The 127,893-nt window shown below is 39.8% G+C and overlaps 1 protein-coding gene, 1 long non-coding RNA gene and 1 other non-coding gene across 18 annotated transcripts; 2 read left to right on the top strand and 1 right to left on the bottom strand.

The window, feature by feature from the left end:
* Positions 1-13,871: 13,871 nt before the first annotated feature.
* On the bottom strand, positions 13,872-48,087 carry LOC122448635. 8 transcript variants are annotated; one of them, XR_006271700.1, is made up of 4 exons: positions 47,795-48,087; positions 31,782-31,880; positions 29,189-29,392; positions 13,872-17,078 (listed from the first exon to the last, which is right to left on the bottom strand). It is a non-coding gene; the product is annotated as an uncharacterized LOC122448635 (long non-coding RNA). The 8 variants fall into 8 exon arrangements; XR_006271702.1 differs by having other exon boundaries at positions 29,195-29,392; XR_006271704.1 differs by having other exon boundaries at positions 29,203-29,392.
* Positions 48,088-48,293: 206 nt separating this feature from the next.
* Positions 48,294-127,640, top strand: WAC (WW domain containing adaptor with coiled-coil). Of its 9 annotated transcripts, none has more exons than XM_043480105.1 (14): positions 48,294-48,392; positions 49,323-49,359; positions 50,901-51,096; positions 92,902-93,008; positions 97,216-97,331; positions 97,896-98,008; positions 102,415-102,723; positions 114,300-114,545; positions 115,887-116,009; positions 116,847-116,995; positions 122,069-122,190; positions 123,435-123,621; positions 124,784-124,911; positions 126,197-127,640. In XM_043480105.1, the coding sequence occupies exons 3-14, from the start codon at positions 50,958-50,960 to the stop codon at positions 126,264-126,266; spliced, it is 1,809 nt and encodes a 602-aa protein (XP_043336040.1). In that variant the 5' UTR covers positions 48,294-48,392; positions 49,323-49,359; positions 50,901-50,957; the 3' UTR covers positions 126,267-127,640. The 9 variants fall into 9 exon arrangements, with proteins under 9 accessions (XP_043336040.1, XP_043336041.1, XP_043336043.1 ...); XM_043480106.1 differs by having other exon boundaries at positions 48,322-48,392; positions 50,883-51,096; XM_043480108.1 differs by lacking the exon at positions 48,294-48,392 and adding an exon at positions 48,500-48,912.
* On the top strand, positions 86,947-87,053 carry LOC122449101. Its single transcript, XR_006271904.1, has one exon. It is a non-coding gene; the product is annotated as a U6 spliceosomal RNA (small nuclear RNA).
* Positions 127,641-127,893: the final 253 nt, after the last annotated feature.

Here is a 127,893-nt window from a genome sequence, read left to right as displayed (position 1 = left end):
CTGGCCTTGAAAGAGTCACAGCATCAGTTTTATGCCAAAAACACCAGATTGGAAAGAATATGAGGTGACGGTGAAAGTCAGGGTTTCCAAGCTGCAATGAGATGCACATTCTCTGAGTTGAGGGAGGGGAGAGAGGAGCGCCAGAAAGGAAACAGGGATATTAGAATGGGGGAGGGGGTTAGTAACCATAGAGGTTAACAGTCAAACTGGGACACTGCGGAAAGCGAAAGAGAGCACTATGAGGAGTGATGCTCAGGCGGCAGGCGCCAACCAGGACTATCCTAGGCAAAGGGGCACAGATGGACCTGTGTTCACCCTAGGTAGGGGCCAGCTTCACCACCACCCCGCCCCCCAGCCCAGGACTGAGCGGAGAAACCACAGACATGCTGGGGGATACAGAGAGCCCACCCCCACCCCGAGTTCCTCCTTACTTGGGAGACGGCGCCCAGGCCCTCAGCTGGCGTGAGACAGCAACCTGGCTCCAAGCTACAGCTCACAGAGGTGGGGGGAAGCCGGATGCCATTCCCCACACACCCACCTGCCCAAGAAGCACCAAGTGCTTTCTCTGCCCCGGGAGGTTGGTAGGAGCTGAGGAAGAGCCAAGCCTGGTATCTGGTATCTCAGCTGGGGCAGAGAGATACAGGAGCATCTCTGCAGCGGGGTCCACAGGGGTCCAGTGCCGTCTTGGTCCTCCACCACAGGCAGCCCTGCCATGGGAACTGGGACTCCAGACAAAGCCACACAGGGACTGGATTGGGATCTCCTTGTCTGATGACACTTTGCCTCTGGTGCCAGGCAGAGGGGAGCTTGACATAGAAATGAAAGGATTATGAAGACATGAGTGTCCTGTGCATCATGGAGATGGTGAGCTGAGATGCACACCCACATTACAGTAAGTCAAGGCACCCGAGTCAGAAGTCCAAGGTCTTGCAACTTTTCACTGACAGTTCAGTTCAGTCGCTCAGTCATGTCCAACTCTTTGCGACCCCATGGACTGCAGCATGCCAGGCTTCCCTGTCCATCACCAACCCCTAGAGTTTGCTCAAACTCATGTCCATAGAGTCGGTGATGCCATCCAACCATCTCATCCTCTGTTGTCCCCTTCTCCTCCTGCCTTCAATCTTTCCCAGCATCAGGGTCTTTTTCAATGAGTCAGTTCTTTGAATCAGGTGGCCAAAGTATTGGAGTTTCAGCTTCAGCATCATTCCTTCCAATGAATATTCAGGGCTGATTTCCTTTAGGATTAACCGGCTTGATATCCTTGCAGTCCAAGGAACTCTCAAGAGTCTTCTCCAACACCACAGTTCAAAAGCATCAATTCTTTGGCGTTCACCTTTCTTTAGAGTCCAACTCGCACATCCATACCTGACCACTGGAAAAACCATAGCTTTGATTAGATGGACTTTTGTCAGCAAAACAGTGTCTCTACTTTTTAATATGCTGTCTAGGTTGGGCACAGCTTTTCTTCTAAGAAGCAAGCGTCTTTTAATTTCATGGCTGCAGTCACCATCTGCAGTGATTTTGGAGCCTAAAAAAATTAAGTCTCTCACTGTTTCCATTGTTCCCCCATCTATTTGCCATGAGGTGATGGGACTGATCTTAATTTTCTGAATGTTGAGTTTTAAGCCAGCTTTTCCACTCTCCTCTTTCACTTTCATCAAGAGGCTCTTTAGTTCTTCTTCAATTTCTACCATAGGGGTGGTGTCATCTACGTAAATGAGGTTATTGATATTTCTCCCAGCAATCTTGATTCCAGCTTGTTCTTCTTCCAGCCTGGCATTTCTCTGCATATGTTAAATACGCAGGGTGACAATATACAGCCTTGATGTACTCTTTTCACGGTTTGGAACCAGTCTGTTGTTCCATGTCCAGTTCTAACTGTTGCTTCTTGACCTGCATACAGATTTCTCAGGAAATTATTTCACTGACAGTACCTCATTTTTAAAGACTTCCTGTGGCTAGTCTTCCAGGGCATAGCCTCATATATGCATGTGTATCTACACGCAGGACCAGAGGGAGGCATTCAGATGGTATATTTATTAATATATTAGAATAAAACCCCCCAATTCATGGAAGCTTCAGCCAGGGTTTGATTTTACAGCTCCTGTCTTAGGAAACTAATGGTCCATGGGTGTATACAGATTTTCAGTACTCTTGTTTCTGAGAGTGGAAATTTGGAAATACCCAGAATGTCAGTCAATAGGGACAGGGTCAAGTAAACAGCTGCATTTGCACACTAGGATATACTTGGCAACAAGTTTTGGGGTTTTTAAAAAGTCCTATCTTTTTATTCTATTTTTTGCAGCACTCGGCCTTTGTTGCTACATACAGGTTTTCTCTAGTTGCGGAGGGAGTTACTTTCTAGTCACGGTGCTCAGGCTCCTCATTGCAGTGGATTCGTGTTTCGGAGCACGGACTCTAGGCACATGGGCCTCAGTGGTTGTAGTGCATGGGCCTAGCTGCTCGGAGACATGTGGAATCTTCCCTGACCAGGGGTCGAACCCGTGTCCCCTGCATTCTTAACCACTGGACCACCAGGGAAGTCCCCAGGCAACAAGTTTTCAAACATGTGCTATGGTTCATATTGTTCTGAAGTAGAAAAATCCTCATATGTCAACTTTTAAAAGCAAAATGTGGAACAACATACACAGCATGACACCACTTATATAAATAACACACATGTACTCACACGCCCCAAATCTAGACATGAGAACTTGTGTTTGTCAATATATTCCTACATGTAAGTAAATGAAAGAAATAAAGGTCTGGAAAAATAGTCACCCAAAAGAAAACAGTGGTTATCTCTGAGGCAAGGACTCCAATAAGAGAAAGAATGAGCAGTAATACTAAAATGAAGAGAGGAAAGTGCTAAAGACAAATTTCTCCTTGCAATTTTGGAGCTAACATTTGTTCGCAGGGCATGGAGAGCCCTCTTTTGCTTTACTTGCTCATCAAATGACCAGACGCTGGGTTTACTGTAGATCTGAAGTTAAACCCTCCAGGGCAAACTGATATCAGCTAAGACCCTAAATCTGCCAGTGTTGGGAAGGTTCAAGCTCATGAGAAGAAAGATAAAACATCTTCAGTGTTCTGCTTGGAAGAGTTGTGGGTGTTGGGGGAGCCAGCTCTACCTGAATCCAACAAGACGGTGGAGCCTTTGTAGTTGATGTCTGGGTTGGGAGAAGAGGAGGTGCCTCCAGATGTTTTTTTTTTCATTTTAATACCTGAGAAATATTGTAAACTCAAATCTGAGAGGATAAAAAACTGAGACTATTTGCTGGCCAAATCAAAGTGCTTCAATTTTTATTTAAAATTGTATTCATGCTGTGAGGCATGGTCAAAAAAAAAAAAAAAGACTTCCCTGGTGGTCCAGTGGTTAAGACTCTGTGCTCCCAATTCAAGGGACACAGGTTTGATCCCTGATCAAGGAACTAAAATCCCACATGCCACAAGGCATGACATACATAAATATAATAAAATTTATCTTTTAAACCTTTAGGTACCTTTATGTAAGTCATTGCATGTTCATTGGTTTTTGAAAGAAAGAGAAAGGAAAAAAAAAAGAAACCAGACAAAAAGAAAAAAAGTCACATATAATCCAACTACTCAAAAATAATTGCAGTTTTTTTTCAGTATGCATTCATTTAGATTTTTTCTATGCATATATAACATTATGTATACCTCTAAAAATAAAATTGGATCATCTCAATCAAAAACTTTGTGACCTACTTTTAAAATTTCCATCTTTAAATAATACATCTTAAAGAGTTTTCAGGATCTTTGTTTCCTTCTATATTAACTTGTCAAAATATAAACAGCTTTTCCCCTAATTACAAAAAGAATAGCCACTAAATGTAAAAGAAATGTGAGCAATATGGAAGCATACAGAGAAAAAAAAAAAAAAAGAGAGGGGAAAAAACCCCAAAGTATTTGAGTTAGGGAAGCCATAACTTTAACTGGCATAAACACTAAACAGAAAGTTCAGAGATAGGATGAACTCAAAGGTGTCATCAAGATCCCAGAGTGTTTCTGTTTGTCTCCTCTGTCATCTACTGACCTCATCTACAAGTTTGTTCTCCTCATGGTCACAAGATGGCTGCCAGGGCAACCAAGGCTATGTAGTCCCTTCTTTATGTCACCCTGCCATGGACTATAAGCTGGTTCTTTCAGTCTAATTGCACCAACCTGTGTCACATGCTTTCCACAACCCCTAACAATGATCAGGGTGATCCTATTCACTGAGGAAACAAAACTAGTGGTACACAGAGGCAGAAAGTGGGGTCAGCTTGTTCTGAATGCATGGCTATGTGGAAGAGCATGGATACCTAAACCAGTAGGAATTCCATCAGGAAAGAGGGGAGGAGGATGTGTGCTTACATAAACAGTTGGCAGGGTTCACACTTCTCTGGTGATCCAATGTACCTATACTTGTTCCCATCTGTCGATTTCAAACAATATTCACAGCTTCATGAAATGCACTCAGCCTCCCTCCAAAGGAGGGCAATGATAAGACTTCCAGCCACTGCATGTACTGTATAAGTTCCTCATCTCTGTGAGGCATGAAGTCTTTTCCATTCTGTTATTTTGATTGAATGTTTCTTTTAAACACTTAAGTATAGACTCAATTTTCTTCCAAAGTGAGCTTTTTCTTATGTATTTTGACCTTCCAAAACAGAGAAGAGCAAACGGGACTCCCTATTTGGTCTATTCCTTTAACTCAATCCTGTGTTCTGTTGCCTGAACTTAGTCATACTGGCTCTGCACCTTTTTAAACAATGCTGCCTAGAGCCTGAAATATACAGGATAGCCCATTCTCAAGGCTCTGACTGTTAAAGATATAGCACTTTCCCATTCATACAGAGAGAGAAATTTGCGCAGAAAATAACAATTGTCTTGTTGAAGGTGTAATGGAACATTGTGATCAAATCTTTGTGCAAGAACAAAGGATTCCAGCACCAGAAAGTTTGCAAAAACCAGCCACACCCCTCCTCTTTTAGTATACAAGAAGCCTGAATTCTAACTCAGGTAAGATAAATTTGGGGATATAAGTCCACAATCTTCTTGGCCTTCTGGCTTTCCAAATAAAGCTGCTAGTCCTTGCCCTAACAACTTGTCTCTTGACTTATTGATCGTCTTGAGGCGAGCAGTGTGAGCTTGGACTTCCTAACACTTCTTTCCTCCTCTTCCTTTTTTTTAAGAGAGTGAGGGGCTGAATTATGGCACAGATCCCAAGCTGAGTTTCTTCTTACTTTGTCATAGCAGCCTATTCTACATGGCCTGCTCTTCACCCTGAAATATTGGGTTGTCCCCAAAGTGCGTTCAGGTCTGAAGGAACTTTTTGGCCAACCCAAAAGTATCCACGTGGTCTTTTTACTCCCTGTTTACCTGAGCACAATCTGCATCTTCCCTGTACAGATGAGCGAGCTGGGACTTAGATCAGCATCACTTGTATCTGTCGGCCCCGAAGTTGCCTGAGAAGAGTGGGGAGGGGAGTGATTCTATGAGCCCTCAAAGCTGGGAACAGTTTTCACATTCATCTTGATTTTGATTCTGTTGAAACCCTTGTCTAGAGGCCCAGTCCAGGGAATAGACAGCCTGCCCTGGCCTGTGGATGGCAGTGGGTCTGGAGGTTTGGATTTGTCTCCCATGCCTGGTGTTGGAAGCTGGAGTCAGAGCCCCACTGGGTGGTGTGAACGCCTTGGCTGGTGTGGCCTCGGGCACTGTCCCCACCCAGCTTGCTCTGCTAGCAGCTGCTGGCCCCTCAGAGAGAATTGCTGCTAGAAGCACATTTCTGGCCTCTCTCCCACCACTCTGACCTTCGACTGATGTTTGGCTTTCACTAAGAAAAAGGGCCCCGGGTGGAACATTTCAGATCTTTTCTCTTGCCAGCTCAGGCCCCATTTCCTGTCCCTCCAAAGTGAGAAGAATTTTCAGTCGAATTTTTCAGAAATTCTGCCTCTTCTCTCCACATTGTGCAGCTCACTCCATAAAGGGAGTTGTGGGTTGATTCTCAGAATTTTATATCCTGTTAGGCTTAATTGTTTTGTATTTTGGATATATCAGATGTTTTGTATTTAGATCTGTATTTCCTGAAGTCTGTGGTATGAAGTTGGGAAATTTTCCTGGATTCGTTGTTGGATGATGTTTTCTTTGGTGTATCTTGTTTTCTTCATTTCAATATTGGAAGGAGATTTTTGTAAATCTGCTAATACATCCCTGTCTTTCCTGGTTGCCCCAGAAGTACCTTAATGGTTATATAGTATACCAAACCCAGGGATGTGACCAAATGTTCTTAACCAACTTCCAACTGGCAACTTGAGGTGATGTCCAATTTTTTATCATTATAAAAATGCTGCAAAAACTTTGTATGTACTGTGTACACACATCTCTGATGATTTCTTTAGTAAACGATCACATTTTCAATAATGATAAGAAGTTCAACTTTACTTTGCCCCATTCTCAGCATTGTCTTAGTTCTGCAGTTTGATGGTTCTAAATAAAACCATCATGAAAATCCTCTGCCATAATGTGGAACAGCCTCAGTACCTTCTCTTTCCGCGCGACCATATGCTGACCCAGATACACTAATCCGTCCCTCTAGCCACGTAATTGGTCCACCATCCCTCTAGCCGTGTGATTGGTCCACCATCCCTCTAGCCATGTGATTGGTCCACCATCTCTCTAGCCACATGACTGGTCCACCATCCCTCTAGCCATGTGATTGGTCCACTGTCCCTCTAGCCACATGACTGGTCCACCAGGATGTACACCATCCCCAGTCCCTCTCTTCCTTTACACCTGCTCACAGTCCTTGCATCTTGCACAGCGTCCCACAGTGCACTTTCTACTTATTCTCTTTCGTTTTCAGCTGTTTCTCTTCACACACTTCTGAAGTTTGAGGATCCACTTCTCCCAAGGCTTTTGTTTCGTAGAGATCAACGAGAAGGAACAGCCATCTGCTTCCTAGTGTTCCACTCCTTAAAATATCTCTCTGTCTCTCTCTCTGTCATGCATGCTGAAACCCTGAAGTATCACTGTCGGAGAGCAGAAACCAGTCACCTCATGTGCTCCAAACTATGAAGGTGATAGGCAGGAAAACCCTCAGAGGTGCTTGTTAAAACCCAGATTCCTGGACTGCACCTCAGGTTTGCTGGATTAAAAGTCTCTAGGGACACAGGGAGCTCAACCCAGTGCTCTGTGACAATCTAGAGGGGTGGGATGGGGAGGGATATGGAAAGGGGGGTCCAGGAGAGAGGGGACATATGTATACCTGTGGTTGATTCATATTGATGTATGGCAGAAACCATCACAATATTATAAAGCAATTATCCTCCAATTAAAAAAAAAATCTCTAGGGATAGGGACAAGGAATTTGTGTTTTATTTAGCTGTCTAATGATTCTGATACATTTTAAAATGTATGATCATTTAAAATGATATATCAAAGCTCAACTCGCATAAACTGACACAGTAACCCTTTTTCTATCATGCCCTTATAATAAAAGCTCTATTAGTCATGTCTTGGACAGATGGTAACACAGACACAATCTATACACATCCAGAGGCTGCAGTGTGGTAGAAATGACAAGAACCACTATATCTGGTCCTCCTCGCCTTCCTAGTTGCTTGCTGTTAGGTTGGGGCCGCATGACGAGTTCTGGCCACAGGGCTGTGAGTAAGGTTTAGTTGAGTCTTTCACACTGTGCCTTTCCCATGGAGCCCCTGAAGTCATGTGCTGAGATGCAATGTCACGAGACAGTGAAGGCAATGGCCGCCTGAGTCTCCGATGGTCAGATGGAGCATAACTCCTGTCACCCTTCAATGGATGTGCCACGTAGGCAGGGCTAAGTCAGGGAGATGTTAAGGTCACTTGTCATGGCAACGAGACCTAGTGTTGTTCTGCATCATAAAACTAAAACCCTGATTTTGTGTTCATGCACCCATGTATATGAGTGTGTCTGGTCATTTTAAGTTATAAAAAGAGGTCTCCAGCTTTATTAGAATATTGACCTCTTAACATCAACTCCTGTCTTCACAGCTGATTTTACCACATTTCATCCGTGTGAATGAGAGAAAAATTTTTTTTCTGTGGGTGAAAAAAGGACATTAAATATCTTAGGAAAAGTAAATGAGATACAGTGAGTCAGTGAGAAAGGCCCCAGAACTTGCTTTGCTTCGTGATTGACAAAAAATTCACATTAAAAAAATTCAAATCTCTACCTCTAACGATGACAGGAAACGAAATTTCTTTTTAATCCCAAACACACATGTCCTATAAACACTAAATACAGTTGGCCCTCCCTACCCTTGAGTTCAGCATCTGCAGATTCAAATTGGACCCAAGGTTGGTTGAAGTGCAGATATGGACCTCAGGCACAGAGGAGAGTCTGTGAACTATGCCATTCTAGGTAAGAGACTTGAGCTCCACAGGATTCAGGTTTCTGTGAGTGTCCTGGAACTAAACACCTCACAGATATTGAGGGAAGACTGTATTTAACTTGTCACATCATTTCTGGTTGAGTCAGAATCCCTTTTTATTGTGTGTGTGTGTTTTCTTTCTTTCTTTTTTTTTGTCTGCCTGGGTCTTCATTATGGCCTGAGGGCTCCACTCTAGCTGTAACTAACTCATGGACTTACATGTTCCATGGCATGTGGGATCTTAGTTCCCTGAGCAGAGATGGAACCCATGTCCCCTGCCTTGGAAGGCAGACTCTTAACTGGGTCATCAGGGAAGTCCCTAGAATCCTTTCTTAACTTCTGATTATGTTACTCAACACTGGTTGTGGCTCAGTCCAGCCATATCTGCCGTTTAAACTTAGGACCAGCCTTAAAAACAGTGCCAACCCTTCCTAATCCCCTAACCATACCCCTGCTGTGGAGGAAAGACGAAACACAGACCCTGCATCCTTTCACACCTCTTGATGTTAGTTATTTGAGTCTCAAGGCTGGCTTTTGTTTTTCTACAGGTGACAAAAGTATTTTATATATATATATATATATATATATATATATATATATATATATATATATGAAAGTTGCTCAGTAGTGTTTGACTCTTTGTGACCCCATGGACTATACACTGCATGGAATTCTCCAGACCAGAATACCGGAGTGTGTAGCCTATCCCTTCTCCAGGGGATCTTCCTGACCCAGGAATCGAACTGGGGTCTTCTGCATTGCAGGCAGATTCTTTAGCAGCTGAGCTATTAGGCGAAGAAAAGTAGAAAAAAGATAGAGATTGGTGGCAAGAACTACTTTGCTTTATTCCTTTTTTCTCAATCACTGATACTTGCCTTCCTTGTTTTCCATCAGCATAGTCTCTGGTCTCTATTGCTATCTGTTTTTTGCCTTCCATGTCAGATCATTTAGCATGTAAATTATTTTAAATGAGTGATGTGGGACTTTCAGAATCTGATGAATCTACAAAAATGTGGAAAATTCACACATATACTACATTTAGAACCTCAAATTAAGTCAGCCTTATAAGAACTAGATATCCTGTCCTCAACTAAAAGGCTCTAGTTCTTGACTCCTAAATTATTTCTCTGAAATCCTAAGAAATTGGCCCTGGCATTCTCTTAGAATTTGTCAATTCCATTTTCTCAGTAATAAGTTCTTGAGGTTGATCCAGAAGTCAGAAGTCAATTGATTGAGGAGCCAGGGTGGATGGTGTAGATATTTGGCAGAAAACAGCAAAATTCTGTAAAGCAATTATCCTTTAATTAAAAAATAAATTAATTAAAAAGAAAAAAGAAATGGGGTAAGGAGTATAAAACTAATTCTGGCCCATGGCTGTTTCTAGCACTCTCCTGAGAAAGAATGGGCTCTTAGCACTCACTGTACCAACATGAAACTCAGTGGAAACTCTAATACAACAAGAACAAAAATTTTTAAGTAATATTCTTCTCTCATAAGCAAGACAGAAATTCATATCATGCACATCATGAATCAGAGTTGAGATTAATCTGATGCCTCCAAAGGATTATTTCTTCTTTTCCCTCTTTTTCTTTGAGACACCCCTTTGCATAACTTACTGATTTTTTTTCTCTTTCTTCTTTATACCACGTAGTACTTGCTCACCATGTTTTCTGCTCCTTCATGACTTTAGTATTATTTTTAAAATAGAAAAAAAGATACAAGAAAATCCAAACTCACATCCACGTCCTCCTTATGCACTCACACTACTTTTGCACTATTTGGTTCTAGCCAGACTAAAATGGCAGGGAGTTATTAGAGTTATTACTCTTATTTCAAATAAGATGTAAAACAAAATGTTATTCCATAAACATAAACAAGTCACAGAACCTATAATGTTTTCCAATACACTTCTTTATGAAGCTCAACTCTAACAAAAGAAAAATTTGAAGGGAAACAGGAATGCCTTCCAGTATTCTCACCCAGAGAATCCCCTTGGACAGAGGAGCTGGTGGGCTACAGTCCATGGAGTCGCAAAGAGCTGGACATGACTGAGGGACTAAGCACATTGTCTCTTTCTACAAAAGAGTGACTTCTCATGGTTTTGAGGTGGTTCCGCTTTATTCTTCTACTTACATTTGTGGGTTTAACACAGGTCATTCACGAATGTCAGAGGGTGGTAGGTACTCTGACAGCAGCGTTGGAAGACTGCACGGGGCCCCACAGAGCCTGGAGGGGAGGACTGAGTGCTGCCCCGTGGGAGGGCATTAAGCACAGGGTTCACCGGATGGAGCAAGGGAGGGAACAGAGGGTAAGAAAGTGTGGTTCCTGAAAGGTCAGCCCTTTCTCACCTTGGGCTGTGTTTTCATAAAAAGGACAATAAATGCGGCTTATGTCCAGGATGCTCCAATACTTCAGCCACCTGATGCAAAAAGACTCATTGGTAAAGACCCTGATGCTGGGAAAGATAGAGGGCAGGAGGAGAAGGGGGAGGCAGAGGATGAGACGGTTGGACGGCATCATGGACTCAATGGACATGAGTTTGAGCAAACTCTGGCAGTTAGTGAAGGACAGGGAAGCCTGGAGTGCTGCAGTTCATGGGGTTGCAAAGAATCAAAAACAACTGAGCTACTGAACAACGTCCGGGAAAGGTAAAGGATGTGTTTGGCTGGAACTTGAGGGCAGGTGTATAAACCAGGCACAAACCCGGGTATGCCTCAGTCCAACAGGAAAGCCACTCTTCCCCTGCCCTGGGTGGGTAACAGCCTAGGGTCATGTGAGTTGCCACCAAAGATGTTAGAACATTGGAGACATGGCCCACATCCAGCGACCAGTTGACCAAGCCTCTCAATGAGACACCTCGGGGACGCCAAACATGGCCTAGAGCCCACCGTCATCCGTTGCCCAGTCCTATTTCTTTACTTGCTCTTCCTTCCTCTGGTGCCGGGGCCCCCCTTTCACAATTATCCTGCCTGCTCATCTCCAGCTCAGAGTTAGCCTCCTGGGGACTCAAGTCTCAACACTGATACTTGCTTCACTGTCCAGAAAACAACAGCCCACACGTTCAGAATTTTAAACAAAATTCTGTCTTAGTGTGGTACAAACTTCTTGAGGGACTTTGGATTATTGACGGTTAAAATATTGAGCTAATGTCAGAGGATAAATGATTAAACTGGTAATTATTGTTTAGTTTTGTTTTGAAAATGACAACCTTTAAGAACTGAAGGCTTTGCAACTCAGGGACATGAACTTGAAGTCTGAGGGGTTCAATTGACTGATATGATGTCAGGGAGTCAAATGAGCCCGGGTCAAACGAGCTCCAGTTCACAGCCAGCAATTTTTAAAATTTTTAGTTATTACTCAGTTGAACTCCTGTCTCCACCTCCACTAGCAGGGGAGTGGGAAAATATACATTAGCAAATCTCCCCAAGTGAAACACCCTCAGCTGTCTCCATTCCCCCAACAAAGACAAAAGGAAAAGGCCTCTGAACCCAAGGCACCTGTGCTTGTATAGAAATTGGGTAATTACTGAACAATGGGGTAACTCTAGGGGCAGGACTGTCAGGGAGTGCCAGAAATAGCAAGATCAACTGCTTTACCCCCAGGAGAGAAAGAAAGAGAGGGGAAGAAACGGGGAAAAAAGGAGGTGAGATATTTGGGGGGATGAAAAAAAGATCTGGGGAAAGGCAATAACAGGAAGTCCCTAGTACATCAAAATCCCAGGTTGTGTTAAAAATTGCCGTAATGTAAGTTAACTCTTCTGATAAAGATCTGTTGTCTCCTGAAAGAGATGAAACCACAGGCAAGTCAAATGACAAATTAAAAAGATAAAAAGCGACAGAGAGGTGCTGATTTTTTAAAGTTTATTCTGTTCTTGATTTTTTTTTTTTTTTTTTTTGCCCCAGAAAGCAACTGTTTAAAATTAAGAAATAGCTGCAACCCTTCTGTAATATGCTCTGGGGAAGGAAAAAAGAAGAGGAAGGAGAGCAGCTACAAGATTACCAAAAGCCTCGAGGTGCTGGCTTAAATTGGAAATAGTTTGGCCTTTCATCAGAAAGGAAAAAGCAATGCAGAAAGAAATAGATGAACAAATCAGAGAGAAAAACAATAAAATCCTCATTATACAGAGGAAAAATTAAACTACTTGAGAGAACTTATTTAAAACATGTTTGTTAGTATATTCCTTTGGGAAAGAAGTGGCAATGCCGCCCTGAGAGCGATCTCCGTCTGATGTTTCCCCTGCACAGGACTTTAAAGACGTTAGAAAGGAATTACAGATGCAGGGGTTTCTCTCCAGCCACGCTCTCTCCTATGACCACCCCCAGCCTATGATCACCCCTACTCCTTTCTGTGACTGAGAGGCCCACGGTGATCACAGGGGAATATATCAAGAAGCCTCTAGAATATGGTTTTATATACTTACCCTAACAATTCAACAAAATCACAGATTGCAAATTTTGAATGTTGTCCTTGCAAATACTGTGCCACTTCAAATGCAGTCCTTCAGGTAATTACATTTGATTTGAAATCATAAAAGGTAGAATTTTCTTTCTACTTTTTTATTTTTAAAGTTTTTTTTTAAAATAAAATGTATTAAAATGTTGTTGATTTACAATGTTGTGTTAATTTCAGGTGTAAAGCAAAGTGATTCATAAATATATATGTTTCATTATAGATTCCTACAAGATATTGAGCACACTTCCCTGTTGTTTCTCTTCTTGGGCTTCCCTGGTGGCTCAGATGATAAAGAATCTGCCAGGAATGCAGGAAACCCAGGTTCATTCCCTGGGTCAGGAACATCCTCCAGAGAAGGGAATGGCAAACCACTCCAGTAGTCTAGTCTGGAGAACCCCATGAACAGAGGAACCTGTGGGCTACAGTCCAGGGGGCGCAAAGAGTCAGTTCATGACTGAACACTTCTTAGTTATTTCAGCTAGAGTACGCCTTTAGCCTGATTGCCTGATAGTCTTGGGAGGTACGAGTGGCGTGTAGATAGAGGTGAAAATGATTTATAGAATTTTCTTTCTTAAAGAATAATTCACTGAGTTTGGATAATCTATTTTATACATAGGCGAATCTCCTTATCAGTATTTTACTCTCTGAGGTGAACCAATTTAGGTGTCAGGGCCCACGGGTATAAGGAGATAAATCGAAGTACAACCTGAGGAGGAACACTTATCCTTGCCTTTTGGATCATCCTTTGCATGAAGTCCACCCCGAAGTAGTTTGTGATTCATCCTTAAGTAGCTGGTATATTTTTCTACTTTTCTACAAGTTGTGTCTGTTTTGGAAGGGAAGCCTTGAACAGGTGTGGAGGTGGACAAACACACCCCACACATCCTGTGTCTCTCCTACCCTCAGTGGGTGGAGCTGAGTTCCCTCTCCTTGAGTGTCAGCAGGATCGAGTCATACACTTCCAGCCAAGGGAATTTGGTAGAAATGATGAGCTGTCACTTCTATCTTATTTTTAATTTATTCTTTAAAATTGTAGTAAAATGTATATAATATTGATCCTTTTAACCATTTTCAGTACAACGGTTCAGTGTATAGTTATCCTGTGAGAGGCCCCAACCAAGAATCACAGCAGAGCTGTTCCCAGAATCCTGACCCACAGGAGCTGTGAGTGGGCATCTTCAGGGCAAGGTTCAGTCCAGTGACATTCACATTGTTGGGCAACCATCACCACCATTTACCTCCAGAACATTTTCTTCATCCCAGACTGACACACGGCACCCACTAAACAGCTCCCCCCCCCCCTCTGGCAGCCATCATTCTTCTTTCTCTGTGAGTTTGGTTATCCTAGGTACTTCCTACAAGAGGAATCATATTTGTCCTCTCATGATTAGCTAACTTCATTTAGCATAATACCCTCAAGGTTCATCCATGTTGTGGCATGTTTTGGAATTTCCTTTTTAAAGGTTGAATAATATTCCATTGTGTGTATATTCCATATCTTATTTATCAAGGAACACTTGGGCGGCTTCCCCCTTTGGCTATTGTGAATAACACAGCTGTGAACACGGATGTACAAGTCCCTGCTTTCAATTCTTCTGGGTATATACTTGTGAGTGGAATTGCTCGATCATATGACAATTCAAGGCTTAACTTTCTGGATGAACTGTCAAATGGACTTACATGGCAGTGGCGCCATTTGACATTTCCACCAGCAGGACACAAGGGTTCCGATTTCTCTACATCTTCACCAACACTTGTTCTTGTTTTTTGGTAATAGCCACCTTAATAGGTATGAGATGAGATGTCGTCTCTAAGACGCAGATTATTCAGAGCTTGGAGCTTGGGTCTCAGATGTGTGTGGGTCTCTGTCTGCTTCACCCTTGAATCACTCACACGGGAAAGTCACCTGCTCTTTGGTAGGGACAATGTGGGGACAGAATCACTGCAGGGTTGTGAGTCTGCTCCGGCAGCTGGAAGTGGTCCACATGGTGAAGAACGGGGACTCCTGCCAACAGCCTGGGGTGAGGGTCGGGGGCTTGGCAAGGGAGCCTCCTTCAGGTTGCTTTGTGATGACCACAGCCTAGAATGATCCAGCCACACCAATCCCAGAGTCCTGAACCATAGAAACTGCAACATAACGGATGTGTATTGTTTTAAGCCATTAAATGTGAGGTAATTAGTTAGGCAGTGGCAGATAACTAATAAGGGATCAATAACTAATGAAGGGGCAATGTTGGGTCAACAGTTTCACAACTGTCTACTGGGCAGTTCTGGGCACTGGGGTGACCACAGCAAGCACCAGGAAACTTCAGGGTGTGAGTTCCATGGACCTATAGCCTCAGGTACTGTGTATCTCTGACCTCTGCACACTTGTCTGAGACAGTGTCTGCTTTAGGTGGTGATGACTCCAGGACATTTGAGCACAAAGAGACTCTACAGGGGATTGGGTCGGCAAAATCATCGCAAAGTCTGGAAAGGAAGACTCTGGTGGAACTTTCAGAGCTAACTTCAAGACCGACATTGCAGAACTGGCCCTGTGAGTGAACTGCCTCCTTGGTCACCGTGTGAATCCAAAAGCCAGCGACCTGCTGCCCCACGTGGGTCCTGAGAGTTCAGGGCTTTCACTGTCGCAGGGGATCACTTTTGCTGATCCCCACCTCGGAGCGGGGGCCTTCAGGCCACGTCTTAGGCCCTGCCATCTCAGAAAAATCAAATGCTTCCAGAAGCAGCAGAAGTGCAGCCTCTGTCTCCCCCCACTTTCTACAAGTGGCATGGGTGTGGCTGTTGGGTAGAAGCTGGGTGTGTACACGGGGGACCCCAGCCGTACACAGAGAGGGGTATACGGTCTCCACCTGGCATGTCTGCGGAGTAGAGCTCGCTCAGAGAGGCAGAGTGAGCCAGGCTAGGATCTGCCCTCTAACACGATCTGTGGGTGGACAGATGTCCACGGATGCTGCTGAATAAGTAGGACTAGGGTGGACGTGCTGTGCTGATGAGCATCATCTGAAGAGAACTGAAAACAGGGAGCACAGGTATATGGAGTAGATGCTATGTGGCTGGGACTAGATTATGAAATTTGTGTTGTTGTTTTATTTAATACTCACAACCCACTTTCAGGTGGAGAAAGCAAAGCTCAGCAAGATTGAATAACTCGGGCACAGTCCCATGATAGAGGGAGGTTAAAAAAAAAAAAAAAATGAATCAGGCATTTCCTTTGGAGCCCAGGGAACAGGATGCTGCATTCTCAGGGCCACAAGACATAATGATGTAGGGATGGGAGAAGTTTTTACCTATTGAGATGTGGGGAAGTCATTTTGGCTTATACATGATTGAACCTAAACTTTATGTAACTAAAACAGCCTGTTTTATGGCCCATTAAACATGCACTATACATCTGCTTTAACCTTTAAAGGAAAGAATGCATTTGAAAATCAGAATGGAGTCACTGTGGTTCAGGCACCCAGCTGGAGCCGGTGACCATTATGGATGTGATTTCCTGCATCCGTGGGAAGTTGAATTTTCGAACTATATCAGACTCAGGACGTCACCAGCTGTTCTCATAACAGTGTCTGCTGGCACATGCCAGCTGCAACCTTAGGTCTCAGGGTCTCCTCTTGTAACTACACAACCATTTCAGATCATAACCAATCCTTGCTTAGCAAGCTTCCTTACTTCTTGCAGCTCCAATCTTAATTCTTGATGAACAGCTGCTGTGATTTTGTAGTTTTTTCCTTTAGAACCTCCTCTATTTTGTAGCCCAGGGGAACACAATTCAAGGCTTTTTGAATCTATATCTCTCTGGCTGTAGTCTTCAGTTTGGCACGAATAAGACTCCTTTTCACTTCTGTTATTGACCCTTTACTGATGATTTCCGTCAATAGTGGGCAAGGCTGTTTGTTGCTGTTATTTTGGTCTCTGTTTGAATCCCTCAAAATTCACATGTTGAGGCCCTAACTTCAATGTGACTCTATTTGGAGGTAGGGCCTTTATGGGAACAATTAAGATTAAATAAGGTTGTAAGGTTGGGACTCTAATCTGATAGGGGTATTTCTTATAAGAAGAGACACCATAACTCTCTCTCTCTCACCCCCACCCCAGGAAAGGGCCCCGTGAGGACATGGTGAGAAGGCAGTCCTCTATAAGTCAACAAGAGAGCTCTCACTGCAAACCAACTGCCAGACCTTGATCTTGAACTTCCAGCCTCCAGACCTGTGAGAAAATGAACATCTCTTGTTTAAACTGTCCAGTTGATGGTATTATAACATCTCAAGCAGACAAATAGTCTCATAGGTATTATTTGCAAAGGTTATAAGAATAAAAGCATGAACTCCAGAGCCTAACATTTTGGGTTTGAGCCCCAGCTCTGCTGCTTCCTGGCTTTGTGACCTTAGGCAAGTTACCTCTGTGCCTATCAATAATATTTTACCTACTTTGTAGGGTTATTAAGAGGATGAAATGAGTGAATATTTGTAAAACCTAGCTCATGGTAAATGCTATATAAGTATGTGACAAATTAATAAGAAATTGGACTTCCCTGATGGTCCAGTGGTTAAGAATCCACTTGCCAATGCAGCCAACACAGGTTTGATCCCTGGTCCAGGAAGATCCCATATGCCAACGAGCAACTAAACCTGTGTACCGCAACTACGGAGCCTGCATGCTTACAGCCTGTGCTCCACTACAAGAGATGCCACCGCAATGAGAAGTCCATGCACCGCAACTAGAGAGTAGCCCCCACCACCCGAAATGAGAGAAAGCCCATGCACAGCAATGAAGATCCAACGCAGCCAAAATAAATAATAATAAATAAAAGTTTAAAAAATTAATAAGAAACTAAGTCACATGATATTAGTCAGGAAAACGGTAGCCACCTAAGTAGTTTTAGTGAGATTATTACTGGGAATCAGGAATTTAGCCTCTGAAGATAAGGAAGATGGGAATGACAAGAGACAGGGATCAGAGAAAAGTTCCCACCAATCCTTCCTCCCTGAAGTGGGGGGTGCTCAGTGCACAGCTGATAGCCACAGGCAACACCCACAGCCGTCTGTGTCTGCAGGTGCGCACCAGCTTCTTGGAATAGACATGTGCTTACCTTCCACCCACTAGCATCTCTCGATGCTTCTGTCTGCAGGGGAACGTGGAGGGTGTGGGTTTCAGACTGTCCACGGCCCCTGGGAGAGCTCAGGATGGCAGGACTGGCACGAAGGTCATACTGATTGGGTTTCAAACTGACTGAAGATTAGAAGCTGGAGGTTTTACTTAATGTCTGATGATTATTATGTATGCTTTGCCTACATTTCTTTTTTTTTTTTTGGGGGGCGCCCGCCGCCGCCGCCATGCTGCCCGGCCAGCGCGCGCACAGCAGGCGGGGGCAGGGCCCTGCCTACATTTCTTATTCAAATATTAAAGGAGCCCTGAGAGACCTTCTGTTTATAGCTATTATCAATTCTTTAATATAAGACCATAGATTACACTTCTTTTATCTGCCCTTTGTGCCTCGATAGATTATTGCAAACATAATGTATTAGTACTATGAATACTCAAGAAATGTTTAATTTATTGAAAAAAAAACTTTAAAACAAAAAAGACTATAAGCAATACAACTCAAGGCACAACAGAGCAGCCTGAAATTCTTATAGGGGAGATTTGCATTTTTTTCAATTGACTTTTATTTTTAAATTTTTTTCAGCAATCGTAGAATTTATTATTACAATGCAGGTTTAAAGAAAAAGCACCTGTGGCCCATCACAAAGACTCAGGAGCCAACTTGATGGGGCTTCCACAGGCCAGGTCCAGGACAATGTGAGCATCCCAATAATTGTGTTAATACATTGTAAGCCATTGGGAAAGTAGTAATCCACGAGTCCATATTAATAGGTAATAACCACGAATAAGTGATAAATAATTGGGGGCTCACTGATCAAAGTGAAGGGTGTGCTGGAGCTGAAAGTTCACAGTAAAGCCTGGATCAGAGAAGAATCATCGAGATGCTCAATACAGGCAATTTGGTGAAATGCTGGTGTCTCCCCCTGCCAGACTACTTGTTGGTTGAAAGGGAAAAGAAAACAGCAAACTACATGCTCTAGATCGACATCACCAGTGGAGAACAGAGAACTACCACGTGCCTCCAGGAGTGATCCCGAGAAGGGTGTATTACCTGTGTAGTGTTTCGGTCAAGAAGGTAGACCTGCACCTCATCATAAGGAAACTAGGCAAATGCAGAGCGAGGAATGTTCTATTTTAAAAAGGGGTGAAGAGCTGCATTCTTCAAACACTTAAAGAAAAGCTACTGAAACGTTCTAGATTAAAAGGTGACTGAACGAGACATGACAGTTAGATGCAACAACAGACTCCAGATTCAGCTGTGTGCCGGAGGAAATAAATTTTCTATAAAGGACATTATTAACTTAAGAAGACAAGACTGGAACACTGATACCAATGATAGAATGGCATGCATGCTCAGTTGCTAAGTCTTGCCCAACTTTTTTCAAACCCATGGACTGTAGCTTGCCAGGCTCCTCTGTCCATGGGCTTTCCCAGGCAAGAATACTGGAGAGGGTTGCCATTTCCTTTTCCAGGGGATCTTACTGACCCAGGGATCAAACCTACGTCTCTTACGTCTCCTGCACTGGCAGGCAGGTTCTTTACCACTGAGCCACCAGGTAAGCCCAATGATAGATTAAATTAGATAAAAGCATATGTGCGTGCTAGGTCTCTTCAGTTGTGTCAGACTCTTTGTGACCCTAGGGACTGCAGTCCGTCAGGCTTCTCTATCCATGGGATTCTCCAAGGCAAGAATACTGGAGTGGGTTACCATGCCCTCCCCCAGGGGATCTTCCCAACTCAGGGATTGAACCCACATCTTTTATGTCTCCTTCATTGGCAGGAGAGTTCTTTACCACTAGTTCCATCTGGAAGCTCAGATAAAAGCATAGCATGGTGTTAAATTTACTGACGTTAATAACTGTGCAACTGTTAGGAAACAGTGATGTATATGGAGATAAAGAGCTTTAGTGTATGTAACTTACCCCAAACAAGTCAGGGAAAAAAATATTAGAGCAAATGATAAACTGAAGGGGGAAAATACTAATAATGGGGGAACAATGTGGATGTTCTTAGTACTATTGTTATTTTTTCAACTTTTCCATAAACATGGAACTTCTGTGGTGGTCCAGTGGTTAAGAATCTGCCTGCTGATGCAGAGGACCTGGGTTTGATCTCTGATCCAGGAAGATTCCACATGCCTCAGCAACTAAGCGCCAACTGTGCAACAAGAGAAGCCATTGCAATGAAGAGTAGCCCCTACTTGATGGAACTAGAGAAATCCCACACACAGCAACGAAGACCCAGTGCAGACAAAAATAAATAAATAAAAATTTAAAAAGATAAAGTAATTAAGACACAGCATAAACACATCAATGAAACAAAATGTAGGGTCTAGATTCATAAGCGTACAGTCAGGTGACCTTCAATAAAAATTTCAAGACAACTCACTAAGGAAAGTCTTTCAAAACAAAACTTTTCTGTATGGGTGAAATTATTACCACATTAAAAAAAAAAAAAATGGAGAAGGAAATGGCAACCCACTCCAGTATTCTTGCTTGGAGAACCTCATGGACAGAGGAGCCTGGAGGGTCCATGAGGTCACAAAGAGTCGGACACGACTTACGACTGAACAACCACAACAACTTGTAATAATAACTGATCAGATAGAAACTTTTACATGTCCTAATGCAATACTATTAACGAACTATGGCTACTGTGTCTCAATTATATGCCTGACATCCAAAAAAAAAAAAAGGAAGACTTTTAGTCTATGAAATCATCTTTCACTTTTACCTATTTTAATATTACAGATTTCAAATACATAGAAAAACATAAAGGAAACTCTAACCAAATCCTGTGTATGTACTTTTTACAAAGAAAATTTAACAACAGATAAAGGTCAAGCTGATTCTTGGATACGGTCTGAAAATTTAGTAACTGGGAAGGTAGAAACATCGATGGGTGCCTGTGTTCCTAATATTGACCAGAAACAGATAGCCAAATATTTCTCCTGCAAAGAGTACTTTATTTGAGATCAGCAGAGAATTGTAATTTGAGGTATGCAACCATGGGGGACTACATGCAAATCCCTGCACAAAAGGGGAGGAGCCCGATTTTATAGAGGGGACGGGAAGTCGGGAGGGTGGGCCAAAGTGAACAAGGAGTTCAGGGCTTGTCATTGGCTGAGTCCCCAGGAGGAAACAGAGGGAGTCTGTCTTCTTCCTGTGGGGTTCTACTGTCATCACAGGCAGTGAGAGCGCCCCCTGCTGGTCTCAATTCTATTTAATTGGGGTTTCTGATTGATTTTTAAAATTTCATTAAACTTTATGTTTTTAAAAAAATGTTTTAATCGAACGATAATTGCTTTACAGGATTTTGCGGTTTTCTGTCATAAGGAGGCCACCTCCAATAATCTGATTATTGATTTTTTTTTTTTTTTACATCAACAAAAGGGAGCTTGCAAAGTGATGACTTGGAAAGGAGTGTCTCTGTCATCCTTGTGGGCGAGCTCGCTGTGGAGCAGGTGCTCTGTGGACTTTGTCGTGCGGATGAGTGACCGGGTAATGAGAGCACAGCTTGCCCCTCAGAGCCCTGTCCACCCCCAGGCAAGCTTCGAGGCGGTGCTATAGTTCCTCCATTGTGACATCACCTCGTCTCCCAAGTTCATCCACTGCACGTAGGAGGAGGAGACCTTCTGGCCTCACCTCTTTCCTTGTAGCTCCTCCAATAACTCTTCCAATCTACAAGGCCTTGCTCTAGAGATTTTAAGTTAGTCAGAACTGAAATGCTTTCCTGCATATTTAGGTCAACAGAGTTCATTAGTCAATACAGGCAGTTCACATGCATATTCTTTCGTGACTAAGTCTTCCTTCTTCTAATGAATGACATTTGGACCTGAATTCAGGAAATACATTTGGTCCTAAATTGCACATGCAAAAGAGAATAGTTAAAGAGTGATTTCGTGCAGGTCCCCTGAGAAGCAGATGACAAGCAGGGATGAGATGGATAAGAGATGTAGTGGGGAAACACTGGTGAGGGACGATGGGGAAGGAGTAGAAGGAGGCAGGAGAGCCAGCAGACCCTGAGGCAGGTCTGGCACCCATGAAGGAGAGAAGGAAGGGAGATGGAGTGGGAGGAGGAATAAAAGTGCTGAGGAACGCCATGGACTGCTTTGTGGTTCTAAGAAAATTTCAGTCAGTCTGGAAGGGTCTTTTGAGCCAAAGTCATCCATCAGAGGAGCCCCTGCCTCCCAGGAGTAATATCCCTAACGTGCCTGGTCACTGGCCAGTGCAGCCTGTAGGAAGATTAACCTGGCTGCCAGCATGTCAGCAGCCACGACCAGAAGCCAATTATACCTCCTGCCCTAGAAAATCTGAGGGGCACATTCTTCTGGCCACGACAGACAGTAATTTGCATGACTTAAAAAAATTTTATTTTTAAAATTGTTATTTATTTGCTTATTGGCTGCACTGGGTCTTTGTTGCCGCACACGGGCTTTCTCTAGTTGCGGCGAGTGCAGGCTGCTCTTCCTTGTGGTGCACGGGCTTCTCATTGCAGTGGCTTATCTCGTGGTGCACGCAGGCATGCGGGCTTCAGGAGTTGCGAAGGCAGGGGCTTCAGTAGATGTGGTGTACCGGCTTAGCTGCTCTGCAGCATGTAAGATCTTCCCAGACCAGGGATGAAACCACTGTCCCCTCTGCACTGCAAGGCAGATTCTTAGCCACTGAACCACCAGGGAAGCCCCGGTAATTTGCATTATTCAGACTTCGAAACCCTCAGATTTCACCTGAAATGGTGGTTTGATCCAAGGCAAGTTTGGGACTTAGGCCTTAATCTTCCTGGACCCTGGTCTCAGTCCCACTTGACTGTGAACAAAGACTTGCAGTTAGAGCATTGTAAGTGGAAAGCGAATAAAGGATCCACGTCTTGCTGAAAATGTTAAGCTATAGCCCTGCTGCAGAGTGACTTCTGCTTTCATTTCAAAATGTGGTAGGTTCATCACTTCCCTCCAGTCTCAGAAAGATAGCAATTCAGGATGTTGGGTGTTGGATGCCTGTTTGACTCTCCAAAACTAGTGGCTGTCACGTTGAAGGTTTACTTAATTATTTTTATAGACTGATGTATAGACCAAGAGAGATTCAAATTCGCCTTTGCTGCCACATGAGACGGGGTTTCCCCTGTGGCTCAGCGGTAAAGAATCCACCTGCAATGTAGGAGAGGCCAGTTTGATCCCTGGGTCGGGAAGAACCCCTGGAGGAGGCAATGGCAACCCACTCCAGTATTCTTGCCTGGAGAGACCCATGGACAGAGGAGCCTGGCAGGCTACAGTCCATGGGGTCCCAAAGACTTGGACATGGCTGAAGCGACTTGCTGCTGCTAAGTCACTTCAGTCGTGTCCGACTCTGTGTGATCCCATAGACGGCAGCCCACCAGGCTCCCCCATCCCTGGGATTCTCCAGGCAAGAACACTGGAGTGGGTTGCCATTTCCTTCTCCAATGTGTGAAAGTGAAAAGTGAAAGTGAAGTCGCTCAGTCGTGTCCGACTCTTAGTGACCCCATGGACCTCAGCCTACCAGGCTCCTCCATCCATGGGATTTTCCAGGCAAGAGTACTGGAGTGGGGTGCCATTGCCTTCTCCGACTTAGCACACATGATATATGAGAATGTCACCTTCTGAAGGGCCACCTTTGCCTCCATGATCCACGATTCTCAGGATCTCTGCCACCAGTTGGACAAGTAGAGCTGACTTTTGCCCATAAGGTGATGGTTTAGGAAGCCAGTATTATCAGGAGGGCTTAGGAGTAGGTACTGGATACATGGTCACTAATCAGTGATATTCAAAGGCACAAGCCATGTACTCTCCTGGATGGGCTGGGGAGGGAGAAATGCCCAGTTTGTGGGGGCTGGGGGTAGAGAACCACAGGGAGAAAAGCAGCAACAAGTTCCCCACTTTCTTAAGGAAAACGTGAGCACTCAGGTGCAGACTGTAAATGGGGAGCCAATCTCCCAGAAATACTGGGGTAAAGAGTCAGAGACTACAGTAGTTAAGAGTCTGATTTAATGTTGGACTGGTGGTCTGTGGACTTAGGGCTCTTTGTCTAATTTACAGAGCATCTGACTTATTCCAGAGTCTGGAACTTTCCTGCTTTGCAGACAGGGTTGCTAAGCAGGCCTGGAAGCAAACTCCTAGGGTTTAGAACATCATAACCTCAAGAAGCTAGAAGTATAATTTCATGGACTCACATTTCAGATGAAAATTTCCCTAATAACACTACATGATAGAAACAGACATTTCACACACTGAATATCAACTTACTGAAAAGTAAGAGATTAAAAAAATAAAACACACAGTAGGGACTCCATTATCAACAGGAGACTAAAATAGGATCATAGAATAACTGTAAATTGGCCTATACTCATGTGTCATCAAAACCACTGAGAAATTCTCAAGTTTTCATCACCTTTTGATAATGTGAGGCGAGTAAACAGTCCTTTCATATCATTGATGTGTTGGCTGCCATCTCCAGGCACAGTACAAGCGCTAAGTCAATGCTTCATCAAGGCTGAGTGTAGGTTTCTGTGACATTCAGAAGACAGTAGGCTTCTGCTATATTCCTGTGCCTTTATAGGAACTTTAACCTCTATCTGATAAATTTCACAGTAGAGGCACTTCTTTGAAGATTATTTCTTTAAAGGTACTTAATCCTCTAATTTGGGAAGGCAATGGCACCCCACTCCAGTACTCTTTTGCCTGGAAAATCCCATGGATGGAGCAACCTGGTAGGCTGCAGTTTGTGGGGTCGCTAACAGTCGGACACGACTGAGCGACTTCACTTTCACTTTTCACTTTCATGCATTGGAGAAGGAAATGGCAACTCACTCCAGTGTTCTTGCCTGGAGAATCCCAGGGACGGGGGAGCCTGGTAGGCTGCCATCTATGGGGTTGCACACAGTTGAATGAAGTGGCTTAGCAGCAGCAGCAGCAGCAGCAGAATCCTCTAATTAGCAAGATTAACAGAGATACTTTCAGTCTTGGGAATGCTTGGTAAGTTTAACAATCTTTATTTTTCTCTAAGCTTTCTTCCCCCCCCCCCCCCCCCCCCGCCAAATACGGATCATGAAGTGCATAATGCAGCAACCTTATAGGGTTTTTAAAGGGAAAAAATAAAGATTTATATTTAACTTACTCTTAAATACACAGGGAAAATTACTAAATCACATAGCTAAGATCAAGTTTAAGGAATTTGGGACTTAGGGGAAATTACACTGTGCTTTGTACTTTTTGCCTTCTTCCCTGCCTGTAAAAAAATACTAATGTGATATAATGTAGTTAAAATTAGATTTTGAGGGGAATAGAGGTGGGGAAAAGAAACAGAGAAAAGCAGAGGCTTTGAGAGAGAAACAAATAAGAGAAAAGTAGGTGTGGGTTTGGCCCAGAGACTGGGAGAACACTGTATAGACTAATTTCATGCATGTGTGTCTGATAGTATCCAGGGTCCTTATTTAGCAGGGTCCTTGTTTTAGCTCACTATGAAAGTGAATGTGGCTCAGTCGTGTCCGACTCTGTGACTCCATGGACTATGGAATTCTCCAGACCAGAATACTGGAGTGGGTAGCCTATCCCTTCTCCAGGGGATCTTCCCGACCCAGGAATTGAGCCGGGGTCTCCTGCATCGCAGGCGGATTCTTTACGAACTGAGCTATGAGGGAAGCCCATCAGCTTACTATGATACATCCCTTTCTCTAATTCACTGCCTTCTTGAGTTTGGTGCCTGGCGTCTCTAATGCCTGGGCTCTCTGATGACCGTTTCGGTGTGTTTTACCCAGAAGTGGCTCTGTGCACAGCAAGTTCTTCTCTAAGTCTGACTTGTTCCCAAGGCACATCTCTCTGTCACGCTGATTGTTAAGACAATGGGTTGTTTATTAACGAGGTAGGAATCAAGAAACTGTGTTTCTAGCTGTGTTATCTTAGACAAACCATTTAATCCTTTTATTCTGATTCCTTGTTGTTGAAATGAAGAGGTTGGACTAGGCATCTTTCAGCTTTAAGTGTCTGTCTATATCTTTAACCCTGGAGAAGGGAATGGCAATCCACTTCAGTATTCTTACTTGGAGAATCCCTATGGACAGAGGAGCCTGGCCAGCTACAGTTCATAGGGTCGCACAGGTCGGACCTGACTGAAGCGACTTAGCATGGCACTATATATTTAACCGTTACCCTTAACCAATCAGTCTGAAATTCCTTGGTCAGCGCCAGTGAGATAATTCACCTGATAGACTCTTTTGTCCCCCAAAAGTAGGCGACCTAGCCTGAAATAATTCATTTTTTTTCATTTATGACTTCCTGTCCCTCCCTTCCTGTGCCTCTAAGAACCTTTGCTTTTCTGCAGCTTTTTGAGACTCCTTTCTTTTTGTGAGATGGTATGCTGCCCAGTTCATGAATCGTTTAATAAAGCCAATTATTTCTTAAAAAAAAAAAAACAGTTACCCTTTACAGGTATTTGTTCAAGGTTGATATTTCCACTGGGAGCTGAGCTGATGAGAATAATGTGTAAGTGTAATTAAAAGATTCATTAATTGCCACTACTGTAAGGAGAAGTAAAACATATTTGTTAGAAGTGGATATTTTCATTTTGGAGTAGGCTGATAAGAGTACTTACCCATTGTGGATTCATTCAGACTCAATTCAGAATCCATATATTTTACTCCTACGCTGCCACTAGTTACTTTTGCTATTTATGAGTCATTTATGAAATGAATATTCATTATTAGCCAACCTCTTTAGATCATTGGGTATGTTTCTGATAAGAAAACTTTTATAAAATCTAGGAAAATTATTAAGCATTTATTAATGTTTAAGGCTCTATTTCACTAATATATCTTAACTGTGACAAGAGAAATATAACATACTGAGAATTTAGATATATCTGAAGCTGACTTCTTTTTATTTAGATCACATTCATGAATTAAGAAGCTAAGTCAACATAAATTTTCAGACAGATAAAAAAAGAAATGAAAGAAATTTGACAGACAGATTGAGAGAGATGTAGGATCTATCAAGGAGGACACACACAATTTCAGAAAGAGAATATAGATAGTAACCAAAGCAACAACAGAGAAAAATATAAGTTTGATGCAGCCATCATATGCCAAGCAGATTACATTTTAAGAGACTGATATTTAGCCACATCCTCCTAAAATTTTACAAGAATGACAAAAAACTCTTAGAAGCTTTATGACGTAAAGAAAACAAAATAAACAATGAGTTCTAAGGCCAAGGACCCAGGGATTTCCCTTGTTGTCCAGTGGTTAAGTATCTACCTTCTAACGCAGGAGATGCAGGTTCAACCCTGGTTGCGGAACTAAGATCCCACACGCTGCAACCACTGAGCCTGCATGCCACAACTAAGACACGGCCAAATAAATACACAAATGTTTCTAAAAGTTAAATAATAAGGCACAGGACCCATGCTTCCAAATTTTAAATTTTTTTCCAATTCTTATTGTATTTATTGTCATATACATTTTAGTTCTTGGGTCTATCTTCTCAAATCTTGTCACTCATCAAACTCCTGTGTTTTCTCATACGTATTGTATATTGTCTCAACTGGAAAACTGGAAATGACTTTAAACTTATTAACTTTCTGGTCAAGAACATTCTTTAAACATAGACTACTGTACTCTTCTGTAGAAATACAGATTTAAGATTTTTAGTAACAGCTCATATGGTCCCTAAACACCACTAATAACTAGTTTCACATAATAAAGTGAATCTAATTTTTGCTTTTTGTCCGTATTATATTTTAAACCAATTTTGGTTAATGGTTATCTATAGAGATTTTTAAATGTATTGTATCTTTGAAATTAAGTAAAAATTATATGTGTAGACTTAGATGGCAAATAAATACATTCTAATAGAAGGCAAGTTTCTCTATTAGTACTTTCTCAAATAAGGAGAAGGGTATGTGTTTCCCTTCATTGCTGACTACAGTGTTCATGTAAAGATTAGGAATACTAATTTTGTAGGATTAGGTGGCTGCTCTTTGATCAAGGGAAGATTATTTTCCACATGCATCCCATCGGCTACAGTAATAGGGATGATGACAATGTATGATAATGATGATGACAATAGTTAACATTTATTGAAATATAATCACTAAAACAGGAGTCAGCAAATTTTTCTGTAAAGGGGCAGATAGGAAATAATTTAGACTTTGCAAGCCACAGTCTTAGTCTCAATTATTCAGCTCTGGTATCATAGTATTAAAGAAGCTATTGTTCAGTCACTAAGTTGTATCCAACTCTTTTCAACCCCATAGACTGCAGCGCTCCAGACTTCCCTGTCCTTCACTATCTCCTGGGGTTTGTTCAAATTCATGTCCAATGAGTTGGTGATACCATCCAACCATCTCATTCTCTGCTGCCCCATTCTCTTCCTGCCCTCAATCTTTCCCGGCATCAGAAATCTTTCCCCACCATCCCATTTCACTGGGTCAGCTCTTCACATCAGGTGGCCAAAGTACTGGAGTTCAACTTCAGCATCAGTCCTTCCAATGAATATTCAGGACTGATTTCCTTTAGGATGGACTGGCTGGATCTCCTTGCTGTCCAAGGGACTCTCAAGAGTCTTCTCCAGCACCACAGTTTGAAAGCACTTTGGACAATATATAATTAAATGAGCATAGCTGTGTTCCAATAAAACTTTATTTACTTTATAGGTCAGTCAAAACTTTATAGGTCAGGGTTCAGATTTGGCCTGAGGGCTGGCCCCTGGATTAAATAATTGAGGATATTTGAATTCCAGTGAATTACTTTATTGTAGTTAAGTGTTGTATTTCTTTAACTCCTGCTTTAAATTCCATTATTCTTTAAAATATATGCTGGTTCAGACAGTGAAGAATCCTCCTGCAATGCAGGAGACCTGGGTTTGATCCCTGGGCTGGGAAGATCCCCTGGAGAAGGGAATAGCAATTCACTCCAGTATTCTTGCCTAGAGAATTCCATGGACAGAGGAGTCTGGTGGGCTACAATCCAGGGGGTTGCAAAGAGTCGGACATGACTGAGCAACGAATACTTTCAGTATATAAATAAAGGTATATTAGATTTATTTTAGTCTTAAAAAATTATCCCCATATCATGCATGTTTGCTAAAGATTCAAAGCAACATTTTCTGTTTGAACAATAATAATTAGCATCTACTTTTTAGTAACAGTGTTAATTTTTACTGTATAACCAATCATCCCCCAAATGTAATGACTTAAAAAGCAGAGTACCAGTACTTGCTCACAGTTCTGTAGGTCAGTCCTTTGGGTCTGTCTTTGCTCCATGGAGGGTCAGCAGCTCTCAGTTCCCTGCCAGTGTGTAGCTCTCACCTGCAGAAGCTGGATTGGCTGGCACGGCCTGGTCCTCTTTCCATGTACTCTGGGTCCTCTCTCCATGTACTCTTTCATCCTTTACAAGACTAGCCTGAGCTTTTTCTGAAAAGTGGGTATGTGATAGGGAAGAACAAATGTGAATTCATATTGGATCTGTTTCTTTTCCATTAATCTTTGTACTCTATGCTTTTGTTACAAGTTCATCACTAAAGGGATGTTGTCTATAGCTTAAAATGTACATAATGGTCTATCTCTGGGAATCCTGCCTCCCATGCCTGAGAGTTAAGGTTGAAAATACCTTTGTTTAGCTTATGGGAAACATCCAGATGAAGCCCATCTGTGAATGGATGTAGGAAAGAAGAAATTAACACACCCCCCCTGGGGTCTGGCTGGAACCAGGAAATAATTTGCTACAACTTATCACTGATGCTGAAGCTGAAACTCCAATACTTTGGCCACCTCATGTGAAGAGTTGACTCACTGGAAAAGACCCTGATGCTGGGAGGGATTGGGGGCAGGACGAGAAAGGGACAATAGAGGATGAGATGGTTGGATGGCATCACCGACTCGATGGACATGAGTTTGGGTAAACTCCGGGAATTGGTGATGGACAGGGAGGCCTGGCGTGCTGCGATTCATTGGGTTGCAAAGAGTCGGACACGACTGAGCGACTGAACTGAACTGAACTGATCACCTTTTTCACTTTACTTCCTCACCTTCCCCTCTTTGTTCTATAAAAGAAACTAGCATTCAAATCCCAGCAAAATGGATCTTTGGGACAGTAGTCCACCATCTTCTCTGCCTGCTGACTTTCTGAATAAAATCACTATTCCTAGCCCCAGCAGCTTATTTCTCAATTGATTGGCTTGTCACGCATTGAGCAGTATGAGCTTAGGCTTGGTAACAGGCAGAGTCTTCAACAGCAGGAGAGGGAGGGGCTGTGTGCACAGGTGCTGGTCAAGCCTCCACTTGCACTACATTTGCAGGGCAAGTCCCATGGTCAAGTCCAGATTTAAGGACTGGAAACAGACGGTCTCCTGAGGAAGGCACTGCAAAGGCACGTTGCAAAGAGACACACAAGTGCACCAGAGAGTACTGAGAGGCTGCAGGACGGACTGGGGTCCTAGGAGTTGTGTCACATGTGCTCGCTTACTCCAGATCTGCTTTGCTGTCAGCCATGTAGGGTGTGTAAACCAGTTGACTCCAGAACTGGCTCATCATTAGGCATGGATTTTGTACAACAGGGGCAAATAAGCATATGTGTTGCTTAAAGCCATTTAAGTGATGTCCCTGCACAGAGTTGTCATTTAGACTGTTTTCAGTTTTCATTCTTGCCCACGTCTTTCCACGACCAGGCCAAGACCACAGCCATATAGTTAGTTAGTTTAGATACATACAGGGTCTGTATGTATCTAAGAGGATTTAAAGCAGCTACTCAATTTCTTGTTCTCAGTTCTCTTGTGTATTAGAGAAACACATTCCTCTCCATCTGAGCCCAAAGCCTGGCCTCCAGTCTAAGTAAAAGATGCACTCTTGATGGCCAAATATACCCCTACCCAGTTTAACACTAAAATGTTCTTAACTCCAGTTCCATTTTTCTGAGAATTCAGTGTCAGGCTTCTCTCTCTTAAATGGTAGCTCTCAGGCTCTTACATCCTTGCAGAAAGCATGGTTGCTCTAAAAACTTGAAAGTATTTTGACTTTTCTCAGTGTTTACCAGCCCATCTCAGTGACACAAGGCTCGTACTCTGATTTTCTTTGAAACCATTGTCTTCTGCATTAAATATTGTCATATGCCTATCACCCCATCACCAGGATAGACTGCCAAATCTGTATTTATTTTCTAATAGAAGTTGGGAAGTCTATAACTCTCCTTTTTAAGGTTTTGACTTTTCCTAATAAGTGCCAGCATGTTTATTAAACAAGTCTCCAAATAAAAAATCTCTTCTACATGTTTGCTGCTCTGTAACAAAAATATATGCTAAATTTAAGAAAAATACATGTTATAAAAAGCGTATACTATAAAATGAAGCCTAAATTGACCTACTTTTTAATTCTTCCTCAAGTCTAAGTCTTGATACAGTCATTCCTCTTTAAAAAAAGTTTCTGTGCTTGCTATCGCTGATAGAAAAACAAGGTTGATTTACAAAATATACCAGAACTTGGCCAAAGTTGAGACACACTGTTAATGGAAAGGGAGTGAACAGGGTAACTCCCAAAGAAGGGGACAAGAAAATGCTCTTTTGAGAAAACAGAGTAGATTTTATCACAATCTATTTTTTTCTATCTCTTCCTACTTTGGACTTTAATCACAGTCTTAGAGTTGCAGACAAACATCTAGGAGTATCCCTCTCTCAAGACTTTTCGTATTTGTCTAATACAGTATTCATTTTCAAAGTAGACTATAATTTGGGGGCTGTTTGGACTTTCCAGGATTTCCGTAACCAGTGATCATGCTGCTGGAAGTTTTTGGTTAAGAGCAGTCCAGTACCTGAGCAGGATCCTATGGGGGCATTCCAGGGACAGATCCCCCGCTGGGTCCTCTGTCTGCCTCTTGTTTATGGAAAAAACTTAAGTCTCCGAGGCCTTCCTGAGTTCCAAAGAACACATTTAATCAGAGAAGTAAGAGAATGCAGAAACAAAGGAAAACAGTCCAGCAAGACATGATAATGATAGTTTAGCCATTAAAGTCAAGGACATTCAGCTCCTCTTCAAGGGCTACAAATAATATTCTGAGCCATATCCTTGAGCTATTTTGCAGGTACTGAAACCCTCACCAGGTAGAAGTTAAATGCATACTGATCACCAGCTTGTGATCAGACCAGCTGGAATTGGAAGGTTTCTGATTTTCATTCCTGATTACCTCATCACCAACCAATCAGAAGAATGTTCATGAGCTGATCACACACCCTGAAGCCCTCTTCTTCACTCGGTCCTTAAAAACCTTTCCCTGAAAGCCTTTGGGGAATTTGGGCCTTTTGAGAATTAACTGCCCATATTCCTTGGCCCCACATTGGGGCCAAACTGAAACAGGACACTGGGAATTTAGGGAACAATCTTGAAAGGAATGACATAGCCTGAGGACATAACATAGACTGATTAGCATCAAACAGATATAAGATGGCAGACAAATCGACTTTCACTAGACCTTGAGTCTAGTGTGAATCTCAGTGTGCACTCACTGTAACGTATCAGCAAGCTAAGTGATAACCCTACAGACATCATGATAGTTGCAAGTCCATAAAGGTCATAAAGGTGGGTGGTGGCCCAATTTCTGAAAACACCCACCCTTTCCCCAGGTGGTGCTAGTGGTAAAGAATCCACTTGCCAATGCAGGAGACCTAAGAGATGGGGGTTCGATCCCTGGGTTGGGAAGGTCCCTTGAAGAAGGACATGGCAACTCACTCCAGAATTCTTGCCTGGAGAATCCGAGGGACAGAGGAGCCTGGCGGGCTACAGTCCATTGGGTCGCAGAGTTGGACATGACTGAAGTGACCAAGCACATAGCCTTCCCCAAGATAGCTGGAATATCCCTCCCACTCACCAGCCTAAGAAATGACCCACCCCTATAAAAACTGACACCCTCTTACCCGGCTGCAGCTCTCGCCTTCTGAGGTGTCCCATACTTTGTGGAATGTGTTTCTCTCTAAATGAATCCACCTCTTACTTATCATTTTGTCTCACACTGAACTCTTTTTGCAATGAAGTATCAAGAACCTGAACTCCATTAAGTCCTGAGAGCAGGTGTGTGATCTCAGTTAAAAGACTTGGTTCAAGTCCCAGCCTGGGTTTTGCCTGGGTTCAAGTCCCAGTCACTTGGGTTCAGGTTTCAATCTGAGTTGCAGTTTCAAAATGTTGCACTTTCCTTCACCAGAACCTGGGGTCACTAGATTGTTTTTATGGCCTGTAGGTGAAGTGGACCCAAATTTGGTTCTGTAACAGTCCCTTTTACTTAAGCTCAACAAAGAAAAATGTGAAAACCAAAGAGGTAAACCTAAGATTTTGTTTTAGCTGATTTGAGGGAAAATGTGAAGCCTCATCACAAAGTACTTCTCAACAAAGCGTGCCTGGGTGAATTTCCTGGTGAAATTCAGGCCAGAGACAGACGTGAGTGAGCCCTGGTTTGCTGCACCGGGTTCCCCTAGTGAAGGGTTCTGTCCTCCTTTGGAAGAGCTTTGTTTGGAAAGGATCTGAAGAAGCAAAAGGGAGGAACAGGTTCTGAAGGTTATCGCTATCCGTCAGATTTCTGTGGGAGCCCCTCCAGGGCTGCTGCGCCCAGCACCTGTGGTTTTCTGGAGCTCCTGTGTTGATGGTGCAAGGAAGCTGCACTTGGTAGGGACTGCTCCTGACTTCCTGAGATCTCAATGAGCTCTACATCTCTACTGTAGAGTGTAGGTTTGTCTGTAGGTGCAGGGAGCTCACTGGAACTGATGGAAGTAACGGTGTCAGGAAAGGAGGGTGACGAGGAATTCACGGTAGCAGATGGAGCAAGCCTGAAGGAGAAGCTTGCCAAAGGCTTGCATCCATATTTCTCCCCACAGCCTCCCTTTCTTTTCCTTTGCAGGGTCTGTCTCTTCATCCCTTTTCCTTCTTTCCTATTTCTTCTTACTTTTATTATTGACTATTCACAACTTCTTTTCCTTATTGTACTTCTTTTGGTACTGCTGTGTGCATGCTTAGTCACGTCCAGCTCTTTGTGAACCCATGGACTGTAGCCTGTCAGGCTCCTCTGTCCATGAAATTTTCCAGGTAAGACTACTGGAGTGGGTTGCCATTTCCTTCTCCAGGGGATCTTCCTGACTCAGGAATCAAACCTGCATCCCTTCCATCTCCTGCACTGGTAGGGGGATTTGTTACCACTTGTGCCACCTGGAAAGCCTCCTTTGATACAATCAATCATATTCTTTTTTATTTTTATGTTTGACCACACCACATGGCTTACAGGATCTTAGTTCCCCAACTGGGGATTGAACCTAGGCAGAGCAGTGGAGGTGCTGAGTCCTAACCACTGGATCACCTGGGAATTCCAATCCTACTCTTTTATTTTTTTTAAGATTTTTCTGATGTGAACCATTTTTAAAGTCTTTATTGAATTTGTTAAATATTGCTTCTGTTTTTTGTTTTTTCTTCTGACTGTGAGGCATGTGGGATTTTAGCTACCTGACCATGGATTGAACCTGTTCCTTCATTGAAAGGCAAAGTCTTAACCACTGGACCGCCAGAGAAGTCACCCCCCTATTCTATTAAAAGACCTCTTTCTACTCAGTTTTTGTTCCTCTGATAAGTACTGGGATAGAAAGAGCCGTAATTGAGATGAATGGTATTTCCAAATTAATATATTATTTCATAGAATGTGCTGTATGCTCAGTCACTCAGTCATACCTGACTGTTTTGCAACCCCATGGACTGTAGCCCACGAGGCTCCTCTGTTGATGGGATTTTCCAGGCAAGAATACTGGAGTGGGTTTCCTTTTCCTACTCCAGGGGATCTTCCTGCAGGGACTGAACCCGAATTTCTTGTGTCTCCTGCATTGGCAGGTAGATTCTTTACCACTGCTCCACCTGGGAAGCCTATTTTATAGAATACATTTTTTATATTTTTGCTCAGCATAGGTAACTAAGAAATTTGACTAAGACATTTCACCTTTTAATTTCCTTTCCTAAAAGTTATACACTAAGAGCCTGGGGTCAGTGACCTGTGGGATGGCTGCTTGTGGTGGGGCAGCCACTGTTTGGCTGCCTGATTTGGTCTCTCAGCCTCTGCTTTGAGAACCCTTTACTACAAGTCATTTTTGGAAGTGGCTTCTTTCCTTCATGGGAACAGAAGGCTGTAGGACCAGGCAAATAGCAGGGAGAGGAGTAGTGAGCCTGTTATCGAGGACTGGACATTTAGACACTCTTGAGACTGAACGTTGTATCACTGAAGCACTGGGATGAAAACAGTTACCAGCTGAGAAGACATTCTTACTGCTGCAAGAACTTTGCTGACAACTTGCTTCCTGACCCTTGAGAGCAACTTGGTTCCTGTTCTTTGTCCAAGTTGGGGGACCCAACTTTCTAGGAATTCTCTAAGCTCTTCCAATAAATTCCATTTTGCTTATTATAGCCAGAGTTGGTTTTTGATGTTCTCAAGAAAAAAAAAAATCCAGATTCTATTGCCCAAAATGCTCCAGGATACCAACTCAATAGTGCTCTCTGAAGATCATGAGTCACTCTGGATACTTCAGGGACATATTTACCATTTCTAAATGAATTTTGATATTTAAAGTGAAAATTTAGAAAATTCAGCCAAAAAATAGAAAGAAAAAAAATTTTGTCACCAGTTCAATGCAGCTACTTAAAATTATTTGTAGTTATCTCAAAATAAAAAAAGCATGTATTTCTACATATCTATCCGTCTATTTAAGCATTAATAAGGTAGAAATTCTTTTCTCTTTTTGTTACTTGGTCTTTTTTTCTATCTGTAGCCAGTTCTGTATACAACAGATCTTCATCAATGTTGGAGTCTGTCAATTGAACCACAGAAATTTCTATGACATTTCTGCTAAAGACCGGTATTTTATTTGTTCAGTTTGGAGGAAAATAAAAGTCAGGAATGTGTTCAGGCCATATTGTCTTTTATATCTCATTTATAGTGGATGATAAACACTTAAATTGCCCAGTATGAGATAAGGATTTTGAAGCTTGATTTTGAAGCCCTGGGTTCATAGGTATTCCTTGCATTTACTTGGTGTGTAATCTGGGGCATATTATGTGATCTTTATGCTTCTTAGTTTCTCTATTTGCAAAAAGGGGATGGGAATATCTGCCTTCAAGGTGAATGTGAATATTAAAGGTAACATATGAAAAATGCCTGGTCATTCATTGTGTGTGCAACCACTATGGTCCATGTATCACCTATAGAAAGTAGGCTGTAAACTATAGGTAGTGTTAAATATAAAAGGAGAGCAGCCAATTCCATAGTTTTTCTCCTCTTACCTATTGCCTTAAATCAGTAATTCTTTTTAAAAAATTAACTAATATATTAATTTAGGTAACTGGGTTTTAGTTGCAACATGTGGGATCTAGTTCCCTGATCAGGGATTGAACCCAGGCCCCCTGTATTGGGAGCTCGGAATCTTACTACTGGACCACCAGGAAAACCTCACCTTAAATCGTAATTCTTTTTTTTTTGAGTACCCCTTGAGACCAAAGAAAACAATGGATTCTCTTTCTGAAACAATAAACATCACAACACAAGCCCAGAGTTTTGTATAAAATCTAGTGGGATTCTCAGACTATCTTAAAGCCATTTCATGGACTAAATATTAAGAATTCCTGCTTTAAATCAAGTAGCTCTTTTAAGCTGCCTGTTGCTGTGCCTGGTAGTGTTACAAATACCCATGTCTCCTGGAAGGTGGGATGGGGCTGTAGAAACAGTTCTGGCCCGAGGGCTTTGACGGGAAGAGCATAGGATTGTAGTGGGCAGGTGTGAGTTCTCTGTTTTCTCTGTCCCATCAGGGGAGCTGGAAGTGTTAATAAAGGACTTTAAGGTGGCAGAGTTGCAAAATGTAGGCATCCCACATCCCCAGTTCCATGTCTCTCCTCTCGGTAGGAGGGCCACCAAGGAGACCCACCTGACCCACACTGGATTAGGAGGGGATGGAGGGATCAATCTGTGCTGTGCCAATTTCCTGAGAAGTCAAGAGTGCCTGGAAGGCAGCTAGTGCTGCTTAACCCAACTGGTACACTCCCTCTGCTGACACATAAGGCCTCAGAGAACTTGGATCAACCTGGACCATGTCCATGTTAAATTGTTGTTGTCCAGTCACTAAGTCGTGTCTGACTCTCTGCGACCCCATGGACTGCAACACGCCAGGCTTCCCTGTCCTTCACTATCTCCGGGACTTTGCTCAAATTCATATCCACTGAGATGGAGATGCTACCTAACCATCTCATGCTCTGTTGTCCTCTTCTTTGGCCTTCAATCTTTCCCAGCACCAGGGTCTTTTGCAATGAGTCGGTTCTTCACATCAAGTGGTCGAAGTACTGGAGTTTCATCTTTAGCAGAGTTCCAGAGAACAGCAAGGAGAGATAAGAAGGCCTTCTTCAATGAACAGTGCAAAGAAACAGAGGAAGACAACAACAGAATGGGAAAGACTAGCAATCTCTTCAATAAAATTTGAGATATCAAGAGAACATTTCATGCAAGGATGGGCATGATAAAGGACAGAAATGTAAGGACCTAACAGAAGCAGAAGAGATTAAGAGATGGCAAGGATACACAGAACTATACAAAAAAGGCCCCACGATGGTGGGGCACTCACCTAGGCATCCTGGAGTGTGAAGTCAAGTGGGCCTTAGGAAGCATTACAACAAAGCTAGTGGAGGTGACAGAATTCCAGTTGAGCTATTTAAAATCCTAAAAGATGATGCTGTTAAAGTGGTGCACTCAGTAAGTCAGCAAATTTGGAAAACTCAGTAGTGGCCATAGGACTGGAAATGGTCAGTGTTCATTCCAACCCCAAAAAAAGGTAGTGCCAAAGAATGTTCAAACTACCGAACAACTGCACTCATTTTGTGTGCTAGTAAGGTTATGCTCAAAATCTTTCAAGTTAGGCTTCAGCAGTATGTGAACTAAAAACTTCCAGTTGTATAAGCTGGGTTTAGAAGGGGCAGAGGAAAAAAATGTTAAATTAAATCTGTATATTAATAACAACAGGTTTATGAAGTGCTTGTTCAATGGACGTGCATGTATCTCACTGTATTTTTACAACTGTAGGACGGCAGGGATAGTATACATCTTCTATGGATACAGCAAACTAAAACTCAAAATCTACAGTGCCTTGTCCAAACACACTCGTGGAGACTAACACTCTTTTACCATGCTGTACTTTTACAGAAATATGTCTTAGAATGTTACTGCACCTGTAATAAAATCCAATCTAGCAATTCATTCATCCTAGGCTTGTTCTACAAAAGACATGAAGTGGTTCTATTTCAACTAGATTCTACTTATTAAAGGGTTTAGCTTAAAGTGGATGTTATATAGAGAAAGTCTGCTAACTTTCTGGAACTATGTAGTTAGTTCATTTACTGAAAGGTTTTAACAACAACAAAAAAATCCACATATACTTGATAAAAATTGTTAATCAAAGCAATATACTATTGAGGAATTTGTTAACAATAATATGAATTTTATATTTCACATTTTTGTCAAAAACAATATTTGCTTCAAAACAAGTGAAAGGTGTATTTCTAAAGAAACTACAAAATTCACGTCTTTAATCCTTTATTTTTATGAAATATATTAATTCAGAAAAGCACATAAACATATGTACATTTTAATGGATTAAAAATAAATATACATGCATCCACCATTGAGATCAAGAAATAAGGTACCAGCCCTCTAGAAGCAATCACCTTCAATACAAACTTCACTTACTATTAATTCAACATTAATTTCCTGAATTCATTGGAACATGAATTTTCCACAAATGCAACAGACACAAGAATTGAAAATAAATACAACAGAGTCTGTTTGTTAGCAAATTTAAAGTAGCAAGGTATTTTGCTTTAGACAACCTATTTCACTTGTTAAGTCATGTTATTCTTTCAAAGGAAGTGAACATCACGGTAAAGGTACTGACATCTTCGGGAAGAAAAACTGAAGTGAGCTGTACTGTTATTTTTTTCTTTCACTACTTAGATTTGAATTTCTTCATCAAATGGAGATGCCATATCACCCACCCCAACTTAAACAACTTAGAGCATAGTACAACGTACTTTCAGATCATTTCTTTCCATATTTGAGAGCAGACTTAGACTTAGCTACGAGCAACAAGAAACCCAGTGTTACAGCAGCTTACCAAAATAGCAGATTATTTTCTCTCACAGAAAAAAAAATCTGGCTGTCCGCAGTCTCTCTGGGGCTGATACGCCTGTCCATTGTGCCAGGAAACCATCCTTAGCACATGGCTTCTACTTCACAGCTCAAGATGGCTAGTCAAGCTCCGGCCATCACATCACGTTGTGCCAGAGGAAGGAGAGGTGGAATAGCCCTTTCTCTTCAAGGATCCCCTAGAAGTTCCAAGCACTTCTGCTTATATCCTGCTAGACAGAAGTTGATCACATGGCTACCTCAAGATACAGGGAAGTAAGGAAATACAGTCTTCTGGACAGATAGTCCCACTAAAAACCAAGCGTTCTACTAAGAACGAAAAGATGCTGGCAGGAGGTCTTTTTGCCACAGAGAGCTTTCATATTTGTAGTGTTCTGTAGGTAAATCTACTCACTATATAAACAGGTCAATATTCTGTCAAATAGGGTATTTCCCTGGTGTTCCTATGGTTAAGACTCTGTGCTCCCAGTGCAGGGGGCTTGGGTTCCATCCCTGGTCAGGGAACTAGAGTCCATTTGCCACAACTAAGTGATGGCATTCTGCAAGGAAGATCCTGGGTGCCCCAGCTAAATCCTGGTGAAGCCAAACAAATAATAAGTAAAAATATACATCTAATATTCCTTCAGACAGGAAAGTTAACTTTCATGTAGAAAAACATCAAAAATGGATTTTAGAATTTTGCAGATGAAATTTTTTAGATGTTGATGTAAGATGGCTTTTTAAATATATAGATGATGAATGTCCCTTTTTCTTAAAGTATACTTCATGATGCAAGAAAGGATGAAAAGTCAGATGAAAAACATTTTAAAAGGAGGGAATTAAAAAAAAAAAAATAAAAAAAATAAAAAAAAAAAAAGGAGGGAATTTGGCACCACACAGTTGCACACTACCTGTATCAAGCAGTCAACACTAATACAAGTTTGGAGCTGTGCCGATGGAATCATATGTCCCTGCTGTGCTGGGCTGGGCTGCAAGTACAGACACCTGCTCATAAGTCCCAAGTGTGCTCCCTGCTGCGATGGGTTTAACACAGTGGCCTAAATGCACACAATACAGGCCGACAGTGAGCTTAAAAGAATATCCATACTGAAGTTATCCCATCTGGAAATGAAGCTTAATTAGGAAATACTAGACATTGACATGAGTGATATCATAGTATTTCTTTAAATTCTGCATGAAAAACTGGCTACCATGTTAAATTCTATCCTAAGCTGGCTTACACTATACCTCTTTGAAGTGACGTGAAAGTCGCTGAGTTGTATCCAACTCTGCAAATTCTCCAAGCCAGAATACTAGACTGGGTAGCTGTTCCCTTCTTCAGGTTATCTTCCCAATCCCCGGATCAAACCCAGGTCTCCTGCATTGCAGGTGGATTCTTTACCAGCTGAGCCACCAGGGAAGCCCAAGAATACTGAAATGAGTAGCCTATCCCTTCTCCAGTGGGTCTGCCTGACCCAGGAATTGAACTAGGGTCTCCTGCATTGCAGGCAGATTTTTTACCAGCTGAGCTACCAAAGAAGCCCACTATACCTCTTATGATTTCCCCAATCCAGCCATATTCCAGGAATTTATGGAACAAAATATCTGTGAGTGTTTGGAAGGTTTTGCAGAAATGATATCCTGCAGGAAGTGTGTTGACAGGGGTAGTGACTGCTATCTGCAGGACCTGGAGAAACCCTACTTTAACAAGAAATCATTGCATTAGAGCCTCTGGAGTCCACCAGTCTTTTTTCTTTTTTAATTTTTAAATTTATTAGGCTGAGCTGGGTCTTTGTTGCTTTGAGCAGGCTTTCTCTGGCTGTGGAAAGCCAGTCTTCGTTGTGGTACATGGGCTTCTCATTGCGGTGGCTTCTCTGGTTTTGGGCTCTTGAGCCCAGTTGTGGTGCATGGGCTTAGCTGCTTTGAGGCATGTGGGATCTACCTGGATCAGGGATCAAACCTGTGTCCCCTGCATTGGCAGGTGGCTTCTTCACTAATGGACCACCAGAAGTCCCAGAATTCACCAGTCTTATAGGCAAACTGTGCTTTACCAAACATACCGAAATGGTGTAATTTCTCCAAAACTTAAGGACTAAAAGGGTCCCAAGAAACCACTTTCAGGCTTTCCCTCTGCTTTGAAAGACAAACAGCTGAAGGGTGAAAAAGAAGCCTTACGGGCAGTGATAAGCTTTTTAGGGAGAGAAATTTTGCTAGTTTATATAGTTCCTAACATTAAAAAGGAGAAGGCAATGGCACCCACTCCAGTCCTCTTGCCTGGAAAATCCCATGGACAGAGGAGCCTGGTAGGCTGCAGTCCATGGGGTTGTGAAGAGTCGGACATGGCTGAGGGACTTCATTTTCACTTTTCACTTTCATGCATTGGAGAAGGAAATGGCAACCCACTCCAGTGTTCTTGCTTGGAAAATCCCAGGGACGGCAGAGCCTGGTGGGCTGCCGTCTATGGGGTCGTACAGAGTCGGACACGACTGAAGCGACTTAGCAGCAGCATTTAAAAAAAAAAAAAAATTAAAAACCATTTGTTCACAAAAAGAGTAAAATTGGTAAAAAGCAGATACAATGAACATTTTTCAAAACAAAGAATCAGTTTTCCTATTTGAAAAGTTGCTTACCTTTCTCCTAAGGTTTGATATTGCTTTGCAAAAAGAAGTCAGCAAAGGAAAGTTTACACTGAGGAACAACCTGGATAAACCAAGGATCCATCGACCGGAGCAGTAGGCCTGTGTACCATCACTGCAGCACTTCCACTTCCTCCCCAAGAGGTGCTGTCTCCCTAACTGGTTGGATGACTGGCTGTTTGGGGGTAACTTCCTGGTAAAATGGAGTGCTTCCTTTTTGGATCCAGCCTGCTTTATTGTAATCTGAAGTAAAGCCTGGGACTTCCCTGGTGGTCCAGTGGTTAAGACTGTGCTTCTACTGCATGGGGTGTGAGTTTGATCCCTGGTTGGGTAGTTAAGATTTCACATGACTGGATGAAGCCATAAGAAAACCTCCTAATACCTAACACGGGAAACTTTAAACAATGTTTTTGTCAGACTACAATTTTCACCAGTGAGTATATGTGCTTACGTATAAGCAGACAGTGCCATGCAAATTACATTGAATACTGTGGTTTTGTGAGCAGGGACTGGTCCATAACTTGGGGTCATCCATGCAGCATGTCAGAGTATCCATTTCACATGAGATGCACAGTATTATGACTCAGGCTGTATTCTAAGTTCTGTGGGTAATTCCTCGCAGTTTTTTTTTTAAAAGATTGTACTGCAGCATGTATATGCCATGTGGTGCTAAATTATTTATCGAATCTCATTCACTGTTTACAGACAGCCCTATACCTAATCAAGCCAATTTTGGAGACAAGGAAGCATAATCTTGGGAGACTGTGATAATCTGCCCAACGTTACACTGCTAATCAGTCAACCATGTAGCAAGTTCTAGATCGTGTCATTCTGATTCCAAAACCCATGTTCTCAATCACTACACTGTGTCAAGGCACAGGACAGAAAGGCAAGAAGAGAAAAAAAGAGAAGTGAAAAGAGGTCGGTAAAAATTTCAGGGAATATATTTATTTTGTGACCCTTTAAAAATTCTAGCAAAACCTTTTAAAGTCTCTTTTATAAGAGCCTTGTAGAGGCTTGAGGACATGAGTTTTTTATTCTTCCTCCACCAAGTGGATGGTGTTAAAATCAGGGTCACCGATGCCTTTTGCTGATAGTTCTCCCCTGTAGTGGCTGACATGTATTAATTTACTGGCTGAAATACAGATCTCCTGCTCATTTACAAATTTGAGATCTCTCATTAGAAAGGCATGCAAGTAATCTGCATAAGATTAGCTACATATGCAAATTTATATACATTTTCAAATGTTACCTTTTATAGTATTTTATATTAGGGATAACCCAGCTTTTCCCCATTTAATTTGTGACAGCAGGACTGAATTAATCCTGTTTGTTTTAGACAGCAAGCAGAAATGAAACCATATACCTTTTTCTCTTGAGACTTACAATATTTTGCTACTTTCTTTGCACATTTTTGTAGTTAAATCTTCTTTCACTCAACAAATATTTATCTCATTCTATCACATACAGCCTTCACTCTAGTGAGAGCCAACAATTAAATGAAATACACAAGACAATAGGGCAAGTGGTATAAACGGAAATTGAGCAGAGTAAGGGAGAGTAAGTGGGGTACGGTTTACATAGTTCTCAGAGTACAGACCTTTCTGAAAGAGATCTGAGGAGAGACATTGCGTAAGCAAAGTTCGTGCCAAGGGGAAGGGCACTCAGGCAGGATACTGGAGTAGAGGTCCTGAGACCCAGACATGCTTGGTGTAGCGGTGGAAAGTGGAGGGTCGAGAGGTGGGAGAAGACTGAGCAAGTAAAAAAGTCCTGAATGGAAAACCGGGGATAACGTGGGTGGGAGTGGTTTAGGCAGGGCCGTGTATACCATGGTAAGATGCAAAGTCCACGGCTTTCATTCTGAGTGAGATGGGAAGCCATTAGTGGGTTTTAAGATAGGAGAGGGGCCAGCAAGGAGACTAAGGAATCCTTTAGAAAACAGGAGAGAAACATAAGAGAGCGGAATTCCAGTAGGCAAGAAAAGAAGCTTCACGAGGAACAGAGTAAGTCATCAGCTATGTTATCAAACGCTGCTCACAGGTGAAGTGAGATGAAGACTGAGAAATGAAAAGTGGATTTGAGAACATGGAGGCTCCTGAGAATCCAGAGCATAAGTTTAAGTGGAGTTTGGGGATCAAGTCTAACTTTCAGGTTTAAGAATGAGCAGCAGACATCAGAGATGAAGTTTTTCTGTATAGGAGTGGATCAGATCACTGGGGTAGTATTTGGAGGGAGATACAATCAAGATTTTTTTTCCCTGGAGGGCAGTTATTAAAATGTTTATAAAATGATCAAGTTGAATGGGGAAACTTTTATAAGAGGACAATTCCAAGAGTAAAATGGAACTTGATGTAAAAGTAGCCATTTTGGTCTTGGATAGGAATCTGGACTGTCCATCCAGTTATGGAGGCTAGTAGTGTATTCAGATGGAGGAACGTTGCTAGATGCAAGGGTGGGAGTGGGCCGGAGCTGTTACACATTTCTGATTCCTTCTATTTTCTTACAGAAACAAGAAGAAACACAGCAGAGACTCGGGATGTAATGTCAGGTTTGGAAGATGTTAAACAGATAGGTAGGATACATGGCTAAGAGAAATTAGTGAGAGGTGAAATTGAGCAGGGCCCAGTGAGGCTCCTGGGCATAGAGGCCTTTCTGTTCCCTATTTCTTGTAGGAGAGACTCCAGCCTCCACAACCTTCCCTGAGCTCCAAAGGGCAGATCAAGGGAGGAGCATACAAGAAACAATCTGAGGCAAGATTAAAGGGACCATCAAGATTAGGAGACCTTCCACCTGAGATGAAGGGCTTCCCAGGTGGTAAAGAACCCACCTGCCAATACAAGGAGATATAGGAAAGGTGGGTTCTATCCCTGGGTTGGGAAGATCATCCGGTATTCTTGCTTGGCAAGCCCCACGGACAGAGGAGCCTCGTGGGCTCACACCCTCAACTTTTTCCGCTCACATCATAACCTTGTTAGAGACCCCACCTTTAAACCACTGTTATAAAACCCCATCATCAAGTCCTCTGGGGTTGGGACACAGTTTTTCTAGGCAGAAACCTGGTGTGTCTCCCTTTGCTTGGTGAAGTAGTAACGGTATTTTCTTCTTCACCCTAAACTCTGTCTCCAGGATTTGATATGGCACCTGTGCAGAGGCTGAGCTTTCAGTAACATAGTGGGTAAGGAATACTGGCAGCTCATTTTCCTCAAGCATGCAGTGAATTGAGCAGGGTATACAGGTCAGGTAGGTAAAGTAGAGGAAGAGAGGAGTCATAACAACAGATAATGGAATTAGATTCCCTTACAGAGGTGAAATATTTTAAAAAATGGGTTTAACGTTTAGATGTACTTTAGTAAACAGTCGATTCTCATTATCTGAGGCAGCTATTTTCTATAGTCACTGGGAACGCTGAACTGCTCCTGGGGAAATAAACACATGGATGGGGTCCTTAGATACCCTGACCACATTTTCGTCAACTGATTCAACTTTATGTGTGTTTCTGTTTAGACATGTGGTGGTGGTGGTTTAGTCACTTCCGTGTCTGACTCTTTTGCTTCCTCATAGACTGTAGCCCACCAGTCTCCTCTGTCCATGGAACTTTCCAGGCAAGAATACTGGAGTGGATGGCCATTTCCTCCTCCAGGGGATCTTTGAGACCCAGGGATCGAACCTGCATCTCCTGCACTGCAGGCGGATTCTTTATTGCTGACCACCAGGGAAGCCTCTGTTTAGACATCTTATCTAATATATTGTTGCTTCATCAGCACTCACCTCTTCATGGGCAAGAGCACTAACGATGTACCTAAATCAACCCGATGAAGTACACATTTTCTCCACAAAGAACATCACAGCCGTCTTGTGCTTAGGAGTACTAGATAATAGTTTAGCGTTGTGTTTGGGGTGGGAGTGGAGGGGCACTTAAAACAGGACAATCACCAGTAAAAAGCAACAAAATGCTAAAAACATGACTCATGTGTATCATGAAAAGCACATTTGTTTACAGTATGAGAAGTGAAATAATAAGACTGAGTGTTGCCTTTACCCTCATCAGTGCCTATCAGGCAATTCACATTCTCTACCACGCATGTCCAGAAACACTGTGGCTATTGATCTGGGGATTACAGATAAATTTTAGTGAGAAAGTGAACTCGCCAATGCAGTATCTGTGATTAACCAGTATGGAATGTACACTGCTAGCGCTGTTTCTCTCTGTAGCTCAGCCCAGTTTGCTGTTTTGATCAAAGGGCGTATAACAGGTTCAGGAGACATCCAATCATTAAACAAGAAATTAGTAATAAATTTTGCTGCCAGCTTTCAAGATGTTTGTGCATGAGACTTCCGTACTATTTTCTGTGCTGTTCCAATGTGATGTCTCGTTACAAAAGTCCTAGAAATTGCACTTAAAAAACTCCAGTTTTTCTTTTTTCTTCCATTTCAGTCATTGGCAGTTTTCTTCTTAGTTACTGACAGCATCGGAGGGCACTAAGTATAACTCTACCGGTCCTCCCAAACAGCAATAATCTGACCTTTTGACAAATATGGCTACCTGATTAAAAAATTTTTTTTTTCCATCAGTTGTGATTTCTGGCCCTTTCCCCCATCATCCCATCTCTGGATTAGGTCAGCAATAATGTAACTGGTTAGATACCATTTAAATCAGTTTTTTAATACTTCTTTTTGAAGGGATCTTGTTTCTTCTGATTTGTTTCCTACCTTGCCTTTTTCTTCCCTGTAAATGGCTGTATATTTAGTTTACGTTTATTACCATCCTTTGTAGTTAATGCTGCCTTTTAAGGAGTTTACAGCAGAAGAAATAAAACCACCTGAATACCATCACCCTCAGGTAAAGGTTGAGCTTCTTATGGTGGTGACAGTGCTAAAGAACCTGCCTGCCAATGCAGGAGACAGAAAAAACTTATGCTTCCATCCCTGGGTCAGAAAGATCCCCTGGAGAAGGGCATGGCAAGCCACTCCAGTATTCTTGCCTGGAGAATCCCATGGACGGAAGAACCTATCAGGCTACAGGCCATGGGGTGGCAAAGAGTCTGACACGACTGAGCGACCAATACACACACACACAAACACACAGATACACTCCTTAACTGGTGGGGTATACTTGGATTTTTATCCTCCAAATATGCCTATGTTGCCACCGAGTCTGTAGCAGTCTATAAAATTCAATTTGCAGCAAATCATTTAGCGCCCTGCCCGCCCTACCCAGAGCCTTTATTTGTGCTTCCCTGGTGACTCAGTTGGTAAAGAATCAACCTGCGAAGCAGAAGACCTGAGCTCCATCCCTCGGTTAGGAAGATCCCCTGGAGAAGAAAATGACAACACACTCTAGTATTCATGTGCCTGGGAAACCCCATGGACAGAGGAGCCTGCTAGGCTACAGTCCATTAGGTCACAAGAGCCAGACACTACTTAGTGACTAAACCATCACCAACACACACACACACACACACACCACACACACACACATGTAAAGCTTTATTAGGGAGTATACTTGGATTTTCCCCCTCTAAATATGCCACTGTGCCTGTAGCAGTCTATAAGATTCAATTTGCAGCAACTCATTAGCACTTCCCAGGTCTTATTGGAGCGTCTCTGATGACTCATTTGGTAAAGAATCCGCCTGCAATGCAGGAGACCCAAATTCAATCTCTGGGTCTAGAGAAGGAAATGGCAACTCACTTCTGTATTCTTGCCTGGAAAATCCCATGGACAAACAGGAGCCTGGTGGGCTACAGTCCAAGGGGTCGCAAAGAGTCGCCCACGACTCTGCAACTAAACCGCCACCACCACCAGGCCTTACTTAGTTCACCTGCGAAAAACTCCAGATGACTGGATCTGAGCGCGGAGGAACTCAAAGAGAGAAAAACGAGAAATAAAGGAGACGGTGGGGAGGGCGCGGCTGGGGTGGAAACTATTAAAACGACACTTTTTCTGAGTGTCCCCCTACATCAGCAGGCTCATCGGGTGTTTTGAAGCAGCAGCGCTCGCCCTTCTCACCTTGGTCTTCGAAGGCGCACGAGCTTCGGGCACAAAGCCCGGTGACCCTGAATGCCACCAGCCCTTTCCCCGCGCTTCCGGGGGTGACTTACTTCTGTGAGGCCGAAGGCCTAGCTCCGGGTCTGCCCGCCGGTCTGAGGCGGGCACGAGGCCCCGATTCCGGTTCCGAGAAGCGGACCTCGCGGGAGCTCGCGCCTCCGCTCACAGAGCGAGCACCTGGACCCACCGTCCGCCAGCCGCCCAACCACGGGCTTCCCGGCCGGAGCCCGCAGGGGCAGGGGCGGGGGCGGCGGCCGGCGCGCTCCCCCGCGCGCCCCCCGCCCCCTGCGCCGCCGGGCGCACGCGCAGCAGCGCAGCCGCCCTTATTTAGTCCGCGATGGCTCCTCGCGCGCCCCACCGGCCTCCTCCCATAGACGCTGCCCGCCCCGCGCGCCCCGGGACCAGCCTCGGGCGGCTCCCCGAGCCCGACTACCCCTAAACCGGAACGGCGGCGGCCGAACGGGCGCGTGCGGACCGGTAGCGGCGACCGGAAAGAGCGGACGGGTCGCGAGGAGGCGAGCCAGGCCGCGGAGGAAGAGGAAGGCCGGGACGAGCCGAGGTTTGCCGAAGGCGGCGTTCCGGCGCGCGCGAGGGTGGGAGAGGAGGGGCGCGGCGGAAACTGCCGAGGGTTTCCGAAGGCCGCAGTGGCCGAGTTGCCCGGATGTAGTTGGTGGAGCGGCAGCGGCGGCACCAGCGGCGGCGGCGGCGGCGGCAGGAGGAGGCGGCGGCGAAGGACCCAGCGGCGGCGGCGGCGGGGGGAGGAGGGGAGGAGGCGGCGGAGCGGGAGGAGGAGAAGGCGGAGGAGGCAGTCGCGCTGTCCGCAGGGCGAGCAGGACGCGTCGTGTTGCCCCCTCCCCCCTACCCCCCGGTTCGCCGCTGCCCGGCCTGAGCTGAGCGTGAGCGTGGTGCGGACGGAGGAGATGGCCCGGGAGCGCCGGCGCCAGTGACGGGGAGGTGCTGAGCGTCGCCGAGGGCGCGCCGGGCCTGCGCCGCCCGCCGCCTGCGCGCCCGCCCGCCGCCGCCGTCTCCCGCGGCCGCTCCCCCCTCCCCGACACACGCTCACAGGCCGGGCATTGATGGTAATGTATGCGAGGAAACAGCAGAGGCTCAGTGATGGGTAAATCGTCTTTTCGTTTCGAGGCGGCTGGGCGGGCGGCGGGGGGGCGCTCCTCCTCATCTGGGCCGGCCGCGCCGCCATTTTTGTTGTTAACCCTGATCCGGAGCGGCCGGGAGGGGGAGCGGCCGCGCGGGCGGCGGCGGGCGGGGGGTAGTCGGGGGTGGACGGCCGCGGGCGGCGGCGGCCCCTCGCCGGCGGGAGCCCGTGTGAGTGTGTGTGAGCGGGTGTGAGAGCGAGAGCGGGTGCGCGCGGCGGGAGGGCGGGCTGCCGGGGGCCGGAGCGCCGCTGGGATTCGGGGCGGGGGGGTTTCTGCGGGCTCCGTGCGGGGGGCTCGTTTCCCGGCCTCAGGTGGCCATTTCTTCTGTTTTCCAGCTGTCACGACCGGCGGGGGGACGCGCAGCCTTACCAGGTACCACGGGGCGGGCGCGGGCTGCGGGGCTGGCGGGGCCGGCGGGGGAGGGAGGAGCCGCTACTCGAGCGCAGGCTTCACAGGTCGCTGCAGGCCCTTCGGGGCCACAGACGCGAAACCCGCTCGGCGGGGCCGGAAACCCTGCGCTCGGCTCACGGGGCGCTCGCCGGCTAGAGGTGGGGGCTTATTTTGACAGGTGACGGGAGGAAGTTCAAGTTCTTTTTGCGGGGGGGATGGGGGGAAGGGAATAAAAATTGATTCTCGTCCAGGAAGGACCTGACTCGGTTATTTGGGTGTGCGGGACTCGGTGGGGCGAGGTGTTTAGTAACTCTGGAATCACCATCATTTGTTGTTTTGGGGGAACTAAAAGTTAACGCAGAGGTATCAGAATTAGACAGAAGGGCAGGGAAGAAGCCATTAATGGGTTTCAACTCTTGAAGTGGGTTGTAAACCATTACCCCTTCCCAGTTTGTTTTGGGTGCACGTAATTAATTGTCTTAACTAGTGAAAGATGGCGCTTTTGTTTCTGTAGAAATTGAGATCTTTGAGTACTTGGGTAATTCATTCTCATGAAAGGAGTTCCAAGTACATAGTTTTCTTTTTGTGACAGCTTCGTGTAACATTGTAAAATTTTTTTTGAAAGAGTTGGCCCCTGTTTTCCAGGGGAGGGAAATTCATTAATTTGTGACTCCGGGGTGACCCTAGAAGTAAATACTTCTTGCATCTGACCACTTAAAGGATAGGAGAGCCGGTTTCCAAAGAAACAGTTGTGTTTCTGGGTAGCATGAGTTAAAGTTCCAGTTAAAAATCTAGGTTCCTTGACGAGTAAAACATTGTGCATTACATTTGGATAAGTCAACGATTAAACTGTTGAATCACACTCTGAAACATAGTTAATTATGCATTTAAAAAGACAGCTATATCATGGTTGTCTTAAATATGTTAAATATTTTTGAGGGGGAGTTCCATTACGTTCCATTAGGATAGGTCAGAAATAAGAGCCAACATTTCTATACCTTAAAATTGTTTCCCATGCCTGCAAGAGTAGTTAAGCTAGATCTGAAATGCCTTACTTATTTGAATCCAAGAATTGGAGAAATTCTGATAAGAATTCTCTGAATTCTGATGCTTTTTTGGGGTCAGATTGAAGAAACGTGTTTATGCTTATTTGTATTTGTGTCTAGCATAGTTGCAGAGCAAAAATACTAGAGTAGTACTCACTGAATACTTCAGATTAAACTTTTTAACTCCTAGAAAAGCTTGAGTTAATTTGCCAAAGTGTTTTGATTTATTGTGTTTACAAGATGATTAATGGAAGGTTTTTTTTAAAAAGTATTTTGATATGTGTGAGGAGCCTTACAATAACTCGTGGTTAGGTCTTGTGTGGATAACTTAAAGGCAGAATTAAAAGAAATTTTAATTTTACAGATATAAATTCATAAAACTGAATGTAGTTAATAATTGCCAATTTTATGATAGAATTAACTTAAGAAATTAAAAGTTTGATTTCTTTTTTATTTTGGGGGGGTGATGTTTTACAGGCACTTAAGTATTCATCGAAGAGTCACCCCAGTAGTGGTGATCACAGACATGAAAAAATGCGAGACGCCGCAGATCCTTCACCACCAAACAAAATGTTGCGGAGATCTGATAGTCCTGAAAACAAATACAGTGACAGCACAGGTCACAGTAAGGCCAAAAATGTGCATATTCACAGAGTTAGAGAGAGGGATGGTGGTGAGTAGCTTTTTTTATTGAAACTTAAATTTATTAATAATAATTCTATGTGAGACAAAATTAGTCATATTTCCAGCTTGCAAATGTTACTAAGTGGTTATGTCATCAGAATGTTTTGACTCCTAAACAAATTATGTAGAAATAAGATGCTGACGCGAGCATCCACAGCTGGACCCCAGTGGGTGATAATTAGAGGATGCATTTGTGAATGTAGCCTACCAGTGCTTTATTAATAGTGAGTGACATGCAGGACATTTCTCCAAGAAAGGAACTTTCACCTTTTCAACTTTCCAAGACTGCAGTTTGACTTGGTTCATTTTGAGATCCTTGTTTCTACTTGAATTTATTTTTTAAGGAGTTCAGATGTGTGTTCTTGTGGTAAAGTATGAATTTAAAAATTTAGAAGGTTTTTTGAGACAGTTCATGGGTTAAGAAAGTCATTTGTGATACTGGAAATTTTTGTTAGGTTTTTTTTTTTTTTTTTAAGGAAAATACTATTTTTCATATTTTCCAGGGTCTTATTAATGTAACTTCTGTATCTACTCAGATACTCACCTTTTTAAAAGTTCATTTCAGTGGTTTTACCCTTCCTTCATCTATTACTTTGCCTCAAGTTCTTTGTGGTAGGAGGCTGAAAATTGTTTTCAGACTTAATGTATCCAAAATTTACCAAAATTATCAAGATTTCCTATCTACGTATGTCATTCATTGAGAGACAAACCAATTTCGCTAAGTCAATTAATCATCTCTATTATTCCTGCTATAAGATCTTAAATTACATAATAGATAATCTGTTTGAAATAAATACACCATTTTGATTGTGCTTTTATAAGCTTATAAGGAAACTCAAGAGTCCCTCATGGCTTTCTGTCTCTGATTTTCAACTATCTTCAAATCCTGCTTCTCCTGGTTCTCTTTTTGCCTCCTAGGGTAGAAATCAGCTGTATTCAGTGTGATGAGATATTGGAAAACATTGGCCGCCTCTGTATATAATTGGTGGGTTGAGGAAGTTAATAGTGGTCAGAAGATTGCATGGGAAAAAAAGATTGCATGGAGATGGAATATTGGGATGGTTATTGAATGGGAGGGGAGTATAGTTCTCTGTTAAATATAGCATAGCTGTATGCTACTTACACATATAAACTTATATATGTTTGTAAATGACAGCAGGTGGATTTGGTTAATAAGTGTTAGAATTTTGGGGGCAAAATTAATATTTTTAGTCTTGGGGATAAGTTTTGTGTAGTGTTAGGTTTAGCCTGAGATTGTATTACCAGTCACTCTATTATAGTGGATTTCATTTCAAATGTTAGATCTTAGAAGGCAGTATTGTTTGTACTATATTGTGCTTTGTCTTTAAAATTTTGCTGATTGTGGCTAAGTAGGATGTGGCACCTCATCTTAAAGATAATAAGTATCCCAGGTTCTCTTTTAGTGATTATGATCTGGTTAATCTGTCATCTAGCCCCAAATCCAGAAAAGGGTCATTTTAGGTACTCTAGGAGACTTGACTTCTGTAAATGCTTTCATGCATTTACAGTGAACTGTGTCTGATTAAGTTCTTTTACAGGTGAAATATTCACAAGAACATTCTGTTGCTTAATTATTGAGCAAACACTGGGCGTCCCCTGTGTGTCAGCAGTTGTGTGGTGTGCCTGGAAGTAATGCTGAGATGTGGTCCTGTCCTTGAAGCTGTTGCTACAAGCTCTGACTCTGGAGAGCTACTTGTTTTAGCTGCTTGATTTTTTCTGTACTTTTTTTTTTTTCTTCACTTTGATTTTCATTTTCCTTCCTGTGTGTAGTTTATATACCTCTTATGGGGTTTTAGTTTCCTTTTTATGTGCATCTGCTTGCTGATGTTTCTTTAGTTCCATTTGTAAGAAACTTACCTTTCTGATCTAGTCATTTGCTAAGTTAAGCCCCTTTTCTGATTTGCTTTTTAGCAACTTGCTTGTTTTCCTCTGGAGTCTTAACTAATACTGACTTCATCCCTGGTCTCTATTATCTCTCAGATACTTGACTGCCATATTACTTTACACCACGGAGGAGTAATAACAAATACTATAAAATGAGATCTGTGTTCTTGAGTGCAGACAGCATCTTTGATGTTAATTTTGCATCTTAAAGATGTGAAGTGGTGATTCTTCCCTCAATTCTTAGCTGTTTAAGTCATTATACTTTGACTCCAGGTATTTTTTTCTTAACAATAAGAGTTTGAAACTAACATTTTAAAGTGAATATGTGTGATTTCACTATAGGTATTTGTATTCCCTGATACTTTCATCTTTATAAAATCAATTGTATATGTAGATAAATTTTCACGTAAAGATCAAAACTATTATTCAAAGTCAAATGCAAGTGAGCTGGATTTTCTGTGCACTCAGCATGTGTAAGTAACAATATAGGAACAGGTTACTATATTATCGAACTAATATAAAATTGATTTTTATTTTAGGATTTAAAAAAATCTAGTGATTTTAATAAATGCTTAACTGAAGTGTCTATATACCCCCTACCCTACCCAACACTGTCCCATTGGACTTTACTGGCATCTGTCCACAGTTTTTTTTTTAGTTCTTCATGGCACCTTAGATTTCCTTAAAGTGCCAATTCAGAGTAATATATAAAAAGAATTTAAGACATACTAATACTCTAAGAAATCAGAAAGCAGGGATTGAGAAGGATTGTCACTCCCTGCAGAAGATTGAAGTCTACAGTTTAAAAGGATTTATTCCAACTAAGTTTGTACAGTTAAAGGAATTAGAGATTTTTATCCCTTAGGATTTATGAAAGGGAGTTTAGATTATTATAACTAAGGGAAATTTTGTGACATAACATTACCTAAAGGTTCATTACTTGGTGGAAAATTATTTTTACATAATATTGTGATCAACCTGCAGGATGATGCTAGTACCAGTGAGTTTGGGAATGAAGGGTAGCTTTATAGGAATTATGTAAAGCTGTTCCACAAAAGTTCAGCCTCTTGGGGGTTGTCCCATTTTTCTTCTCTTCCCTCTGAGAATTAACTGTTAGAAACATATTTTGGGGGGAGATAGCTTAGCTCAGTTAGTTAATCGAAAAAAATTATTCTTTACTGGTTCCCTGAATTGTGGGAATTAAGTGATTTTCTATAGCTTTTTAAGTTAGTATTCAAATATTTTTGAGTACAAAGGAAAAATTGCCTTAGTGCTTGCATTTCTCACTTTTAAGTTTTTCACTGCATAATGAAAGTAACCTTTTTATTTTTCTGGTCATTTACCCATATTTGGAGAAATTGGGAAATTTAATCCAATTTTCAAATGACAGTTACTGTAACATTTGAAGGAATTGTTATTAAGTAGGAAGTATTTGGGGATACTTGTTCTTACAGCTTTTAAAATATAATTTAGTAATATTTTAGTATTCTCACATTAAATAGACTGATAATTGCATAGTATGACTTTTGTGGTTCTTTGAATAACTTTACACTGGGATAGAATGAAATATGCTTTGCATTTGTAATGTTAGAAAGTACTATAAAAATGAACAGTCTCATTTGATTCTTGCACTGACCTTGGAAGGTGGGTAGAACAAATAGTATCCCTGTTTTATAGTTTATGAATGAGGGAAGATTTACTTGTGTGAAAGGAACCAATAGTAAGATTCGCCTAGAAACGGGCTTCCCAGATGGCACTAGTGGTAAAGACCCTGCCTGCCAATACAGGAGACATGAGAGACATGGGTTCAAGCCCTGGGTTGGGAAGATCCCCTGGAGGAGGGCATGGCAACCCATTTTTGGTATTCTTAAAGAGGTGGCTATTATGATATAATGCATTTCAATTCACAGTCAAAACTATTTTGGTATGGTTTACTTTAAGATCTTTTAAGAAAGAAGGAAAGTGAAGTTGCTCAGTTGTGTCCACCTCTTTGCCACCCCATGGACTGTAGCCTGCCAGGCTTCTCTGTCCTTGGGATTTTCCAGGCAAGGATTGCCTAAGGCAGTATTAATTGAACTGATTCAGTTGTGCAAGATGTATTTAAAGTTCTTGGTGAACCTACTTAGGATTTGGGGTTCGTAATTCACAGAAAATATGTATTCTAGATGGTCTTTCTGTTAAGCCTCTTTTTGTCTTATTCTTTTGTGCAGGATAGTTTGGGTTAAGTTGTGAATCATTTTGTTATGGTGCTGAAAACAGTGGAGCTAGCAGTGAGCTGGAGTATCTTCATCGGGATCTGTACCTGGACTCTGCTTCTGGGATCTTATACTAAGTACAGGAGTTGTTGTTTGTCAATCATTTCAAAACCAAGTTTTTAGGGCTTGAAAATACACCCTACAAAGAGTCTCCTTTTTATTATTTATTTGATACATCATAATTTTGAAAGCCCTCTTATATCTGGTCCCACACCCCTTTGAATTAGGCTGATCAGGATTATTTGTTTTATGATGAACATATAATCCAATTATGTAGCCTACTATTAGCTACTGAAAGTAGAAAGCAAGTGTTTTTGCTATATATAAAACCTTATCTCTACCTTACAGTTGTACTCCAACTACAACCACTTGGTTACATCTCAATAAACCCATCAAAAGTTGAAAATACCGCAAGTTGGGAATGCCTTTAATACACCTAACCTACTTTAAATGTTCTGAGAACACTTACATGAGCCTGCAGTTGGACAAAATTACCTAACACGGAGCCTGCTTTATAATAAAGTGTTGAATATCTCATGTAACTTTCTGCTGTACTGAGAGTTAAAAGCAGAATTGGCTGTAAGTGTAGGAGTTGTTTCCCCTTCTAATTACGTGGCTAACTGGGAATTCTGTCTCCCTGCTGCTGCCGCCCCATCCTCAGGTGCATATCATACTGCATATCTCTAGCCTGGGAAGAGAGCAGAATTCACAATTAGAAGTGTGCTTTCCACTGCATGCCTTTTGCTTCCACACCATTGTAAGGCCAGCAGATCCTAAGTTGGAACTGTGGTATATACTTAAAATTGCTATTCTCTCCTTCTCTGAACTTCTCTCCTACCTGAACTCTTCCAGAGCCTCTTGAGTGGTGTTCCGCATCCTTTTTGCCTAACACTGTTATTCACAACACATAGCCAGAGTGGTCCAGATAAAATGCCAGTCAGCTTAGGTCACTCATGCTCAAGACCCTCCCTTGACCCTGTTACTTACAATGCCTGTAATAGGCTCTTTGTAAAATCTGGTGTCTGGGTGTTTGTGCTGCTCTGTCTGCATCGGCCCTCAGGAAGTTTTTTCTGGTCTCAAGAGTTCCGCTCCTTGTTTCTGGGATGCTCATCTTTCTGTATGTCCACCTGATGCGGTCTCATTCCAGTAGGGTGTCAGCTTCAGCAACCCCCCTCCCAGAGGTCTACTTACCCTTCTGATGACTCAAACAGCTCCCTATCATCCTCTTTCCTGTCTGCTGCTTTGTTCCTTCCTTGTACTTAAAGTGACCTGATGTTATTCTAGTCATTCTGTTAACAGCACATGTTACTGAAAGTTACCATGCCATGCAAAATTGCACCCTGGGATTTATAGGGAAAATGTGATAGGGGCACAGTATTCAAAAACATTGTCAATGACACATTAAAAGAGGAACTTTACAAATATCTTGATATAACTTTGTTAAATGGTTAAGGAGTAAACTAACAATATAGTTAATAACAGCATTTTAGTTTGCTAATGACCTGAAATTAGTTTGTGGAAAGGTTGCAGTTTGTGAGTTATTGTGAAATGATGGAAGGAAGGTTATCTGAAGTAACCCTCTGAAAATTGTAACCAACTGTGGGTGGATGTGACTCCTAACTGGAAGAACTGGGGTAACTAGCAGGTATTTGAGGTGTGTGTCTATCCTGTGAGTGAGTATGAAGCTTGGTCAACTGGGTGCAGCTGGTGTTTTCTCAGCAGATGAAATTGTTTGTAGGTAAGTGGGAAATTTATATTATGCTCAGATAGTTTCCTGATAATAGGACTCAAACAAACTTGCGTTTTCAAAAAAAAAAAAAAGCAGTGTTATAGCAGAACTGACAGTTGCTTGTTCTCTGGAACACACTCACCAGAATAGGGAGTGAGTTTCTTAATGATTTTATCCCCTAATATCCCAGTTGCCTAGAACAGTGCTCCACACTATGGAGCATTTTAGTAAATGGGTAGATGAAAGAGTACTTGGTTTATCATTATGATTTAAGGAAATGAAATTGCGTTTTTCTGGAACAGTGTTTCTCAAACTTGTATGTGTATATGAAACATCTGGGGATCTTGCTGAAATGCATGTTTCAGTTCGTCAGTCTAGGGTGGGGCCCAGGGCTCTGCCTTTTTAACGAGATCCCAGATGTTGCCTGTGTTGCTGGCTGCACACGAGTAACAGGGTGCTAGAGCACACTGCCCAGTGGAAATAAAATGTGAGCCACAAAGGCAAGTCACCTGTGGAGATTGCTGGTAGCCATGTTGAAGTAAAAGTGAAGTGAGTTTTAGTATATTTTATATAACGTAATGTATATAAAATATTAATTTCGGCACATACTTGATATTTTAAAAACTAAAGATTTTTTTTACACTCCTATTTTTTTGCAAAGTTGTTGAAATCTTGTTTTCCGCTTATAGCATATATCAGTTGGGACCAGCTAACATTTTCTGTGCCTACTTGCCACATGTAGTTAGTGACTACTGAATTGGACAGCAGAGTTCTGGAGAATATGATCACTCTTGACATATTTAGCTTGACACATATTCCTGTTTTTCTAAAACTTTTTATCTGCTTGATTTCTGAAATAGGACGTTTATGCAAGGCAAGGTTGGAGTTAATGGGCCCTTGGACTGTATAGTGCTGCTTGTACTAAAATTTTTCTTTGTTAGTACAATTTTATTATAGTAAAACCAGGAAATGCAGAGGAGGGAAAATGACATTGCCCCAAATCCTATCAGTTTTTGTAGGACTCCTCCTTGTGCTATAAAATACCAGAATTATTCTATAGGTAGCCTTTGTAGAGTTTCTATTAAAAATGGTTACATTTTCCGGTTTTATTTGACTTGTCTTTAGTATATTTTCTCAATGGATTCAATACTTGGTGTTGGCAGTATCAGTCTGAGAGGCCTGACGAGGTGAACTTTTAGTTAGTGCTCAAAGAATGTGCGTATTTACCTTTCATGCTTAACCAGTGGGTGAAGCCATTTTTCAGTTAAAGTTGTTTAAGGCCAGGCACTGATACTTGTAGTGGGGTGGTGACTTTAGGCCCATTACTTAATGTGTGTTTCTGTGTCCTTTCCCTGAGCATTGGTGTGGGGTTGAATGAAAATTGTGGTATCTAAAGCACTTGTAAAGCGTTTAGCTGAGTGTTCAGACTGACATAGTGAATTATTAGGTTTATTCTTATTCTTGGGACTAATTAGGAGTTGATGTCAGTCAGATCAGCAGCCCCAGGCCTCAAGCTACTCTTTCATTCTTTCTTCTTCCTTAGGAAGGAGCATCCTAGATATTTCACTTGCCAGTTGAGGAACCTGGTCAGTGAAAGCTGCATGAAGAGGCCTGCAGGACTGTGCTGACTTGCTCCCTGCTCATACCCAGAACTCTGTAGTTGAGAGATTTTTTAGGATTGATGGAAGGGGAAACCTAAACATTACCCCAAATTGGGCTGTCTGTTCAAATCACTTAGGAAGCTTTTAAAGCTGTAAGTTCCTGAGTCCATCTGAATTACCCTGAATCAGAGCAATGGAGGAGGATGGAGCATAAAAAACTGAATTTTTTAAAACAAACGCTTGTTTAATATCAGTATTTACCAACTGCAGATGTAGGGAGAGTACACACAAGAGGGGGATCCTCAGAAAAAATGAGATATTAAGGAATGTGAATTTTATCATTAGGACTGTAGAAGTAGGGTGGTTGTTTGCCAAATCATACTCTGCTTTCTTGAGTTTCAAAGAATTTTCTTCTGTCACCTTCTGTCTGAGTCACAGATAATAGTATAATTTGTATGCAGTTACACATTAAATAGTGAAGTTAGCATCCTGTGGCATCTAATGTGGTAGAGTAGAACTGGTGTGGCCACTAGAGTTTCTCACCAGTATTAGCAGCTCGACATACCAGTAAGATCTATTTGGATAGTATCTGAAGCCACTGCTATTTCTTCAGATGAAATGTCTTTGGCATGTCATGTCTCCCCCCACCCCTCCCATTCCCATGCCATCAGGCTTTCCTGAGACAGTTTAGTGCTAAACTTGACTTAGTTTTTGTCTATTTGGAAAGTACAGCCTTCACCCAAGTTGGTATATTCAGGCTGACTTCAGGTGTTAGCAAATAGTTTTCTTGAAATTGACCCTTAGGAGTAGGGTTGACCCTTGAACAGTATTTTGGGTTGGGATGGCAACAGACCTGTCACACACAGCATTGCAATTCTGTGTGTAACTTTACAGTCCATCATCCTTACCCATGGTTCCACATTTCAGATTGAACTAACTTCTGGTCATTTAGTACTATCAGTGCATTTATTGAAAAGATAGCTATGTGTAAGTTGACCCATGCAGTTCAAACCTCTGTTGGTCAAGGGTCAACTGTAATTGCATTTTAAACAAAACTTAGGATGAGCATGGCTGATGAATTTAGATAATGCTAGTCTTTTGGTTTAATCTCTGATTCCTTCTGAGTTACACAACAGTATGCCCCAAAGAGCATGGCATTGTGTTGGCATCTTCTGAAGGGTTTTGACTAAACTGTATTATATTCAGAACTGGTCCTTTCTGGTAGCCAAAAAGCAACTCTCGTAAAAGATACTATTTTGGAATATTTGGCTTAGATGAGATCATGGTGAATATTTCTGCATTTAATAATACACTTATGAAGAAAGTTTTCTGATTTTTCAAACTTTATAAAGTGTGCACTGGTTGATTATGCAAACTTCCATTGAAGCCCTGAGGGAAACATGGAATCTGTGACACAGTAAGATGGACAGTTAGAAGTGGTGTTTTTTGCTGTCCTACAGCCTTTTCTGGGATGATTTGTCCCTGCTGATTGTTAGCTCCTTATTCAGGTTTTAAAGCCTTCTTATTTAATACTGTATGTGTAGAGATTAAGTCTTGTTTAACATGAGACGTTTTAAGTTATAAGGAATATTGTTAAGGGTTAAGTCACAAGACTATTCTTTCCAAAGCTGAAGACTAACCTTAACTTTGTACTTTTGTGTAATTATGGTAGTTCCTTTTTAATATAACTTAAATGTCAGTGTTCCTTATTTTGCAAAAGTAGACCAAGTTACTTGGTTCCTCAAAATCTCCTCTTTGATTTGGGTCAGTTTTATTTATTATTTCCTCAACAATCAGTTTGGTGAGTCCCTGATACGGACTTTAGAATTGGAATGTTCTTGATTCTTGGGAAGAACAGGTTTTAAAATGTAGCACTCATTTTAGTATTTAAATGTTAAACTATTATTTTTAGTGCAGACATTGATAATTACTGTTTAATTTATATATAAATTGATTTTCATTTTCATTACGTAGTGTATGGAAGACTTAAGTGGACTCTTTAAAGCAGGAGAACTACTGCTAGTAGTAGCAGTTGCTAGTTGTTCGGTTGGACTTTGTTAGCTCAGGAATCACACGCTTGTTCACGGCTTTCCCCCATTATGTCCTTGTTCATGGGCACACTGTACAGTTAGGCTTTTTAAAAAAACTTACATTTGGCTCTGCTGGGTCTATCTTTGCTGCATGTGGGCTTTCTCTAGTTGCGGAAAGCAGGGGCTACTCTAGTTGGAGTGCTTGGGTTTCTTGTTGCGGTGACTTCTCTTACACTGGCTCAGGCTCTAGGGTACCTGGGCTTCAGTGGTTGCTGCATGTGAGTTCACTAACTGCAGCACACAGGCTTTGTTGCTCCACAGCATGTGGGATCTTCCCAGACTAGAAATGGAACTGGTGTCCCCTGCATTGCAAGGCAGATACTTAACAACTGGACCACCAGGGAAGCCTTACAATTAGGCTTTGAGGTTGTCCTTTTGTGTACTGATTTGGGGCACATTTGCCAGCGTTTGGTTATATAAAGCCTTGTGTCGTTAGCACTGCTTGTTGTACTGTAGATTTGAGGTGATTATCAGGTTTTGGCTTAAGGTGGTAGGAGTAGAATTTAAGAGGGATTGCAGTTGATTGTATTTTGAAGGAAAAACATTCTGGTGTCAAATCTAGATAGATCGGTTTGGATGTGTATTTGTCATTGGGTGACCCATTACAGTCTTGTTTGTGAACTGTTATCAAATTTTTCTAGTAGGGAAACTTCTGAGTCCTACTTTGTAATGTAAAATGATTGACCTGTAAATTTGCTTTATTCATATTGCATTGATTTTAATGCAGAGTTATAGAATGATTTAATTCAAGCCTAAATGTGATTTCAGTTTTGATTTTCTTTTTTTTTTTAAAGCCAAAGTGTGTTTAGAAGTATGCTTTCAAATTTCTGAATGAATTTTATAAATCTGTATTTTAAAAATTGTTTGACTTTTTGTTGTTCTGATTTTACTGGCCTTTTGAAATTAAGATTTTTTTCCTGTTATCTCAGAATACTTTAATTCTAGCAGATGTTTTTGAAATGTTTGCAAATAATGTAATTTTCTTTTTAGATCTAGTTTAAAACACTTTAAATCAAGTTCTAAAGAAATGGATGCAGTAGATTACTATTGCTGTACTATATAGATTCTATTATATAATACTATGCAATAGAAACCCTTTGTATTTTTAATTTTTACTTGATCTGTTTTTGACAGGTGAGAAAGTTTTCCAGTACATGATAGCTGATTTTGCTTATTTTTTAAAAGCATTTTTTGCTCTATGTGTTCTACCTTTCTGTATACATAAAGATTCATCACTTATTTTTTGATGGGTGGTAATCTGAGGCTTTGCATGCTCAAACATGTCTTCATTTTGTTTCTATATATGGAGAATGGTCTTTTTGCTAGATTAAAATCATTTTTCCTTCAATCTTTAAACATTTTATTTCTTGAAGGTACTTCTAAATTGATAACGGATCATAGGTACAAATGAGAAGTCCACAGCAAACCTAGTTCTTGTTTATAAGTGGCTTATCCTTTGGGATGCCTGTGTCTTTCCCCTGCTCTCCTGTCCACCTTGAGAATCTTGGGATTTCACCTTCACCAGTCTCTCCCTGTGTGTGGTCTTATTTGGGTACTTCTGCTAAGGGCTCTTTTAGCTTGAGTGTAGTCCTTAGAAAGAGTCTTTGCATCCTTTCTCCTCTTCCTGCCACCCTCTCCCACTCTTTAAAGTTATTTCTGATTCTTCTCCCTTTGGAATTGGTGTCAGATGTGTTTTGGTTTCATTCTTATCTCTTGCTTGATAAAAAGTAGGTGTTGGGATAACTTTTTGAGTGAGAAAGGAGTACATTATACTCTGGGGAGAAGACTCCCACGGCAGGTTCTTCTAGTGCCGTAATTATACTGAAAGCTGTGTTCATTTTATTCACCTGTTAAAAGTTTTATTTTTTGGATGATTTTACTTTTAATTTTTAAATGCCTTCTTATAATTTGATTCAATAGAAAGTCTTGAGATTTTATATAATATTTTAGTTTTTTTCCTTGTCAAATACATGTCCTCAGAAAGTTTTCTGTCTGGGTTTGCTGCCTCTTGTATGTTTCCTCAGGCATTTGCTGTTTGAAGTTGTCTGTTTATGTTTGGAAAGAAGAGTTCAGGTTAGTCAGTCACTGTCCAAAAAAATGTGTAGTTGAAAGTGTTGAATATCTGAGCTGGCCAGTGTGGCAGCCACTAACCACATGTGCCTCTTGAGTATTTGAAATGTGGCTAATGCAGCTAAGAAGTTTTAATGCTTTCAAATTTAAATTTAGCCCATTGCTGTTACGGCGTTTTCTCTCTGCAGTATTGCTTTCTCTCTGCAGTATTGCGATTTCTCCTTTTGCAGTTGCTAATAATCTTTTGGCTGCCAAGTCCACTGAAAACCTTCCAGATGTTAAGTCCTTTTGAAGTGATTTCGCCTTTCTTATTGATAGCTGCTTGATGTTTAATTTTCTTGGCTTTCCTTTCATTGCAGCTGGTATCAGCTCTTCCTGAGCTCCGAGTCTCATTTACCTTCACTGACATGTCAGTGTTTTTTGCATTGTTCTGTCCTTGCTGCACCCTATCCTTCTATTTCCAGGCTCACAGGGCTTCTTGCTTATTAGGCATATTTCATGTGATGTTCCATGGATTCTGAAGTCTATTCTTTTTTTTTTTTTTTTTTGAAGTCTATTCTTAACGAGTATTCCCTGACCTGGTTACTATTTGGGAAGTTATCCTTGATTCCTTTTCCTTTCCTCATGTGTTTAGGAGGAATTCTAGATCGCATTACTCTTTTCCTAACTGTCATTTTTACAGGTCTGTCGTCTCTTTCCTTATGCATTGCTGTCTGAGTAAAAACTTGAGACTACAAATATACATATTTAAATTTATGAAATAATATTATAGTAATATACATAAATATAATATTATGTGTTAACAACATGATTGTCCAAATCTGTGTTTTCCTCCCTAATTCTTCATACACTTACCTGGGCAATCTTCCTATGTAGTATACATAGAAGACACTGAAATGAAAAGAAAATGTTTTTACATTCATGCTGGAAAGCTGGCAACTCAATAGATTTTCTGTTTGTAACGGTAGCTAGAAAACTTGAATTAAAAATCTTCTGGGAAAAAAATATTCTTGAGCCACCATGGCCAAGAGTCCAAACTTTTCTCAGCCACCCTCTCTTCTCTCTAGTACAGTCGTGTAGAACTTGTCTGGTCCAGAATATCAAATACTGTTGTCCCCCGTTCTATCTTTTTTTACAGCAAAACTGTCCTCTAGTCACTCCGCTTGGCAAACCTCTTAATCCTTCAGGATCCCATTTCTTTATTGTATGAGCCTTCCTTGAACCTGTTTCTCTTAAAATTCCTGTCCGGTGAATTGTAATTGTTTACATATATGGTTTGCCTACTCTTAAGCTCCTAGAAGGCAGAGACTATGTTTAATTTTTCTTGTATCAGGGCCTGGCATATGAATGTAGGTGCTCAGTAATGTTACACTTAACATGCCATTTGACACATCTAGTACATGAGAGAAACAGGTGAATGATGGTAGTAAACTGCAGTTTGTTTTCAGGTGCATTTAAGAGTAAAATAATAAGAATTTAATACTTTAGAATTCTTAAAGTGATTCGATTGAAGTTGCTTTTGTACGGTTTATGAAGGAAGCAAATGATTCATTCACGTTTTCAGGAATCTGTATAAACTTTAAAAAATTGTGTACAGTAATTGCTATGTTAATTCCAACACATTATTACCTGTTCTTTAAGTTACCTTATTCCAACACATTATTACCTGTTCTTTAAGTTACCTTGATAGTTAGACTGGTATCAGTTGCCTTATTCTCTTTAATATATTATATTTGATTTGAATAATGACATTTACATTTTTACAGACTACGAATTTTTTTTACTGTTCCTCTTATAAATCATTGTTTCTCAAATCCTTTTAAATTCATGCCCCATCATTTAAGAAGATCTCTTACAGTTTTACTTTCTGTGATATATTATGCAGAGTAATTGGTTTTGTTTTTGAGGGGCTTCACTGCTTTACTTTCCCCTGTTTTGGTTCTCTTTTTTCCAAATTTTACTGTATTTGAATATTCAATAATGTTTTTGAAGCTTATTGAAATTAAGAATTTTCCTAGAAATTCTCACATGTGGTGCTCTATATTTTTCACCCTTGAGAATTACTGCTCTAATTATTTTTAATTAGTGATTCATTGTGTTGTGATTTTATTCCTTAAAGTGACTAAAATGTTAACTGAAGATCATTTTGTATCAGCAAAAAATAGAATACAGCTATAATATGGCATACTTTAGCTCTTGACAGTAAAATTTTGAGAGAATTATGACTTTTAAAACTCATTTAAAGAATGTAAATAAACTATTTCAATCCAGCAATGGATTGAAGATCAGTTGAAGTCTTCTGGGGTTGAAGTCTCGTCTTACTGAAAATCAAGAGCCATGGTAACAGATTGATCTTCATTTCTATTAAATCCCATTTTGTTTTTCATCTGAAACAATACTGACCAAACAGTATTAGCCAACTTTTCTTCTACCTGTTCCCCCAGTATTTTCATTGAGTTGCTGGTTGTTTTTAATAGGCAAACACATCTTTAATGATTAAAGAATTAGCCTAAAATACTTCAGTGAATATACTCCAAGCTTTCAAGGGAGAAGCTCTAAGGATCTTCTGATATAACACTAGTTATATCATTCTGTTATATCACTAGTTAAATCATTCTGTTATAACACTAGTTTTCATCATTGGAGATGCCTTAAGGTGAATGCTTTAAAAGTTCCTATCTGGCTTTTTTTGGTGTGTATGTGTATTCTAATGTTTATTTTTTAAAAATTACTACATTTGTCACCATAATTTTTTCTCTGTGTTTATTCTTAAGGATATGTGTAGTTTTTGAAAAGCTGTCTTCTGGCTTAAAAGCAGTAACTTACTTACACTGGAACACGGTATCAATATGCTTTCTCCCATATCTAGACTCGTGCTTGGGTGCCTGCTAACTTGCTTCAGTCATGTCCGACTCTTTGTGACTGTGTGGACTGTAGCCCTCTGTCCATGGGATTCTCCAGGCAAGAATACTGTACTGGGTTGCCATTTCCTCCTCCAGGGGATCTTTCTGACCCAGGGATCAAACCCATGTCTCTTAGTGCTCTTGCATTGGCAGAAGGGTTCTTTACCATTAACATCACCTGACTCAGGATTGATCAAATCAGGTGGAGAAAGTCAGGATTGTTGGTCAGAGTGGTGCTTAAGTTTTGGTTTGTGGACTGTCTATTCTTGGACATACTAGGTATTATCTCTCTGTAAACCTTTCAGTATCATTAAGATTGGTGTTAGTGGAGGAAGCCAGGGATGTGTGTGGGGAGCTTCTGTTTTGCGTTCTGCAGTGTTCTATCAGAAGATCTTGTTGATTGGCATTTGGGTTTTTAATACACATGTCAAAGTATCATGTTAAAGAACTAGTACCTAATAAAATTTGAAACCTAAAAAAAAGGAAATGTTGAATCATAGAGCTGGAACCCTTTGGATTGAGTATTAACTGGATTCAGACTGCAAAAAAGTTCCTTTTTTGTACTTGAGAGTATGTATCTTTTAGAATGGCATGCTGTTAGAAGTAGAACCTTGTTAGCTTGGTAATAAGGGTTAATGTGAGAAAATGTAAAGTGAAAGAGCACCAGTCTTGGTCTGGATTTGTAGTTTTTGTTTGCTAATTCTTAGCTTTTTGATTATGGGGAAACCGTATAACTTTCTGGATGCTTTCTCTTTCCTTCCCTTTTTTAAAACAAGATTGAATTAGTAATCTACAAGGTACTTTCCAAATAAATGGCTTGAAATGTGTGCAGGAGAATCTTCTGAATTTTTTGTGCTTTAATTTATGCTTTTAAATATTTGCTGTGTGTCCAGCCATTCCAGGGTTACCAAAACTCTCTCCCTGCCAGAAGTATAGGCTACTTTCGTTTGTATAGACTACTTTGGAATATTTCTCTCCGATATTCATTTAATATTTTCATTACTGTTTAGGGCTTCCCAGGTGGCGCTAGTGGTAAAGAACCTGCCTGTCAATGCAGGAGAAGAGTTTGATCCCTAGGTTGGGAAGATAGCCTGGAGGAGGGCATGGCAGTCCATTCCAGTGTTCTTGCCTGGAGAATCCCTGTGGACAGAGGAGCCTGGCAGGCTACAGTTCGTAGGGTCACAGAGAGTCAGACACAACTGAAGTGACTTAGCACGCACATGCATACATCACTGTTCAGAGAAGGATTGAACAGCATGATAGTTTGAGAAATAAGGTTGAGCGTTTTCAAGACTATTATAAACACAAACCCTGAAGTTTTCACTGTATGGTATATTCTTTAAAAATCATTTTTGTTTATACAAGAAGTGGTTTAGTTTGTAGCCCTGTCATACAGCTTCCAATTTAAGTCTTAAGATGCCCACCAAATAACAATATTCATTCTTTTGCATTGTCAGGATAAAATCACCTTGACTGTCAAAACATTGAGTATTAAATATTTTTAATTTAATCTATTGGCCAAATACCATTTTCTGGTGGGTTTACTTTTTAAAAAGGGAAGAAACACTAGTTTCATATTCCAGAAATTCTTGTGTATTCTTTGTATTTTGAACATACAGCCTTTTCTCATTTTTACTTTACAAAATTATGAAACAAAAGTGTCATGCAATTGTAGAGTGCCGTTTAAGGTTGAGGGAAGAGTCTTAGTTTAAAGCACATAAGTAGAGTGTCAATGTTTATACCGAAAGTTTGCAGTTTGGTTTTGGTGAAAGTGAGTATTTCAAAATGCACATAATTTAGCATGAGTAAGTATTTATAATGCTGTATAGGTAGCTGTGTGATTCAGTGAACATTGAGGTGTGGGTGAAGTATCCTGACTGTCCATTTACTGGTTGTATGGACTTAAGTTCTCTTTGCATCTTGGTTTCCTTTTCTTTGCTCTTGACTTCCTTAATGCTGTCATCCTTCCTTTTCCCCAGTATCCACTTACTGAGTCTCTTAGATTTTACCTCTGAAATAGCTCTCGAAGCCACTTATTTGTTTTTCTAACTGGGATCACAATTCCCTCTTGCCTAAATGAAAGCAGTGTCTATGACCCCTTCTCTCCCCAGTTGATTATCCACCCTGCTGCTAGAATCGCCTTCTAAGAAAAGCACATTTGCTCATTCTTTATGTAAAAATCTTTCAGTGTCTTCCCAGTGCCCCTAAGATAAAAGTACAAGTGTTTCACTGAACAGCTTGCTGCATCTCCGTTTTTCTAGCCCTCTTCTAGTTGTTTGAAGATAATAACTGGAGTTCTGTTATACATGCTGTGTCTTTTTAGAATACTGTCTCTTCGTGCCTCAGTTCGCCGAGTTCATTCCTTCCTGTTTTTCATCTTCAATTTAGAGGTTGCTTCTCTAATCTCCCAAGCCCCAGTTTGGGTTAGTTAGCGAATCAGATATCCCGTAAAACACTTTCCTTATAGTGGTTGTACTGTAGTGCCCAAACTGAGCTGCTCATTTTCCCTCTCAAGCCTGCTTTTCCTAGTCATCTACATTTTGTTAAGTAGAAACTATAGCCTTTCAGTTGGTCAGACCAATAATCTCGAGCCTCCTAACCAGTCTTTCTGCTTTATTACCTTCTGACTCTATTAGCAGTGTAGCAATGCTATCAAGTTACTCCTTTGCTCAGAACCCTCTCAAATGTCCTCAACAGTGGCCCACAGGCTCGTGCAATTGTCACTGCTCTGACCTGTCTCTAGATTTTACTGTTCACTTGCAGAGATTTACTACACTGTCTGTCTTGTCTCCTCAAGTATTTCAGGTACATTCCTGCCTCACAGTCTGGGTATCTTGTATCACTTAGCTAGTTGACTAAAGCTAATGCATTATTTAGGGTCTATAAAGGGCTTTTTTGAATAAAAAGTGACCATATACTATAAAAAGACTGCCAGTAATTCTAAGTCTTCTCAGTTTTTCAGTGTTCTTCAGAACATACTTCAGAATGTCTCAGAGAAAACTATATCATGTTTTAGAGAAGCATTCTGTTTTTTTTTTTCATGGTCAGAAACATGTACCATTGTTTTTCACAGTGGTGTTCATGGACCACTTGCTCCAGAATCACTTGAGGTGTTTTAAGAATGCCACTCAGTTCCACCTGAGTCAGAAACTCTGGGTGCTGAGACCTATTTAATGTCAGCAAACCTGCAGGTTGGTGTGCATAAAAGTTTGACAACCACTGCTCTGTGCTGTATGAATAATGAAGTTACAGTGACTCCCATATCATGTTAGTGGCAGAAAGGTCTGGGTTAAGCTTTAAATTTTTAAAAAATATTTAAATATATTTAAAACTTTATAAAGAACTAGAACTCAAAACTTTGATACTAAGCGAACATGAGCCGTGTAAGTCTACAGAAATATCCTTCATTTTTTTCTGAAAACAATTGTGACCCACTTTGGGACTGAATAGGATCCAGTTGGAGTTGTCAGCACTTGGATGCCTTCTAATCCTTGGTAGCATTTTATCTGTAGTGTGTCACACTAAGAACTCTGGGATAATCTTTGATTCAGACCAAAAAAACATACATTCAGTGTGTAAAGATTTTTGCAAACCCTGGCTTTTTGGGCTTCCCTTGTGGCTCAGCTGGTAAAGAATCCACCTTCAATGCGGGAGACCTGGGTTCAGTCCCTGGGTTGGCAAGATCCCCTGGAGAAGGGAAAGGCTACCCACTCTAGTATTCCGGCCTGGAGAATTCCATGAACTGTATAGTCCGTGGGGTTGCAAAGAGTCGGACATGACTGAGCAACTTTCACTTCACTTGCTTTCTAGGGAAATGTCTCTTACGTTAATGCTTTGGTTGCATCAGACAATTTCAGGTATTTGTTACAGTGATTTGTGAACTGTTTTACATTAGCACTCAGCTTTTGGCCTGGATGTGAATGGGTTATTTTGGGTTGTAGAAGACTGTGTTTCCTGTCTGCTACCAGTTGTTTTGTTAAATGAAAACTTAGCACTTTTGTCGTCATATGAAATGTATAACAGTTTTAAGATGGAGATTGTCCTAAACATTTGAGACTGGTAATTGCTTACTTTTAGTCAAGGTTATTGAACTTGAAACAGTGTTTTTCTAAAAACAAGTAGAAATTTGAGTATACTCTTAGGCATAATTTATTGCATTTTTAGTGCCAGTTAAAATCACATATTGCAGTATAGCAGCAGTGTTATAAAACTGTATAAATGTTATACATCAGCATTACCTATATAAAGAATATGAGATTTAGCAAATTTGGTCTTTAGGACTTTATTTCTGTGAAATTATTTTTCTTCATTTTTTTTTTTTCCTGCTGCCACCTGCTTTGTTCTCTAATGTTATGTGCAACAGTCTACCTTTATAAATACAAATTGTAAGAAGTTTTATGTAAGCGAACCAGGTAAGTTCAGTTTTACATTTCTGGCTTTCATTGTTACACTTTACAGTGTCCAAGACGACAGTTACTGGTATTAGTGAAAGCAAGTAAGATAAAAAAGAGTTTGCTTCAGAATCAGTAAGGTCTGGTGCACTCAAGAAGTTGAGGGACTCCCAAGGTGGGGCTGTCCTGGGGAATAAAGACTCTGCAAAGAGTCAGACTTGATTTTTATGCAGTGTAGGCTTTTTAGTTGATATAATTGGCAGGCACCTAAAAGTCAAAGGCTGATTAGAAGTGAAAGGTTAGAAAATACAGAAAACTGTATAATTAAGAATGTGTAGTTGTACAAATCAACCAAGGTGAATTTGTTGATAAAACAGATGAAATGTGTAAGGTAGAAAACCATTGCAAGGGCATGGTACTTTCCCTGAGACACTGATAGAGAATGCATAAATACATTGAGCACCTCCTGTGTGTCAGGCTCTCTGGATATTGCATATAGTTGACTGTGCCCTGGCAAAACTGATACTCTCTTGAGAGAGATAATAAAGTGGTAATATATGAGTCAGAGAAAAGTACTCCTTGTAGAAAAGTAGAGCTGAGTAAGAGGAAATAAGATAATCTAGGAAGTAGGTGTTGCTATATGGAAATGTTGGAAGTAGGGAACATAATGATTTCTGTATAATGAAAAACGTTGAGTGTATTAATATAGAATGAAAGTGAAGGTTGCTTAGTCGTGTCCGACTCTTTGCGACCCCATGGACTTTATACAGTCTATGGAATTCCCTAGGCCAGAATACTGGAGTGGGTAGCCTTGCCCTTCTCCAGGGGATCTTGCCAACCCAGGTCTCCCACATTGCAGGCAAATCCTTTAGCACAGAGCCACCAGAGAAGCCCAAGAATACTGGAGTGGGTAGCCTGTCCCTTCTCCAGCGGATCTTGCCTACCCAGGAATTGAACTCGGGTCTCCTGCATTGCAAGTGGATTCTTTACCAACTGAGCTATGAGGAAAGCCCTATGAATACAGGGAGTATATTCCAGAAGAGTGTCAGGGCCTTCTGATGAGAGCATGTTAGATGTGTTGGAAAAACAAGACGGCTAATCTGTTTTCAGAGTGGGGAAGTAATAGGAGATGATCTCAGAGAGGTAGTAAAGGCCGGATCATGGAGGCTTTGAAAAGGATTTACTTTTCAAAGGATTTTACTCTGAATAAGATGAAGAGCCATTGGAGGATATGGAGTCACTTAATCTCTGAATTAGAGAAGCAAGATCACTTAGTGTATAAATTAAAGATTGGCAGTAGATTGGTGCATTAACAGTTCATTGATAATAGGAACATATATACACACACATGCTATTATAGTATCTATACAGATTATTATTTACTGTTTACTTAACTATAGCTGGAGATATCATTGTAGTACCATTTTTTAGGTTAAACAGAAGGAGGATTCATTTTAAATAACTGTCCTCACTTTGATGTTTGTCATGAATTTGTTTTGGTTTTGTTTCGTTTCTTAAAGACACCTGTATAGATGTTCTTTTGACAAAAACTACCTGAAAAGTTCACTTTTAACTGGTGCTTGTAATAAAAAATAGTTTAAAACAATTTACTTTAGGATATGTGGATATGTGTGTTTTAATGGTGGGGGAGGGTGGACTGGATTACAGGACATGTAGTTTTTTCATTAGGTGGGATGGTGGGTGAAATAATTAGGGCTTCAGTAAGGGTGAGAGAGTATATGAGGGCAGGGAGCCAGGAACTGGGAGCTGATTGTGATCTGTGTTATGCTGCAGACATTTGTAATGAGTTCTGTTTTCTGATAGATTTTTCTAAATGTTTTTTCCCTCAGTTCCTTAAGGGCAGTGATGTTAATTGAAAAACTGGTACAAAGAGAGTAATCCGATCATTTCCAGTGTGCTTTTTGGTCTGGTACATCTTCTTCCTAAACACAGTAGATGCTGAATAATATGATTTAATGAGCAAATAGTTTTGGTTGATAGTTGTTTCTGAATTTGAATATAATTTAAGAATATACTTTTAGGAGATCAGAAAGGTAAGAAAAATTAATAAAATTGACAGTATTTGGGCATTTAATTTTGTTCTTTATTTGAAGAGATTAAACTGATTCAGTATTGGCTCTCCTGTATCAGATGCACTTGTGTAGATTGCTCTGCTTTAGCAATGGGTGTTGTGGTACAAAGAAAATAATGTGAAATTAGAGTGTGAGGGCCAGGGCTCTAACCCATGTCTTCCACACAGTGGCTCTGTAGACTTGGGCTCATTATTTAAAACTTTTCCATTTTTTTGAACTGTAACATAGGCATTTTTACTATTCCCTCAAAGATTTGCTTGAGAATTAAATGGAGTGATCTGCTTGAAATTGAAGGCAAAGGAGAACGGGGCAACAAGGATGCAATGGTTAAATAGTGTTACTGAGACAGTGAACATGAATTTGAGCAAACTCCTAGAAGATAGTGAAGGACAGGGAGGCCTGTTGTGCTGCAGTCCGTGGGGCCGCAAAGAGTCAGACACAACTTAGCGACTGAACAGCATGCTTGAAATGTGTAACAATTCCTGCCATGTACAGGGTAGTCAAAAAATGTTCTTGTTTTTTCTGTTTTATGATAGTATTTGATTCGTGTGTGTGCATGCTCACTCTTAGTGATCCCATGGACAATAGCCCGCCACGATCCTCCGTCCATGAGATTTTCCAGGCAGGAATATTGGAGGTTGCCGTTTCCTCCTCCAGGCGATCTTCCCAACCCAGGATTTGAACTCGAGTCTCCTACATCTCCTACATTGGCAGACAGATTCTTTATGCTGAGCCACCTGGGAAGTCTTGATACTATCTGAGTAAAAATGGGGCTTCCCTGGTGGCTGAGACCATAAGGAATTTGCCTGCAATGCAGAAGTCTGGGGTTTGATCTCTGGGTTGGGAAGATCCTCTGGATAAAAGAAATGGCTACCTACTCCAGTATTCTTGTCTGGAGAATTTCATGAGCAGAGGAGCCTGGTGAGGTCCAGTCCATGCTGTGGTAAAGAGTTGGACAGTGACTGAGCAACTCATACTCTGGGCTTTCCTGGTGGCTCAGATAGTAAAGAATCTACCTGCATTTTATGAGACTCAGGTTCAATCCCTGGGTCAGGAAGATCTCCATGTATTTGGATTTAGGCACAAAGAAGCATATTCTTTAAGCATTACTCTTTCCAAGTAATCAGTCTTCTTCTATACTTAGGGTATTTAGTAATGCGTAATAATTTCTGCCTTTTCTTAATTTTGGCTCATAGCCAAACCACAGTGGTTGTATTCTAGAGATTTTGGAGTTGAAAGAAAGCAGGGAAGTTTTAAATAAGTCTGGGAATTTTTCACACCTATGACAATTTAATGATAGCAACACAAGATGTATTTTTAAGGAGAACATTTGAACAGGATTTTCTCTTTGAAATGGCATCAAATCTGTAAGTGTTTAAAAAAAAAAAAACAAGAAAAATTAAGGAACAATAATGGGGAAAGAAAAGTGTTGTGTAGAGTTCATTGACAGAATTGGCTGATATTGGGGTTGTCTCTAAGAGGCAAAATTATGTATTTGGAGAAAGTTTTGATGGTGACTGATTCCAGGAAATGAGCGAAAAGCCATGGAAGTTCAGCAAGTAATCAGGAGTGATTAAACATACATTGGTGGAGATTAGGAAGTTAAGTGGGGAGAGTGAAGGGCAGTGATGTTGAAAGAGCACCTTCAAGAAGAATGACTTTGATCAGGGCAGTGAGAGAACAAAACCATACCACCCGTACTTCTTAACAAGCAGAATAGGAGTGGTCACACTAGGGTTCTAATCCCAAGCTGTTTGGTTTTGGCTGGCTACTTAAAAAAAAAAGACAAAAAACTTTTTTGCATAACTATTAGTATACTTAGTGTACTGTCACAACCAGGAAATTGATGTTGATACAATCCCTAATCACTCAGATTTCACCGATTTTATTGAGTGCATGCCCTTTGTGCATATGTATGTGTTCTGTGCAGTTATAGCATATGAGTAGATGAATGTGACGACCGTCATAGTCTGGATATAGAGCAGTTCAGCAGTTTCTTGTGCTACTCTTTTTATAGGCACAGCCACTTCCCTCCTTCCCCTCTTTCCTAAGCCCTGGCAACCGCTGATGTCTTCTCAGTCTGTAATTTTGTCATTTCAAAAATGTTATATAAATGGAATCACGATATGTAACTGAGATTGACTTTTTTTACTCAGCATTATTCCCTTGAGAACCAAGGCATGTCCATGGTGTGTTTGTTTTGTTGCTGAGTAGTGTTGTATGGTATAATGTACTCAGTTTGTTTAACCATTCAGTGTAGAAGGACATTTGGGTTCTTCCAATTCTGGGCTATTACCAGCATTGTTGTACACTCATGTACAGATTTTGGTGTGAAATAACTTCGTTTCTCTATGACAAATGCCAGAGTAAATGAATTGCTGCTTAATGACCGTTGCAAATAGGAAAATCTTGTTGTCACCAGTTATCAAGCTATTGCTGTTGTTAGATCTTAATCTTCATTTATTACCCTCTCTTTAATTACATTTTTCCGTAAGTCATTACACAAACATCTGAATTTTTTAAAGGAAAGATGTTTAATTACTGTATGCTAATTTAATGTTTAATATTTGTATCCAGCGTGAAGTGCTGGTAAATATACCAGATTTGCTTCTCATTTTACTCAGATAATAACATAGACATCTCTTCTAGATGACCTGTGCTACCATTGTCAAAAAACTTAAAGTACAGTTAACAGTAAAATTACTGTTATTTAATCTGCCTTTGAAGATTCAGGCGACCAGGAGAGGTTGCAGTGCATTTAATCCTTGAACAATGCAAGGCTTTATCCAGGTGTGGTGTGATTTATAGGTGGCCCTTCATCTCCACGGTTCCTCCAAGTCATCAGATTCAACCAATCACACACCCTGTAAGACTGTAGCATTTACTGTTGAAAAATATCCAAGAGTTCAAACCCGCCTTGTTCAAGGGTCAGCTGTAACTGGCAGACCTGTTGTTCCTCAACCTGGCTATCTGTCAGAATCACCTGAGAAGTTGAAACAAACCTAAAAATCTTCAAATTATTAAAAGGGGTGAATGCGAATAGGTATTTTCACTGTTTAAAAAGCACCTGAATTTTTTTTTTTTTTTTTTTTTGATACATAAAGTTCGGAAAACTATACTAAGGTTCAGAGAAGAATGATTTCTGTACTGTTAGGTCTTGCACTGCTTTTGACATACAGTAAAAGTTCAGTAAATGAAACATTTGTTAAATGAATGCTGTGTGTGTGTGTGTGTAATGTTATTGACTGCTTTTAATAACAAAGGGAAAGTTTAAAGAGTGTGTCTTGAGTAAATTATTTGCTGTATGTCATTTGGCACCAAAAAAAAAAGGTATCAAAATAAACGCTTTGAAATAAGTGATGTTGAGCCCAGATGCTAAGGACATGAGTTTAGCTTCATTCAGCGCACACTGCCTGTCTCGAAAGTACAGCTTCTAGCGTCTCCATTTGGCATTGGTTATTTTGAATTTTCTTAGGATTGTCTGTGTTAGTCTACTGACACCATTACCTCCCAAATTAAGACTACCTTAATTTTTAAATTCTTAAAATATTTGAGAGTGTCCTCTTTCAGTTATAACAGTCTACTTGGAAAAATAATTATCTGGGTCACGTCTATTTTTTTTCTCTTAGCACAAGACATTACTTCATTGTCTTTTGGCATTTAGTGTTTCTATGTAGAGTTCTGAGTTTTGTTTTGTAAGTGACAGGCTTCTGCCTGGATGATTTAAGAATTCTCCCTCCTTTTGTCTGCCATAGTTCTAAAATATGTATCCTAATAGACTTTAGAGGAATTGGATGTTGGCTTTTTAGTATGTTTTTGCACTTGAGCATGGGTTTAATTTTCCTTGAAATCATTTGTCAGGACCAGTTTGTTGGATTACTTGTTGGATTTGTTAATTTTTCTCTTTGGTTAATTTTGATAGATTTTTCTGGAGGGCACATTTAGAAAACTTTTGCTGCCTTGCTTCTGAGTTCTTCGTTGCCCAACCAGGGATGGAACCTGGGCCCTTGGCAGTGAAAGCACAGAGTCCTAACCACTGGACTGCTTGTTCTTAACACTGTTCATCTGAAAATCTGCTTTTAGTGTAATTTTCATTGTCAAATTTTCATGACGTCTGAATCATTTAGTTATTAAAATATCTTATTCCACTCATTGAATTAATGATTCTTAAATTTGGAAACAATCTCTTAAGATGAGTTTTACTTGGTTCTTTATACATACCACTCATTCCATTTTAGCATGGATGGGAATTCCAACACCTAGATGGTAAATAGAGAAAATAAGTGTTCTTAGGATTACTTATATTATGCAGTGCAATGTGGAATATAATGTTGCTGTTAAAAATGATGTAGAGCCACTTTTAGTGAAGACGTTCTTGGACATTAAGTAGAAAAATCCACGTGTAAAGTAGGGTGATTATGAGTATTAGATCTCCATGTGAGAAGAAACCTAGGAGGATACAGTTATCCTTTTTAATGCTTTTCTGTAGCTTCTGATTATATTAAAATCTGTTCTTGATTTTAGAAAATCAATAGCTATTGCAATTAAAAAATAGTAAAAGACTCATTCGGAAATAACGGTTCGTGGGGGTGTTAAAAGGGTATTGCTTGGTGATGGGATAATCATTATGTAAAGACTGTTCCTTATTTGAAGCTTTTCCATCTATTTGCTACAGTTGTTAACACTTTTTTAGAAGTCTTTGAAGTTTATCAAATGTTCTCATCTGTTGACAGAATATTTAAAAAAATTAAAATTTAAGATGCATATTCATGCAGGACTTTTAATATTAAGCTGTTGTGCATTCCTGGACTGAGGTGTGTATATAGATGTGAATCCTCTTCTGCTATTTTTCTTTGATTCTTGTTACTTTTGCCAGGGTTTTCTGGTTGGTTACTTTAATGATTGAATCTGATTCTGGAACAGATAATGTACTTTTTCCTTGAAAGTTTGAAACAGTTCCTCAGTAAAACTGTAGTATCTGAGTCTGGCTAGAGCTGTGATTGGACAGGATGGGTAGTGAGGAACAGAGAGGGGAACTCAAGGGAGAGTGAAGAGATAACATAGTAATAATCTCTGTAGAAAGCATGTTGTGGTAAAATTGGTATGCAGGTTAAACATTATCAGCAACATTATCTGTTGCAGCTTATCTTATCCCTAATCATTCTGAGCTTCTGTCTCTATTTTTAAGATACCTCATAGTATTTTGCATGCACCATTTAAATGTTTGTAAAACTGGTTTAGGTGATACAGCAGTGTTTACTTTTCCCTTTAATATACAACCATGTCCCAGTTGGAGAAGACCTAGGTACAAGGTGTTCAATCTTAGATCACCAGTACCCCACCCTAAACTGTAGACCTGTCTAAATACAAAGCAGGATGAGTACACAGCAAAAACAGGTGGGGTTTTTAGAGTAAATGCTGTTTGTGTGTAAATGTCTGTATTAAGAGACATAGTTGAGTTCAGTCGCTCAGTCGTATCCGACTCTTTGTGACCCCATGAACCACAGCATGCCAGGCCTCCCTGACCAACACCAACTCCCGGAGTTCACCCAAACCCGTGTCCATTGAGTCAGTGATGCCATCCAACCGTCTCATCCTCTGTTGTCCCCTTCTCCTCTTGCCCTCAGTCTTACCCAGCATCAAGGTCTTTTCAAATGAGTCAGCTCTTTGCATCAGGTGGCCTCAAGTATTGGAGTTTCAGCTTCAGCATCAGTCCTTCCAATGAACACCTAGGACTGATTTCCTTTAGGATGGACTGGTTTGATTTCCTTGCAGTCCAAGGGACTCTCAAGAGTCTTCTCCAACACCACAGTTCAAAACCATCAATTTTTTGGCGCTCAGCTTTCTTCACAGTCCAACTCTCACATCCATGCATGACCCCTGGAAAAACCATAGCCTTGACTAGACAGACCTTTTTTGGCAAAGTAATGTCTGCTTTTCAATATGCTGTCAAGGTTGGTCATAACTTTCCTTCCAAAGAGTAAGCGTCTTTTAAGAGACACAGTAGAGCAGTTTTAAAACTTCTCATCAATAGTGTTTTCCTTGAGGTAACTGCTGGAATATGCTGCCTTTTTTCTTTCATATAACTTATAGGTTTGGGGAAAGCACTTTTCCTAGGTAATAGAATGGAGGATGTCAGACATTTTCAGTGATTGTTTCAGGTCATGAGTGTCTTCAAACCTATTTGCTATGTCATATTTAACAGGTGGACTTTGTATACCTGCTTATGATACATAGAACTTGTTAACTACTATCCAGCCTTTTCCAGAGCTAAACTAGGGATAATCTATGTCATTTCTTTTTAAATGACACTGTATAGAGCCTAGAGGTTCCAAGAATGTGACTGAGCTATTTACTCTTAATCCCCCACTACCATCATTATAGCAAGAGGCACTCCTGTTTGAGGTATTGGGTTTCCATTCATGTGTCTATTGAGAAACTCAAGCATTGTTGTAGTTACATCAGGGATTGTAGCATGGCATGGCAGCAAGGTTCCTACGCACAGGAAGTTTCTCTCTTGGTGGAAGAGACATAATATAAAGTAGACAAGGAGGGTAACTTCATGCTGTGATTTGTGCTATAAAGAAAGTAAATGATAATGGCAGGGAGGAAGGGAGGCAGGTGTAGGAGGTGGTCAGGGAGAGGCCTTTTTAAGGGAGTAACATGAATTGACATCTGAAGGATGAGCAGGCAGCCATGTAAGGAAGAAATTTTGTGGCTTGAAGTTGGGAGAAAAATACTAGATAACCATTTCTCTAGAAAGAATCCTCTTAATCTTATTCTTTAGCCTTTTATATTTTCCTTAGAGATATACTTTTAATATGCTTTTTCATGATGCACCCAGTACTATTCAAAAGCACCACCAAAAAACCCCCAAAAGCAAAGATGAAGATCTCTGCACACACCCTCTTTGTTTGATTTCCAGGGTCCTTGATGTCTTTAGCTTAATTTAGCTTACTATACTTTCTATCTCATTTGGGAACCACATGTTCCTGTCAAACTAGTTCTGCTCATTGCCCTCTGAACCCTTTCATTCTGTGCTCACATCCTTTTATGCCGTTTGTTCATATTGTTTGCTTTGACAGAATTTTATTCTCCGTTTCATAGAGGACATGGCACTTACTTGAAGATTCCTTTGTTCATCTGTTCATAGATTGAGGGGGTGCCACGAGGCTTCCAAGGTTGAACTCTGCCACTTCTTGTCCAGTTGATTAGAGTCAGGAGGGGAAAATAACTTGGAGACCTAAAGGCGTGCCAGCACCTGCCTCTCTTTCTCCTTGTTTGTTGTACTGTCTCTCTAAAGGCATCAGCTTTGGGAGAAGGATATTTTAAGTTTTTCAACTGCATTGTCTCCTACTCATCCTTTTAGAGTCTCATGATAATTTTATAAATTTAACTAAAAATGCTTGTTATTTTTCGTACTAACCTATATTTTTCTTTCAAAGGAATGCATTCTGTCTTAGACGAGCCAGTCAGCTAACTTAAAAATAAGAAAGCATAGGGAGCAATGTGAGATGTCGTCTAATTACACTGCATAAAAATAGCTATGAAGGACAGATGTGCTGTGATGGGGGCTTTAAAAAATTTTTTTAACTTTTTATTTTGTATTGAGATATAGCCAATTAACAATGTTGTGATAGTTTCAGGTAAATAGGGAAGGGACTCAGCCATACATATACGTGTTTCCATTCTCAGTGAGGACTTATTTTTAGATTGAGGGATCAGGGAGGGCTTTTCTAACAACTTGGCATTTAAGCTGAAACTGAAGGATGATCAGGAAGTACACAGACAGCAGTGGGAGATAGTGGTGAGCAGGTAGAGTGTATGAAGGGTTTAGGGTAGGAAAGAACTGGGCCTATATTCAGAGAAATGAAAGAGGCCAGTGTAGTTAAAGTGTAGTGAGCAATGAGGAGTTTGAATGGCTTCCCTCTGTACTCACTGAAATTCAAAAACACATGTCGTGATCTGAGATACATGTTGAAAAGATTATCTTGTGTATTCTGTGGTGAGTGTTTTGAACTGGAGATAAGAATGAAAGTGGGAGGGCAGTTAGCTATTATGGTGAACCCAGTGAATTTCTACTGGAGTCAAGAAGAAGAGGAGCTTTTATCCAGGATTCAGTCAACATGGCCTGTAGTGCTCACTACCTGTTTACTCTGCGTGGTATTAAGGCCAGTGCCTGAGATTGCTGAAGAGTTGAGAGTTCTGTGTTGATAATTTTTTTTAGGAATAGAAGTATGAGGCACTGAATCTTGAAGGCATAGGCAGGTTGAAGGCCCTGGATTTTTTGTTGTTAGTTTGTTAATACAGCCCTCACCAAGAGCTAACAGAGAGGATAAAAATCTTACTCCAATGTCTAAATCAGTCCCCTAGTAAAAAGTGAGATGGCAGAGGTCAAAAGAAGTTAACTAGTATTCATAATATGGCATTTCCTATTTAGTTGTCATTTTTTGTAGTCTTGCACACCATTGCCTTATTTGACAAGTAGCGGTTACTACAGAAGTTGAATGACCTCCTCATTTTTATTTAGTGAAGTATTGAGGCAAAATCTTGATTAAAGTCCAGATTGCCTAAATGAGGCCTGACTGAGTATTCTTCACTAAATGAATGATTCTCAACTTAGTTAGACCCAACCTCCCCACCCTGCAAGAATTTTTTAGTTATTTTAAAAAACATTAAGATATAACTCACATTCCACGCAGTTACCACCCATCCCCTAGGGGGGAAAAAATTTCCATACCTATTAGCATCATTCCCATTTTTCTCCCTGCCCACTCCAGACTGCTGATCTGCTGTCTTAATAGATTGTCCTGTTGTGGACATTCCATATAAATGGATTGCATGTGGTCTTTGTGACTGGCTTCTTTCACTTAGCATGGTGATTTTGAGGTTCGGTTCATATTGTATCAAATATCTGTACTTAATTCCTCCCCCTGCACCAGGTTAAAGTTTATTCACCAACAATTCTCAGTGCTTTTAAAGTTCATTTAAGTTTTCTGTAAGACAGTATCATGTGCAACTTTTTCCAGATTCACCTGACCACACAAGATTGTTTATTCAAAGCATTTCATGGAGTAGGATTTGAGAAATGATGGCAGACTTCTAAGCTAGACAAGTAAAAATCAAATATAAGATATGGTAAACTTTTGTATCCTTTTTTTGATGTGTAATTCACCTGCCATACAGTTCCTCCATTTCCAGCTGTGCAGCCATCACCACAACCAATTTTAGAACATTTTTATCATTCAGAAAGAAACTGTGGCTGCACCTGCAGCCCCGCTCCCCTGTGCTACCACATGTCAGCAATCGTTCCTCTCCTTTCTGTCTCTATAGAAAGGAATTGGCCCATGGGGATGTTTTATGTAAGTGAGATCCTACAATGTATAGTCTTGTGACTGGCTTGTTCACTTAGCATAATATTTTCAAGGTTCATCGTATTTTAACATGTAGCAATACTTGTTCCTTTTTGTTGAATAATATTCCATAGTATAGACAAAGAATGTTTTATTCATTTGTTATTCATTTGCAGGGCATTTGGTGTGTTTCTGTGTCTTGGCAGTTCCAAGTAGTGTGCAGTAAACATTTGGGACCCATGCTTTCATTTTTTTTGGACACATACCTAGAGGTGTTATTACTCGGTTATATGATAACTATATATAACCTTTTTAAGAACTGCTAGCCTGTTTTCCAAAGCAGTTGAGTGTTTACTACTGTAGCAGCAATGTGTGGGAGAGTGCCATTTCTCTACATTCTCACCAACACTTGTTAAGTCTGTTTCTCTGACTGTAGCCCTCCTGATGGATGTGAAGTTATATATCATTGCAGGTTTAATTTGTATTTCCTCAGTGGTTAATGTTGAGCATCTTTTCATGTACCTTTTGGCCAGAGAGTTTCTACTAGCAGAACCAAGTAAAAGTCCTTTGCATATGATTTGCAGATATGTTCTCCCATTCTGTGGATTGTCTTCTCGTTTCTTGATGGTGTACCTTGAAGCATGAAGTTTTTTATTTTGACCAAGTCTAATTTATCTGTTTTTTCTTTTTTGCTCATATTTTTGGCAGTGATTATGCCATGAAGAGTTTTATAGTTTTTGCTCGTAAATTAATTTCTGTGGTTTATTTTGTATGATGGCAGGAAGGGATACAACTCAGTTTTCCTTGTTGCATGTGCACCTTCTCAAGTGTTCTGTAAACTCCCCATTTCTAGCCTGTAGACAAGTGTGAATAATGCATACCACCTGCACATGTTAAGAGTAGGGAATAAAAGGGCAACTTCAAAGGAAATGATGTTAAATGTAATTTGCACAGAGTAGTTGGTATCAATGCGCTGAAAATACTTAGCATATTCATTTGTTATAAACATACAGGATAGCAGTACTCTTTTTTAAATAGTCTATATTAATGAAAGTGAGAGCTTTATTAATCAGTGAGAGCTGTATCTTTCATTTATCTCTACAAGTTTAATCCTAACTCATGTCTCTTGATACCAGCAGGTGCATTATATGGCATTATTATTGGTAATGAGATTTTTGTAAGAGTTGAACATTTTGGTAAAAGTTCCAAGACAAAACTCAATACAGTACAATGTGTGCAACAGTTACATTTCTAGAGAATTCAGCAGGTTGAATAAAACAGAATCAGGTTATAGGCTCAGCTAATTAGAAGCTGATTTTTTTCCAGATATGAAACGGTTCTTTGAAAAATGTTCTGTACAGAGTAGTTCAGTCCAGTTAGCTACAACTTTTGCTTTTCATCACCCGGAAGCTCATATGCAGTCGGTAAATTGGAGGATGGCATCAATATAATGAAGTTGTGTTGATTCATACATGAAAATTTTTTTTCTAGGAAATGGAAATTAGAATAGCAGGAGTAGGATATAACTTTCAAATAGAAAAGGAAAGCCCTTATCTAGCTGTACAGGCAAGACCCTTAAAGAAAATTCAGGTCTGCTTTCCTCGCTTTGTGTGGCTTCCTCTCTGTGGCAATTTGTACTTTTCTGTCCATTTTTTTTGATGGTAGCCTTGTTACCCAGTATTTCATTTCCATGTTCTCAACCCCAGTAATTTAGTATCCCTTGAAGCAATCTGCAAACATAGTGAGCTGCTTGTCAGTGTTCAAGTTTTTGTTATGCTCCAGTTATGATAAAGTGTAGTTTTGAGTGATTTGCCCCTACCCTATTTTCCCAATAAAACTTCTACTTTTAGTGTGCAGTTTTGCAGAATTCAAGGTGTTTCAGGAAAACATTGATTGTTATGCAGAAATGCCCGTTATAGGTAGATGACTTTTTTGGTGAACTCCCCCTGACCTTTAAGCGTAAGTCTCTCTCTCAAAATATTTATGGCTGCATTGGATCTAAGTTGTGGCACACGAGATTTTTGTTGTAGCATGTGGGCTTTCTAGTTGTGATGTGTGGACTCAGGAGTTGCAGTGCAGGGACTTAGTGCCTGATGAGGGATGGAACCCTCGTTTTCTTCATTGGAGACCTGGTCCACTAGGGAAGTCTGAAATCCCCTTATGTTTAAATCTGTGGTCTCTGATTCTAATTGATGAGAGGAGGACACTTGGAATAAAGTGTGGTCTGGATACTTATTAATATATGTGTGCGTGCTCACTGTGCCTGACTGTTCTGTGACCCCATGGACTGTAGCCCGCTGGGCTGCTCTGTCCATGGTATTTCTGAGGCAGGAATACTGGAGTGGGTTGCCATTCTTCTCCTCCAGGGGATCTTCACAACCCAGGGATCAAACCCGCATCTCTTATGTCTCCGGCATTGGCAGGCGGGTTCTTTACCACTAGTGCCACCTGGGAAGCCCTGGTCTGGATCCTGACCACCAAAACCATCTTGACAGGGAAAGTGCCTGTAAAAAATCCAGATCTTGAGATCCCATCTTATAGAGTGTGAATCACAATCTCTGTGAAATTACCTTTGTACATTGTTTACTAGATTGATATTTGAGGTCCACTGCTGAACCTTATTCAGTCATGCACATTATCTGCTTATATTAGTTTGGATACCAGTCTGGGGTGGTGGATGTACTTGAGATCTTCATTTGTTATAAGTGTACCTTACATATTCTTCCCAGTTTCTTGGAGAAAGCATTAAGACTTAATTTCTAAGTCTGAGGATGTCGTAGGGAATTCTAGTGGTTATCATGTTCTGAATAAGGACACAATGCCATATTTTGCCCCTGAATAGATTGGGAACTTATTTCATCTTCAGAAGAGCTAGTTGCATTTCCTAGCCTTGTTTGTTTATATAGAATTGTATGTACTTCCCACTTTCCATTTAATAATATCCAAGTTCCCTTTTCTAAATGGGAGGGCAGTCTAATTGCTTAATGCCCATTTCTTGCTGAGTCAGGTGAGTTTCGCTACATTTTTTGTCCCATTTCCCATGGTACTCTCTTAGGACTTCATCTTTCTCAGACTGTGGGTTATAGCCTTCTCACTCTTAAGATCTAGCTTCTGAAGTTTAGAGGTTGACAAGTAGGAGGGGTTATTCTGCCTTTTTAAATAGTGAAGATTCTATCAGGGAGGAGGGCAGCATTTTGCACCATTAACATGAACTGTCTATCATTTGCCTGGTGCAGGAGTTGGCAAACTTTTTCTTTAAGGGCTGGATAGTAAAAATTCTAGTCCCACAGTCCACACAGTCATTGCCACAATTAAGAGAACAAAAGTAACTGTAGATAATACTTAAATGGCTGGCTGCACCTGTGGTCTGAAAGTCTTGAATACTTGCTTCGTCAGACGTTTAATTTCTTAAGGTTGGTTTAAATTCGTATTACTTAAAACAGTTTCATCCCACTTAGTCACAAATTCTGCTTTTCTCAAGGAGATAATTTCTTTGAAGTGGAGAGCCTTTTTCTTGGTAATGTAAAGAAAGCATAAAGGTCATCAGACATGTAAACAGCTTTTGCTTCCATTACTTTGTTGAGCCAGGCAGCATCTAGGAGACAGTCTCTCACCAGCATATGTATATATATGTCTCTGAATTTAGCACTGAAAATCTGAGTTCAAGTTTTATGTGTGGCTGTATTTTTCTTTGGATATTTACCATCCACAGTTCATTTATTCTTTCTCTCAGCTTTAGACTATACACTATACTGCTATTACCAAAATAAAAAACACTTTTCTTATCCTGAAACATACAAATCCACCATGGAGTGGGATATAAAAATTAATGGGAGTATAATGGGAATATAAAAATTAATGGGAGATGAAGTAGGAGTTTTCAAAGAAATACTGTTTGTAGCCCTCCATAGGTATGGCTGTGGAAAAGCATAACCATAATCATTGCTCTGACCTTGCTTTTCTGCCTGCTTGATACTTCAGTTTGGAAAGAACTACATGGAGAAATTAAGTCTCAGTGGGATGCTCACCCTCACCCTCCCCACCCCCAAATACTTTGGAAGATAATATAAACTGTAGCTTTTGTAATAGTTACCTTTGGTTCAGCCAATTATAAAGTCAAAGTCAAGTTGCTCAGTCGTGTCTGACTCTTTGCGACCCCACGGACTGTAGCCTACCAGCCTCCTCTGTCCGTGGGATTTTCCATGCAAGAGTACTGGAGTGGGTTGCCATTTCCTTCTCCAGGGGATCTTCCTGACCCAGGGATCGAACCCGGGTCTCCAGCATTGCAGACAGTTGCTTTTACCATCTGAGCCACCAGGGAAGCCCAGCCAATTATAGTCATATTATTCAGAGGCAAATCTTCCCTGTCTTGAGTTCTTAAGTGCATCCTTCTGACCCTAATCTAGAGAGCCTGTTGCCTGCTTTATCATGCTTCCTGTACAACCTCTTTTACTTATTTTGGGTTCTATTTAAGAATATCAGTTTATTCTTAGTCTTTCAATAAAATATCTGTGTCTTAATCTTGGTCCTCACTTTTTTGGGGAGCCACACCTCTCTGCTTATGGGATCTTAGTTCCCCAACCAAGGGTTGGAACCATGCCTTCAGCAGTGAAAGTGCAGAGTCCTAACCACTGAACTGCCAGGAAATTCCTCCTCACTTCTTTCTTTAAGTTAGAGTTGGTAGTTTTGCTAAGTCTTCTAGATGAGTCTGTCTCATAGAATGTGGAATCTAGTCCCTATCAAAAAGCTCCTGTTTCTGAAAATAGCTTTCCTCTTAACAGCTGATTGAGTTTTTTCTCTTGAGTCTATTAAAGTCTTAGACTAGTGTGTCTTGATGCTTATGGTTTTTAATTGTTATGTTGTGCCCTCTGAAAACACTTAACAACGGACCTAAAAGCTATCTTACATGTCATTTGTTCAGAGGTTAAGCGCTTCAGTACTAATTATCACTTTTTTTAAAAAATTTTCATTGATATGAAGAATAACACTAAAGTGAATTCTTGTGTTTTAAACTCGAGAGATCAGTAGATCTCATTTCTGATACATCTTAGGCTTATAGAGGACTCTTCCTATCATGTCTTTTACCACATCTTTAGTGTGGCACTATTGTTTTCATAGATTCACATTTTGCTCAAGAATGTATGCAAATAAATGTCAGGGGATCTAACCCAGACTTCTTACAGAACTACTCTGGGAATCATTTCAGTTGGTGAGACTGGCCATTCTTTTCTTCATTGTTGCAACATATTTATGGAAATTTCCATGGGATTCTCAACTCATGGGGTATAAATATGGTGTTCTGTAGGCCATATTACTAGTTATTTTTTTACTTGCATGCAACTGTAAAGCTGAGTTTTAAAAATAGTTTTTAAGTTACACCTGAAAAGTACAAATTTTGATGTGGGTCTTCTTCTTTGGTGTAGATTTTCTTTTTAAAAGTCTTAAATTGGTGCTTGCTTTGGCAGCACATATACTAAAATTGGAACGATACAGAGAAGATTAGCATGGCCCCTGCGCAAGGATGACACGCAAATTTGTGAGGCGTTCCATATTTTTTCTAAATGTAAGACCAGAAACTGTAAAACTCCTAGAGGAGAACATAGGCAAAACACTCTCCGACATAAATCACAGCAGGATCCGCCATGACCCACCTCCCAGAATACTGGAAATAAAAGCAAAAATAAACAAATGGGACCTAATTAAACTTAAAAGCTTTTGCACAACAAAGGAAACTATAAGCAAGGTGAAAAGACAGCCTTCAGAATGGGAGAAAATAATAGCAAACGAAGCAACAGACAAAGGATTAATCTCAAAAATATACAAGCAACTCCTGCGGCTCAATTCCAGAAAAATAAATGACCCAATCAAAAAATGGGCCAAAGAACTAAACAGACATTTCTCCAAAGAAGACATACAGATGGCTAACAAAGACATGAAAAGATGTTCAACATCACTCATTATCAGAGAAATGTAAATCAAAACCACAATGAGGTACCATTACACGCCAGTCAGGATGGCTGCTATCCAAAAGTCTACAAGCAATAAATGCTGGAGAGGGTGTGGAGAAAAGGGAACCCTCTTACGCTGTTGGTGGGAATGCAAACTAGTACAGCCACTATGGAGAACAATGTGGAGATTCCTTAAAAAACTGGAAATAGAACTACCATATGACCCAGCAACCCCACTGCTGGGCATACACACCGAGGAAACCAGATAAAGAGACACATGCACCCCAGTGTTCATCGCAGCACTGTTTATAATAGCCAGGACATGGAAGCAACCTAGATGCCCATCAGCAGACGAATGGATAAGAAAGCTGTGGTATATAGACACAATGGAATGTTACTCAGCCATTAAAAAGAATTCATTTGAATCAGTTCTAATGAGATGGATGAAACTGGAGCCCATTATACAAAGTGAAGTAAGCCAGAATGATAGAGACCAATACAGTATACTAACGCATATATATGGAATTTAAAAAGATGGTAACGATAACCCTATATGCAAAACAGAAAAAGAGATGTACAGAACAGACTTTGGGACTCTGTGGGCAAAGGCGAGGGTGGGATGTTCTGAGAGAATAGCATTGAAACAAGTATACTATCAAGGGTGAAACAGATCACCAGCCCAGGTTGGATGCATGAAACAAGTGCTCAGGGCTGGTGCACGGGGAAGACCCAGAGGCATGGGATGGGGAAGGAGGTGGGAGGGGGGATCGGGATGGGGAACACATGTAAATCCATAGCTGGTTCATGTCAATGTATGGCAAAAACCACTACAATATTGTAAAGTAATTAGCCTCCAACTAATAAAAATAAATGAAAAAAAAAAAAGTCTTAATTTGGAGTTTTTTTCTTTGTAACTGAATGTGTTGGGGTCCCCAGACCACCCCCCAGGCTTGGTGATTGTCTTAAGAGGAGTCATAGGACCTAACATTCATTACCATGGCCTTGTGTTAATAACGGCGAAAGAACACAAAGTGACATCAGCAAAGGGAAAAGGCATGTGGTGCAAAGTCTAGAGGACACCAGGTGCAGGCTTCTGAGAGCCTTGGCCCAGCAGAGAAAGACAGCACACCCTTCATTCCTCCAGCAGTGGATTGTGACAACACTGGTGAAATGTTGTGGACTGCGGAAGCTTATTAGAGATTTGGAACCCAAGGTTTTTATTGGATTTGGATTCTTATGTAGGCATCTCTGCCTGATTTGAACCAAAAGTCTGGATTCCCAGTAGGAAAACAGGTATTCAGCATAAACCATGTGGTCGGCGGAAAGGCTTAGGCACAGTGAACCACTCTTAACAGTTACTGTTGCAGGAACCCTCCTGAAGAGTCATTGTGCTAGCTGAGGACCAACTGTGCAAGCAGACTTTTCTAATAGCGATCTCAGGCTGGCATGTTAATGTCCCTGTACACAGAGCTTATCCTTCACTGATTGCTTCTTTCGATTGTGTTCAGTCTTAAAATGTTTATTGAAGAATTTATTGACTACTGTATTTTTTTTAAAGTTTAGGATGTTTTACATAAATACATGCTGTCCAGCAAGGTACATTTAAACAAGTAGATGAAGAAACCACTAGACATCTTAAGCAGCAGTCTTGTCTTGTTGGGAAATTTTCTTCTCTTGTACCCCATACATTTTCCTAGGTACATATCTTTTGTTACATCATTAGCTTTATTGGGTCTCTCTCTGAGTCTGCTTCTAGCTTCCCCAATAAGCTGTGTTCTAGTCAAGATTAAATCTTGGTTATTCCCTTTCCTCTTGCCTTGCTGTTACTCATTCAGAGCTCATAATGCTTGTTTTTTACGTTACTATATGTGAGTCCCCTACCTTTCACCTTTCTAATGGAATGGACTTCTTGCTCCACTTTTGAATTCCTAGATCTGCTGACCATTACAATTGAGTAAGTGAAACTTTAGGTTATCTTCTGTCCTAATCCACCTTTCTTACCCATTTGGAGGCATACCTTGGGGAGATTGCCATTTTGGTTCAAGACCATTTCAGTCAAGTGAATATTGCAATAAAGTAAGATGCAAGCTTTTTTATTTCCCAGTGCATGCAAAGGTTTAGTATACTATAGTCTGTTAAGTAATAGGATTATGTCTAAAAAAATGTACATACCTTAATTTAAGCTCCAGTACTTTGGCCACCTAATGGAGAGACCTGACTCATTGGAAAAGACCCTGATGCTGGGAAAGATTGAAGGGAGAAGGAGAAGGGGACAGCAAAGGATGAGATGGTTAGAGAGCATCACTGACTTTAGTGGACATGAATTTGCATAAACTCCAGAAGGTAGTAGGGATGGGGGAGCCTGGCATGCTGCAGTCCATGGAGTTGCAAAGAGTCAGACACACCTAAGCGACTGAACAACCACCTTAATTTTAAAGTACTTTATTGCTAAAAAAAAAAATGTTATTTTGTGAGCCTTCAGGAATCCTAATAGTAAGGTCTTGCCTCTATGTTGATGGCTGCTGACAGATTGTGGTGGTGATTGCTGAAGGCTGGGCTGGCTGTGGCGATTTCTTTAAGACAATGCAGTTTGCTGGCTTGGCTCTTTTTTCACAAATGTTTCTCTAGCGTGCAGTGCTGGTTGATAGCATTTTACATCTTTCAAAATTGGAGTCAGTGATTTCCAAGCCTGTTGTTGCTTTTATCAATCAAATTTTTGTTATATTCTAAATCCCTTGTCATTTCAAAGAATCTTCACAGCATCTTTACCAGAAGTAGCTTCGCTCTTAAGAAACCTCTTTCTTTATTCATCCATGGGAAGCAGCTCCTCATCCATTCAGGTTTTATCATGAGATGCAGCCTTTCAGCCCCATCTTCAGCTCCACTTCTAGTTGTCTTGCTATTTCCACCACATCTACAGTTCCTTCCTCCACTGAAATCTTGACAAGTCTGAGTCACCTGTGAGGGTTGGAATCCGCTTCTTCCATACTCCTGTTAATGCCGATATTTTGACCTCTTACCATGCATGAATCATGAATGTTCTTGATGGCATCTAGAATGAATTCTTTCCAGATGGTATTTAATTTACCGAGGTCAGTCAGACTCATGTCTATTGGCAGTTATAACTTTATGAAGTGTATTTCTGAAAGAGAACAGAAAGTTGAAATGACTCCTTGATCCATGGGCTTGCACAATAGATGTTAGCAGTCATGAAAACAACATGAATCTTGTATGTGTTTCCATCAAGCTCTTGGGTGACCAGGCACATTGTCTGTGAGCCCTCGTACTTTGAGAAGAGTCTTTTTTCTTAACAGTACATCTTAACAATGGGCTGAAAACATGTTGTAAACAGATGTGCTGTCATCCAGGCTTTGTTGTTCTATTTATAGGCAGAGAAGATTTAGCATAGTTCTTAAGGGCCCTGGGATTTTCAGGTGGTAAATGAGCATTGGCTTCAACTTCAAGTCACCAGCTGCCTTAGTTCCTGAGAGAGTCAGCCTGTTCTTTTAAGCTTTGATGCCAGGCGTTGATGTCTTCTTTCTGTGAAAGTAATAGAAGGCTGTTTCAATCTGTGTTGAAAAATTTGTTGTTTAATGTAGCCACCTTCATGAATGTTAAGATTTTAGCTTGATCTCCTGGGTGACTTGCTGCAGTTTCTACATCAGCACTTGTGGCTTCACTTTGATGTTGCAGAGGCACCTTCTTTGCTTCAGCCTCAGGAACCAACCTCTTGGCTTCAGACTTTTCTCTGCAGTTTCCTCACCTCTCTCAGCCTTCATAGAATTGAAGAGAGTGTGGGCTGTGCACTAGGCTTTGGCTTAGGGGAATGTTGTGGCTGGTATATATGACCTTCTCTCCATCTAAACTCAAACTTTATCGACAGCAGCAGCAATGCTGTTGTGCTTTCTTCATGTGTTCACTGGAGTAGCACTTCTAATTTTCCTGTGGGAACTTTCTTCCTGCATTCACATTGGCTAACTGGTGTGAGAGGCCTCATTTGCTCTCTGTCTTGGCTTTCAACCTGCCTTCCCTAGTAAGCTTAACTGTGTCTAGCTTTTCATTTAAAGTGAGAGATATGTGACTCTTACCTTTCACTTGAGCACTTAAAGGCCATTGTGGGGTTATTAACTGGCCTAATTTCAGTACTGCGTGTCTCAGGGAAGATGACAGCCCGTGGAGAAGGGGAGACGTGGGGGAGCAGTCAGAACACACACACTTATCATTTAGGCTTGCCATGTTGTGTGGGTGTTGTTTGTGGTGTTTCAAAACAAATTCAATAGTAAATCAAAGATCACTCTCCACGGATTGCTGTAACAAAGATAATCACAGTGAACAAGTTTGAAATGTTATGAGAATTAACCAAAATATGACACAGAGACAAGAAGTGAACCAATGCTGTAAATAGCACTGATAGATATAAGATTGACACAAACCTTCAATTTATACGAAACTCAGTATCTTTGAAGTGCAGTAAAGTAGATCCCAATAAAACAAAGGTAGGCCTGTAGTTGTTCTTGTTGATTGAAATAGTTAATTCTTACTAAATTCTTCTCATAACCAACGTGATTCTGACTGCTAATTTTCCAGGACCACTGGACCATCTAAATTGCTCTTCCTGCTTCCAGCTTTTGTTCATTATCTTGTAGCCTCCATACCACTTGCCAGTTCATTTTTTGGGACAAGGAGTAGGTGGGAAGTTGAATTATGTTACCTTTATGATGAAAAATACATGGAATGAAACTGAAATACTAACAGACTTTTGTAGTGGAGCTTTTTGTATTACTAATAAAGTCTGGATTTTTAGATCTTGGCTTTTCTTAAGATGAAACTGGCATCCCTGATGGTCATGGTTCATAAAATTCTTTATTTTATGTTTACTTTAAAGCAACTTGTCCTGTTGGGAGGAGATATGATGTCATTTTCATCATCTTGAAAGCAAGCAGCTTCCCTGAAACTTAACTTTTTGAAAATTTTATACTGTTTTAGTTAAAATTTGTTAAAACTTTAAAGAGCAAGTGTGGAAAACTGTTTAAGAACTTGAAAAGTAATTGCAAAAACCTACTGGATAATTGAGGCTTCTCTGGTGGCTCAGACAGTAAAGAATCTACCTGCAATACAGGAAACCTGGGTTTGATCCCTGGGTTGGGTGGATTCCCTAGGGAAGGGAATGGCAACCGAGTCCAATATTCTTGCCTGGAGAATTCCATGGACAGTGGATGATTGGCTAATTGTCACTTTTGTTCTCTCATTAGTGGAACTTTTGGCCTTTTTTCTATGTATGTTGTGTCTTTCATATAACTTTCAATTTTTTTAAAAAAAACCTACAGTTTGCTAGAAATGATAAAAATTCACTTTTGCAATGATGAATTAATGATATATCTGTAGTATGACAGAAGCCCAGTATAAACATCAGCTATGATTTACTTAAAATTCTCTTTGCTTTTTATTTTTTAAAGGGACCAGTTACTCTCCCCAAGAAAATTCACACAACCACAGTGCTCTTCATAGTTCAAATTCACATTCTTCTAATCCAAGCAATAATCCAAGCAAAACTTCAGATGCAGTAAGTATATAATTGTTTGCAGTTTTGTTTTTTGAATATATTGCAAAATTTTTAAAAATCAAAGTTGATCTTAATGCACCTGAACTAATGAGCTAGCTTTAATATTAAAATTGAGGATAGTCTGAATATGCCATCTTGATACTGTTTCATTAGCATTCTTTTATGGAGCAAAATTTACCGTTGTGATACTTGAGATACGAGAACTTCAGATTGTGAAACTTGTGTCTTGACTTGAGCTTATATTTTTCATAATCTATAAACTTCTGTTTTTAAAATCTGTAACTTGAGTATCTACTATATATTATATACCCTACAAGACATTAGTGATAATAGAGGTCTTGGTCCTGAAAGGCATGAAACCCAGTGAGGAATTGTAGGTTTTTCTAAAAATGAAGTAATTGTTAATGAAGTAGTTTGAACTTTTTAAAGTTAGGAATCAAATGAAAGTTCTAATACACTCATGCAAAAGTAAGATTTCAACTTTGCAAGCAGATGCTAGATTTTTGATGTATAGAACTAAAAAAAATATGGAGACTGACTATAGGTCGGTAAACCATTAGATCAGTGCATGTTAAGGTCCTGGTGGAGCCCTCAAGAGGGGACTGAGCCTGGGTGAAGAGGCTGTGCTGGCCAGCAGGCTGCCTGTAACCCATGTCGTGGAAGAGGCCTGGAATTCGTGTAGTGTGGAAAGGAACAGCACCCACAAAGACACAGAAATGTGAAGAAGCACTTTGTTTGCAGAACACAGGTTTTGCTGGTGTGGACAAATGGTAGGAGCTCAGGTTACAGAGAGAATGGGGCCAGATCACACAGTGTTCTCTGCTTCCCAAGGATCGTGGACTGTATGTGAAGGCAGTGGAGAGATCCTCAAGGGCCTAGTCAGGAAGTACTGTATTTGGTATTTAAAAACCATCAGATAGCAGTGTGGAAAATCCATTACAGGAAGGATGAAAGGACAACTAACTGAAAGGCCATGGAAGTATTGGTTGAATCCAGCAGGCATTGCCTTGGTTATTCAGGTGGTTATCATACCTTAAGTGGTATTGAAAACTCTTGGGGTTTATTATTTTTTTGTCTCTTGCTGAATCAGTGTGATTAGTACATTTCCATAGAAAATTGGGACATCAACGACTTTCATAAAAAGTTTTAAGTATTAGGGTCTATTCAGGAAAACAAATCCTGCTGAGTTATTTTAGCACAGAGAACTTCAAACACAGAAAACAAGAAGTAGCATAGATAGTGATTATCCCTGAGGACTGGGAACAAAAGGAAGAGGTTGGGGGTTATCAGAACCTAATTGCTCAAAGGAGGAGCCCTGCACAGTTCTCTGAGGAGTATAATGAAGCTGTTTCTGATTCTGGATTGAGAGCTGGAAACTGGCATCCCCTGTGGCTGCTTTCTCCTGCCCTTCAGTCCTCCTGTAATGTCTGGTATTGGCAGACTCTTAACAGAAAGCTAGCTAGCTAAATAGAATGTAATTTGCATTGTCCCAGCCTTAGCATCACAGAACATAGAAGGATGGTATTGAGATCCAGACAGCAGCTTGATAAACTTTGACAGGTGTTATCATCACACTGCTTCTGCTGAATCATTTTCACTAAGAAATATACTCAGTATTTTACAATGAGTATCCATTTTTGTGAAAAATAGCCCCATTAATTTAACAGTCTAGCACTAACCTAATGTTCCCTTCATCACTGACGATTTAGATTTCGTATTCATATGCTGTTAGGACAGAGGCGGGCCTTGTGGACATTGTTTTGGTGAAAAAAAATTCGGAAAAACGGTTTCTGATTATCTTGATTTTCAGGAAATGGATTGGCATAATGAAATCAGAGAGTGTAAATAATGGGCATCAGAAAGTTTGCAGCATCCAGATTCTTAAGGGTGTCAGGGGATTTCACTATGTGAGTGACAACAGAAGATGGATTAAATGTCATGTGTTTTTAGAATCAAGGTTCCCCTTCTGTAAATTTCAACTCTAGGTATATAATTAACCTTCAAGTGGTGGTCTTTTTCATCATAATATACCCAATGGGCGTGGCACTTTTTTACAAACTGAGTTTAATGTTACCTGAGAAGCTGACTTTTGAACATTAGTAATCTGAAGATTACTTTCAAACCATGTCTTGAAATCACTTCTAATGGGCGTTTTTCTGAGTAGTAAAGTAAAATATAAAATCACTGTTCATTAATTTTTTTGTAATGAAAGAGACGAACAGATGAATATTAGGTAGCCCAGGTTAAAAAAACACATTATTTTAACCCAGGTTAAATAAAATATCTTACAATTATATTTGTCAATTACACCTCAGTAAAGTGGAAAATAATACAATGGGAAAAACATTTAACACCTGCTTTTGCATATCAGCATTTAAATAATTTCCATTTCTTTAAAAGGTTTCTTCCTTAACCTGTTTTGGGAGATAGAAATAGGGTGGAGAAGATGAACTTAAATTACTAGTATGTGATTGTAATGCTGTACCCTGGAGCACATTTTGTTAAGTAAGATATTAACTTGTACTAACCTAGGATTTGATAGACCCATGCTGTTCAAGCTTCTGGTCTGTGAACTTTTAACTCACTGTCCTGCACGTTGTGCCACAGTGGAAATTAGTTGTCATTAAATACACTCTTTAGTTGAGCTGTGGTATGTGTGTGTTTTTTAAAGCAAGACCTTCGGCTCGGGAGCAATGTGTTGATATATATTCTGATGCAAGCTCCTTGTCTCCTCCAGGACAGGTCACAGTTGGCATAACCATCACTTTTGAAGAGCACTGGCTTAGACCTCTCTGTTCTACTCTGGTGTCCTCTGTCCACCCATAGACCAAATCTCCTTCATCCTCTTTAGACCAAACTAGTAATCCCATGTAATTGCCTGCCCAGCAAACCAAATCTTGCAAATACATCCATAGAGGGCTTTGTTGGCATAATAATTTAGATCTGGGGGTGGTAGATGGTAGAGAATAACCCTTTTGAATTTTGCCTTCTGGATTGGGTTCCTGCAGCCTGGTGAAGCCTTTTCCTGGCTAGAGTCAGGTGGGGTGTTGAGAATTAACTCTCCCCTGATCTCTAGAAGTTTGGAAGCACTGGGCTGATTTCCAGCAGCTTCACAATTTTGAAACAGCCTGAGAGCAGAATCTGCAGGGTTTCTTCAGCTATGCTCAAAATTGTTACACATTTCCAAAATTGGTGTTGATTTAATGGGAATAATAGATGCCTGGAAACCTGAGTTTTGATCTTTTCTCCTGTCACTCTTTAGTTTTGTGATGTATGGACGTGTTCTCTGTGCTTGTTCCTTTGTGCTAAATTCAAGGTGAATAGGCAGTGCATAAGAATTTGTTTCCTGAAGTGTTCAAATTGTGTCCCTCTGCACAGTGGTGAGCAAGGAAGGATGAATTCCCAAAGTATAACCCTTGCTTCATTTTAATCTCAGAGCTCCTTGGTAAACAGTTATCAATAAATTCATGTAATACTAGGATTTCTACCAGATTTCCTGGAGCCAGTGCAGGCAGTTAAACATTACATTGTTGAGATTAACTCCATGAGAAATGGGCCTTTCAGATAATTTTTAATTTCCTGATAATTTTAGTGTCTGTGAAATGACTAGCAAGAGACTGAATCTGAGAACTAAGACAGACCAATTTTAGTTCTGGGAAAATGAGTGATGCTGCTGATCCTGTATGTTGTGTGAGACAAGTTCAGTTAATACTTGACATGTCTTGTGGATTGTGAAGCTGGAGCAAATTCATAGCTTTTAATATCCTGTGTTTATACCGAAGCTTTTCTGTGTGTGCTTTTCTCCCCCACTAAGTAACCGTGAGTACAAGCAGGTTGTTCTCTGTTACACTGATTACTGTTGTGCCTTAAAGTGTTCAGAACTGATGTGCTCTCATGCCATCAAGTCAGCCAGTTGAGACTGGATTCTCTGTGTGACTAGACTTCAGCAGTTAAAATTGTGGTAATGGGGGTTTTGTAATGCTTTTCTAAGGTCAGTATGATGTTAATATGATACTTTATAGAGTGTTCCATTGTTAGTTGAAGGTTTTCTTAGACTAAGATCTCCTAAATATACATGCAGATGATTCCATCTCAGATGAGGGTACCTTTGTCTCAAGTCTTTCCCCTGTGTGTACTTATAAAACCATTTACATTCTTGATATATCAAGTGATTAAATTACACTAACATTTTCTAATTTTTTTTAAGCCTTATGATTCTGCAGATGACTGGTCTGAGCATATTAGCTCTTCTGGGAAAAAATACTACTACAATTGTCGAACAGAAGTTTCACAATGGGAAAAACCAAAAGAGTGGCTTGAAAGGTATTTGTGCTTAATTGAACAGTATTTCTCACTCTTGATTCTACAGGCTAACATCCTAGGGCGCTAAACATTCTAAATTTAGGTTTCTTAGTGTGCTGTTCATCACTTCTCTTCTTAATTGAAATGTTGACCCATTGTCTGTGTTTTCCATAATTTCTCTTAAAAAACAAACCAAAAAAACTAGGACAGATGAGCAGCTGTCCACAAGGTCCTTGTAAACAGAATGTTTAATTTTAAAACATACTGATCTACATTTATTCATCTTTTCTATAATTTGTATTAGAAATCTTTGTCTTGTAGGACAGTGTTCCCTTCATGTAGAATGTAGAATTACTGTTACTGTGTATAGTTGTGGGGTTCATGGCATGTAAATCAGTGTGATGTCGCCGTCAGTGAGAAGCATTGCTGCTGTTGCTGTGTCCCAGGTCCCACACCAGTTACATGACATCACTGCCTTGTTCTTTGATGTTCAGTGTACTGTTTCCTTACACATTTGACCAGAAGTGTTAAGTGTAGATTGATTGTATCTGTTGTAATTTTTATGGGTTTATCTTTCATTTTTAGAGAACAGAGACAAAAAGAAGCAAACAAGATGGCAGTTAATAGCTTCCCAAAAGATAGAGATTACAGAAGAGAGGTGATGCAAGCAACAGCCACTAGTGGGTTTGCCAGTGGAAGTAAGTATTGATTTTTTTCTTTGAACTAATGTAGTGTTGAATTCATTTCAGTAGTTAGTTTACAGATATATGTGCATAGCCACTTATAATGTAAAATAGTTAGAAACATAACAAGTCTTATCTTTTATGCTGGATCGGTCCTTGTAACCTACATTATTTTGTTTCTTGCAAAGGGAAAGAGTGTATAATAGAATAGTATATAGTAGAATGAATACACCTGTGTATTCATCACTACTCATAATGGCTATGATGCCACTGAGTTGGTTAAAAAGTAAAATTTCATGTTGTGGATTCACTTCTTAAAACAGGAGCCGCCACAACATCTCCCTCCCCCCATTTAAACTGGACACTGCAAACCTTCCTGGATTTCAATCTAATAATTAAATCAAAGGTACACAGATAGTGACATGAAATACCTGTTTTTGTGTTGCCAGTGAGAAACTTGTTTATCCTTGTATTTGGAAATGGTTTCATAATGATCATAGATCTGTGTGCTATCTCGGTACTGTGGGCATATCTTCATGTTCTCTAAAGGTCAGATTTTGTCCAAGTTGGACAATATGGGTAACATAAATTTATTTTTTTAATTCAAATAAAGTTTGAATTTAAAGATTTTACCACATATGTTCTATTCCCAGTGACTTGTCTTGCCCAGAATAAAATTTAAATGCCACATAGAATTCTTAGGCTCTTTATCAAGTTTTGAGAATTTTAAGATGTGTTTTGGAAATTCTTAGACTTAAGCATATTTGAGTTCTCATTCTGTAACTCAAAAAAGTAGGGATATATTTGGTCCCAATAAAGGATATTGAACTTTTGATGGGAAAAGTTATTTAAGGTGAAACAGATAATATAGTTCTGTAGGGCTGAATGTTTAAAATGTGTTTCTGGAAACATTAAATTTGTTATATTAAATTGTACTTGATTTTTAGAAAATAAAAATGGTTTAAGGTACTCTAGTCAAGAAATTAAGAATATAGTATTTTGAGACAGAAGACTTTGGTTGTAGTCTCATTTTACTTAAGTAACTGACTTTTGGTGAGTAACTAAAAATGAGTGGCTTTTCCTTCCAGATTAAAAAAATACATAGTGCCCAGCTTGTGGTCCTCTTGAACCAACTATGGGTATCCAGGAAGAGTGGCTAGTTGGATGTAAAGATAACATATTTTAGTTATTGGGGCAGGCCTCTCCACATAAGAGGCTGGTGGTTCCCAGAGAGGAAAAGATTGCCATCTAGTGTGTCTGTTCCTTCCAAAATAACCTAGGCCCTTGTCCTCTCTTGCGGGTAGTTGGAGATCTGATAGAAATGTTGACAGAAGTGAAAACACAAGTTTTGTCTGCTTAAAAAATATCTTTAAGAAAATAAAACCATAGTTGTATTTTTAAATTATCTCTGTGTAGCTTTTACTTTCAGGAGTGAGTCAGATTTTCTTCTCTATGATTTCAGAACTTAGACAATGTTTGTTACTAAAAATGAAGGAGGGAAAATATTTTAATCTCCTGATTCAGGAATACTTGGGGACATAAACTTTTTTCCGAGCTGCATAATAATAAAATAAAAACTACATGTGTATGTATTTTATATCAAAATCAGATTATGTTACTGTTCTTAACCTTCTGTTCAATAATGTTTCAAGGATATAGGACTTCCCAGGCGATCCAGTGGTTAAGACTCGTGCTTCCACTGCAGGGAGTGGGGGTTTGATCGCTGGTTGAGGAACTATGATTCTGCATGACTTAAGGCACTGCCAAAAAAAAATTTTTTTTTCCCCCAAACATATGTATGTTTGTCATTTTATAATTTAACATATATTATGTTGACTACATGCTGTTCCCTTTTTTGAACATGCTCATGTTCGGTAGATAATCCTCTATCTGTGGAGACTGGCGTGGTTTTCAGCTCTTTCCTATAGTAAACAGTGCTGCTATTCCTGTGTTTGCCCACTTACCTGATTACTTCCTTAGTTAAATTCCTAGGAGTGTAGAGGGAGAAGAGTGGGCCTGTGTTTGTGTTGAAATATAGTCATATATTATACTTTTTGAGTTTTAAGTAATGTTTGAGAAAGGGCTTTTGCTGTACTGCTGCTGCTACTTTTTTTTTTTTTTAAATTGGTCAACTGATTACCTGGTTGAGGGTAATAGTTACTAAGCCTTTGAAGTACTTAACTTTGTCTACCAAAAACTGCTGGGAGTTTCCCCTGTGTCTGGTACAGTGGTATGCATGTCAGGTAGCACTTAAAGCTTTGTTCTTCCTAACAGCCCACTAAAGAGGTGTGGAGCAGGGAGCAGGAAGGATTGGGAACACTTTACATCTAAAGAGAGAAATGTAGAAGAAAGGATTTTTAAGAGCATTTTTGGGGTTTTGGGGTTTTTGGCAGTGTTGGAAATAATCCACAATTTGACCCTGAAGTTGTATGGGTGAAATTTTAAATTTGATATCACTGCTGCTGTAATTGCACTGATGTGGTTGTATTGTGTTTTGTTTGTTTTTTTAATCTTTAATCTGTGTAGAGTGGTTGCTCTGTGGTTAGAGAAACTTTAACTTGGTGTTCTTCAACAGTGACACTACTGACATTCTGGGTCAGGTCATTCTTGGTGGATTCTGTGCTCTATTGTAGAATGTAGAGCTTGTTCCCACCTCCACACATAAGATCCCAGTGGCACTCCTCTCCTTGCCCCAGTCGTGATAACCAGAAGTGTCTCCAGACACTTGCTTAGTGTTCTTGTTGTGGGGATGTGCAGATCAAGTCACTTTAACCGTGTTTCATCTTGAGTTGTGAGGAATAGAACGCTGTTGGGGCCATAGCATTCTCATTTGCTGTGATGCTGCTGCTGTGTCTGCCCCACCCCCCGCCCCCCAAAGTTTACACATGTGAGAAGTATCTTTAATTTTCATACGAATACTTGATAGATTTTGGCTGTAGTCATACAGAACATTAAAGGGCATTTCCTTCATGAGGAAAGTGACAAGGTTGATGGGAATTGGGCATGTTTTGTTTTTTTGTAAACTGTTAAACCTGTCTCTAAAAGCTTGTGGGTCGTATTCTTTTCAGGAAGAAACTCTAGAATAAACTTTTAATTTGTATGTGCACTCAAGTTGATAGTTTACTGATAAGTTAATATCATGAAACAGATGTTTGTAATCTGCTGTGGCAGCTCAGTCTGTTTATTTTTCTGGTACAATAATAAATGCATCTGTTGTAACCCTGATTTTCATTAATTAAGTCTTCAAGTAAGAAGACCTTGTTTTGATAATGACTAAAGTTTTTTTTTTTTTTTTGACAGTATCCAGTACTATACCAAGTACCTTTTGTTTGGCTATAATGTTAGAAGGTGTACATTGCCAACTTAAAAACTGACTTGTAGTTTAAGCATACTTCCTTCTTTGTGCTCTTGTGGCCTCTAGACTTGGAGGAACCATGAGTTGGGAAAAAATGACACTGCATTCAACAGGGAGGGCATCCTTTGGTAATCACGTGCTTGAATCTTAAAATGTTTTTCTACATGGAAGTTGCTTTAATCCTTTAGTTACTGGGGAGACTATTGTAATTTAGGCTGGAGAATTTTTTATAAATACAAATTTTCTTTAACTGTGATTGTTCAGATTTTCCTTCTTTTGTACTTATTTTGTGGAAGCAAAAGTACTTTTCAGTTTAAAATTTATTTTTGTGGCTTTAAGTTGGAAGAGGATCTGTTTTTAACATACCCAAGTATATTTTTCTGACTTTGCTGCAGATGTAGGGCTTCTATTTTCAGATAGCATTATCTATAACTTGATTTTTAACTAACTCTGGTATTTGTTAGCATTTTTAAAATATGAGTTGACTTACTTAATACAGAGTTCTTCATAAATTCAGCCATCCCTAAATGAGGTTAAGCCCTAGTACCAACAACTTTAGAGCCCACTAGTTAACCGCTTCAGTATTCAGAAAAATCAGGCTAACGAAGTAATAATTCTTTGCAATTGAATCACTGTGGATGATACAGTCAATTATTAGAGCCAAGATCCATATTTTAAAAGAATGGATCGTTTGCTTTTTCTGTTTTTAAAAATTTTTTTTAAAATTTGAATAAAATGTCATAAATCCATATATTGATCTTTTAAAAAAATGTTCTGTTTGAACTATGGTGTGGTTCTAAAGAATCCCCCAAAACAAGTAGCCCACTTGAAATCTGAGTATAGAATTAATATTTACAGTTGATCTGAAATTCCTCTTCCAGTATTTGGATGTTTGTATGCTAGTGGTAAAACTGCAGACACTAACTGGGCTTGCAGTTTTATAGAAAAGATGTAAGTACAAGTGTGTTGCTAAATTAGCTGATGTTAAAGACAGGATTCTAACGTAATCTTTTTTCTTCCCCCTTCCGTCATTCCAACATCTCTTTTTCCGAACTCTGAACTAAAGTGGAAGACAAGCATTCCAGTGATGCCAGTAGTTTGCTCCCACAGAATATTTTGTCTCAGACAAGCAGACACAATGACAGAGACTACAGACTGCCAAGAGCAGAGACTCACAGTAGTTCTACGCCAGTACAGCACCCCATCAAACCAGTGGTTCATCCAACTGCTGCCCCAAGCACTGTTCCTTCTAGTCCATTTACGCTACAGTCTGATCACCAGCCAAAGAAATCATTTGATGCTAATGGAGCATCTACTTTATCAAAACTGCCTACACCCACATCTTCTGTCCCTGCTCAGAGGACAGAAAGAAAAGGTATGCCGTTGTTACTAGATACTGCACGTTGAACTGTAGTGTGAGTTTCTGATTATATGACATGATTTCCATCAGATTCAGTGAGACTCTGAATTATAAATTCGTTTAAAGTCTTTTAGAATGTTACTGCATAGATTAGATCTTGAGTTAGCCGTATTCTTTTTCTTTTCATTTTTAATTATGGAGCCTCAGAACTGGTTTTGCATTTAATACTTTGAAGTCAAGTGCTTAATTTATAACAGTAATGGATAAAACAACTTATTAAAGCTAAATGAGTGTCCCATCACACTTGTGTACAAGTAATTTTGGGTGTTTTGTGATAATTGTCTTCATGATTTAGTCAAGAAATTGTCTCAATTTTCACTTAAAATTTAATACGAATAGAGACATTTTAAAACTTGTCATTGCCACGTAACATGCAACTATTGGTTTCAGTTTGTGAATTAGACAGCTCAGTTATGGGCCATAAGATAAGGAGTCTTATGTCTGAACTAGGACTTAGTTGAAGGACTAGAGGTTAAAATTTGCAACCACATTCCAGCTCTGTGCTAATAACCACAGAATGTTCAAAAAAGTTAGAAAAAAATTGGGAGATGATGGATAATGGGAAGCATGGTGATGGGATAAGCATATTTGCATAGACCAGTCACAGTCCCAGACTTAACACTGTTTTATGAAACCAAGGAAATTTAAAGGCATTAAGTAAACAGAAGTATGAGTAAACTCATTAGCAGATTAGCATCAGTTAACTGTTGAGGAATTTTTCTTTCTTTTGCGTTTAGGAGATGTGACATGGACCTATTGAGTGTTTACGCTTTTACTGTAATGTCTGGGCCACTGTTTCACACTGACTTAATTTGTTGACAAAGGATTTAAGTATTTGGGTTTCCTCTCGTTTTTAGTTTCCTCTCCTTTTGTGTATGTTGGAATTTCCCCTGTAGCAGTTTTCACACATTATTAAACCATGCTTTATCATATAGTGCATAGTACATAAACAGGGTATTCCAAATGTTGTCAAATTTCCCAAAGATGGTGTATCAGAATTCATTGTACAAGTTATATTTGCCCTGACGCAGAACTAAATTTCCAAAAGAGAATTTCTTAGAAAATCTGATTTAATGCGTTAATTGTTAGTAGTACTTTCTAAAGGAAGTTTGGCTTTCCAGTTGTGTCAGTTTTATTTTGGTTACAGAACATTTTCTTTTTAAAAGCCTTTGTCAGTTTGAAAAAAAAATCCTTTGGCCTTAAAAAAGATCTTTGGTATTTATCTCATTTTACCTCTTGTTCATTTAACAGCCTTTTTTTTTACGCTGTTACGTTCATCTTGGAGTTTTTCTTCCCTGACTTCTAGAACACTGCTGCTCTTTAATGTCTCCACTCTTCTCTGCTTGCTCCTTGAATATCAATAGAGTTTAGTCTCTAACTGTGTTGTTTTTCTTTTTTCTTCCCCCCAACATGTTCTCATTTGCTGGGTGGCAGGCAATTCTTATGACTACTTTGTCTACATAAGTGACTCCCAAATCTTTATTTCTAACTCACACACGTCTGCTTCCTTATCTAAGTAGTTGGTATCCAGAAGTTAATGTGTACCAAATGCCTCCCTTCCCCCTAATTTGTAGGTTCTCAGCGATAACACTCTCCGCCCAACTACTCCGTGTTCTTTAACATTCTTGCCCTTCTACCCCTGCCCATCCATCAGCAACTCTTGGATTCTTCCAGATTTTACTTGTATATGTCCTTCCTCTTGCTACTGTCACTGCCATGAGACTCGGATCATGGATCTTGAAATAACCTCTGATAATTGCTGTGCTTCCTTCTACCCAGTCTCTGCATTTACCAGTGACATCATTATACTGGGTGGTGGTCTCTCATGGCTTAAAATTTTCTAGTGGTTTATCCAGAGGATCAAAGTTCATACTTCCCAATAAGACAACAGCAAGTCCTTGACAGTCTGATTGCAGTCTGTCTTAACTAGCTTGATCTCCAGTATTTTACTCTTACATTCGCTATATAATTCATCTGCTAAAAACTTGTACTTCTTTTTAGATCATGTTATGCTCTTTCATGGTTTGATCCTTTGCTGAAAAGGATATATTCTTTCCTCCATTCCCATTCTGTTGAACTCAGTACTCTTTTTTTTTTCAGAGCCAGCTATGGTGTCCTTCTGTTCTCATTGTCAGTTAACCTCTCAAACACTTTTCTTTTGATCTGTTGATTGCACTTACCACTTTATTATTTTAGTTCCTCCAATTAGACGGTCCTATGTAGAGTTAGACATTATGATTTATTGCTTTTTGTACTTTTTTCACTCCCTGCTCTCCTTCAAAGCTTCAAGCACCATTCCTGAGAAACTTAACATAATAAAAAGTAAACTGTATACCTAGTTTGGTGCTAAATGTTTTGTATACCTTTTATTCTTTAAAACAACATTGTGAGGAAAAGAATTGTCTGTTAGATGTGAAAAGCCTGAACATTCCTAAAGTCTAAACGTACGGTGTAAGATGTAGTTTCTCTAAAATCCATGTTCCTTCCATAAAACTGTATGTCATGAAAGAGATCACAAATCAATTCATGTTTAAATTCTACAGAGTGTCTTTGCTGATCACAAACTTAACGTGAGACTTTTACATATAATTTTAAGCTTCTAGGAAGCAACCTGATTACCTTGAAATTGCCTGTGTGTATAAGGAAGATAGTACTAACTTCCAAGTATTTCCCCTTGCATGTGAATTGAAACAGTATTATTCCCTTAAATAAATTGTGTAACAGTTTGGATCTTTTCAGATTGTTTTCCAGTTAGTCTAAATTTGTAAAAAGGTCCATTAATTTGAAATATATTTTTTTCCCTCAATGGAGACATCTGTGTTACTTCAGTTAAGCTTCCTGTTGATTCTTCTCATCAGCATAGTGATTTCCTTGTTTGGATTTTCCTTAACAAATAATTAAGAGGTTGGTGGTTCATACAGATGGGTCTTGGTCTTAAGTGCTGATAGTGTAGCTAAGCTGTATTTTAAGGTTGTCAGCAATAGAATGCTCTGATAAAGAATACAAGAGCAGGATCTCTGTCCTGACCACTTCTATATCCCTAGAATAGCCAGTTGGTATTTGTGATATGTGAATAAATAACTGAAAGAATGGTAATGTGCTGTTGAGGGCTGGCGAAGCACCTGCCTTGGTCATGGTTTAAAAATGTATTTGGAGAAGAAGTGTTACATATGTTGTGATCTAATTAAAGAAACCAGAAATAGATTTAGGTCTGTGTAATGCCAGTGTCTCCAGTGTTCTTGCCTGGAGAATCCCAGGGGCGGGGGAGCCTGTTGGGTTACCATCTGTGGGGTCGCACAGAGTCGGACATGACTGAAGCTACTTAGCAGCCGCAGCAGCAGCAGCAGCAATGCCAGTGTATCTTCCATTAAAAAGAACGTAAGGCAGATCAGTCTGTGCTTGCTTGAGGGATAGAAGTGTGGAGGAGCTGTGAAGCTGTTTGGTTTTGCAGAGAATAATAATTCTAGTGTTAGGTAGGGTGAAACAAGGGTGTCAGGTTACCTCCTTACAGGTTATATCTTTGTTACAGTAACATTTGAACATCTGTTGGCAAGATTACTGTATTGGACAACAAAGTACAGAGAAACTCTGTGCTAAAAAATGATGCAGTTGAATTTTTACAGATTGGTAGCCTGTTGACCATCCTAAACTGGTCCTGACTCCACCCTCCTTTCCAGATTTGTGAAATGACAAAATAGGCAGGAGACATAGGTCCTTGTTTTTTGATTTGGCCAAACAAGTGCCAAAGTCAGAAGAGATTAAAATTTCTTATTTAATAATTTTGAGTTATAGTTTATTAATGTAAATAAGTTTGAAAAGTAAATAGTAGCTGCAGAAACAGATCTAATCAGTGGCCTTCAGTAATTTCTCAGAAAATTTAGCGTGTCTAAAGAGTCAGTCAGTTACATGCTGGTTCTGTAGTCTTGTGGCTCAGCTGATAAGAATCCCCCTGCAATGCAAGAGACCTGGGTTCGATCTCTGGGTTGGGAAGATCCCCTGGAAAAGGGGGAGGCTACCCGCTCCCATATTCTGGCCTAGAGAATTCCATGGATTGTATAGTCGATGGGGTCGTGAAGTGTCGGACATGACTGAGCGACTTTCACTTTCTGTGGTCTTAATCTAATGAGAAAGGGATTAGTCATTCATAATATGAGGTATAAGTTAGTCACCTAAACTTCCTTTTTCTGTTTGATGATGTTTGTAGACTGGGTGAAATTAAAATGAACTCAAAGACTTTCCAGTGTATATTAATAAGGCAGTAAGCCCACAGAGGAGGTCATAACTGGTTTTAAGTGGGCCACCATTCAGCCCTTCCTTGATTTGCTTTAAACTATTTTTAGGATTACTAAATATTCATGTAAAATTAGACCAATTGGCCATAGAGGTACTCAGATATTTGAATAACTGGGGACCTTAACAGGGAGAGGGTGGTTAGTCTGATTTAGTTAGTTTACTAAAATTATGTTAATAAAGATGGCATTTTGAATAGTGGGGCAGAGGGAACACTGGTGGTAAAAGAATATTAGAAAATATTTGTTTATAACTTGAGAGTCAAGGAAGATCTTTTAAATCAGACTCAAAACACATTTGCCTTAAAACGTTCATAAAACTTCTCTATGACAGAGATACAAGAAACAAAGGTTGAAAAGCAAATACCGAATTAGTAGAGAATATTTGGAACATATTTAAAACACAGTACGTTAAGGATACATTAAGAATTCATCAAAGCAGTGTGAAAAAAACAATCCAGTAGAGAAATGAGCAAAGGATATGAACCAGCAATTACAGAAGAGGAATTTTAAATTGCCCGTCTTGCTTTAGAATAGGTGGAGAAATTTACTCAAAATGGGACAAAGGCCTTAACTTAGGAGATAAAAACTATAAAACTCTCAGAAGAAAACAAGGTAAAGTCTTTATGACACTGGATTTGGTGCTGATATCTTGGATATGACAGTGGAGAAGTGAAGTCGCTCAGTCATGTCTGACTCTTTGCGACCCCATGGACTGTAGCCTACCAGGCTCCTCCATCTATGGGATTTTCCAGGCAAGAATACTGGAGTGGGTTGCCATTTCCTTCTCCAGTGACACCGAAAGCACTGGCAACAGAAGGAAAAAAAAAAAAAAAGGTAAATTGGACTTCATCAAAATTAAAAACTGTGCCTCAAAGGACACTCTAGAGTGAAAAGACCACCCATGGAGTGGGAGGAAACATTTGTTAAGTTACATCTGGTCAGGGGTTAATATCCTGAATATACAGTTATATTACTTAAGGAGAAAGTGAACAGCCCAGTTCAGAAATGGGCAAATGAGTTCAAAAGACATTTTTCCAGAGAACATAATCTAATGGCCAGTAAGCACATAAAACGGTGCTCAGCATCATTAGTCAATAGTGAAAGCACATCAGGCCACAGTGAAATATCCCTCTATACACATTGAAACACAGCCACTGTGGATTACAGTTTGGCAGTTCCTCAACGGGTGAAAGATAAAATTACCATAGGATCGTCCAGTGATTCTTGCTTAAGTGTAATCAGAAGAATTGAAAGCCACGGAATCAAATGGATATTTATACACCAAGGATCGAGACAGCGCTGTTCACAATAGCTGAATGGTGGAAACAATCCTAGGGTAAATAAAATGTGATATATATATTTACATGCAGTATTACTCAGCCTTAGAAAGGAGCAAGATTGTGATACACACTGCAGCACGGCTACACACTGCAACACGCATGAACTTTAAAAACCTCATGCTCAGCGACACAAGAGGACAGCTACTGTGATCCAGTTCTGTGAGGCAGCCCAGATGGACAGATTCATGAACACAGACTAGAGCTGTGCCTCCTTAGGGTTTGTGGGATGGGGAGCTTTATTTAATTGGGTAGAGTGTTTGTTTGGAAAGATGAGAAAGTTCTGCAGGTGAATTATGATGGCTGTGTGTCAGTGTGATACACTTAATGCTACTGGATTGTAAACCCAGAAATGGTTAAAATGATTAATTGTATGTTGTGTATTTTATCAGCATGAAAGTTCAAGAGAAAGATTACCGATTCAGTATTGGAAATTAAAATGACTTTTTTTTCACTCTTAAGATTAATGACAGTTGGTAAAAGTGTGTAAGATGATTATTATGGAGGTCACTTAAGTAAAATCTGTTAAGCTTTAAAGTAGGTTTATCCTTTGTATTATAAATGATTTTTCTGATTGAATTAAAAAACCAAGTTGCAAAAGCATAAATGTTATAAAATAGCAATACCATACTTATTTTTATGTACATTTTAAATGCCTAGAAAAGTTATGGACAGACATAAGATTTAAAATTATGAATTATAAAGTAAAGGAAGTGACCGGTTATATACCAGGTGTTGTCACCTAGGTATTTCATGGTTTTTTTCACTTGTACACTTTTTCCGCTTATTTCTCCATGTTGTACCCCTCTGTGTAACCACTCCTACACAGTGGAACATGCAGGCTGCCTCATTGTCAGTTGTTTGAGCTTTGTTCCTGTGTCCTGTTTAATATTATTGCAGCAACTGTCAGAACATTGTAGGAAATTGTTTAGTAATGTAGTCAGTACCTTTTATTCTTTAAGTGCAGTATCTCTTTAGACCTTTTCACATATTGAGAAGGAGTTATTTGGCATACTGGAAAAATATGGGTCAGAAAATTCTGACTTTAGTATATGCTGTCTTGAGTATTTTGAAAGGGTATCTATAATTAGAAGAGGTGCGTGGGTACTACTTAAGGCTTGAAAAGTTAGGTTATGATAACATTTCTGTGTGAACGGTCTAGTGTTTGGTAAATTGCTCCCTCTACTGGTAAAAATTGGAAATATAAATGAATCTAAATGATTAATTCATAAAGAGACAAAAAAGTTTTCTCAGAGCTAATATATCCAATTTAAAATCAAAGGGTAACATACTTATTCCATGGTTTATATTAAAGACTTGGTTAGAGAATTACAAATGATTGAAATATCAGTTAGGAAAGTAACTTAGTTCATTTTAAATTTAAAATATGGTAGGATGACACTGCTACATTTCCTTAAAAAAAGACACACAATAAAAATGCTGGAGCTAAAATTAGATACCATTGGTTTGCCAACAACTGAAAAAAATAGGTTTAAAGCAACCTACGAAATTAAGTTGCAAAGGAGAAGTTGCAAAGGTTCTCATTTAAAGAATAGACTAGAGGCTGATGTTACAAAGCAGAAGCTTTTGAAGTGGGTTTGGGATGTAAAACGCTGCACTGGTTTTTTTACTTAAAGTCACTATTTGTATTTTGTAAGATTCAGGTTTTTCGAATTAAGTCTAAATAAGTTATATTTGTTTCTAAGATTATACAGTATTACTTGGCTTTATGAAAAATAACATAAAGCAAGCTGGTCATTGTCTGCTTTATCAGTTGTTTTGGAGATCTTAGGCTTTTCTCCCCCACTTTAAGGTTTGAACCTAGAGGTTAAGGAAGAGGACCACATACACATGCACCTGCCCCTTTCTTGCCGAGTCTGGCATCAGTCAAGAAGCATGTGGTGTTGCCATTTTGGTGCTGGATCATGTTTTGCTACTAGAGCTACAGAGATAAATACAACAAACTTCTTTTCCTGAAAGAGTTCATTTTCAGATAAAAGGGAGAGATAATAAGCTCCCTAATAGAAGATGCTGAGTAATATCTGTGCTAGGGCATTCTGAATGTAGAGGAGCAACACCCAACCAATAGCTTTCTTCTGTATTTTAGTGATAAGACTACCTTTCAGGGTAGCATTTTATGTTTTCATTATCACATATGATCTCTTGTTCTCAATTATACTTCTAGATTGAGGCAAGTAATATTAAAAATGTTAAAGATGTAATGTGTTTTGGGAGGGCATGTGTATAGGTGTGTCTTTTAGGAAGAGTAGGGTGACTGGAGCTGTTTAAAAAAGTGTGAACATATAGCATGCTGGAAAATAGCATGCTGAAGACCTACCTGGAAAAAGCATTTTAGCTTTCCTGTCTTTGATCATGCCCTTTCTTCATTATCTCTTCATGTTTGTGCAAAATTTTGTTTTGATTTTGTTTCCTTTTGTTTTAAAGTTAAATATCTTTCTTTTTCATAACCAGCAAGGTGTGCCAGATTCACCCATAGAACTCTTGTAAGTTTACCATACATACTCTTGGACTCCCCCTCCCCCATTCTGTTCTTTAGAACTGGGGTGGAGCTCTTATATCTTTTTTTGTTTTTAAACTTCATGAGTAATTCTGCTAAAGTCATTCTCAAAATCAAACCTCTGAAAAAAGAGAATTTCTGGCCTTAAGAAATGTTACATGCTGAAGGTTCCTATAAATATTGAGTGGTGTCAACTGGTTTCCATACTGTTCATCAATAATCTCTTAAAAACTGTGAAAGACATGTATCCATAGGATAAATAAACATTTATTTACATTGTTACATTATCTCTGTGGGAGTGATATGTATTAGTTTTCTGTTTTGGAGTGTTCTTCTTTTCCTGGAATGAGGAATAACACTGAAGAACTTTCCAGCCCCTGTTAGTTTTTCCAGTCTGGATTTAGGAGCACTGAAACAAATTTGGAAACAACACCTTCTCCAACTCCTGTCCTTGAAGGCAGAAGAAAACCTAAGTAAAAGCAACAAAAGGGTCATTTCAGAGGGGTATAAGTACTGACTTAATTGTTCATAAAGGAAGTAAAAATAGAACTTGTTTCATTCTGAACATCATTAAGATATTTAAACTGTTTATTCCTTAAGCTGAATTTAAGATATGATGATCTGGAGAAAACTGCTGCTATTGTCTAGAATTGCTTCATGAAATGTAGTAACTTTTCATAAGGAAGATCTTATTTTCTTCAAGTTTCTTTGTACTTGTTTATGATTCCAAACAAATGTTTGAAAGCAAGGCTGAATATGGTAAGCAGTCTGCTAAGACTTACAGACCCTCCTTTAAAATGTGTGCTTGTAAAATGAAAGTATCTGTCTTATAAAAGATGTGGAGACCAAAATGGATCATAAGAGTTCAGCACATACATGAAATGTAGTGAAAGCAGCTCTGAGTCTGTATTTTAGAGAGCTATTGTCCCTAGTTCTTTTGACCATTACAGCAGTATTGTTAAAAGGCTGGTAAAGGAGGTTTGGTTTTTTCTTATTTTGCAATAAGCTTGTTATTAATTCCCAGCTTCTTTGAGGCCATGAAGATTAACGAATGTTTAGTTCCTAGAATTGGAATTAAAAATCTGTACTTACTAGGTAGCAATGTGATATTCAAATACAGTGTTCCTGAGACTTTTATATATCATAGTAGCAGTCTTAATTCGGTTCTATAATGTATGTGAGCTTGAAAAATCTTAAGGAAATGCCAGGATTGTAAGAGTGTATGGATATCTTGAATAATCTAGTCTAAACGTCATTACCTTCTGTTCTTAATTCTTTGCTTCATTAAAGTGACTGTATTAATAAAATTTGATGATATAAAAATACTAGTTTGTGTTCCTTTTCCTGTTGGTAGACATATGGTTTGTTTCTAGTTTTGTGCTAAATTTTTTTTTATAAAAGCACAATACCATTTCAAGAATTATTGAATATTTTCTCCTAATTTACATATATTAGAGTTTCTCTAAGGGTGTATACCTAAGGTGAATTAACTGGGTTATGAAGTGCATGTACCTCCAGTTTTTCTAGAGAATGCCAAATTATCTTCCAGTGTAGTTATATGAGTTTAGCTTCCACCTGAGATGCTGTTTCTATTACTCTCTATCAGTATTTGGTATTTTTAGACTTTTGGACATTTTTCTCAATATGAATGTAAAAGAATATTCTGTTGCTTTTTAATATATATTTTCCTGATTATCAGTGAAGTTGAGGATCTTTTGTTTTTTAAGCCATTCAGGTTTTTCTGTGAATTGTCTTTTCGTGTCTTTCATTCCTTCTTATTGTTTGTGTTTCTTTAATTTGTAGAAATTCCTTAAAGTATTTTGGTTACCAATCCTTTGGGTGTAATTATTTTGCTCTTGTGTCATTTTCTGCATCCTCACATCAAAGTTATTTTTTTGTATTTTCCTCTACTATTTCTTAAGACTTAAATGTATATACAAAAGTTAAATCTGCCTTAAATTGGTTTTGTTTTAAATTTTTAAGTTTTTATGTCTGACATGCGTGTCACTAGCTATATTCTTTTTCTTAAAGAGTTTTGTAGCTTTTACTAACCCATACCTCTTCAAATGCTACCAAGAATGCTGTTGGGGTTTTAATTTCAGTTACCTTAAATCTATGTAAATAATTTGCAATGACAGCTTTCAAATTATAATTTTTCATAAATAGACATTTTTTTGTGTACATTGAAACACGGGTTGGGATTTTGTGGGAGGTTTTTTTGTTTTGGTTTTTTTTTGGCTATTAAAGAATCTTTTTTAGTGCTGATAACCTTGAAATGATACAAATAGAGATAGTTCATTGCCTTATATATTTAATTCCAGAAGAGGAGTATGTAATTCCAAAACTCAGTTGTTAGGTATAAAAGTTCAGAGTAGGTGTCTCGTCTTATTTATCACATCCATAGTCCGTTCTGGGGTTGCTCACCATCACTCCTATTCTGATTTTCATATTTAAGCAGACTGTTTTTTGTGGTGATGAACATTTTCACCTTTATGGTGCATATAAATTAATTCTTGGAGAATTGTATTGTCCCTTTATATCTTAATGCAACCTTATTTGGAAATGTAGTCAATACAGGACAGTACCATGGAGGTATTGAGAGTCCGGTTCCAGACTACAACAGTGAAGCAGGTATCACAATAAAACAAGTCAAATGAATATTTTGACTTCCCAGTGTATATAAAAGTTATGTTTGCATTATACTGTAGTCTGTTAAGTGTGCAATAATAGCATTATGACTAAAATCTGTGATAACCTCTAGAGGGGTGGGATGGGGGTGGGTGGGAGGGAAGCTCAAGAGGGAGGGGATATATGTATATAGTATATCTATGGTTGATTCACAGTGGTGTACAGCAGAAACAACATTATTGTAAAGCAATTATATTCCAGTTTTTAAAAATACGTACCTTAGTTTAAAAAGAATGCTGTTGGGAAAATGTTGTAGGTAGACTTGCAATACAGAGTTGCTGTAGAAACCTTCGATTATTTGGGGGGGATGAAGAAGGCAGTAACTGCAAAATGCAGTAAAACAAGGTGTGCTTGTACATGTTTTTGAGACAGCATTACTAATAAGCATAGTGGTGCTTTGAACCACAGATACAGGTATGGTTTGGTATGGTAGCGTCACTGCCTTCCCTGGTGACTTCAGGCAAGTTACATAGTCTTTTTTGTACAGTTTTGTCATCTGTGAAATCAGAGTGTGAAGTATCTACCTCATATCTAGTCAGCCAACTATTTGCTGAGCCCACTCTGTGCTACCTTGGGAATGAGATTACTTGAGTTAGGTGCCTGGCACATACATGGATCCTGCTTGTTTGATGTTGGTTCCAATTTCCAGTATTCAAGTCATGTTTTTCAGCCTTACTCTGTCTCCTTTGTCTTTAGAATCTACATCAGGAGACAAGTCTGTATCACACACTTGCACAACTCCTTCCACATCTTCAGCCTCTGGACTGAACCCCACGTCTGCACCTCCAGCATCCGCTTCAGCAATTCCTGTCTCTCCTGTTCCACAGTCACCAATACCTCCATTACTTCAGGACCCAAATCTGCTTAGACAGTTGCTTCCTGCTTTGCAAGCCACGCTGCAACTTAATAATTCTAATGTGGACATATCCAAAATAAATGAAGGTAAATTTTCATGGTAACAGTTTCTCAGAAGTTCATTTGCAATGTGCAGAATTACATAATTAGTAAAATCCCCAGTATAGGAATATGCTTTGTTTCATTTTGAAATTTACATTTGAACTGCATGCTTCAAAAGATATGATTGAATTACCAATGCTTTAATTTTCTGTGTATTCTCCAAGACTTGTTTGTGCACCTGGTAGTTACCAGAGATAATTGTTCTGTTAACTTAATGTTTTTGGAAAAAAGAGTATTTACTAAAATTGATAGAAAACACTTAGTCTCCAACATATTTCAAAAAGCCTCCTGTATATTGGTAAATAATTATTTGAAGTATTTTAAATATGCTATTTACTAGAACTAAGCTAAGTGTAGGAATTCAGGTAGTTCTTGAACTACTTAAACATCAATGAGAAGGGAAGTAATGGATCATGTGGATCATGTTATGCTGTTTTTCCTAGTTAAATTGCATTGTTAATTCCAATTTTGCTTTTCAGTGTACTACTAAAGTATTTAGATAGCCACCTCAAAGAAGTCTGGGTAAAAATGGATATAGTTTGTAAACCATTCAGATTGAAGTATTAAGTCTTACGAACATCGCAAAATTTTGTTTGCATACATTCTCATATATTTAACAGTACTGTTAAGTGGTTAAGTTCTTCCTGTATCATAAAAATGGAGCTATCTCAGGCTAGTTGGTCATTAATCTTCCAGTCTTATTCTTCTCAATATTTCTGTATTCTCTTGTTTGATAGGTAAAGATTTTACTAGGCAAAGTAGGACTTTTAAACAGTTTGAAGAAACCATAGCCTAAGAAAATGTTGATAATAAAATATCTTACGCTCCAAAAATAGTATTTCAAAGTACCCAGCTTTTTAACATCCATTTTTGAAAGATTTTTGAGGGTAGGTGTTGACGTAGGATTTGAGTGCTCAGCTTGTCTAGTAAAGCAGTTGCATGAAACAGCTATTTATCCTGTTAATTACAAGTAACGTACTAAGCACCTTGCCTATGTATGGTTAGGTTTCTGGTGTAGTCAGAAGTTCCAGTGAATACTCTGCTGATTTAAACACCTTTAAGGAGTTTTCTTTTAACTGAACACCTAAATTTTACTGGAAAGGAAACTCTACTGTTTTATTGTATAAGCCAATTCATTTTCTTTGCTTCTGCCTCAGATCATTCCCCATGTCTTGACCTGTTGTATTACTCCTGTTTTCTAGACTCAATTTGGAAATTCTAGTATGAAACAATTTTTTTCTGGGTTCTTATTTGAATTTTCGTTTTTACTAATACTACATATGCTGCTGTGTTTTTATTTGAATTTAAGATGTACTGTGCTTCTAGTTCTTACAGCAGCTGTGACACAAGCCTCATTGCAGTCTATAATTCACAAGTTTCTTACTGCTGGACCATCTGCTTTCAACATAACTTCTCTGATTTCTCAAGCTGCTCAGCTCTCCACACAAGGTATTTATGTACTTTTAGATACCTCTAGAGTTGTGTCTTTAAGGCAGGCAGGTGGGATTAATAACAGATTTCTTTTAATCTTTGAAGAGAAAGTAGCTATGATAATTTTATTTTGATTTTTTAACACTCCTTTATACAAGTAGTATTTTTCTTTACCTTTTTAAATGAAACAAGCTTTTCACATTTATCTTATGCTGTTGCCATCAGATCTGTAATATATATTTAATTCAGCATGTAAGTCCTTAATGAGGTATCCTGCTCCAAAGCTAAAATAAACTATGATATGCTCTCAATCTTTGTGAAACATTGAATCTGTTTTCAGAGTTGAACTTTGGTTCCAGTTGGTGTTATATGATTTTTGATCAGAGGATGTGGAAATGCTTTAGTCCTGCCTTGAGTTAGCCAGCCCTCTTCTCTGTGCAGGTGTCTAGTGGAGATGACACCAAGGAGCAGACAGGAAATAAGAGTCACTTGATTTATTATCCCTGAGTCCCAGTGCAGAAAGCTGCTCAAGTGAGCAGGACTGCTGATCAACCAGTGCAGTGAAAAGACTCTTAAGAGATCCCTTGGGTAACCTCATGGGGTGGGAATCTGAGGGGAACTAGAAGTAAGGCTAAAGATCAGGATGCTTTCCTGGCGAGACTGTTCAGACTTAGAATGGGTGCTGCATTGGGTGGCTAGTCTCTGACAGGTCATGTGGTCATTGTGGCCCCAGTGGGTAGAGATGCTGACTTTTTCAGATAGGTGTTCTCTTTGAGGTTATGGGGCATGTGCAGAGTTGTAAAGATCTGCCCCACGTCAATTACAGAAGTTTCTGGTTTATTTTACTCTTTGCAGCCCAACCATCCAATCAGTCTCCAATGTCTTTAACGTCTGACGCATCATCCCCACGATCATACGTGTCTCCAAGGATAAGCACACCGCAGACAAACACAGTCCCCATCAAACCTTTGATCAGTACTCCTCCTGTTTCATCACAGCCAAAGGTAAGTTCTGACAAAACGTGGTCCACTGGAGAAGGGAATGGCAAACCACTTCAATATTCTTGCCTTGAGAACCCCATAAACAGTATGAAAAGGCAAAAAGATAATGACACTGAAAAATGAACTCCCCAGATTGGTAGGTGCCCAATATACTATTGGAGAAGAGTAGAGAAGTAGCTCCAGAAAGAATGAAGAGATGGAGCTAAAACAAAAACAATGCCCAGTTGTGGATGTGACTGGTGATGGAAGTAAAGTCTGATGCTTTTGTAAAGAACAATATTGCATAGGAACCTGGAATGTTAGGTCAACAAATCAGCGTACATTGGAAATGGTCAAACAGGAGATGGCAAGACTGGAATGTCAACATTTTAGGAAATCGGTGAACTAAAATGGACTGGAATGGACGAATTTAATTCAGATGACCAGTATATCTACTGTTGTGGGCAAGAATCCCTTAGAAGAAATGGAGTAGCCCTCATAGTCAACAGGAGTCCAAAATACAGTACTTGGGTGCAATCTCATAAATGACAGAATGATTTCTGCTTGTGTCCGAGGCAAACCATTCAGTATCACAGTAATTCATGTCTGTGCCCAACCACTAATGCCAAAGAAGCTGAAGTTGAATGGTTCTGTGAGGATCTACAAAACCTTCTAGAACTGACACCAAAATGATGTCCTTTTAGGGGACTGGAATGCAAAAGTAGGAAGTCAAGAGCTATCTGGAGTAACAGGCAAGTTTGACTTAAGAGTGCAAAATGAAGCAGGGTAAAGGCTGACAGAGTTTTGCCAAGAGAATGCACTGGTGTTAGTAAACACTCTCCTCCAACAACACAAGAGATGACTCTACACATGGAAATCCCCAGATAGTCAATACTGAAATCAGATTGATTATATTCTTTGCAGCGGAAGATAGAGAAGCTCTATACAGTCAGCAAAGACAAGACTGGGAACTGATTGTGGCTCAGATCATGAATTCCTTATTGCCAAATTCACACTTAAATTGAAGACAGTAGGGAAAACCACTGGACCATTCAGATATGACCTAAATCAAATCCCTTAGGATTATACAGTGGAAGTGACAAATAGATTCAAGGGATTGAATCTGATAGAGTGCCTAAGAGCAATGGGCAGAGGTTCGTGACATTGTACAGAAGTGACAAAGATTCAAGGAATTAGATCTGATAAGAGTGCCTAAGATCTATGGACAGAGGTTTGTGACATTGTACAGAAGTTGGTGATCAAAACATCCCCAAGAAAAAAGAAATGCAAAAAGGCAAAATGGTTCTCTGAGGACTTCTTACGAATAGCTGAGAAAAGAAGAGAAGTGACAGGCAAAGGAGAAAAAGGAAAGCTATATCCATCTGAATACAGAATTCCAAAGAATAGCAAGAAGAGATAAGAAAGCCTTCCTCATTGATCAATGCAAAGAAATGGAAGGAAACAATAGAATGGTAAAGAGTAGAGATCTCTTCGAAAAAATAGAGATACCAAGGGAACATTTTATGCAAAGATGGCACAATATATGCCAGCAAATTTGGAAAACTCAGCAGTGGCCGCAGGACTGGGAAAAGTCAATTTCCATTCCAATTCCAAAGAAAGGCAATACCAAAGAATGTTCAAACTACCACACAGGTGTACTCATCTCACACGCTAGCGAAGCAATACTCAAAATTCTCCAAACTAGCCTTCAACAGTTGGTGAACTGAAAACTTCAAGATGTTCAAGCTGGATTTAGAAAAGGCAGAGGAACCAGAGATCAAATTGCTGACATCCATTGGATCATAGAAAAAACAAGAGAATTCCAGAAAAACATCTACTTCTGCTTTCTTGACTATGCCAAAGCCTTTGACTGTGTGGATCACAACTAGCTGGAAAAGTCGTCCAAAAGATGGGAATACCAGACCACCTTACGTGCCTCCTGAGAAATCTGTATGTAGGTTCAAGAAGCAACAGTTGGAACCAGACATGAAACAATGGACTGGTTTCAAATTGGGAAAGGAGTACGTCAAGTCTGTATGTTGTCAACCTGCTTGTTTAACTTACAAGAGTACATTTCACAGAGTATATCATGTGAAATGCCGGACTGGATGAAGCACAAGCTGGAATCAAGATTGCCAGAGGAAATATCAATAACCTCAGATATGCAGATGACACCACCCTTATGGAAGAAAGTGACGAGGAACTAAAGAGCCTCTGGATGAAAGTAAGAGAGGAGAGTGAATAATCTGGCTTAAAACTCAACATTGAAAATACTAAGATCATGGCATCCAGTCCTGTCACTTCATGACAAAAAGATGGGGAAACAATAGAAACAGTGGATGACTTTGTTTTCTTGGGCTCCAAAATCACTGCAGATGGTGACTGCAGCCATGAAATAAAAAGACGCTTGCTCCTTGGAAGAAAAGCTATGACCAACCTAGATAGCATATTAAAAAGCAGAGATTTTACTTTGCTGACAAAAGTCAATCTAGTCAAAGGTGTGGTTTTTCCAGTAGTCATGTATGGATGTGAGAGTTGAACTATAAAGAAAGCTGAGCGTTGAAGAATTGATGCTTTTGAACTGTGGTGCTGGAGAAGACTCCTGAGTCCCTTGGACTGCAAGGAGATATAACCAGTCAATCCTAAAGGAAATCAGTCCAGAATACTCATTGGAAGGACTGATGCTGAAGCTCCAGTACTTTGGCCACCTGATGGGAAGAACTGACTCCTTGGAAAAGACCCTGATGCTGGGAAAGATTGAAGGCAGGAGAATGGGTCACCAGAGGATGAGATGGTTGGATGGCATCAGTGACTCGATGGACATGAGTTTGAACAATCTCCTGGAGTTGGTGATGGACAGGGAAGCTTGGCGTGGGGTCGCAGAGTCCACTGAACTGACTGAAAGGTACATCGCCTCTGAGGGAAATTGGGAAAGAACACACTTTTGGTTAAAACAAGTTTCATAGTGTTCTAGACTGTGTATGAAGGAAGAGCCCTTTTTTGGGAGTGAGATGGTGGTGGGATGCATGGCAGGTGAGTGAGAATAGATGCAGGTTAATCTCAGCTAATGGAAGGCTTGGAGGGGGGAGTTGCACCAGTGCCCCTCCTCTGCACTGATGCTCTTCTCTCTTCATTGACTTCATGGATAAAGAAGATTTACTAATAGAGTGTTATTTTTGTAGAGTTTTTTTTTTTTTTTTCATTTTTTTTTAGTAGTTGGAGGCTAATTACTTTACAATATTGTAGTGGGTTTTGTCATACATTGACATGAATCAGCCATGGATTTACATGTTTTTTAGAAACATGTTTTTAAAAACATGTTTTTACATGTTTTTAGACTCCAAGGTGTAAGAACATGTTTTCCAGTGATTTCCCCATATGTTTTTTATAGAAATGAGTCAGTTTCTGTGGCAAGAGCTTTGTATCTGATTTTCACATCAGCTACTGTTTGCTTCATTTGATAGAAAATTAACTCTTTCGTTAAGTCTGATTTTTATGGTTGAGTCATTTTTAGACCCAGGTGTCTCTGAATATAGAACCCATTTTATGAAGTTATATTGCTTGTTTGTCCAAGTAAAACCTTACGTTGTTGGCTCCTCATAGCAGTTAGACTGTTGACTAGTCTCTGTCCGTACTGGGCTGTGAACAGGATCTTGTGATGCTGCTGTCGGGTTTTATGCTGTATTCTTTGCTTCTTGCTCACAAATTCATAAGCAGTTCCCAGTCATCCTCATTCTGTGCTTTCGTAGAATACCACCAGTAAAACTTGAGCTATTTGGAAGTTGAAATGTATGAGTTTTAACTTTTTTTGAACTCTTACTGGTAACTCTTTGGGGAAATTGTTTTTAAAAGCTGTAAAACAGTGGGCTGTTAAGACACTTTCATGGCAAAGAATGTCTTATTTAAATAAAATCATAAGCAGAAGCCTAAAAATAAAAATGTATTGAAACATGACTTGAAATGGATGGTAGGCCAACTCTTAGGTCTTCCTGTTGGCTCATTCCTTCCCTACTTGAGTCATGTTTCTGTGTGTGTTGTAGATCGCTGTTTTAAAATTTTGAGTTACAGTTGTTAGTTTTCTGTGTAGTTCCTTATTGTTTACTTGTGTTTTGATGAGAGAAGAATTAAAATGTGAGTTTTAGCACAAGAGACCTGTTCTTAGAGCTTATAACTTACCTTGTGGTATTCTAAGAGCACAGTGAAATATGGCTGCACATGGCATGAGTGGTTGTGTTGGGTTTACAGTTGATCGTAACATTGTCACTTCAGATCCTGTAAGCAGATGGCTTGTAGTTGCTTGCATTATAAACCTTTCAAATTGTCTTTAAAAGTAAGTGGACACTTGATCTTATATAAAAGAACATGCTTTTGTACATATTTTGGACTTACATTGAAAACTGCTTGTTTTCTGTCACACGTGTGTATGTGGAAATATATGTGTCCACAGTGGCAACCATGGACCTATTGATCTGCCTCTGTAAGGTACCATCTCTTTGAAGCCCACTCCAGCTAAACTGCATATGGGCCATAGCTCATTCTCTGATAGACAAGTCAATACATTCTCTTCTTTTGTGATTGAATTTTAAGCAGCTGTATTTGGATGATGTGGTGTAATATATTTATTTTTATTGATACAGAAGTAATAGTAAATCAGGAAATTGGAAAGAAAATGGGCTTAAAATCAGGAGAACTAGTTTCTTAAGCTGGTTGGCTTAAGTAATTGTTTGGCCCTGGGCCATTTTATGAAGAAATTGGATCTAAGCCTCAAAAAACTTTCTTCTAACCACATGACCTTTGGGAACTCATTCGATTCCTCCTCTTTAAATCTCTGTATTTTATATTGTTCAAGATTACTAACTAGACTTGGAGGGATCTGAGGATTTGGGCCCTAAATAACAATAGTCTACATAATTAAGTGTGGCTGTATCCCTAATACTAATCTTATTGTGAACTTTTACGACAATTCTTACCTTTAAAAAAATCACTGAACAGAAATAATTGGGAAGTTTTCATTGGCAGAACTTCTGCTCTTATCTGGTTTTCACTGCTGTTTGTCTATGTGGTAGAAGCCTGTCTCACCAGATTTTGACATTCCAGGTTAGTACTCCAGTAGTTAAGCAAGGACCAGTTTCACAGTCGGCCACACAGCAGCCTGTAACTGCTGACAAGCAGCAACAAGGTCATGAACCTGTCTCTCCTCGAAGTCTTCAGCGCTCAAAGTAAGTTGATGTTGTGTGTTGAGACAACACTTTTTTTCTTATATTACCATATTACTTGGATATTACATATGTATAGTAGAACTTGATCTTGGAAGAATCCAGGGATAGCCTAACATAGTTTTGTATATTATAAAATTTACAAAGGCAAATCTTACTAGATTGTCTCTAGTAGTGAATCCTGAATTATTTTGAAGAAAGTGGCTCTCTATTTAGAGTTTTGCTTGATGGAATACAATGGGAGTAACTATATATATGACACTTCACTTGCAGAGGCACATGATTTTATACTACTTCATTCATTGGAAACGATAACTTCCCAATAGCAGTTTTAGATTTGAGTTTATTGATAAAGCCAAAAACCTCACATCTGAAACTTGGGTCAGTATTTTCCAGCTGATGTGTATCAGGCCTTCCCAATAGCCTCAATTCTGATCCTTTAGTCTTTAGTGGCTGCAATATAATTTTAAATATCCTCAGTGATGAGAACTTTTCATCTTTTGGGAAATTTCATTTTTGGAAATAAATTTCCAAAAAATTCATCTTTTGGGAAATTTCATTTTTGGAAATAAATTTCATTTTGGAAATTCATTCAGAGCAAAGTCTGGTGCGAGGCAGCTAGGAAGTCAGCTTGGGGTATTACATTCTTGATTCTCACTGCCACATCCCTAAATCCTGGCCCAAACCATACAGGTGAAAAGAAGATAAGCAGCCTCAGAGTGTTCCCCATTTTTGGTCTTATTTTGCTACTGAACTCATTCACTGTGAGGCAGTTACACTGTCTGTTTTGCTTCACATTATTTCACTCTCTGATTACTCACTTTACTCTGATTTTAAACAGTCAAACCTCTGTACTTTTCACCCTCCATGTCTTCATGTATTTAAGATATATTGATGTGCCTTATATCTACAACTGTTCGAATGTGACCATTGCTTAGTCACATCCTTATTTGTATTTGTAGTATACAAAGTTACAGGTTCTACTGTCAAGTTTGGGTGAGTACAGATATTTTAAATTCAGCCCTGACATTACTGTTCAGAGGGCTCTTTTAACCTCCAGACGTGTATTAGGAATATGATATAAGTATTCTTTGGATTTTAAATTATACTTATTTAATATTAAAATAATAAGTTATTCTTAGAAATTTGGGTATCTTTAAGTTAATGAAAGGTATTGACAGGCAATGTTTAGGATACCTAGAAACCACTTTTAACCATGCCCCACGTTCGGTTATCTTTTCTCGTAGTAGCCAGAGAAGTCCGTCACCTGGTCCAAATCACACGTCTAGTAGTAATGCATCAAATACAGCAGTTGTACCACAGAACTCCTCTGCCCGACCTCCGTGTTCACTAACACCGACGCTCGCAGCACACTTCAATGAAAATCTCATCAAGCACGTTCAAGGATGGCCTGCAGATCATGCGGAGAAGCAGGTATATCACACAGTCACAGCAGCTGTTCTGCCTGTGATTTGCTGGCAGCTCAATTCCACTGTGAGAAAATCTAACCCGGACCCTGCGGATTCGAGCAGTCTTTAAAACAACTAATTTCTCATTAGATTGTGTGTGGTCACTTTGTAAAATATTTGATATGTACTTACAGGATACTTGTGAGATAACTTTGTGGTTTTACCTATTTTAATTATCATTGTAGCTCCCATTATCAAGCGCTCAGCGTTTAGGTCTGTGCTAAGTGCTTTATGTTTATTTTTTCCATTTTCTAAAACTACTGACCAGTGCAGATCATGAGTTTTTCATTTTACTAAAAGAGGCCCTTAAGACCAAATAATCTGTACCAAGGTCACTCAGTTACTAAGAGTGATACAACTCAAAGCCAGCATGCTTTTCCTACTCAGCCGGCCACTCTGATCCTTTTAGTACAGTTGACCCTTGAACAACTTGGGTAGGGGGGCTGAGTCTCCACACAGTCAAAAATCCAAGTATGGTTTATAGTCAGCCCTCCATATCCACAGTCCCTCACCCCCAGATCGGCCAACCGTGGATTGTGTAGGACAGCAGTGTTTATTATTGGAAAAAATCCATGTGTAAGTGGGCCTGCCTGCACAGTGCAAAACCTCTGTTGTTCAAGGTTCAACTAACTACTGAGAGTACTAGTAGGGATGAAGGACCAACCCTAGCACTTTCCAGTTATTGCCACTGGCTATGTTTCATTTTATCAAATGACTGACCATCTAAAGTGTTCTGTAAGTTTATGGTCATGCATTGTATATCTCTCGATACGGGGATACAGTAAGGCCCTTTTATCAGTGTTATACCTGAATTTCACTTTGGTTGATCCAGCATTTTTTATTAACCACAAATCATGAATCCTTCTATATTAGTGCTGTACTACCATGAGACTGAAAATACTGTCTTCTCAAGAAGCCTGAGGGGGGAATTCTTAAAGGAATACATTTTACCATTAGAGATGGTTAAAAAAAAAAAAAAAAAATCATTCCCTTCCCCCTCCCCTCAGATTCATGAGCATTTTTGTGAATTTAGAAGACTTACTCTATAATCTTGATAGAAAGTTACACTCTTTATTTTTCTATGTGAATGTGGCTTACATTTCATGAGATTTTCATTTCTTTTATAGGCATCAAGATTGCGAGAAGAAGCCCATAACATGGGAAGCGTTCATATGTCAGAAATTTGTACTGAATTAAAAAATTTAAGATCTTTAGTCCGAGTATGTGAAATTCAAGCAACTTTGCGAGAGCAAAGGTACGCTTTTCACTGAAGTAAATTTTAATTTAAAATTCTGTTTGATATATCACACTCCATGATGCTGTGAACTGTTTCATAGTTTAGTAATGTTCCTGATGAACGGTAATGGCATCTAGATTTTTTTTCTCTTAACCCGTGGTATAAATGCTTTATTATTAAACTTTTTTCCTTGGATAATGACTACATAAGGTACTTGCAGTGTTTTATTTAAAAAGTCAGATGTTTAAAATAAATAAATAAAAAGTAAGATATTTACAGCGACCAGTTACCAGGAGTCCCCTCTTTGGTTGAGAGCAGTGCCCTCTTACTGAGGGTAAATATTTCAGTTGACATTCAAACTACTGATTACATTGTCCTTGAAGCATCAATAGATCCCTTGGAAATTACATGAAGTTTAGTTGTCTAGGAAGTTTAATGATATATATGTGCCTTCTTTAGTTGTTTTCACCTTAACTCGGTCTCGTATTTCTTAATGATACAGTGTTTTATCCAGGTGAGATTTCTGCACTGTGTTAGACAGCATAGGTCTTTCCAAGCCTGTTACAGAGCTGAGGCCACACTGAGGCCACACTCAGTGGCTTCACATCCTGTCTGTGTTGAGTCACTGGGTCAGACGTAATCTTGTCGTGAAACCGCAGATACCAAGTCATGGTTTATGGTAAACTTGGGAAAGTGAGTTTTTACCTAACCTTTCAACAACTAAAAAGTCTGGAAACACTTTTGAATATCAGTTGGGGTTTTTTTTTTACTCTAGGATTGCTCCGAAAGTAGTTCTGGCATATGTAAAACCTTACTTTGGCTTGCTCAACAGAACAGTAGCTTGCAGCTACTGAAACACAGTCACATGTCACAAATCATGTTTGACCATACAGATAATAAGCAGTAATTGTCACAGTTCACAGAAGAGGAATAGTGTTACAAAGTTCATAAAAATCTAGTTAGCTGTGGAGTTTGTATTTTTATATTTTGTTTTAAATATGCATGTCAGCTGGACTTTGCTCCATTTTTATGAACCTACATTTATATTGAGAATTTTTTTCATAATTATTGAGAAAGGGTTAGAAAACTAGGAAATATTTAACTTTTGTCATCCCAATACTTTAATATGTCATATTATCAAATGGTTATTTTGCCCTAACTAGACTGAACAGTTTTAAATTACTTCATCATAGCTAGTAGTTACTCCTTTTCTTTGTAAAGGTATTTTTGTAGTTAAAAGTTTGTTTTTTCTGTAAAATTTATAATGACCGCATGGGCTCTAATGCCATCTTTTATTTTTCAGGATACTATTTTTGAGACAACAAATTAAGGAACTCGAAAAGCTAAAAAATCAGAATTCCTTCATGGTGTGAAGATGTGAATAATTGCACATGGTGTTGAGAACAGGAACTGTAAATCTGTTTCCCAGTCTTAACATTTTTGAGCTGCATTTAAGTAGACTTTGGACCGTTAAGCTGGGCAAAGGAAATGACAAGGGGTCGGGGTCTGTGAGATTCAATTCAGGGGAAAGATACAAGATTGATTTGTAAAACCCTTGAAATGTAGATTTCTTGTAGATGTATTCTTCACGTTGTAAATATGTTTTGTAGAGTGAAGCCATGGGAAGCCATGTGTAACAGAGCTTAGACATCCAAAACTAATCAATGCTGAGGTGGCTAAATACCTAGCCTTTTACATGTAAACCTGTCTGCAAAATTAGCTTTTTTAAAGAAAAATTTGGGGGGTTAATTTATCATTCAGAAATCTTGCATTTTCAAAAATTCAGTGCAAGCGCCAGGCGATCTGTGTCTAAGGATGCGATTTTGAACCATATGGGCAGTGTACAAAATATCATGAAACAACTGTTTCCACACTTGCACCTGATCAAGAGCAGTGCTTCTCCATTTGTTTTGCAGAGAAATGTTTTTCATTTCCCGTGTGTTCCATTTCCCTCTGAAATCCTTGATCTGATTTTATCCATTTTTTAAGGCTCCTCTTTTTCTCCTTTCTTAAGGCACTGTTGCTATGGCACTTTTCTATAACCTTTTCATTCCTGTGTACAGTAGCTTAAAATTGCAGTGATTGAGCATAACCCACTTGTTTGTATAAATTATTGAAATCCATTTGCACCCTGTAAGAATGGACTTAAAAGTACTGCTGGGCATGTGTGCTGAAAGTACATTGATTGCTCAAATATGAGGAAATGGCCCAATGAACATGGTTGTGGGAGGGAAGAGGAAACAACTCTAGTCAGATGTGAATTGTATCTGTTGTAATAAACATGTTAAAAGAAACAAAAATTGTTATTTTTCTTTACCTTCGGTCAGTGCATATTAGAATTTAAACTACCTGGGGATTCTTTATCAGAACTATTCTTGTTGAACATTTATACTTCATTGAAATAATTCCTTAAGGGAGGTTTTGTTTAAAGCATATTAACAGGAAAATGTGTATAAGACTATTTAATGAAATAAGAAATTCAACAAGAACCGTTAGTCACTTCCCAAGTGGTTGTCTTTTGTTAAAACCCTGGTTCACCTGTCTTGCTATGAGGACATTTCATTTTGAAGGATGTCTGTGTTGTAGCTAACTGTTCAAGTCTGGTGCTGACTGCTGTTCTTAGCCATCACAAAACGCTAAATTTGTGTAATTGGAGCTTCCTGCTGGAGACGGTGGGAAAGCTCAGCTTTGTATATTGTTTCCTAAAGTATATTAAAATAAAAAAAGAAACTATTGCTACTATAAAATTACCTTGGCTTTTTTTTTCTTTGCTAAAATATTGGTCACGTGGCCTTAGCATGACACTGCCAGTATTAAATCAGATCACAGGGGTTTCTTTATGCAGAAAAATCTCTTAATTCAAAATCTTATCCAATTTAGAGACTTTTTTTCCTGTTGAGGCAGATGCATTCATGTGCTTTCAGAACTGCCAGCACCAAGGGCTTATTTTGTGATGTTAGACATTGTTGCTACATTCTGGGATGCAAAAATTCAAAATGC

This window comes from Cervus canadensis, chromosome 10 (genome assembly GCF_019320065.1).
Source record: "Cervus canadensis isolate Bull #8, Minnesota chromosome 10, ASM1932006v1, whole genome shotgun sequence".
NCBI lineage: Eukaryota > Metazoa > Chordata > Mammalia > Artiodactyla > Cervidae > Cervus > Cervus canadensis.
This window is presented reverse-complemented; position numbering and strand designations above follow the sequence as displayed.

Bases quoted from the DNA above. Each gene is read 5' to 3' on its own strand.
- WAC (XM_043480103.1), top strand. From the start codon at position 48,910: ATGGTAATGTATGCGAGGAAACAGCAGAGGCTCAGTGATGG. The intron at 97,332-97,895 runs GTATTTGTGCTT...TTTCATTTTTAG, and splicing joins CCAAAAGAGTGGCTTGAAAG to AGAACAGAGACAAAAAGAAG. The intron at 102,724-114,299 runs GTATGCCGTTGT...CTTTGTCTTTAG, and splicing joins TCAGAGGACAGAAAGAAAAG to AATCTACATCAGGAGACAAG.